The sequence below is a fragment of the Protomyctophum parallelum genome (genome assembly GCF_964188405.1).
Source record: "Protomyctophum parallelum genome assembly, chromosome: 19".
Taxonomy (NCBI): Eukaryota; Metazoa; Chordata; class Actinopteri; order Myctophiformes; family Myctophidae; genus Protomyctophum; species Protomyctophum parallelum.
Genome location: NC_139717.1, coordinates 41,009,144 through 41,133,803, shown reverse-complemented (window position 1 = coordinate 41,133,803; position 124,660 = coordinate 41,009,144). Strand labels below are relative to the sequence as shown.

At 42.0% G+C, this 124,660-nt stretch overlaps 6 protein-coding genes across 9 annotated transcripts; 3 read left to right on the top strand and 3 right to left on the bottom strand.

Moving 5' to 3' along the window:
* Nucleotides 1-6,976: 6,976 nt before the first annotated feature.
* On the top strand, nt 6,977-45,525 carry LOC310876981 (solute carrier family 23 member 1-like; the record flags this gene model as incomplete). Its single annotated transcript, XM_083790628.1, has 13 exons — nt 6,977-7,100; nt 7,491-7,495; nt 25,100-25,231; nt 26,015-26,172; nt 27,711-27,870; nt 28,774-28,955; nt 29,628-29,748; nt 31,555-31,711; nt 32,069-32,322; nt 44,260-44,424; nt 44,550-44,658; nt 45,041-45,136; nt 45,275-45,525. 13 exons carry the CDS (start codon nt 6,977-6,979, stop codon nt 45,523-45,525), a joined length of 1,914 nt encoding a protein of 637 aa, XP_083646754.1.
* Nucleotides 45,526-53,071: 7,546 nt separating this feature from the next.
* gpcpd1 (glycerophosphocholine phosphodiesterase 1) lies at nt 53,072-79,499 on the top strand. Of its 3 annotated transcripts, none has more exons than XM_083789719.1 (21): nt 53,072-53,175; nt 53,787-53,918; nt 54,920-55,005; nt 55,258-55,348; nt 56,155-56,239; nt 59,192-59,267; nt 60,308-60,349; nt 60,651-60,774; nt 63,341-63,584; nt 64,055-64,217; nt 64,880-65,009; nt 65,152-65,206; nt 66,406-66,498; nt 67,437-67,514; nt 67,818-67,857; nt 68,568-68,626; nt 68,822-68,887; nt 69,615-69,751; nt 70,961-71,096; nt 71,472-71,632; nt 76,447-79,499. In XM_083789719.1, the coding sequence occupies exons 3-21, from the start codon at nt 54,957-54,959 to the stop codon at nt 76,643-76,645; spliced, it is 2,028 nt and encodes a 675-aa protein (XP_083645845.1). In that variant the 5' UTR covers nt 53,072-53,175; nt 53,787-53,918; nt 54,920-54,956; the 3' UTR covers nt 76,646-79,499. The 3 variants fall into 3 exon arrangements, with proteins under 3 accessions (XP_083645845.1, XP_083645846.1, XP_083645844.1); XM_083789720.1 differs by lacking the exon at nt 53,072-53,175 and adding an exon at nt 74,534-74,586 and having other exon boundaries at nt 53,581-53,918; nt 76,447-76,587; XM_083789718.1 differs by lacking the exon at nt 53,072-53,175 and having other exon boundaries at nt 53,582-53,918.
* Nucleotides 79,500-82,596: 3,097 nt separating this feature from the next.
* Nucleotides 82,597-86,176, bottom strand: LOC310876452 (uncharacterized protein). Its single transcript, XM_083789993.1, has 3 exons — nt 85,925-86,176; nt 84,690-84,773; nt 82,597-83,226 (listed from the first exon to the last, which is right to left on the bottom strand). The coding sequence occupies exons 1-3, from the start codon at nt 86,166-86,168 to the stop codon at nt 83,042-83,044; spliced, it is 513 nt and encodes a 170-aa protein (XP_083646119.1). The 5' UTR covers nt 86,169-86,176; the 3' UTR covers nt 82,597-83,041.
* A 179-nt stretch (nt 86,177-86,355) lies between these two features.
* LOC310876980 (uncharacterized protein) lies at nt 86,356-97,545 on the bottom strand (the record flags this gene model as incomplete). The annotated part of the gene is made up of 10 exons (XM_083790627.1): nt 97,396-97,545; nt 95,683-96,060; nt 95,246-95,341; nt 94,126-94,359; nt 93,244-93,400; nt 91,379-91,521; nt 90,869-90,946; nt 88,208-88,262; nt 86,637-87,770; nt 86,356-86,360 (listed from the first exon to the last, which is right to left on the bottom strand). Exons 1-10 carry the CDS (start codon nt 97,405-97,407, stop codon nt 86,356-86,358), a joined length of 2,292 nt encoding a protein of 763 aa, XP_083646753.1. The 5' UTR covers nt 97,408-97,545.
* Nucleotides 97,546-98,305: 760 nt separating this feature from the next.
* Nucleotides 98,306-109,702, top strand: napbb (N-ethylmaleimide-sensitive factor attachment protein, beta b). 2 transcript variants are annotated; one of them, XM_083790717.1, is made up of 11 exons: nt 98,306-98,501; nt 99,727-99,806; nt 100,933-101,049; nt 102,773-102,819; nt 103,178-103,255; nt 103,943-103,998; nt 105,152-105,236; nt 105,355-105,459; nt 106,445-106,513; nt 107,115-107,165; nt 108,076-109,702. In XM_083790717.1, the coding sequence occupies exons 1-11, from the start codon at nt 98,401-98,403 to the stop codon at nt 108,175-108,177; spliced, it is 891 nt and encodes a 296-aa protein (XP_083646843.1). In that variant the 5' UTR covers nt 98,306-98,400; the 3' UTR covers nt 108,178-109,702. The 2 variants fall into 2 exon arrangements, with proteins under 2 accessions (XP_083646843.1, XP_083646844.1); XM_083790718.1 differs by lacking the exon at nt 102,773-102,819.
* Nucleotides 109,703-109,706: 4 nt separating this feature from the next.
* On the bottom strand, nt 109,707-116,288 carry gzf1 (GDNF-inducible zinc finger protein 1). Its single transcript, XM_083790716.1, has 8 exons — nt 116,237-116,288; nt 113,583-114,620; nt 112,961-113,144; nt 112,633-112,802; nt 112,426-112,520; nt 111,527-111,694; nt 110,898-111,055; nt 109,707-110,777 (listed from the first exon to the last, which is right to left on the bottom strand). Exons 2-8 carry the CDS (start codon nt 114,605-114,607, stop codon nt 110,034-110,036), a joined length of 2,544 nt encoding a protein of 847 aa, XP_083646842.1. The 5' UTR covers nt 114,608-114,620; nt 116,237-116,288; the 3' UTR covers nt 109,707-110,033.
* Between the last annotated feature and the right edge of the window lie 8,372 nt (nt 116,289-124,660).

The window sequence follows — 124,660 nt, the reverse complement described above, 5'->3', positions numbered from 1 at the left end:
AGTTAATAGAATCATTTTGGCAAGGCTTTTGACTTTGTTTTTAACACATGACAAGCACATAGTTGGTAGCCTTGGGGTTGAAGTGTTGCCACCAGGCCCCAGCTTATTCACTTCCTTTTTTCATGCAGCTTGGCAACAATCTTCTGCAGCTCCTTGTCCATCGCTGTCAGATTCTCCAGCTGTTTTTCCTGGAAAAACAGTCGTATCGTCACAAACTATATTTCCTCAATTTGGCCCAGGGTCTTAATTTGTCTACATTTTCAGACCAACCATGTGCTATAAGTCAGCATTGTGTGATGATGGATTGCCCCTCTATTTGATAAAACTCCTTAATTGACTACTGGGTGTTTAGTGTTACTATTGTTTTTGGAATCCCAGGAGTGGAATGCTTGTCGGGCTCTACAACCCATAAGTCATCAACCCCGGGCCCCACTCTCTGTATTTGACTTATTCAATGAACATCACTGACAATGTTCCCTAATGTTTTTTTTTATAACACAGTTGGAGAGATGGAGTCTATAATTGGGACATTCTGTTTCAATTAAGTGAAGAAATGAAAGACTGAGGAAATGAAACGAGACATTCAAGATGAGGAAAACGAGAGATGCCATCTAGAATTGCAAACAGTAACTGCCATTTATCCTTTATAGCGAAGAATTACTTGTATTTTGCTCGACTAAACTGTCCACAAGTTCAACAGTGTTAATAAATCAGTACCGGCGGTAATAGTTCTTTATCCCTTTGAAGACTGCCAGAGTGCTATCCGTTGCACAGGAATACACGACAGCCTATCTAGGACACGCTCTGTCACAGGGGTGGTTCTGAAAGCTCGAACTGAGACCTAGCCCAGACATTTCCATAATAAGCATGACTCCTTGCCCAGGAGAAACTGTCCTGTGACTTTATTGGGTCAGTTAAATATACAGGAGACCAGTTTATCAAAACCCCTGGAACAGAATGTGATGTCTGAACATTCTTGACCATAGCTGATTTAAACTATTCAACATGCATTATCTGTGCTGTAATGCTTTGTAGAGGTTTTGCCAAGTAGGTATTGGTAAACGTCAAAACTCGAAAATGCTGTGTTTTATTTCCGCGCCACAATGCTGTAAAGTTTAAATGAGCGGAATACACTGACCACAATTATATAGCTTCTCCTCTATATCCTATACAGGCTGATGTCTAGTGAGTTGTGTAGGGGGTTATTCTGTTAGACGCAGTGCAGTAGAGAGAGAGGGGGCGGGGGGGGGGGGGGGGGGAGATTAAATACAGAGTAGATGGGATGCGACAGTGTCACGGTGCAGATTCAAACCTGTGACGTCAAGATAGCCTGCGCAGTATGCAGTACTGACTAGTACTAACTGGTTGAACCAGCAGAATGCACTGGGATGTTTCCAAAGTGAACTTGCATGGCAGCACATCCATGCTCAACATCACTCCTAAGCTCTATGCCTACATACTTAGCCTTACAACGAATAGTAACCAATCTACACGCTCTCTCAACGCGACGCGTTGTCTTGTGAGCTTGTAGATCGGCTATTTAAGCTATTTCTGGACATTTTGACATTTCTTGAAAGGTTTTTAGTGAATGTTTGTGCCTATAATTATGAATGAATGACATGCTGATGGTCATTTTCAGCTTTTTGTGAATGTCATTGGTGAGATTGGTACCTCCTGGGTGGTAAGCGGTCTCCGGGGTGTGATCCTCTGCTCTTCATGGTTGGCTAGGCTGCTCATCTTTTGGCTCAACAGTTTGGCCACTTCTTCCATCTGCACACAGAGAGACAATACAGTCTTTGTTTATGACTCTGACCTGCAGAATTGAGGGCCAACATGATGGAACAAGGACAAAGATGCTGATCTCTCTACAGTGTCTGTCTTAAAGTGGAAAAACTACCTCTGAAAACTGAACAATGCTGAGTTGCAAGGTTGCAGACAGTGCAAGGTAGGTGGAACAAAACATATGTGGTAAATCATACATTATAAGATTTTGGAAAAGCTTCCAAAATGGTATTTTTTTAGATCAGATCAACTTTATTATCCTCCAGCACAGGGAAATTAATTTAGTTGATAAATGAAGCCCACTTCCCCCTGACCAGTAGAATTGTCATAATAGGCAGAGGAGATTATGTGAGGCAGTTATTTTTTAACTCGTATATCTGAAGCGCATCTGATATAATAATAATAATAATAAAACTTTATTTGTATAGCACCTTTCATGACATGAAATGCAGCTCAAAGTGCTTTACAGAACAATGGAGAATAAAAGAAAAGCAAGGCAACGACATTACAAAACAAGCAGTAATGCAGTACAGTGAGGACATGAAAAATAAAAGATCAATTAAAGGCAATGTTGTAGAAGTGGGTCTTGAGCTGAGCTTTAAAAATGTCTACAGAGGCTGCCTGACGAAGGTACAGTGGGAGCTTGTTCCATGCCGACGGCCCGTAGAAGCAAAAAGCTGCTTCTCCGTATTTTTTTGTTGCCATTTTTTTGGGCAAAGCGAGCAGGCCGGCGGTGGAAGACCTTATTTTGCCTTTTTAGTATGTGCTATTGTGAGTGACATTAAATACAGTACACTTTAAGTGGCTTCCCAGTTACCAGTACCACCCTTCCTTCTTTATCTATTTTGCCCCTTTTGATGACCTTTTTCTCCTCACTATATAATACTGCTTACTATTAATACTAGTGGATATAGGCTACTTCACACTAAACAAAGCCAGAACTTCATTAATCTACACAGCATGTACCTGGTGCGATGTCCCCTCATGTCCCTCAGCAGTCCGTTTCAAGGCAGGGTGGTAGAAGCCACGGTAGATCCAGGGATTTCGTTTCTCAAGTCGTTCCTCCCCCTCTCCCAACATCTTGCTTCTCTTGTCCGCCAGATACCTGATGAACAGCTTCCGTTAGATAGTCTAATCTATTCACACCGTATCTCCCTTACGTGTGCATGTTATTTAGATGACAACAAATGCTAAAACGTGTTTTTTTTAGACAGATGCTAGGTTTGATGTATAACTGGCATTCTACCAGATACTAGCATGTCAGGCAGAAACCGCCACATCTTCTACTTTTGAGTGGTGCAACCACTCCAAGGAACAGCAATGTCCGTGTTCACCTATGTGACTACCTATGTGACTATGTCCGTGTTAACCTATGTGACTATGAGCACCAGTATGACTATGAGTACTAGTAGGGGCGCTGTTGTGCCAGAAACAGAGAGAGAGAGAGATATAGTGCTGAGAGAGAGAGAGAGAGGGGGGGGGGGGGAGAGGGGAGTTGCACCACTCAGTTCACACGGGTGTGATATTTTTTAATGCCCCACTTCATTTGTCGCATAAATGTAGTGAAAATAGCAGATCTACAAGCTCACAACATGTCGTGAGCTTGTAGATCTGCTATTTTCAATATTTTAAAATGTGTTTAATACAATACTAATCGTTTCCACCCGACAGCTACAATACGTTTTATTTGCATTCTATTTACATTTCCCCTATCGTTTGTTGGCACGTATTCTGATTTTGCACTTTTTGTAGGTCCCCATGAATGAGAGTGTCTGCTAAATTGTCAACTGTAAATTGTACGTGTAAGCCTCTTAAAACTGTCATGGGTAATTAACATGAACCCTGATTCGCATAGATTTTTCATGGATCAATAGATGTTTGTCGTAGCGTCATAATAGATGGACGGCGTCAGCAGAATATAATGGAATAAATACCTCAGAGCTTCCACCCTGGCTTCCTCCGCAGCACCTCCCGCATTTCTCTTGTCGAAATCCCAAGACTCCTGACTGCGCTCCTCGTCCTCCTCGCCGCGCCTGTGTCGTGATTGATGTTTCCTGCCGGGCCTCCAGCCCCTCTTGTCCCGCTCGTCGTCGAGACCCCAAGACTCCTGACTCCGGTCCTCGTCTGGATCTTCTCGCACATCCTCTGACAGCTCCTCGTCGCGCCTGTGTCGTGATTGATGTTTCCTGCCGGGCCTCCAGCCCCTCTTGTCTCGCTCGTCGTCAAGATCCCACGACTCTTGACTGCGTTCATCCTCTGACAGCTCCTCATAGCGCTTGTGTCGTGATTGATGTTTTGGACCAGCCCTCCAACCCCTCTTGTCCCGTTCGTCGTCAAGACCCCACGACTCTTGACTGCGATCCTCATCTGGATCTTCTGAGAGCTCCTCATCGCGCTTGTGTCGTGATTGATGTTTCCTCCCTGCCCTCCAACCCCTCTTCTCCCGTTCGTCGCCAAGACCCCAAGACTCCTGACTGCGTTCCTCATCGGGCTCCTCCCTCACATCCTCTGACAGCTCCTCATCGCGCTTGTGTCGTGATTGATGTTTTCTGCCAGCTCTCCAACCCCTCTTGTCCCGTTCGTCGTCAAGACCCCACGACTCCTGACTGCGATCCTCATCTGGATCTTCCGAAATCTCCTCGTCGCGTTTGTGTCGTGATTGATGTTTTGGACCAGCTCTCCAACCCCTCTTGTCCCGTTCGTCGTCAAGACCCCACGACTCCTGACTGCGATCCTCATCTGGATCTTCCGAAATCTCCTCGTCGCGTTTGTGCCGTGATTGATGTTTTCTGCCAGCTCTCCAACCCCTCTTCTCCCGTTCGTCGCCAAAATCCCAAGACTCCTGACTGCGTTCCTCGTCCTCCTCATCGCGCTTGTGTCGTGATTGATGTTTTGGACCAGCTCTCCAACCCCTCTTGTCCCGTTCGTCGTCAAGACCCCACGACTCCTGACTGCGATCCTCATCTGGATCTTCCGAAATCTCCTCGTCGCGCTTGTGCCGTGATTGATGTTTTGGGCCAGCTCTCCAACCCCTCTTGTCCCGTTCGTCGCCAAAATCCCAAGACTCCTGACTGCGATCCTCGTCCTCCTCATTGCGCTTGTGTCGTGATTGATGTTTTGGACCAGCCCTCCAACCCCTCTTGTCCCTCTCGTCGTCAAGACCCCACGACTCTTGACTGCGATCCTCATCTGGATCTTCTCGTACATCCTCTGAGAGCTCCTCGTCGCGCTTGTGTCGTGATTGATGTTTTCGACCAGCCCTCCAACCCCTCTTGTCCCTCTCGTCATCAAGACCCCACGACTCCTGACTGCGTTCCTCATCGGGCTCTTCCCTCACGTCCTCCGCGAGCTCTTCGTCGCGCCTGTGTCGTGTTTGATGGCGCCTTCCGGGTCTGAAACTCCTCTTCTCCAGACCCCCCCATGATTCTTGGCTGCGTTCGTAGTCTCCGTCCTCCGCTGAGGCCTCTTCGTCGCGCTTGTGTTTCCGCTGCTGGTGGAATCGTCCAGGCTTCCAATTGGACCGCTTGTCTCGATCGTCGCCGTCCAGGTCCCATGACTCCTGGCTGCGCTCATCCTCATCGGGGGTCTCTCTCTTTGCGTCCACAGACTTGAGGAGCGTCTCGATGTCTTTCACGTCCGCTCCCTTGGTCTCCGTCTCCGGCCCAGGCGCTTTGACCTCCTCCTCGTTTGTGAGAGCCTCGACCGCATTCTTCTTGTCGAGAGGAGCATTTCTGACCCCTGGAACAGAGGGTGAAAGCTGAGGGTTACAGTGGAATATAGAACCCTGAATAAAAAAATAACGTTGATTCAAGATTTATTCTCCACAAACCGATTAATTTGTTTTTTAATAGCAGTGAAAAAGGGGCACATTGTGTGAGTTGTGGGTCCCGGCTGCCTTAATAGTGTGTGAGATTTATAGATTTTGGGGCATAAATGATATATTCGACGCTTTTAATCCAGAATTGATCGATGTCACCATGGGCCACATACTTTAAAAACTGTATACAAAAAAAGAATAACTGTACAAAAATAAAATAAAAAAACAATAAATGAGCTCCCCAGTGACCCCACAGGAGTAAATGTTGCATCAAACAAAAACACAATGCAACTCACCTCTGTATTAGCCTACAATGTGTGTCTTTTGCTCCTGTTCCGCACATCATTACAGTCATTCGGTTTATGTGAGTATAGTCTATATAGACTATTCCTGATCCTGAGGCATGCCGTTTAGAAGATCAATTCCTATGTTCAGTTGGTACAGTGTTTTTTGTAAATAACCTAAAGGCTTAATATTTGGCTCGATCGTTAATAACCGGAATTCTATGCTTTAACCCATTCTGACCTGAGATCAGATTCTAAAAATTCTTCGATTTTTCAAAAATAGCAGACCTACAAGCTCGTATCGCGCCACTCGGTGGCGCGATATGAGCTTGTAGATCTGCTATTTTTAAATAGCTAAAGCATAACATGATGCTGACACCAAAATGGGTGCCCGGTCAGAATGGGTTAAAGTAGCTGGTCGCCCTGTGCTACAAACCTGCTTGAAGAATATCTTTGCATTCCTGATCCAGTGGATGAGAGTCGGGCTTGGAGAGAGCTTTGGACAAGACTTCAACCAAACACCGTTTTACCTGCAATAATAACAACAGCAACTCTGACTTTGTAGGTGAAAATGAGCGTCTGCGCTGCTGCACACCTTATAGTCGTCTGCGTGCTTAATTGAGAATGATCTACGTCCAATCAACAATTTAAAACAAAACGTACCACATCTTCTCTCTGCCCCTCTTTTCCAACTGGAAACGCTAGATTTTCTGCGCACGGTAAGGAAAGTATGTGTCAAGTGTGGCATTTAGAAGGAAAACAAATATCCTTGGATACGTCAAACTAATTTCTATTATACCGGGTAGGCATACAAGTGTTGACAAAATCATGGGAAAATACACACATGAACATGAACCGAAAGAAACAATGCACTGTCCACAGTCCGTTCCATTCACTCTCTCTGCCTCTGTCCGTGGTGCTGAACTGAAGTTTACGCAGCCTGCGAGAGAGCAGCCACACTGCACTCTGCATTCATATATGCATGCACTTAACACCTACCTGTGAAGAGAGATAAGACCACCGCCACCACCACCACCACACGATTCATCTTGGTCGAGGCAGAATACATCCCCAGAAGATTTAAGCGGAGGACATGCACTCCCACCATGGAGCTCCTCTGCAGTTGGAGCCTGACACACTTGCAGAGCGCATCTGCTGTGTGGAGTGCGGAGGAGGAGGGGAGCTCCCCTTTATTAGAGAGCGGGGGAAGGAGCGAGGTGCGTGGGAGGAACGGGGTTGCACGAGTGCGCCCCGGGCTCTGTTATGTCACGACTTATTATACTCCCAATGAAGGAAATAAAATAGGACCGCGTCGAACAGACAGCGAAAGGGCTTGGGAAGATAGGCTCCTTCATGTGAAAGCATGATGCTAATTAGATTCGTGCCACAAGTAATCAATGGCAATGACAACCCAAGACGTAGGCTAGTGGTTAGAGGTTAATACACAACAGTTTAAGACTGATAAAAACTTGTTTTTGCTTGTGAAGTTGTGTAATCTTTCTGCTACATTAACTCCAGCTGGAGAATAGGTTTTATTCCCCCCCACATATTTATTTTATAATTCACCATGTCCCCACCCCTCTGTGTTTGTGTTTCCTGTTCATTAGACCACGTAATTAGTTGCAGATGTACGGTGCTGCTGGTCTCTTAATCTTGCCTCAAAAGGAATGTGAAGTCTAAGATGTGTTCTATGACTCATCGGAGATAACAGATTCTCAAGTGGGAATAAGCGACTTAACCGTAGGCTACAGAATTATGACCTTGGAATTAAGAGTTAATGTTTAAATCTTTATACTGATGACTTTCTGGTTATTGGCTTTTCGTGATTGATAGGCCTTGATAGGATTGACAGTATCTCCCCATAGAGATTTCTGTATATGTCTGTCTGTCTGTCTGCCCATTTTGACAGACTGGAATGGCTTAATAGGGTTGACGGCAGAGTACAGCATGTTGCAATGGATCTGGTCCACAAGATTCGATACTGCACAGCACCAAGATAACCATGTATACCTGTCTAAATACGTCCTTAATGTCAACGAAGTCCACACCCATAACACCAGAGGGAGCTCAACAAACCATGTGCAACCCAGATTCGGCACAAACAAGGGACTAAATTATTTTCGCTCCTATCATAGGAGTCCTATGTCACCAACATGTGGAACGCCCTACCAACAGTCATTAAGACATGCGAATCCCTTGACTCCTTCAAAACTGCTCTCAAAGGGCACCTACAGAGCTGCAATTCGAAACTGGCCCACATAAAACCTGAATCCCCCTCCCACCCCTTTTCCCCCTCACTGTATATGTTTGCTTTTTCCCTTTTCCCCTCCTCTATGATGATTTCCTGTTTTTAGCTATAAGAGTATATTTGTACATCTCTAATTGTTATGATGAATTGAACATGGTGGGCCCTATTGTAAACAAGTGTAATACTTTATGGTGTCGCCCACAGTTAACAGTTTTGTATTGAGTTGTGCTTGAAATGTACTGTAATTCCGTCCGTCTGTCCGTTTATATCATTATTAGGCATTGCATTTGCTGTATAATGTTAAGCAGAATTTGTAGTTTACTTCATCGTGCAATGCTGTGGCTTGCCAAAAAGATCAGATCTACAAGCTATAAATGTGTTGAATCGCCACATGGTAGAGCTGTTCTTTTTGGGACACTAAGTATAAATCTATTTTCAATAGATTCAGAAGCTGCAGGACTCCTTTGGTGTGTGTTTTAGCTACCTCTCTTAAAACTATCCAAACTATAAATCTCTTGCTGTTTGTGGGTGGCATCCTCAGCACAGCAGTCCAGCACCAACGACCTGAGGGGGGCGACTTGGAACATACTCCCTACAGGCAATCTCAAGGTTATTAACATTGACCATTCAAAGCTTTACAACATTGACCATTCTCTCTCTCTCTCTCCCCCTCGGCATAAGAAACGTAAAGAGTAACGTACACTTTCTGAGTAACTTGCCCAACACTGCTGTTGATATAGACTGTACGCTACAACTCATTGAGACTCTGACCCAGTGCAAATGTTTAGTTAAGTTTAACTTTTTTTTTTTTTTTAACCTATTTCTTATTCTTATCTATCTTGGATTGGCTCCTATCCTGTTGCTGATATGATGTCACCTGAATTTGCCCAAAGTGATCAATAAAGGTTTATTCTTACTTAGCAAAGGCTTTCCTTCGTTGAAGATCACATTTTAACGAAACTACTAGCTAGGCCCATGTTAATAATAATAATAATAATAAACTTTATTTATATAGCACCTTTCATACATAAATGCAGCTCAAAGTGCTTCACACAGAGGACACAACAATATAATACAATAAAACACAAGTAGTTAAAATGATAGAACAATGGCAAAGAACAAAATTGAATATAAGAACATAAAATAAATAAAAACAAATAAAAACACCACATGCAGCAAATCAGTCAGGGCAGGGTAGGAACGTGCATAGTAAAACTCAACTAAAACAAGAGTGAAGAGGTGAGTCTTGAGTTGAGATTTAAAAATGTCTACAGAGGGTGCGTGTCTGAGCTCGAATGGAAGTTTATTCCAGGCTGTTGGGCCGTAGAAGCAAAAAGCTGCCTCACCATATTTTTTTGTGCACATTCTTTTAGGCACTTCAAGTAGGCCAGCATTGGAGGACCTGAGGGGGCGGTTAGGGACATATCTAGGTAGGCAGTCACGGAGGTACGGAGGTGCGAGACCATTGAGAGCTTTATAGACAAGTAAAATAATTTTAAAATCAATCCTAAAAACAACCGGAAGCCAGTGCAGTGATGCCAAAACTGGAGTAATATGTTCTCTCATCTTAGTTCTAGTTAAAACTCTAGCTGCTGCATTTTGGACAAGTTGGACATGTTAGCATTACCTGGCACTTGATTGAGCTGACGGAGCGCCAGCTCAGACCATTTCCACAGATGCCTTTTGATCTTTTCACACACAGAAAGAAAACACCCCTCAAGCTGACATTGAAATACTATTCTGGAATGTACGGCTTATTGTAACACTTAATTGGAAGGGGTATACCACTGTGAGATCATGAGAGTTATGGGTATTATGTCAGCCATGTCCAAAACAATCTACCACATATAACCGTTAAATAGTGTATAGTATTAATGAAACACCAAGTAGAGTATTAGTCACTATATCTTGAGGTCAAGTCACGATGCCCCAGTGTTCAAGTCTGAGTCACCGACATTGAGTCAGATCAAAGTGCCAAACCGGTGTCTATTTCCAAGATGGGTTCCAGGGCTGATAGCAGGGCTGATAGCCCATATTTGTGAAAACAACACTGACAAATAGGACAACTTTAGTTTTTTTCAACCAAGGTTTATGTTTTAGATTGTTATTAGAGAGAGTAAAAGATGAGTGTTAATTTTCTTTCATTTGCTGCTTTCTTTTGTTTTTGCAATTTTAGCAGTTTTTGACAGGGGGGCGGGGGCATTCGAGCATGGGGCTAAATATGTATTTATTTACAAAATATTATGGCGATTTATTTTTTTATTATTTACTATAGTCCTAATAAACCCCAAGAAATTACATCTGACCACAAAAGATCACAGGATCTATTGAAGGTGACAAATTGACATATTGAGCCTATACACACAGTATAAGCCTTCCCCCTATAGGCTACCTTCACATTCAGTAGATCCTGTGATCTGCTGTGGCCAGATGTAATTTCCTGGGGTTTATTAGGACTATAGTAAATAATACAAAAATAAATCGCCATAAAAATTGGTAAAAAAATAGTAAAATACATATTTAGCCCCATGCTCGAATGCCCCCGCCCCCTGTCAAAAAGAGCTGAAATCCCTAAAACGAAAGAAAGCAGCAAATGAAAAATAATGTACACTCATCTTTTACTTTCCCTAATAACAACCTAAAACATGAACCTTGAAAAAAAAAAAAACTAAAGTTGTCCTTTAAGTTCGCCAAGTAGGCCTGCTATGTCACGTTGTGTCATGTCGTGATGTCACAACCAATACATCCCAAACAATGTCATGGTGATTTGAAAGTGACATGATTGACTCAATAACATTAAATGACGACGATTATAAGCGTTTGTGTTTAGGCAGGTGCCATGTCATGGAAGTGTCACGGCAGTCTTATGTATAGCCTATACATAACTTCAAATGTGGTGTTAATTTATACTTGTCCAATCCAATCAACTTTATTTATAGAGCACATTTGAAACAACAACGTTGAACACCTCGCGTAGACATGGAGAAGACAGACTATCACAGATTAAGACAGCTCACAGCACAGATCATTTCATGTCATCCATTTGGAGCAAAACCTGAACGAGAACAACGTAACTCAGACAACCATGTTAATAAGAATAAAATATATATCAGATCCAGATAAATAATTCTATATTAGCCCCTTCAGAGACTCCATACCTATTCATGAACGTTATTTATTTATTTTTGCATTTTTGTCTCCACACATCAAGGCATGACCTTTATATTGGAGTTGTGTAGGCTACTACAACCTAATTGAATCATGTCTTTGAAACCATAAAACCATGAATTTCAACTGCCTTGAGGATAATGGTCTATACATACTCTATAGGCTACTATTATGCAGTTGAGCCTGTGCTGTGTGTGCATGTCTGTCTGCCTGACTGGCTTACTGCTTTTCTTACTGTCTCCCTTAGGATTGAAGACTTGGGAATGAAGACAGTCTACACTGTGTGGCCACTGTAATTATTTCTCATCAGACCATACCACAGTTATGTCAGATGATCCAACATGGGAGAACATTACTTATTGATCCAAAGCCGTCACCTCTCCAATGAATCATAAAGTAGCCAATTTTCCAATTTGGCATGTTTTGCACCATGCATGGCATGCAGCAATAACAGGGGCCTTATATGATGTCCAGTAGCATGTCCTCCTCACCGTCCCTCTGACAGCCCCGTCCTTGGTCCTCCTAATGCATGAGGAAGGCATGACTGTGGCAGTAATGTACATGTATATTATATACACCACCCATAAACAGATTTTGAAAGCACTGAACCGATAAAGTATGAAAACTGACTGTCTCCTCATAATGTGCCTATACGTGTGTGTGTGTGTGTGTGTGTGTGTGTGTGTGTGTGTGTGTGTGTGTGTGTGTGTGTGTGTGTGTGCACACGCTTGTGTGTGTGCATCAACACCTGCACGTGTGTTTATTTGTGTGTGCAGATGAGACAATGCTTGATTAATATTTCAATAGTCATAAAGAGGGGGGAAAGGGCTTGAAGATTTGAGAGATGAACTCTGTTTACTCATCACCAGTATTTACATGTACGAACAAAAATCGAGGGACAATTCAAAAGCACGGCATGAAAGCTTCTGGAAGTGAGCTTTGCTCTCGGCAGTGACAAAATTCCTCTGAGAACAATGAGGCCAAGATCATAGGACTAAGTTTTTCTAGCATCAAAATGAGCCAGCTTTTGTTGTATTTTCCGTTTCGTGTCTTATTTCACTCCCAGAGAACAGCATTATACCATTTAATTTAATAATCTTTCACAATTCTTCAAGATTTCTCAAACCTTTCTCAAAAATAGCAGTCCAACAATGTAAGGCTCATATCGCTCATATCGCCTCACATTACGACACGTTGTGAACTTGTAGATTGGATATCTTCACGCAAGTAGCCTATAAAATGGGGTAAAAGTGGTTAAACAGATTTTTATGCTATGTTAACAAATATGCTCTGGAACCTTGCCTTGTGAATTAAACACTTAATTGAACAGTATACAAGCTCACAACGTCATAGTTTGTAGACCTTCTGTTTGTCCCAGATATCATATGTGTGTATACTGTCTGAAAGCTGCTCCACATTTAGTTTGGACTACTTTGGGACAGAAAGCAGACCTGTACCAGATGACCTGAGATGTCTGAATCATGAATGGTTCATAACAGAAGATCAGAAATGTACAGTATCTTGGCACTACACAGGGCTTTACAAAGCATGGAATGGTGCTTGATTAATTCTTTCACAGAAAGGAAGTGTAAAGATCAGAAAACTGGAAGTATAAATACACTTTCTTGGTTTTAGTTGAGTCAGCTGAACTGACGATGAATAAGACAAGTTTTTTTCCCCAAATCATGCTGAGATTTCTTTAGTCCTTTAATCCTTATGTAACATCATTCTGTACTATATTTCAAACGTACCGTCTGTGGATAAATTGGTTAACTTCGTTTTTCTTTTCACCTTTAATTACCCTGGGGAGGTTCGCTGAGAATAAATAATATTTTTTTCAGGAACGCGCTGCATCACATGTAGATTGAAACATGCATGGGAGCTGACCAGTACAACCACAGTCTGCATGGGAGCTGACCAGTACAACCACAGTCTGCATGGGAGCTGACCAGTACAACCACAGTCTGCATGGGAGCTGACCAGTACAACCACAGTCTTATACAGTACTGTTCACCACTGAGCAGCTTCACTTTTTCCTGACGCTCAGGGCAGGGGGAATCTAACAGGGGCCTTTTGATTACAAAACCCGGTCCTAGTCTAACCTTTAGGGCACACCTGCCCCAAGTTGCTTGTAAGATACAGTACATCCACACAGTGCTGTTTTTTAACTCAACATCTTTATAATTTGTGCATATCAAATTTGACAGACATTGGTTTGGTGCATCATTAACGAGCTGCCGATAAATCTACTGTGGATCGTTGGACAATGGGAGAGTACGTGTACAGAGGCACAGTGTGACGTACAGTACGTGGGGCAAGTTGCTTGCTTATGCATTCATGAAACTGATTCATCGTGTTGGAGGACCTGCGTTTTTATGATGCTGTTTCTCAGACAGGCCTCGCTTACAGTTATTGTAGTCTGAAAACCCACCTTTTTAGACTCCATCATGGCCCATAGCACTTACCCTACCCCCTTAGATAGCATTTCTGTAGACTTAGATAGCATTTGATACAGACTTATAGCATGTTATGTAGACAGCACTATAATTGCATTGTATATAGTCATAGCACGCCATAGTACATATGTATAGCATAGTAGTATATATATATAGTTTATATGTATAGTCTCATAATATAGATATTCCACTGTTACTTTCTTAGCTTACGCATGTTTTATGATAAATGCTTATGTGATGTATTCCCATGCTTTTGTTCTTGATTATTGTAAGTCGCTCTGGATTAAGAGCGTCTGCTAAATGCCTAAATTGTAAATTGTAAATTGTACTAACGGGGGGGCTTTCTCTGTGCACCAGCACCCAGAAGGCGTCCTGTGACTCAACAGGACTGTAGCAGCCCATGCAGAAAGGATTAGATGTTTATTAATTGTAGAACATTTTAAATCGTCTTTATGGACTAGCCACAGTACATAAAGGGTGATTATAATATCCTCTATTTGAAAGCCGTCCAGCAACTACGACTTATTTTAGTTGTAAATGAGTACCGGTTCAATCCCATAAAGAAATATGAGATTGTGATAATTCAGACGCATTGAATCTGAAGGCGCAATTCAGACGCATTGAACCTGGACAAAAAGGCTAATTCTATATGGATTTCTCTCAGTCTCTTTCTTTCTCGCTTTGTTGGAAATCATGTATGGATCACCACCCCCACATTCTGTCTTTGTGTGTGTGTGTGTGTGTGTGTGTGTGTGTGTGTGTGTGTGTGTGTGTGTGTGTGTGTGTGTGTGTGTGTGTGTGTGTGTGTGTGTGTGTGTTGTTTTTTGTTCTGTTTTTTTTGCTCTTTCCGATCCTCTGAGGAGTATTTGTTTTTATTGACATGTCACATGCCATATCTTAGTTGAAACGTTTAATTTGAGCACAGACTGCAAATCTGTAAAGCTGAGGAAAGATGTACTGTAAGTAATGAGGTCTGTGGAGGAAAGAGAACCAGGACTTAAATAAATAATGTCACGAGTCTCACGACTTGAATTGTGTACTTCTGACAGAATAATTAGCATAATTAAGGTTATCACATTGAGTTGTTCTTTAGGAACATATTACTCCAGTTTTGGTTGTTTTTAGGATTGATTTTAAATTTATTTTACTTGTCTATAAAGCTCTCAATGGTCTCGCACCTTCCTACCTACATGACTGCCTGCCTAAATATGTCCCAAACCGCCCCCTAAGGTCTTCCACTGCTGGCCTGCTCGCTTTGCCTAAAGAAATGGCAACTAAAGAATACGGGGAAGCAGCTTTTTGCTTCTACGGGCCGTCTGCATGGAACAAGCTCCCACTGTACCTTCGTCAGGCAGCCTCTGTAGACATTTTTAAAGCTCAGCTCAAGACCCACTTCTACAACATTGCTTTTAATTGATCATTTATTTTTTATTTTTTTGTTATTCATGTCTATTCAAGCATTACTGCTTGTTTTTTTTAATGTCGTTGCCTTGCTTTTCTTTTATTCTCCATTGTTCTGTAAAGCACTTTGAGCTGCATTTCATGTCATGAAAGGTGCTATACAAATAAAGTTTTATTATTATTATTATTATTTAGTGGTGGCCATTGTATCCCACAGTCACACAAACGCACATTGTTATCTTATCTGACTGATATACGTGTAACATTAGTAAGGAATACCCATGGCACTATTACCTTTACCACTGCAGTTAGCAGTTAATGTCACCGGCTTACTGCATAAATATCAAATCCTATCTCAGGTGTCTAATTTAGTCTGACTGTGCAGTCATGTTCTGTGTAATATTGTACATGTCCAAGTCCATGCACATGGTTGAAAGTGTTAAAGTCAGTCTGGAAGACACATGAAGAAGATATGACAGTACCAATTAATTTAATTATTTCCCGTTTACAATCTGGCTGTCCACCTAGCTATCTCTCACTTTAATAAATGGTTGAATGACACTTACGTCTTTATTGATCCCATGTGGACAGTCATTTGACTGGCCAGACATAGTATTATGTCTAACTAGAAAAAGTGCCCTTCTGGGCACAGGTCTCCACCAGGATAGGAATGTAGGACATTGCAGCTTGCCTTCATCTGGTGGTTGGATAAAAGGGCAACAAAAGTAAATTAGAGGTAAAAACACTTTTCGGCCAGTTATAGCGCCACCTTGAGGCTGAGTTGAAATTGTTCATGTGGCATTTCTTCCTCGGCCTAGTGGGAATGTGCGTGCACAATTTCACGGAAATCACGCAATGTGTTCATGATTTGCAGCATTTTGTTTGAAACTGAGCACTCCTGTGAACTTTGGAAGCCAATCTTAACCAATCAGGATGGAGTCTGAGAAATCTGAAAGACCCGTTTCGTTGAATGGCTCTAGAGAGACTGTGTACCAATTTGCGCGATGTTTGGACAAAATCTGTAGGTGTACTGTGCAAAAACTTGTTTTGCACAAAGCGGCCTCCTGGTGGCGCTATAACAGGCCGTTCTGGAAATTTTGGGGCAGAGGTTCATCGTTGGCATCCAGGGAGTGTGTGTGCAAAATTTGGCATCGACCGGGTTGTTTTGCACAAAGCGGCCTCCTGGTGGCGCTATAACAGGCCGTTCTGGAAATTTTGGGGCAGAGGTTCATCGTTGGCATCCAGGGAGTGTGTGTGCAAAATTTGGCATCGACCGGGTTAACGGTGCCGGAGATTAGCTGCTCACGGACACACACACACACACACACACACACACACACACACACACACAAGGACGGACGGACGGAGTGCAAAACATACTCTCCCCCCATGCCTTCGGCCTGGTGGAGACAATTAAGATAGCATTGTATTAATGCATTTAAATCAATACACATGATGAAAGGCGAGAGAAGGAGAGCATATTCAGCAATACTACTTAGCTAGGCGGGAAATAGCTGTTTTCAATGCATGATAGGGGCATTTACAAATACCAGCAGCAGATCTGAAATGATTATGATTTGCCAAAAGCCCACTCCATTGTCTGACACACAATAGTAGTAGGCTAATAGTGCCTTCAATACCCTGCAGAGAGTCACAGTCAAACCCCGAAAAGATATTGAAACGATGGGAATATTCTCAGTTCTTCATTCCTTTCCTCCCTTGTCTCTACATACTTCCTTCCTTCCTTCCTTCCTTCCTTCCTTCCTTCCTTCCTTCCTTCCTTCCTTATCTTCCTTCCTTCCTTCCTCTCTTCTATCATATTTACCAACACTTTTTCCCATTCATATTTTGTGTTCTCTGAATAGCAAATTACCAACGATATTGCATACCATTGATCCAGTAATTGCTGGTTACACCTGAGATTGTATAGAGTCGCAGTTTGCAGGTAATTGTTATCTAGATTTATATGGATGTACTATGGATGCCGTAGTTACACTTACACAGTCTCAGAATGAGGAGCTGCACTGTGTCGTCATGGGGAGGAAAACGGTTACTGGTTCAATGTCATTACAACAAAAACATTTTTTTCCCTGTCTACAGCTTTTGTCCCCACACGTCTCATATTTTCCATTGACAATGAAAGGAGAAACTAGAAAAAGTGCCCTTCTGGGCACAGGTCTCCACCAGGTTATCCACAGATCCGTGCAGTTAGAGGTAAAAACACTTTTCGGCCAGTTATAGCGCCACCTTGAGGCTGAGTTGAAATTGTTCATGTGGCATTTCGTCCTGGGCCTAGTGGGAATGTGGGTGCACAATTTCACGGAAATCACGCGATGTGTTCATGATTTGCAGCATTTTGTTTGAAACGGAGCACTACTGTGAACTTTGGAAGCCAATCTTAACCAATCAGGATGGAGTCTGAGAAATCTGAAAGACCGGTTTCATTGAATGGCTCTAGAGAGACTGTGTACCAATTTGCGTGATGTTTGGACAAAATGTGTAGGTGTACTGTGCAAAAACTTGTTTTGCACAAAGCGTCCTCCTGGTGGCGCTATAACAGGCCGTTCTGGAAAGTTTGGGGCAGAGGTTCATGGTTGGCATCCAGGGAGTGTGTGTGCAAAATTTGGCATCGACCGGGTTAACGGTGGCCGAGATTAGCTGCTCACGGACGGACGGACACACGGACACACGGACACACGGACGGACGGACACACGGACGGACGCAGTGCAAAACATACTCTCCCCCCATGCCTTCGGCCTGGTGGAGACAATTAGGTCATATGTGTCTGAAATATGATGTACATTTGTGGCAACACAAACGTAGATTCTGAGAACTCCAATCTCACAACACATTTAAGCCCAGTAGCAAACTGTTACCGGAACGTTACCGTTTCTGAAAGGTTTGGGACCATTCACCATTGCCTGGTTCTTTTAATAATGTAAGTAATGTAAGTATAACATGTCCAAAACACAACTTGGCACAATACCTTTATCCAAGGCACTTTACATAGACATTCAACCATTCACACACACATTCATACACTGATGGCAGTGGAAACCATGCAAGGCACCAACCAGCACATCAGGAGCAATTTGGGGTTCAGTGTCTTGCTCAAGGACACTTCGACACTAACTCTGGGGGAGCCCGGGTTTGAACTAGCAACCATCCAGCCACTCTATACCCCTGAGCCACCACCGGCGATAAAAAATAAAGCATATGTATATATTTATTTCATTAACATAGCAGAATGGCTGATAGGCTGTGTGCGTAATATAATATGATTATTCTATCTTTGTAGACACAAGATGACTGATGTGTCCTTAGAGCAGACAGACTTTCCTGGGATGACCTTTCAGCACTCTGTTTAACTGACGCTGATTGTGATGTGTTGTTCACAGAGGTGGTTGAGGTGAGAGGAGCAAAGGAGAGATTTGATTATTTTGTTTATGGATGTCACTAACTACAAAGTTCACTCTGCTTTTAGTGGGTCAGAGAGTGGCCTTATATCGGGCCTCAAGGGCATCCCAGGCACCACTGAGCACTAACATTACATCTGACCTGTTGATTTGAAAGGTGGCCTTTGACCACCAAAGCAAATGTTTCACTACAGTTACTGACTGAAATCTTAGACGGTGCTAAATTATATTGGTAGTTGAAGTACAGCTGCAGATATGATTGTTAATATTGCCAGTGTCTGCAATTTGGGGGCATTAACTAATGTCCATTTACCACAATAGTAGGCTACCTTTGAAATGTTTTTTTCTTTTTTTTTCAAAAACTGAAAACACATTGTGATTCCACATTCTTTTCCACAATTAACATGGTGTCCAACGAAGTACGTACATAGTGAATTAGGCTTGAGAAGCATCTGAGGATATAGGGTTGAATGGGACTGCAGGTGAACAGAACAAAGACTTCACTGCCTGAGCTGCCTGAGGCTGTGAGGTCGACCAAAGATAAAGATAATGAAAGCTTTATTGTCCATTAAATTTCACATAAAATGGAAATTTGCCCTTGGCACACTGGCGGGGGCAGTGTATTGAGTGTACAGAGTGTATGAGGGCCCAGGTAGGGTCGGGCCTTCATTTTCGGGCCTGTTGAGAACTCTAATTTTGGCCAGCTGCCGGGTTTTACAGTGTGTCACGGGTTCGAGTCCCGATCCCAACTAACTTTGCTGTGTGTCCTCCCCCCATCTCTCTCCCCCTTTCCTGTCTACCTACTATCATCTATCAAATAAAGGCAAAGAAATCACGTCCATGTGAAGTGAGGGGCACTCTTGAATCATCCAATAAAAAATGTATATACTTCTTCACGAATTAATTTGTCAACTCATGTTATTAGCTTTTAACCATGATACAATGTTTAAAAAATTGAGCATGTATGATGACAACTGAATTCATATATAGCCGATTTGCTCGTCCACATATGACGTAAATTCTCCATTCATTGTCAATAGCATTTAGTGTTAGGACAAAATAACCGATATGCATGACGTAGATTTTCCTTTCATTGTCAATGGCAAATGTGACATTCAGGACAATGTCACACTGAACAAGAGTTCAGGACAACAATGCTGTATATTATAGGAAAAGCCCCCAAACATATCTTAAAAAAAAAAAAAGAAAAAGGGAGACATCGAAGTGGAAGGATGGATGGGGAAGGATCAACATATGGAATGTCAGAACAGGTCAGCTCCATATATGGAGATCTAAGGGTTTGAGGTCAGATGTAGAGTTGCTGGGCTGGCCAATATTGATATGGGCATTGCCATATATGGTTTGCTCATGAAAGAAATAATGCAATTCATTATATGGGCTTAATATTGATGACATCAGGAATCTCCATACCTGATGATTGTCACGTGATGTTGATGTGGCTAATTTATGCACTATAACGGTTGAGGAATAAGTAATTACAAAGAACTGTCTCAAGTGGTCTTTATTACACGTATACATGGATGCTTGTGCGTTTGTCTGCTCCCCAGTGTTTTAGTCCCCCTAATCTGTTACCCACCTGTTGTGTCAGACCGCATGTTTGTCTGCCTGTCTGTCCGTTTGTCAGTTTATTTGACTGTCTTTGGGTTTGTCTCAGTTTGTGTCTGTCTGTTTGTCTGTGTGCTTGTCTGTGTGTCTTCCCACCTGCCTTTCTGTGTGACTCCTTGTTTTGCCCTGCCAAGAGCCAGTCCTGTGTTTTGTTACAACTTGTTTTGAGCTTGTAGATCTGTCTTTTTAACGTTTTTGTCCTGCCAGTCCTATGTTAGTTTTGTGCCCCTGTTTCCCTCCTTTCCAACCCCCTGCCACCCACCCTGCTTGTTGTTCTGAGTTCTGACAATGTTTTTCGGGGTGTTTGGAACCCATCCCTTGGGGGGAGGTACTGTCACGATATCTGTCTGTTACTTTTTTATACTTTTATTATGTTGTCATGTCCTAGTGTTTCCTGTTTTCCCTATAGTTACTGTTTCCTGTGTTGTCTCACCTCCCTGTGATTACTAGTTTTCTCCACCTGTGTCCTGTTAGTCTCCCAGCCTATCCCAGTGTTGATTGTTAGTTCTGTTCACCTGTGTATTGTTATTCCTGTGTCTACTTAAACCCTCAGTTCCTTGTGTTCTCTGCTAGTGTATAGTTTATGTTATGGTGTGTCCAGCCCATGTATGTCCTGTGTTGGTAAATAAATCTTCATTTAAACTTCATCTGCCTGCTTTCCTGGTTCTGCACTTCGGTCCAACACCTGTCTAATACCGTGACAGAGAGAGAGAGTGCATGAGGGAGGGAGGGAGAGAGAGGAGACGGGCAAAGAGTTAAGGGGAGAAGAGGAAGAAGAATGCAGGGAGGACCCAACGCTATCTGTGCGCGAATTAAGACCTTGATAAATTTCCCAGATTGAGTCAGAGAGGAAACATGAATATAATTGCACAGAATAATTATCAACCTCTTATATGAAAGAATTTCCAAAGCGTAGTGATTATAATTGGTTGAAGACAGGCACAGAACCAACACAAAGTAGACAGGCATTCTGCAGGGGTCAACATGACTTAATCTCAAGTGGCTGTGGGTGCTATAAACAACAGTATGTGGAAAGGCCCCGTCAAATCCTTCCTCTTGTTAATTAAAACAACTTAATTAAACAACAAATGTGAATTTCCATCGGTATCATTCCGTCCACATGGGTTGCAAAAGAATACATCGTATACATCACATTCAAGAAAATACATAGCATGCTGTTTTTTCCAAATTAAAGCACTTGTAGGCTGGGTTCTCAGGTTCAACTGTTTGAATTAAGCGGTATTTAACCAGCTGACCATGGACATGGTCACCCATACACTTGCTCATTAAGGGGACAATGCAACACACCAAAATCATCAGAACAAACAAAACAGTGCCTAATGGGATTAGCAGACTCGTCAGCCAGGCAAACCATGGACCGCTGGTCAGCCATGACCACAATTGATACGTTTCCCAGATCGAGTCAGAGAGAAAACATTAATATAATTTCACAGAATTATGATCAACCTTTATATGAAATAAATTCTAAATCTTAGTGATTATAATTGGTTGAAGACTGCATGCACAGAACCAACACAAAGTAGACAGGCCCTCGAATAGCCATTCTGCGGTCAACATGACTTAAAGTGGCCCTGTGGGTGCCATTATGAAACAACAGTATATATGGAAATTCCCCGTCAATGTCACAAGGCATGACCATATAGGCCTATGATCATGCCTGCAGGGGTGACTAATTACTAACTAACTAACCAGTGTTGGAACTAACGCCCTTACATTAAGTACTTTACATAAAGAAAGTACTTTTTGCTGTAACTTGTAACGAAACTCTTTACATTTTCCCATTCAGTACCGCCATTACAGTTACTGTGTTTTCAATGGGTGAGTTAGTAGTTACCCATGTTACGTAATGTAATAAATAAAAACGTCTCATGTAAACTGACATTGTGCGCCGAGTCTGCTCCCAGAGTGAAACACATTCCATGTGAGAAAGACAAAGTGGCTTCCACAGGGCATAACGTCGTCGTCATAATTATGATTATGATTATGATTATGATTATGACTGGTCAACATAGGGTAATTACTTTAGGCATGTCTGTGCATGGGCAGGGCACCAGTATTATATCCATATCATTAGACTGGATATTGTCTGTGATTTTGGATTGTACTATTGGTATAAGTGTTCTATTCCTGTTTTTGAGTGGTGCAACCACTCCAAGGAACAGCAATGTCCGTGTTAACCTACATGTGACTATGTTACTATGAGTACCAGTAGGGGCAAAAGTGGCGCTGTTGTGCCAGAAACGGAGAGAGAGATAGTGCTGCACTGTGCTAATGAGAGAGAGAGAGAGAGAGAGGGGGGTAGGGGAGAGGGGAGTTGCACTACTCAGTTCACACAAGTGTGAGTAGAGCCCACAATTGGATCAGTGACATTAGGGAATAATCTTTCATTGAAAACAATGTGTCTGAATTGGAAAATCTTATATATATTTTTAAAACCTTTATTTTTTTTTATAAAGTAAAGTAAAATAACTAGTAACTAGTTACTTTCATAATCTAGTAACTAGTAAAGTAATTAGTTACTTTTTCAGACTAACTATAACTATAACTAATTACTCTTTAACTAACTAACTAACTAAGTAACTAACTAACTGACTAACTCATAGTAAATGCGACCTGAAGTCGCAATAAAAACATAGGCTTAAATAGAATCGGGCATTCAAATACTAAAATGCATTACCAGCAACAGTGATTATGGGTTGTAGGGATTAGGTGGTAGAGCTATTTAACTATTTTCTTATCTAAAATGTCCATTGCAGTTCGCACAAAATAATGAAGTCTTTTGTAACCCTTCTTTTTTGCTAATGGCACTCTAAGCCTGATGATAAGAGGCTTACCAATTACATTCTTGTGAAATTAGACATTTGTTTCTATGGAAACTCAGAGCTTTTAGTACCATGGAAAGGTTCTCTGTGTTTATTGTCAGAGCATTTTCTGCAGTGGTTCACTGGGGTGCCAGCTTTGCAGCAGAAGATGGGAACAGGCTGAATAATAAGGTAATTAAAAAAGGAAACTGTCACAACGTAGGCTACAAAGAAAATAGACTGCACCATACTGTGCAGTATGATAGTCATCCTCTACACATTTTAATAACCAGAGAAGCACTTTTAGTGATGTAAAATTAAGCATTTTACACATTTATTTTCCCCACTGCTGCTATAAGGTGTTTCAATGAAGAAGCTAGCTGTCTAACTGACAAACTGTCCTTTACACTGTACAGATGTGTGATGGTGGATGTCCACTCTGTTCATTTTAATTTATTTTGTTATTTGTTTCCTCTATTTTATCATCATCATCATCATCATCATCATCATCATCATCTTCATCTTCATCATCATCTTCATCTTCATCTTCACCACCACCACTGGAGGAAAACACACCAATAGCATAAACAAAACATAGTAAGAAATAATACAGACAACATAATCCGTCCAGAGACAGGCCTGAAATGCAACTGCTGCACTGCAGTCATGTTTAAAACCCTGTGGTTACAAATGTCTCACTGATTATTATTTTTTCAATTGTAATCAATATAGGATAGCAGTGAATGCTGAGTGCAAACACAGCCAATGGTGTTCATTGGAGTTCCCGGCCCATGCAGCGAGGAATCAAACCCCAGTCTCCAGTCCACTTCAGTGTCCAGAAACGTTATACGCCTGCCTGCAGCACCCGGACACTGACCGACATACTCAAGTTCTATAGTGGAGACATCTCTGCATCATCTTTCCTTATGACAGTGAGTCAGAAACACAATGTTCCACTGTGCAATATCATGTGCAAATATTTCCCACATGGACTTTGGGCCATGATGATGGTGGTGTACATTCAAGCGCAAATGTGCTGTCTGTCTGCATCAGTGCCTCGACTTGAAATGATGAAATCACACACACAGCAAGGAAAGAAGACCAACGAGAGATTGTTATGGTGCAGTCAGTGGGGCTGTTAATCTGTGATATATCTCTGGACACATCATTGTCATATATAAACCAGGGTTAGGGTTAGCACCCAGAAGGCAGGCTTCAAAGCCACTTATACAGTATTTTATGCAAGGCCAAATTTGCCACTTTTTTGTGTGTGTCTTTATTGTTGCTTTAAACATACCTGCCCAACCTCAGACCTATCAGACCAGACGGGGGGGGGGAGGGAATACATACTCTCCCCATGCCTTCGGCCTGGTGAAGACAATAAATTGTCAAATAAAAGGAGGAGAGTTGGCAAGGTGTGCTTATCTAAATGGGAGGGACTTCTCTCTCACTATATCATTCTTAGTATTTCATTCTCTCTCCAGTCTCCATGTGCTTCCTTTCATAGGTCAACTCTGCCTGAAAGACCAAAAAACGAGCTTTCACTTCAGGTGACAATGGGCAAGAAGAGCAGAGGCCTCAACAATTATGCTTTTCATGTGAGTACAAAATCCTCATTCGTCCAGAGACTGTAACTATTAAAAAGACATATGTCGTATATTCACCAAGTTGAAATCTGAAACCTAATGACCTTCAACTCATATAATTGTGTTTCTCTTCACATAATGGGTACTGGATACAGGGTTCAAAGGTTGAACTAGGAGGACATGAAAGTAGCCTCGTCCGTCAATAAAGTTTGGCACTGAACATGCTCTTAATCTGTTTATTGCAGATTGTTTCTTTGTGCCTTATATTTTGTTTATGTCGATGCTTTCTTTCTTTAGGATTTAGCTACCCCTTAGCACTTTGGTCAAGGAAAGGAGTGTTGTTTTTAAAGGTGCTTTTTATGAATCAATTTGACTTCACTAGAAATTTCACTTGACTGCCTGCATTACGACATCTATACTGGATGCGACCTCTCGTTGTCTCTGTCTGTTTGTAACACTCCGTCTGCGTGGCGCTGACATATGGCACCACAGACAGATGAAGAGCATGTCAGTGACAGAGAGGATTGTGGGAGCAGCTGTTCAGCAAAGGATGAGAGAAACAAACTGGCGTACTGTGTGACTGACACACCTCCCTGGTATCTGTGTCTCCTCCTGGCCGTTCAAGTAGGTATCTCTCTTCCTGTGTGGCTGTTCATGGGTCCCTGTTGCTCCCTGTTGGTTTTTCCCAACCTTTAAGTTTTAACCTGAATCCTGTCGTTATATTGTGAGATTTTTCGAAGCCAGTACAGTACAGTACAGTACAGTACAGTACAGTACAGTACAGTACAGTACAGTACAGTACAGTACAGTACAGTACAGTACAGTACAGTACAGTACAGTACAGTACAGTAGAACGTGAATCAGATTGAAATGTGGAAGGTTACTATTTGACAACTGGATTTGACTCTTTATACGGGATCTCCTTGAACGTCTCGTGTGAATGAATGTCACATTGCTTCAAGTGGCCACAGTGGATGTTTCAGACAAAACTTACACAAAATGTCCCCTTGATGTCCATGTGTGCGTGTTGAATTTACAGTGCTCATTGTCCATTATTCAGTCATATACTCTTGAATAATTGTCAAGTCAAGTCCCTGTGTATTTGTTGTTTATTATTACTTTAACCCATTCTGACCGGGCACCCATTTTGGTGTCAGCATCATGTTATGCTTTATCTATTGAAAAACAGCAGATCTACAAGCTCATATCGCGCCACCGAGTGGCGCGATACGAGCTTGTAGGTCTGCTATTTTTGAAAAATCGAAGACACTTTTAGAATCTGATCTCAGGTCAGAATGGGTTAATAATGAAACTGTCAGGATGTAATAGACATTTTTAGAATCTGATCTCAGGTCAGAATGGGTTAATATAAACAAACATAATCACTCTCCTCTCCTCCTCATCTAGCATTACCTGACAGCGTTTGGTGGCATCCTCTCCATCCCTCTGATCCTCTCTGAGGGCCTCTGTCTGCAGCATGATGGTCTGACGCAGAGTCAGCTCATCAGCACCATCTTCTTTGTTTCTGGCCTCTGCACCTTGCTGCAGGTCACCTTTGGTGTCAGGTGGTGATCTTTTTTATTTATTGCCAGGGCAGAACAACCTGATGAATAAGATCAGAAACATAGTATTGTATCAGTTATGCAGAGTTTGTCTTGGTTCAAATAAATCAAAGGAACAAAGCCAAAAAGCCAAATGACCAAATTCCTCACTCATAAATCATAACTAAGGTGGAATTGTCATAATCTTGATACCGGTATAGTTGGCATGTCGGGTATTGCCCTGTATTTAGTACAATGTTTCTAATTTAGCAATGCCGAAGGAAGTAATTGCGGTCAGTACGTAAACCATGCAGTTATAGCCAGTAAGTACAGCCTATCTAACAAAAAAACTTCTAACAAGATTCCGGTTCACATTTCAACTGCAGTGCCATTTTAGATGAGGAGATTACATTATGTGCAAAGTTGACATTTTGGGCTAAAGGAAACACTAGAGGAGAGGACATGGAGCTAAATCAGAGTCCATCTGCAGAGAGCAGGTATCGTTAACATAATGTAATGTGTTGCTAATAAGAGAGTGCCACAGTTTTGTGTTCTAACTGTGTTCAAGTGCAATGCATAGTGTTATTACATAACACACTGTTTCATTGCACCACAGACATACAGTAGGCCTATCTTTATAAAATAATTGCAGTGTATTTGAGTATGGCTATGGGAACAGTGCAGTATTTTATTACTCATGGAAGGAAAGATAAAACTGTAACAAGATGAAGATTAATTTGCTAGCAGTGCTCTCAAAAGTAATATTTACTGTGCAGATTTTTCAACTTAATGCACATGTGAGATCATAAGGTTTTATTCAACCTTTCTTGGTTCACGTTTAGGTTGGAGGCCAGAAATGGAGTTAACTAATGGTAGGATAGACGACGGTGCAGATGTTGTCTTATTAAACATGACTTCCGTCTGTACAACTATGTGTGGCAAGTCAATATTCAGTCAGTATTTTTTTATTATACTGATAGAGGCTGTAATAGCCTGCAGTATAAGCTACGGTGTGAAGGTCTGAACAGGTCTGACAGATACCATTCTTCATATAAGTTTATACTTAACCACCTTATCTTCTTTACTAGCAGAAGTAGGCGTGTGCGCTTTGGGATGAGGCATTACAACCATGTGAAGAGATGTCTGCAGGAATGTATCTGTTTGTGTCATCCATTCATCCATGTGCCTGTTCTGCTGAAACAAACAGAATTCTCTATGGGGTCGTGGTGGGTAATTAGAATTCCCTTTATGAGAGTATGACTCTCATAAAACATGTTTTCAACATGTTTTACTATGGGTCCGTTAAGTTAAGATCATGCAATCATTTGCAAAATAAAAGTGCTTCAGAGGTGTTTTCCAAGACGAAGATGGTGGTCTTGCTAAAATGGGTTAGATCATAAATAGACATAGACAATCATAAACATTGAGAGTTGAAGCAATACGATTTCAAAGGAAAACTGCAACGCTTTTGGAGCTTGTAGATCTGCTATTTTTGGTGTGGGACACCGGCAGCGTCCAACTAAGTATAAATCCGTCTCGAGAGTTTTGTCTTTCTCTTCCAGATTGCCCATCCTCCAGGGTGGGACATTCGCTCTGCTGGCCCCCTCTATGTCCATGTTGTCCATGCCAGAGTTCCAGTGTCCAGCCTGGACACAGAACGCTAGCTTGGTGAACACTTCCTCCCCTGTTTTCATCGACGTGTGGCAGACACGTCTGAGATCTGTGAGTCAGCCAAGCCAGCACAAACACCACTCAAAACAACAGGATGCTCGCAAAAACAGCACTTCAATTGAACTTGTTATTAATTCAATGACTGAACCCATGTTATTTGAGCTCCGGGAAGTCATCATCCAACCCATTTAGTAGCAATGAATTGCTTAAATGTGATGCCAAGGACCCCCACATTTATACATTAAGCCAAGGACCCCTGAAAAAGAAAAAAAACATAAGAGAAAAAGTTAGTTGTTAAATTAAACAGAATTACAATTTAAAAATATCTACATGCCCATGACCTTGTGAGCATGTAGATCGACTATTTTTTTAAATAGTGCTTATGTGGTTATACTGGTCCTCCTCTTGCCGGGTGGGGGACCCCCTATAATCCCCTCAAGGACTCCTGGGGGTCACCGAGCCCCACTTCGAGAACCACTGCTCTAACACTGATGTTAATAGATCATGTACACCCTGAAGGGGTTTATTTTCCAGAGATGAATGCCCACCTCACTGAACATTATGCCTCTTCTTATACACTGCTATGAGTATGTAAGGGAAAAACCAAAACCGATTACGTTTTTTTTTATTATCTTACACTTTTCAGTCTGCTTAGCAACATACTCAGAGAAAGAATGTCCTGTTATTGAGATTAGAGGTCTACAAGAAATAACAGAAAGACATAATGCTGTGACCGAATTGAGAATTCAACAAGGTGCTGCACGTAATATATGTAAGTGATCAGAGCAATTAGAACTTCGAATTCGACACGGCACTGTAATATAAACCAAGGGATAATTCATGTCGAGCTGTGCAGTTGTCTAACACTAATGACGTTGGCTCATTAATTTCTTCTATTCTGTGGCCATGCTGATGCTGCTGTAATGAAGCGTGTATATATGTCCCGTTCCACAGCTTCAGGGCTGCATCATGGTGGGTTCCGCCTTCCAGATACTGGTGGGTTGCACGGGTCTCATTGGCTTCCTCATGCGCTTCATTGGCCCCCTCACCATTGCCCCCACCATCTCTCTGATTGCCCTGGCCCAGTACGACATGGTTGGAACCAAAGCCGGCAGCCACTGGGCCATCTCTGCTTTGTGAGTAGTAGTAGTTTAGTTTGTGAATTTACATGAACACTAATTCCCAGATTACTGGGAATAATCAGGTTACGGCGATAATTCAATTTTGCATGCATAATTTAGCACCATGCAGTGGGATTATGCCATGCCATGTTTAGTTGCAATCAATACGTTCCACTCAGAAGTGGCTCAGGAGGTCGTCCAATGATCCATGGCGGCTCCTCCTCCTGTCTACATGTCGAAGTGTCCTTGGGCAAGACACTGAAATTATTGCATCTTACAGTACAGCCACATATTGTGTACAATTTAAGCAACCCATAAGAAATTTGACAAAGTGGTTATGCCTTAATAAAGCAAAGGATTGTACGTAAATACAGCTGTCTACTCTTAATTAGGTTTTGATTACCCTGTTATATTAGTGCTGCTGGGGTTGTGCAATAACAAGAAGGCATGTGTGTTTTGTTTTAGCTTGTACAGTATGTTGTTTTTGTGATATAATGCACTGATTGGTTGGCACTTTTTAATTTCGTTGTACACGTTGCAATGACAAATAAAGATCTATCTATCTATCTATATACAGTAACAATCTTGGGATTTAAAAAAATCTTGATGGGAGTAAGATTGATTTATATGTATAAATGTGCTCAATTAGGTACAATCCTGCTGAAATGGTTCTTCTTATGCGTGCAGGACCATAGCGCTGATCGTCCTGTTCTCCCAGTTCCTCTGCAGCATACCAGTCCCTATCCCTGCATACAGCAAGACCAAGAAACTGCACACCTCAAAGATGTACATCTTCCAGATAATACCAGTATGTACATGAGACAGTATTTCTACTTCTTGGGGAGATTGGATGGATGGATGGATGGAATACTTGATTGGCAATTAAAACGAATAAGAAGGAAAAATACCTTCAAGCTTGTTTCCATTGTGGTACATACACATATAAGACAACACAACACCCGACATGATATCAATACCATAAAATACTATAAAAGATCTGAATCTTTACAGTTTTGAGAGGTACACTAGTGAGCTATGTGAGCAGCCATAGGAGCAGTCCATCCTGGGTGAAGGTTTAACTATGACCAGAGTTTAAATGAATCCACGATTTGACGATTTAAGACCAGTTTACGGGAAGTGCAAGGGAATTCATGCATTTTAGATCTGCGGAGTGCATTCCACTGAGTAGTGGCTGCGTAATAAAACAAATGCTTACCCTTAAACACCCTGAACCTGAGGGGAACCAGATTAAATTAACTCGCCCTGGTTGAGTGCTTGTGAGCATCCCTCACACTGGACAAATAGGACAACACTCTTATAGCATCTGTGAGGGGACATTACTCTTAAGGCTGTGTAACCAGCACTAATACATTTAATGAATATCAATACAAAGCTGTATTGATATTACATAGATGTTTATTTATGTCTATAGAAGATGCTGATTTGGAGATTCAATGAGATTCAAAAGGCAGACGTCACCAAATGGTGCATTTTGCCATTGCAAATTATATTTAACATGCTTTATGTTCGGGCTGCTTCATGTTCAAATCCAGAATGGCTATTTGTTAGACCCTGCTGTAACACTGCTGTGACACTGCTGTAGTGCCCCGTCTGTGCAATTTAGTGTTGTCACTGATCACTGAACAGCATTTGTGCCATGTTTGGTGAGGATTGAATCAACGGTGTGCCTGTGGCCCCCGGGGGACCCTGATGTTGCCCCTGGTAAATGGTGCATTTATATATAAATGGTGCATTTATATAGCGCCTTTATCCAAGGCGCTTTACATAGATTGTGCATTACATTCACCCATTCATACACCGATTGCGGCGGAAGCCATGCAAGGCACCAACCAGCACATCGGGAGCAATTTGGGGTTCAGTGTCTTGCCCAAGGACACTTGGGCAAGACTGAGACACAGTCGCGGATTGGAAAAATAGTATGCCTTTGGCCCCCGGGGGTCCCTAACGTGACCCCTGGTGTGATTATTGTCATGCATGGCAGGCCCAGGAACAGTGTTTGTGTCAAGTTTGGTGCAGATTGGAGTAGCTGGTACTGGTACCAAGTCTTGAGCAAGACACTGAACCCCCTGCTCCCCCCACCGTCAGTGTGTGAATGTCTGTGAGAAAGTAATGCACATTGTAGAGCACTTTTATAAAGGCGGTAAGGCGCTATATAAATGCAATTTTATATAGCTAAGACTCCACACACCCCCATAACAGACTCTTCGTATTGCTGCCCTCAGGGAAGCGTTACCGAAGCATCAAAGCCAGCACCACCAGCCTCAAGAGCAGTTTTCTTCCCCAGGCTGTAAGACTGCTAAACAAAATGAACAATGCACTTTTTCACGTATTAAGGCCTTGTGCTGTCTGTGTTCCTTTTAAAACCTTTTCAAACCTTTTACATGCGTTTTGTCTGAGTTGTTTTAAACCTTTTAAATAACCCTTACATGGGATTTGCACTGTTATTTATGTTTTTATTGTGTATTGTGGAGTACCCCCAACCTAGGTTTTTCACAATGTACTTGTACATCTGTGTGACAATAAACATCTTGAATCTTGAATCTTGCTTCTTACCAAGTTAAACATGGGTGTATTCTTCAACCACTGTGCTCAGGTTCTGCTAGCCATGGCTGTGTCGTGGCTGGCCTGCTACCTCCTGACCATCTATGACGTCCTGCCCTCAGACCCAGACCAGTACGGCTACCTGGCGCGTACCGACGTGAAGGGAGACGTGGTGGGCTCCGCCTCCTGGTTCACCTTTCCATATCCCGGTAATAAAGTCATGGCATCCTATATCACTTTCATGTCCATACATTGGTGGTTTCCAACCTCCTGAAAATCTCAAACATGTCTGTTTATTATACATTATCAATAAAGTCTGTTTGCCAAATGTCAATTATTTGGCAAAGGAATACTGAAATATTATCACCCCACCAGTGGGAATCACTGTTCTATATAGGATTTTATTGTTTATTATTACCTTTAAACATTTTGGCAGTATTAGTAGCATGCTGTAGACTAGCAGTAGATGGAGTACTGTAATGGTAATAGCGGAAATGTGTAGATTGCTACTGTATTTCCATCGTGGAGGTTCAGTCTATGAACAAACATTTTGATCACTCCTTCAGGTCAGTGGGGCGTACCAACGGTAAATGTGGCAGGGGTGATGGGCATCATGGCTGGCATCATATCCTCCATGATAGAGTCTGTGGGAGACTACTATTCCTGTGCCAGGCTTTCGGGGGCCCCGCCTCCCCCAAAGCATGCCATCAACAGAGGGATTGCAATGGAGGGCATTGGCGGTCTGTTGGCAGGAGCATGGGGCACAGGGAATGGCACCACCTCCTTCAGTGAGAATGTGGGAGTCCTGGGCATCACCAAGGTGAGATACATGTGGCAGGACCCATGGTACAGTAGAAGTCCCACGCACGCACGCGCGCGCGCACGCACGCATGCACGCACGCACGCATGCACACACACACAGGATACTATATCTTTGTTTAGGCCCACCTGTCACGCTCCACTCCGAGTCCTCTGACTGTTCTTATTAGGTTTTGGACTTCTGTTTCTGTTGTTTTCCTTTGTGTGTCTGCCCCTGTAGTTGTACCTGGCTTCCTTGTCTAACCTTGTGATTTGACCTGTTTGTTAAGCTCCTTGTCAGTGTTTAAGGCTGAACTCATATGTGTGAGTCTGGTCAGTTTAGGCCAAGCCATCTGCATTGCCCTCAGGTTTTGTTCTAGCTTTGCCTATCCTATTATTTGGGTCTCTCAGTTTGTTTAAACCTCCAGAATTGAGATCCTTGCCCATTTTGTCGGCAGTTGAACTCTGAACTCACCCTGACACCTCCATAGGTTCTCACCACCACAGATTTTCAACCACTTATTTAGAAAATTCTGTAGCTGATCTACTGTATACTATGTGATGCATTGTGAACTTGTAGATCTGCTATATTTAAAACATGGCCAAAATAGTTATAGTTCAGTCAGTTCAGTAAGATCATCTCCTCTGTAGTAGTTATATATTTAATCCTGTAGATTTTATATCAGTGGAATTCATAATTATGAAATAATTATTCAAAAATCTGAAGTTTTCAAAATTAAGTCAAAATCAATCTGAATTTTAGAAGGGGCACCAGTGAAAGGAATAAGCACAATATTAATTTGTATTTAACCCTAAACTTTAATTATTATTTTATCTCAATAAATCTATGGAATCTGAAGGTAAGAGATATTTTCCATTACATAGCCTTTCTTACTTTGCATGTGTCAAAAACCAGCAAGTTCAACTCTTGAGCAAATAATAGACAAATAATAGACAACAACAAAATGAATCAATTTATTTCCACACCTAAGCTATAGGCATAGTTAGTAGAATGGATCACAATAATCAAATTAATTCTTAAACAAGAGTTAATGCAGGTTCAAATAGAATTTAAGAATCAAATAAAATGATAATGAATTTATATGATAGATAATGTCCTTTGCCATGAACTTAGAAACTGGATGTAATGCATCACTTTCCTGAGTGTTTGTTGAGAGCTTTGAGAGAGAGGCAGACTGGGGTCGTCTGTCTTCTGTCTTCTTCAGGCGGGCGGCAGGGGGTTGGATCGTCTGGGTAACCCCTGAGCCTCTCGTCGTAGTGCCTTGGATTGCCTGGGATCTCCTGGGACGCTCAGGTCAGAGCAGCGGGGTTGGTCTGTGTAGCGATGTGGCCAAGACCCTCTCATCAGACATCCTTCTCTCTGGTTCATTCTGGTTCCGCTCCTCTCCCTCCATCCGTCATCCGTCTTTTCCTCTGAATCCCTCCGGATCCTCCTAGTTCCTATCCTATCCGGGCTTCATCTTCCTCCTCACTATATAGCTCTCTTCGTTGTGCAATGCATGGCTCAGTTACCATATGGTGGTCACTCACTCAGACATTGAGATGTCTTGTGACGCAAGCTGAATTCCCAGAAGTTGTTGTTGTGTTCATTTTGGGAAAGGTTGTTGAGTTCATTTTGGGAGCATGCACTTATCATGGTTTCAGATTTCACATAACACACAATGGCCCCTTTTCCACCGGTTGGTTCCCAATGGGAACCGGTTCAGTTCTTTTTGGTTCTTAGTCCATGAGCCAGAGCTCCAAAATTGAAACGTTAATTATGAATTGAGTGGGCAAAACCATACCTATATTAGATTGTTATCACCATTACACTTCCCCAATTGAGTACTTACACGAAGACAATGATTTATTTTATTACAAATTTTACATTTTTAAATATGCAAATGAGGCATTATGTAGGAAAATATGCAAAATAATCAAAAATATGAAAAAGCTACTACTGTGGAAGGGTTATCATGTATTAATTTACTTGTATTGATCCTATAAACAATTTAATACAGGGTATAGTTTGCCCACCAATTTTGGAGCTCTGACTCATGGACTAAAAACCAAAAAGAACTGAACCGGTTCCCACTGGGAACCAACCGGTGGAAAAGGGGTCAATCTGCAATAATTACATTTATTGTAAAACGAATGTCATATTTCCAATCACTGATCAAGGAATTGTGAATGAATGCTTTTATGACTGAGTGGAACATTCAAACATTATGACATATCCAAAGTCAGGGTGTGATCTGTGGCGATGACACTGATGCGCCATCCTGTTGAGAGGGTTATCTAATAGTCCAATAAACAGGCTGTACACTTAAAATTATGGATTCACAAGATCTGGCATTTATTGATTGCCCACAATTATCCCAAATTGAATGGTCATGTGATATATACATGTGAACAGCAAAGACATATATGAAAGCAAATACGACCTGTTACGTCACGAATTCGGATTCGATCATTATCAGTCCACAGATTTGGGGGCCCCGCGAAGCACAGGACAGAGAGCTTGGTCTATCCTGGAGAATTCTGACGTGTCCCTCTCTGCCCTGTCAATATATACAGTACAGTAGCAATCTCACTGAAGTGACCTTGCATACACACAGCTCAGGCGGCACACTCTGAAAGTAATGGTAACTGCTTGAAGGGTCTACTTTACCCCACCAGCCCTCCTTGGTAATGAGTAATCAATTACCAGATATCATACAGACGTTCGAGGGGCACACCAATTCAGGGACGGTAGAACACTGCATTCAGGGGTTAGTGGTACACAGACATTGAATTCCAAGAGATGAAAAATAAAAAAGAATGACAATTAATAGTCAGGTCAATCATATGAATAGAAGTACATTGCGTCACTGATGCGGAAATCAAATCAACCATAAATCACATTGTACATATCAAACTTCTTGTAGTATTTTACTTATTGTCAGACATCATTTTGAGGCATCGTGCAGGTGGACACTGGTGGTGTGGAAAACCAAGTTAGTATGCGTGTGGAAACCTGTAAAATAGTAAAACCACTCCTTTTTTTGGGGAAACCAACCACTAGGAACGTTCATTTTGTTCCTACCATTCGGCATTGTTCCATGTCCTGCACACTGAAAACATGTTGACAAAAATTGTACTCCGGGATGCCCTTGGGGGGCAGAGTTCTCGCGCGGGGGAGGGATGGGCAATTGTTTATTTGCCCATCCATCCTGTTGTCCAGTGGGTAATTGTTATCGCGAGTCGCAACCCGACGTATAGGCCTTGAACTGCTTAGGCTCCGGTATGCAAGGCACAAGGTGACAGGGCAGTTCGCACTTCCCATCAGGTGATTTTTAGGACCAAACTCGTATCCCACATTCGGACCAGAGACAGGGCCGTCCCTGCTCCAGGAGCTCTGGCAAGCTCTGATGGTGCACTGCTCCTCGACCCGCCGCGCCCCGCAGCGTCTGCGAGCCTGCAAGCCTATCCAGGTGGAAGTTGTGATGGACTCCCTGGTGCTTGGGTATATGAACCCCGCCTGGGTACTCCCTGACTGACCTGTTTATGGAAGCAAAAGCTCGCAAAACAGTTCCCCTCCCCCCTTCATCGACAATACATATATATATATTTTTTTTAAACATAAGGTTCTAGAACTCCTGGTGTGTCTCATATTTACATATTTGAAGTTCAACACTGGGTGTAGCTGTGTTTTTGTTTTCATACTTACAGTTTTGTTGACAACTGTAGAGGAACCACAACAAGGACAACAGCAAGATAACAGAAGCACACAACATTCTTTTTGCCGGCACGTATAATCATTCAAGGAGGTTATGTGATTGGGTTTTTTGCATATGTTAGTAAGTTAGTTATTTAGGTCGCCTTCGGTTTGATTGACATACACAGAATCACAGATACATTTATTCAGTGACAATAAAACGGAATAGGTCACGGCTCGGTCACGGTTCGGTCATCCTACCCAATGATTTGTTGAATCCAACCAGGTGTCCCTCCTGGATATGAACTTGACACCTTGTTGTCCATGAGGGTCTTAATTTTGGTCTGTAGTCCACTTAAGTAAAATTTGGAAAGTCTGGAAAGTCTGGGTCTGTGTTGCATCCTGACCTTGTATGTGAGTGTCCCCCCTGCTGTTATGCTTACACTTCACACACACCTTCGGACATTGACGTCCCCCTGATCCTGTAGAGAATTTATTCAGGAATTTATAGGATTAGGGTTACTCTCAGGGTTATTCTCTCCCCTCCTTCATGTGACATATTATTGACACATTAAAACATATTATTGACATTTAAGTCTTTCAGAACTCCCTCCTGGACACCTCCTGTGGGACAAATTGTTAGTTACTTTTGATTATACATTTTGGCAATTAATCCATCTGTTGGGGGGGCTTGGTTATTTAACCCAGACATTGCAAACCAATTATTCAAAGACATGAGCCTCTCGCATGCTCTCAGTCCCTCCTTGACACATACCAGGCCAGAATGACCCTCCTAGAACTCACTCATGTTTAACCACCTCTCTTGGGGAGATAATATTGAAAAAACGCTTATTTTCAGTATTTGATTTTTTTTTCACTATTTTTTATTGTGTTACATACTCTATATTAATTTTTGTAGTTGGTCTTCCCCTTACATTTTATTCCTCATTTTTGTAATTGTACCAATTTATATTGACCCCGTGTTTTTTTCTCTGTGTTTTCATTATAATTTCAACTTGATTTGATATTGAACCTTTGGGAAAGGTCACTTAAAATGAATCATATTTGTAATTTGGACTCCCAGAGGGAACTTTTTCCCCCGAAAATAGCCGCTCTACATGCTGCCGCGTTGACATGGCATTATAGTGGCCCGACGTGCATTCATACCATACACAAACACTCCAACAGTTGCTACTAGTATGGAAGTCTATGGTGCTGCTCTCTCCCTTGTAACTCCTGCGGCTTTGTGCACAAATTTATGGTTCACAGGTGTCGTATATTAGAAGTAGCCTACACCTAATCTAATTAAACCATAGAGAAATGAGTTCTCTAAAACAAACTTCCGACTGTACTGTAGTGAAGTGAACCATTGTCAAAGCATCAGATCAGTACTGACCGTTGGACACGGCCAGTCAAGACTCCCTATTCCATTGACAACATGATTGACATTCAAGACACCAGGAACAGCATTACAGTACAGAATTTCCCCAAAATGGTTCAGCTCCATTGTTACAAGAGCATTTCTATTGACTCCTACTTTAGGCTACTTATGATCTAATTACACGACAACCATACCAACATGAGGCCTATTAATTAATGTTGAAAACACACGCGACGCGATTCCCCCCTTTATCATCACTAATCTTCCGGTCAGGGCACCCTGTACATACAGAACCATGTTTCACTATCGTAACACCATACTAAAAAGGTCTCAATTTTGCATTTTTCCATTCATGTCACTGGGGAAAATTTTATTCACTCATACATTAATATCATGGGGACCTAGAATGGAAAAATTTTACTTTACATCCTGCTTACATTAGGGTAAACTTACTTAAATTTGAAGTACTGTACTTACTTGGCCAATTTGAGCTATTTTCACTGAATGAGGCCCTAACGGCCATTGCCTGACGTTTTGTAGATCTGCTCTTTTTCTTTACTTTTACTCCAGTACAGTTTGAACCACAGCCAGTGTCTGTGACCTTGGGCCTAGTGAGAAAAGAGATAAACTGTCCATTGAGTCGCCAGGGCAGGCTACATATCGCTTTGACATTTTTTGATTCCAATAAAACATTAGATTACTATATTACTGCCGTACCAGGTCGTTTTGCCACATAATTCTCCATTTGTAGTTGACTTATATACACCATATCTAATCACACCCATGTGAAATGAGGGGCGCACTCTCTGTACATGTTCATACCTGGCCATTTACTGCTTTTTCAAAAAACCCTAACATTTATATTTACGTTCAACCTTTTGGCCCCTTAAGAAAAATACTTGCCCACCCCTGGTCAATCAAAATGGTCGGCCCCTTGAAGGCACAAACCCGACAAAGCTTTAGTTTTTCCAAATGATTTACTCATTTCAAATTTACCCTATATACTGTGTAGGCCTTCAAAGGGGCGAGGGATAGGGGGATGATTCTCTGTTCAATCAATTACTTTACACTATGGTTTTGCCCAATTGGCAATTGCCTTCCCTTACTTTTGAAAAAATATATAGTTTGATAGTGGTACTTCAATTGCGTGTAACTACATTTAATCACCCTAATTTAGTTGTCTTTAGTATTGTGTTTTTGTACCAACGGCGCCCAACCCTACGCAATCGCGCATTTATAATTTGTCATGAGAGTGTGTAAATCCACACTCATGCTCGGCCCATGTGTACAACTGTGGCAGGTCCAATATTTGATTTTAAATGGCTTTGGGCCTCTACTTGGGCAGAGTGGTGCAGGCAACGCACCCCTGGCCCATGACCTTGAGCAGTGTGGTCAGTGTCTCTGTGAGTGACTCCCCAGCACTCGGAACAGTTATTTTTCTCCATAGCAGGTGGCATAGCAGTCTGGTGGCTGTGTGTGTCTGGCCCATGTGCTTAACCCAGTGCAGCACGGTCAATTCAATGTCTCTCAGCAAGTGCCCCACCCCAACTCTGGAGCAGCGGTGGTGGTCTTGTGCTGGCTGGTTGCTGCAGTCGACAATGTCTCTTTGGTGGAACAGAGTGTACAACTGTCTCTGGAGATACGACAGTAGGCTGATGCATATGAAATCAAATATCCTCCCACCTGTGTTGTTGATTTTTAGACTATGCCCCCTCCTTCCTGGTCCCCTTCTAAGTTCTGGTGTTGCTAGATTGCAACTTTACTATGCAGCGTTTGTACAAAATCACAATTTGTCTTTCCCCTAATTTGACCCTAAACTATATTTCACTTGTGGAAAGTAAACACGTACTTCCTTAGCTCAATTAAGTACAATCTTGGGATGTTTTTATATAGTTTGAGTACTTTTTTCACACTTTTTTTCACAATTACTTCACCACTACATAATTTGAACTATTTTACTTATTTTGCAAATATACCTAGACTTATATATATACTATACTGGGCGTTCAAGCTTGTGGATTGGCTATTTGTCCCCACACTCATTTTTAAATGTACACTCTCCCTTTGCACTTCGGCATTCTACACAATGAGTCTTACTTTTACTTTGAGTATGTTTGATTACTGAACAGGGCAAGGCCCTTCTACATTTTGTCGTCCCAAATTGAACATGGCTAGATTTCAACTACTTTTATCGCAATTAAGAACACAATTTATAACCTGTGGTCAGACAGCATAACTATAGTATATAATGATAATTCAAAATGTTGTTTTTAATTTTAATTGTTTATTTGGCTGTGTGGTGCATTTATGACTATAAACATGATGGTTCTCTAATGAAAAGGATTATTTTTCAGATATACTCTGATAGTATATCTGCAGCGAAGGCTAAGATCAATTTGCCCTCGTGACCTACACTTCAAAGACAACATCACGACCCTGCCCACTTTTACTGACCCACAACATCCCCCCCCAGTGACCACCCGACAGGCCTTTAATCAAGGCCTCCCATCTTCTCACTTGAGTCTATAACATGAGTACCTTTAAGCTATATAACATACAAACACCACAGTTCCCACAACTCAGTGCGCGTCCACACTTCACTGCAACAACTCTTATACAACAAACAAACTATGAGTCCGACTGATCCCAGCCAAACCTCACCCACACAGACCACTTGCGCACACAGTTACCGCGCTTGAGTCTTTCGGACCTCCCTCCAGCTCTCCTTTGAGGGCGCAGTCCCGGGCTAGACCCCTTTCCTCTTGAGGTCTACCACCCAGGCTACCCTGGAGAGAAGACTTCAAGTCTTTGCTTCCCGGCGGCTCCTTTTCAGAGCCCACCGATCACAAAGAGCACTGCTCGCCTACTAACTCATTCGTTTTTGGCTTACAGCGGCCTGACTGAACATTGAGCGGAGCAAGACGGCCAACAGTTCCATCTGAATGGACTTACTGTCATTTTGACTCCACCGACCGGTGACGCAGTCGATAGCGAGCTCCTGACCCCGTAGTGATGGTTGGCCACCCAGGAGGAACCCGACGGTCTGATCCGGGCCCCACTTCGCTATGGGATACCCAAACTTTGACCGTTTTCACCAGCCTTGCCTGTTCACAGAGTCCGTCACTTCTTAACGGCATCTCTGCTAGGTGTGGACTGTCATCCACGTACCACGCGTTTACCCCCAACATCATATACATGTGACAAAGGCATTTTCCTTTGACCTCTTGTCAATGACCTCTTGTCATACACACGTTTGTCCGATGTATACAATGCGGCAAAGGCGCCGACTAGGGGAAACCACAGTAGGGTGTGCTCACCCTTCACTAGACACGGAGGCCTTCAGTTCCTTCTCCCCTGCACTATAGTATAGATTTAACGTGCCCTCGGAACCTCACGGTCCCACTGTCCCCTGTTAGTCACAAGGTTTGGGGCGCCCAACCCCCTTCCCTTATGACTATTATACTTTATCTAGTTCCCCACTGGCCAGGTGAGAAACTGAAAATATTGCGGATATTATTATTATTTCACAGCACCTCTTGATTGATTGGTTGTATATTTATATATTTTATTAAATCACCTATAACCCCTTTTTTAGAAGCGCACAACAGTGCACCAAGGCGTCTTTTTTTTAAAGAAAATTCCAAGCAGCAAAAAGTATATAATATGCATGTGGGCGTGGCTTATCTGGGGAAGCGCCCAGATAACACTTGAGAAAAGGAAATTATGATTTTATGCCTCTCGGTTCAATAATTATTAAACAAACACATGAAATAAGCTGTTACCAGGCCACCGTGTGGCCACCTTGTGCAATTTTTCAATTAACTTTTCGGAATTATTATTATTCTCCTCTCCAATGTTATGATGAAATGGAATGGTTATAACCTTTTTATTAAAAGTAAAAATAAAAGTCAATTAAGTCAAATGTCACCTGTCTATACGTCAAGATAAGCGAGCAATCAGTCCATGTCAGGTAACTATCAGTTTCCTACTGTCCAATGCAGAGGGAATAGCCGGTCATCATATCTGTCTACTGGTCGTCAGAAGAGGAACATGGTCTATGTTTGTCAGTCAAAATAAAACCAATAAATATTAAATCAAATCCAACCAAAATTATGGGCTTTTATAGTGCCACCATGTGGCCAACTTGTGTACTTATTTTCCAATTAATTTTCATAATTATTATGACACTCCTATTATATTTTTGTAACCATGGCGCTTACAGTTTCCCAAGGAAAAATGTTTGCTCCCCTTTGAAAACGGTCTCGTCTGGAGCTGTCAATGTGTTAAATGGTGAAATCTACAATTTTTTCCCAGCCGGGTTTTTAGGGAGGGTATTCACACAACCTTCGTTTACACAACATTACCCACCTCACTGACTTCTTATCTGACTCCATTTGCTCTCTCTCTGGGTAATTTGTGTCCCAATTGTTCCACAAAGGGCCAAATGTATGTCCCAGGTTGGCATTCTTGACCCATTCATTGTCGCAGATCTCTCCTCCGAGTGGCAGGACTTGGTGTACTTTTCAATTTATCAATATTTTTGAAACCGGCGCCAGGCGAAGACACAACAAACACAGTTCCCATCTCATTCCGGCACCAACGCACACACACACACACACACTGATAAGAAAAGCGCCTCGCTATGGCAGGGTGTGTGGGACACGACACTGCACTAGCACACACACACATCCAAATACGCATGCACACACACACTGCCCGCACGCACACACATCCAACTACGCATGCACACACACACAAAGGCGCATGCACAGACACTGCACTGTCATCCCCACTGCTAGGCGCACATACACACACATTGCACGCACCTTCCGCTTCCCCTTACACACCGAGTCACACGCACGCACACGCGCGCACACGCCCGCACACACACATACTTTTACAGCGAGCGCCTCCATTTTCCATTCTTTTTTTCAGCAAAACATCAAAATCAACAGAGCTATACCAGCGGGTATAGGATATTTCACTTATGCAAACACAACACAGTTGGCAACAAACAGAGCATAGCGTGTTCACAATGGTATCACATCCAAACATTATCACTTAAAATTGATTCCCCATTTAGATAAAACTAATAAGCCGACCTACACACAGCCCCAAGCTGGTAGAAATCTGCATCCAAATGCATTTTTTAAAGGCCCTTTCTAGCCAGCTATGGGGCCATGTCTAGACTACAATACTGGTCAAAATGACCCAACCTGCTGGACAAGATAACCGCTTTCAATCACGTCGCGGGTCGCCACGCTGATGCGCCATCCTGTTGAGAGGGTTATCTAATAGTCCAATAAACAGGCTGTACACTTAAAATTATGGATTCACAAGATCTGGCATTTATTGATTGCCCACAATTATCCCAAATTGAATGGTCATGTGATATATACATGTGAACAGCAAAGACATATATGAAAGCAAATACGACCTGTTACGTCACGAATTCGGATTCGATCATTATCAGTCCACAGATTTGGGGGCCCCGCGAAGCACAGGACAGAGAGCTTGGTCTATCCTGGAGAATTCTGACGTGTCCCTCTCTGCCCTGTCAATATATACAGTACAGTAGCAATCTCACTGAAGTGACCTTGCATACACACAGCTCAGGCGGCACACTCTGAAAGTAATGGTAACTGCTTGAAGGGTCTACTTTACCCCACCAACACTTAATCCAGCTGAATGGAGTCAAGTATATGGTACAAGGGTATCCCATGGGACTGAGTCTCTGAGTCTGTAGGGAAACAAGTCATTTGAATGGGTACTTCCTTGTATATGAGTGTTTACATCAGTGTGTGTATCACATGATGCTGTCCCAGTCAGAAGGTACCATACTGAACATTCATGAGGGTCAATAGGTCAGCAGCAGACCCCTCTGCAGGGCTATAACTGTCCGGCTCTCATGCACTCATTCACCCTCACCCTGTGGGTTCAGTTGGAGAGGAAAACCCATTCTGACCTGAGATCAGATTCACACAAGGTTTCCGCCGGACACACACTGGTCTGATCAACCCATTCTGACCTGAGATCAGATTCTAAAAATGTCAGTCGTTCTTCGATTTTTCAAAAATAGCAGACCTACAAGCTCGTATCGCGCCACTCGGTGGCGCGATACGAGCTTGTAGATCTGCTATTTTTCAATAGATAAAGCATAACATGATGCTAACACCAAAATGGGTGCCCGGTCAGAATGGGTTCCAAACAGCCAAACAAGTAGACAAGCAAACTAAAGAAGTAGTTTATCCACTGGCGGTGGATAAACTAAACACCTTTGCAAAGGTTGTACTGCCCTATAGGCATGTGCATGTGAATAAAGTAAAGCCCATCCTTATATGCAAATTGAAACGGCTCAGCATGGTACTGGGTTTTGTCCAGATGCTCCTATTTTATCCATTTTTCAAAGGACTTTATGATCAAGGTTTTCAGGGCAACTGGCCTGTTGTCTGTTGGGAAAAGGAATCGAGGACTACATAGAGGCTATAAATTATGTTGTAGAACAAAACACGAAACTCTCCTAGACTTATGTTAACGATGGACCTTAATAAAGTTTTCTGTCTAAACTAGACACGCTAGACTCTCTCTGTGAACTGAAAAAGACAAAAAACGTATTTTGGGAACAGGAATCACAGACTACATTTCTATACCAGCTGCAGCCTACATTGTATTTTTGAGCTGAACTTAGCAAAACATTAGCAAAAAAGCTATTTCCTGCTGCCCATTTTATTTCTCTTTGTAATTGTATTAGTGTTTATGCCTCTTTATGTCAGTCTTCTTTATTTTAAACAGCACTTTAGTCAACCTTTGGTCATTGTAATATATGCTTTATAAATAAATAAAGTTTGAGTTGATTGAGCATTCTGGCTGTGTGGTTACAGGTAGGCAGTCGAGCAGTTATCATTGTCAGCGGAGTCTTGATGATTTTCATGGGGGTGCTGGGTAAAATAGGAGCCATCTTCACCACTATCCCTACCCCTGTGGTCGGCGGGATGCTCTTTATCATGTTTGGGGTCATCACTGCTGCTGGTATCTCTAATCTGCAGGTAAACCGTTCTGTATACATTTTAAATGTTTGTTATGTACGAATTAATTCGATCAGCGAATTCTCCTCACATTTTTAATGCTTTGTTTTGGTTTGTTCTTGTTGCTAAAAAGCCTCACTTTACAGTTTGCAGACATGAACACCTCCAGGAACCTCTTCATCTTTGGTTTCTCCCTGTTCTCTGCACTTGTCATTCCAAACTGGATCAACAAACATCCTGAATTCGTCACTACTGGTATAATGGCAGATCTGCTCCCTCACCAGTCACCACATGTTCCACTGCAACAACTCAAGCTTTAGAAGTCAATGCAACAAGTTGTTTGATAACACACTACAATATTTTTAAATGTTTTCCAAAAGGAAACAAATTTATTTAAGCAGCAATTTTTCAGTAGGTTTATATCTGACCGAAACGTTGCTGCTTAAATAACATTGTGAAGAGTGTGCATGCAGGATTCCACATTTTTCCTACTCTTCCAGTTAATTTATCCGACACACCTGTCCCTCGTAAGTGTGCATATGGACTTTTTCCTTTTGTTTGTTTTTTCTTTCCTGGTCAATCATCGTACAAGAACGTTGCTGCGATGCATAATAAATGCTGCTGTGCCTTGTGCCAGGTGTGGTGGAGCTGGACCAGGTGTTGAAGGTGTTACTGACCACTGGCATGTTTGTGGGAGGATTCCTTGGCTTCATTCTCGACAACACAGTTCCAGGTAAACCTCATCAAAGGAATAACTTTTTGGCAAATGTGCTACTATTGAATCAAATAGCATATATTTACGTATTGAAGTGGATTGGTTATTTTTGGTGCAACAACACCGGCACGCCACTAAATATAAATCTGGCTGTAGGAAGCAAGCGTGAACGAGGCCTGCTGTCCTGGAACACAGCCCACCTGGGAGACTCAAGCAGCAACTTGGAAACGGACGAGGTTTATGACCTTCCCTTTGGCTTAAGTACTCGCCTGGCCTCCTACTCTTGCGTCCGCTATGTTCCATTCTGCCGCTGGGAAGGACCCAGCTCTCTGCACACACCTAAAGATGATGGGACATATCCAGACAACAGAAACACCTCAGAGGTCATCCATCAACAGTCTCTGTGAGATTTGGACTACTATGTTGTGCTGTTATATTTCATATTGCAAACATGTGTAAACATTTAGTCAGAAACGACATTTTGGATACTACTGTATGAGAGAAAATATATTTTTGGAAGTGCCCGAATGTATTTCCAGGGTCTAAAATATATTTTCATGTAGATATGCTTTAAGAATGGAGTGTCGCTGAAAAAGTCAGTTAAAATGTAATATTATTTGTTTAACCTCTATGTTAGCCAAACCCTCACTGAGATTAAACATCTCTTTTACATAGGCTACATAAAATATAATGAAGAAGTTAAGATCACAGAAATACAACAATCATGTTTTGCAGGCTTGATTTTGATGCATGTAAAGTTAATTGAATGTCCCATCTTCATGCAGTGTAATCAAACCTCTTAATGATGTGTTGATTTTCAGTTGCATTCACCTGTGTCCTTGTGTATTTATACCCCCCCCCCCCCCCCCCTGATCCCAGTGTTTCCTTGCTAGTTCATTGTGGTATGTTGCGTGTGTCTTGTGTTGACACCTTTGTGCTTCCAGTCTAGTTTTCTAGTTATTAAACTTTTTTAAATGACCTGCTCTGACTCTGCCTCCTCCTGCATTTGGGTCCTATACAAGCTCTCCTGACTTGAACCGTGACACATGCAAGTTTATTTGAAACGTATCGAATTATGTCCACGGTGTGCCACGGCTCAGCTGTTGCTCAGAAAGATAACATTTCAAAATTGTTATTTCGAGTCACAGCAGGTCGCAGACAGAGATGGAGAAACAGAATTGGTTAAAGCATCTCTATTCTTCTCCCCACTTTCAGAGGAATTAAACACAGCCCGCAGCTGTCAATTTATCATCACGCAGCACAACAACTGTCTCCCAAATGAGTGAGACTGACATCTGCTCACAGTCCCAAAGCATTGAGTGTGTGCGTGTGTGCGCGCAGAGTGTAGAAGAGCTTCAGGCATCCTTTGCACTGCGATCAACCAAATTTCCCCAAAGCATTCAAGGTTAAGAAGATTACAGTTGAATTGGAATGTTTTGGTGTACTCAGAGATGACAACAATAAAACATATAAACCAGAATACATGCAAGAATTATATATTACAATGTAATCAATACTGTGTGTCCCTTAAGTGGCTTAAGTGCTTAAAGGACCACTTCACCACTTTTCAACCTATCTTCATATAATATAGGTCCTCACTATTAATCATGAAAGAATGGCGCAATTTCTTTCTACTCTGTCTGTGTCTCATAGGAGGGCTGTGTTCCAGTGACATCATCGATGGGGAATACAAGCTAATAGAAACTGCAGGCTTTCTAGTCCTGAAAATGGAAGCCATCGTTCTCACGATAATGAAAATCTAAACATTTTTGAAATTTGTAATTCTTGTTTAAAACTAAATCTGCCTAAAGATGATGTCACTGGAAGACGGTTTCTAAACTTCCCACAGCCCTACTATGAGACACAGATTGAGTAGGAAAAAATCGTGCCATTTTATCATGATTATTAGTGAGGACCTATTATATGAAGATAGGTTGAAAAGGGGTGAAGTGGTCCTTTAAGGAGTTCATATAAGTTTATGACCAGTGAAGTGTTCAGGATGCAGATTGCTTCAGATTGCTGTTGTGGAAGTAAGATGTTCTGGTCTTCATACTGCAGTCTTTTACCTGAAGGGAAATACAAATAATTTAATAGGGGGTTGGCTGGATATGGTATACTTCAGAAATAGTAGAGGCAGTAGCCAACAATTTTTGAAGCTCTGCACATAATTCTGCCGAGCAGTTTAACTTTTTTTCTTGGGGGCTGTATAGATTTGCAATAACATACAGAGAAGATATAGGCCTACGTTTTCTGTTACAGTAGGACTTTAACATTTCAACCCTTGATATACTCCAAGGTTCCTAAACTGCCTTAGAAAGATTAATAATCTTTTAGCGTTACATTTTTTTATTAGCATACAGTGAGAAAGCCACTGAAGTGTTGGTATATGGGATTTAACTCAGTGACCCAACAGGGTTTTATGTAAATCCACAAGATCTGCATTGCAGTGCGAAATGATGATCACAATATAGCGTCCTTGGGGATGGCTTAGATACTACGAACAGGCGATACGATACAAGTGAATTAGTTTGTTCTCTTCTGAAATGTAAGTGCTGACGTCCTTCCTCCTGATTTTGATTTGAGATTGTTAAAATCTATTGTGAACTTCTGAAAGCTCACAACTGCCAAGATTTATCTGACAGTATTACTGTAAACAACCACCTCATGTTCACGTTGTGAGCTTGTAGATCTTATAGATGTTTTTTTTTCATTGTCTTTTTTGATTTGTCAAACAAGAACAAATATAATGTCATTCATTGTGACTGGGATACAAGGTTATAATTAAATCATGAACCCTTTCCGACACTCTTTGCACATAGCTATGCTGTGAACACACGCACACGCGCGCGCTCACACACACACACACACACACACACACACACACACACACACACACACACACACACACACACACACACACACACACACACACACACACACACACACACACAAAAAAAAGTGTGACATAGGCTAAAAGTGGTTAATGTAGGCTGAAGAGAAGAGAAGAGAAGAGAAGAGAAGAGAAGAGAAGAGAAGAGATCTAGACTTCCACTAGATGGAAGTGTGTCTGCAGTGCAGACTATAAACTGCAACAGGTCACTTGACAGGATTGATTCACTTGTTTCACTGTCTGGACTGTACAACAAGAAGTGTAGCTAAGGAAAAATAAACACTTCTCAGCTTGAATATTCATAACACTGCAGTCCTTCCACTTCACTTCATCTCCTCCCTCTCTCACCACCACCATCCCGTCCCAGTAACAGGTCACTTGACAGGATTGATTCACTTGTTTCACTCAGTGTAGCTAAGGCTAATTAGATAGATAGATAGATAGATAGATAGATAGATAGATAGATAGATAGATAGATAGATAGATAGATAGATAGATAGATAGATAGATAGATAGATAGATAGATAGATAGATAGATAGATAGATAGATAGATAGATAGATAGATAGATAGATAGATAGATAGATAGATAGATAGATAAATACACATCATCATCCACAGTGAACCTTCTACTTTAATTCAGAAGAACAATGTTTTCACTGAATCACATCGCAATTCATCTCCATGTGAAATGCCGATAAATTGTATAGTCGTTTATAATGACTTCCTTGCCTTGCAGGCAGGATTTCCACTGGTAGGAGCTGATTTGTACTCTCAGCACATTTATTTCAAGGGCCACAGAGGAATTAGGTCTGGGGAACCTAACTGAAATTTAACAATAGCCCTGAAGGCAATCACTGTGAATCAAGAACAGATTCATCATTCATTACAGGGCACATGCAGTGACCAAGAAGGTAATCAACATATTGATTGAAAGACTGTATGGTAAAAGTATTGTCAAGTAGATTCTGACTAGTGCAGGATAATGGAGAAATTGAATGCAGAATTGCTGTACAGTCATAATGGAGTCATAATGCCCTCACATAAGTCTGTGACAGTGATAGACTCTCACTTCTAGAAAGTGATCCTAACTTTTCCCTTTTTTTAAACCTGACTTATATATAGTTACGTGGCGGTGTCGCACACCAAGAATACAAGCTACCTAGGCTGGTAATCCAGCCTGACAGCATGTCGCAGGTTCGAGTCCCGATCCTGGACGACTCAATTTCTGCGTGTCTTCCCCTCATCTCTCTCCCCGTTTCCTGTAAAGCTATTCTATCAATTAAGGCAAAAAGCCCCCCAAATATATTAAAAAAAGATATCTTCTTTTTTCTGTGTTTGTTGTGTAGGCCTATAGTGGCTAATGTTGGAGGCTCTCATTCATACCATGGCGCAGACCCCGACTGAAACCAGATTTTGTAGTCCTATGGAGTCATAGCTTACTGATTACTAATGCAAAATCAATTCTAATGTATTTAAAAAATAGGCAATTAAAAAATAATCAATCCTCAATGCAGAGTTTGTCTGAAAGAACTGACTATATTGTGCAATGACTGTAGGTCACTGGCTGTACATTCAGTAGCAAAATGTAGATTTTATGTTATGGCTGTGTGTGATGCACATGCACAACGACAAGCAATCAAACATGCACAAATCCACATTTGCATGTGCACATTATATTTTCTAAAAAGCCTTTATTATGCAACGAGCCATGCTGCAAGTTATCCTGCTGCGATATAGGAGACAAATGTCAATGCTGAAGAAAATAAACACTTAGACGGCCTTAAATATTCATAACACTGCAGTCCTTCCACTTCACTTCATCTCCTCCCTCTCTCACCACCACCCATCCATCCCACCCCATCTCGTCCCGGCATCCTGCAGCAAGACCCTGCCAACCACATTGATACACATGCAGGCATGCAGTGAGGTAGGGCTGGGCAATTATTACGTTTTTAAAATGTTTAAATATATATATTTTTAAATGTCCTATATCAGAGAATCAACACAAAAAAAACAGATAGATTTCATTCAATTCAATCAATAGTCTGATTGAGCACTGCCTGTATTTGTTGTACACTGGTGGCATACAAAAATAGTGGAAATAGCAGATATTATTCGCGACCGTAGGTCGCAGATTACTATGAAAACTTGCAAAACCTGTCCGTCCGTCAGTCAGGTCACGCCTCCATATATGGTAGTCAGTCCATTACGCCTCGTGACATCACACACCTCCATATATGGTAGTCAGTCCATTACGCCTCGTGACATCACACACCTCCATATATGGTAGTCAGTCCATTACGCCTCGTGACATCACACACCTCCATATATGGTAGTCAGTCCATTACGCCTCGTGACATCACACACCTCCATATATGGTAGTCAGTCCATTACGCCTTGTGACATCACACACCTCCATATACTATACTGTATGGTTGTCAGTCCATTACGCCTCGTGACATCACGCCTCGTGACACATCACACCACCATATATTGCCGCCAGTCCATCACGCCTCGTGATACGCTCCATATATGGCCCTCTCCATATATGAAGATCATGACACTGACCTCATCAAACCCTTGGATAGCCATACATCATCACCTGGAGACTGGATCATCACCTAGATAGATCTGCATATAAATGAATGGGAGGGGTGGAACAGTTTGTTGTTGGGGTGGGAAGCACTGGCAGCCTTGAGGATGCTAAGGGCCTTAGACTGGCAGTTCTGTTTGTGGATATGTGGACCCCCCAGAAACTTGAAGTTGGTGACACTGTCAGGCTCCACCTCCACACCATCGGATAGGAGCACGCTGCCCCCCTCTGCGCCGTCTGAAGTGCACAATCAGCTCCTTTGTCTTGGTGGCGTTAACTTAAGGGCGAGGTTGTTCTCAGCGCACCACCTCACCTGGTGTTGTACTTCCTCCGATATAGACACGTTCATCTTTGTCTTTGACGAGGCCAATCACTGTGGTGTCGTCTGCGAACTTGATGACATGGTTTGAGCCATGTGCAGGTGTGCAGTCGGAGGATTTGGAGGGGATGCTTGTGTTGAATGCTGAACTGAAGACTGAGGTGTAAGTCCAGGTGAGAGACAGTAAAATGTAGGGCTGTAGCAATGGCATCGTCTGTGCTCCTGTTTTCCCGAAAGGCAAACTGGAACTGGTGGATGGTAATAATAATAATAATAATAAACTTTATTTGTATAGCACCTTTCATACATAAATGCAGCTCAAAGTGCTTCACAGGGCAGGACACAAAATGTGCCATTTGTCCCCCAGTAGAGTTACGAAGTGTATTGTCAGCAGAGAGTAGGTATAGATCAACATACCTCTTCCTCCCCAGGTCTGCAGTCACATGGGTGTTCATTAGGGAAGGTTCATAAGGCAAAGATGAACGGTGCCCAGAGGAGTACTTAATGTTCTGTAGCTTCAGTCTCAACAAACAGCCCACAGAGCAGAGGCGTTCTCTGACCCAAGGTCTATATAGGCTACTATTGACTTCTTGTGTTATTATGCAATTTATTTGGTCATAAATGCGTTCCAGAGAGTGTGATTGTGTGACGTTGTGAATAATATGGAAAAGAAAATGTTGTGACAGTATATTATTTTCTTGTGTATATTATCTTGATATTGATTTGATTTGTTTATTAAGTTTCTATTAAGGCCAATTGTAAGAAAATAATTCTGAATACCTGTAAACAAAGAAATGCATATTAAAAAAGGAGTGAGCACTCCTCCGGCATCAATAATAGCCTAAATATCAACAACAAGCTAGTCAATTTCTATCAATAATAATTACTTGTATATTTGTGATATTTGTATATATTACATTCCTACACATACACTACTGCACATATGATACAAGTAATAACTTGTAGTAGTAGTAGTAGTAACCCAGGTAGTCTCTTTTCCATGCACCACTTTCTTCCACAATTACAAATGTGCACTTTTTAATATGAACACTGGAGGGAGCTATAGGCTAGAATGTGGTTGTAACCCAGCAACCTATACACCAGCCACACCAGCCTCACGCACGTGCGTAACACACACGCTAGTCACACACACTGACACACACACACACACACACACACACACACACACACACACACACACACACACACACACACACACACACACACACACGCACAGTGTTTACGTCGTCTTTCTTTGACCCCTATATCTCCATCTCCTACGGCTACTACACACATTCTGGGTGTTTACCAATACACAAAGGCCATTACCTTGCCTACTATCATTACAAAACCCAGAGGGCCTCTGATGAAAAATGAAATACGACAAAGTAGCCTATAAGACCCAGCCCAGATGAAGGCAGCAGCTAAATTGCCTCACAACATTAATGTGGTCAAACGAACAAGCCCACGTGAGAGGAATTATTGTTAGTTGTTAGTCAATAGTCAGTGACAGTCTGCTGAAGAAAATTAATCTCACTTTGTAGTTTGTTTGACTGATCATGCCATCATTAAATCAAGCTTTAGTCAAGCTAGTTTAGTGTCTGGGCTAGGGGACACTGGAGAGGTCACTTGAGCCTGGCCCAGAGGCACATGACGTGGCGGCTCTTTCTGCTTTCACTGATGAGACAGAACATAATCTGCTGACACGTGGCAGAACCATGGGACCAACACATGTTACACTGAAATGGACTTATGTAACATATCATAACTCAACTGTAAAACACACATTTGTAGGTCACTGGGACATTCTTAAAAAGTGGTCTTTTTTTATGAATTCTCTATTTTGAATTCAAATCTATAAAGATTGTAGGTTTTCCTGTTTAACCACTTGATGTTTATTTCCCTTAAATAAACAAACAAACAAACATATATTATATTGAAGAACTTCAACATCCCCTATCATTCTATCATCCATTTCTCAAACATTCTCGCTACTTTTTCAACAGCAATGAATTAAAAGTGCACAAGATCCAATGGTCAGGAGATGATGAATTCCTAGTATTGTAATAAACGGCTATTTTCGTTCTAAATTCTGGGAGAACCAACCACCATCATGACGTCCGATGTCAACAACACACACTCCCTCCCACGCTCCTCCCACTGTGGGGGTTCACTTCAAGCAAGCCTGCGAATGTCAAAACAAAATATGAATATTTCTTCAGCCCAATCAGCCGAAACCGATGGACCATTGAGGTAACGTTTATCTGTCCACTTTCTGTTTATCACCATGTTGTATTATCATTCCGCAGACATGTACATAATTTCTCTCTGACGACTGCAGCAGTTCGCTAGCGAAACACAAGGTGTTAGACTGAGATGGGTGGCCTATTGAATTATGTTACTCCAGTGTTGTTTTTCATACTTATTTCTCAAAACACCAAATAAATGTTATTAGTGCATTGGCAATTTAGCACCAATCTGATAAGCTGGTGTTCCCGGGGCGTTTATTGTTACTGCTGTCGTGCCGCCCACACTGGAACCAAGTCCAACTATAATGTCAACAGTCATCGCATGTAACAGCGATACCCTCCCCCCTGAAGTAACAGTAATATAGAGGTCAGCGCTTTCGGTGTAACGTTAGCACGCCTTTATCCGATCCGGCACAGGGCGGTATGAACCACACGTCGAACTACAGCATAATAACGGCCATCGCATCGTCGAGGGCCGTCGTCGCTGCTCTGTTGTCGGGGAGAATTATTTCGGAGGGTCCGCATCGGCTAGACGTTGATGTTAAAACGTGACGTTATTATATATCGTCGTGATAACAACTTCAGTAATGAAAATGACTCTTTAACTAACCGCAGGACAACAATGGCTGGTGGTGTTGTTGGGGGAGCGACCAGTGAGCGTTGTTTCCACTCCGACTGTTGTTGCCTGCCAACAGGATCATAAAGCCTGAGCCAGCAGAGCCTCAGCCACCTCCGAAAGATACAGAGGTAAATAGATGTTCATCTCAACTCGAGAAATATAAAGCTATAAATGTGTAATATCTGACTATCACGTTTTATATGTAATCTCAACGTGCAAAAAAAAATGTCTACACCATCTGCCAATGCTTTAGCAAGCCTATTCCAAATACATGTAGGCCTAAAAAGGATATTAGTTAATTGTGACAGACAAAAACGTTGTCTTGGACTTGATTACATATTGCCTATAATCATGTAAATGTCATGCCTGATTATGCTGTAAATGGCAAACACTTTTGTGAGTTTATAGTATTGTACTGTATTATTATTACCACACAGACAGATATAAAGTTTGGTGTTTTTGCGCATCATCACCATTTGGTCCTAGTAAAAGCAGTTATAACGTAAATGAACATTTAAACAAAGTTGTTGACAATAACCTTTTGCCACACACAACTATACAGCTGCTGCATGTTGATGCAATTCCAAGTCATTATTGCAATAGGGATTTAAAGGAGAATTCCATGCTAGAATGCTTTCTTATCTTTCTTACCTTTCTTTGTAGTCGTTAAGTCCCCACCAAAGAGGTCCAGGTGTTTTTTTGTGCAAAAACTCCTTATTGGCTATTTTCCCTACCATAAGCCCTCAATGAATTGCATTGCATTGAATGGGGCTATGGGGTGTTATGCTAATTCGCTTATTTCCATCGAAAGAAGTAGTAAAGTGTGCCGCTTGGGATATTATTTACATTATGAAGAGAGGATATATACAAAGAAATTATAATTTTGAGCGATGGAAATAAGCAAATTAGCACAACACCCCATAGCCCCATTCAATTTCCATTCAATTCAATGCAATTCATTTAGGGCTTATGGTAGGGGAAATAGCCAATAAGGAGCTTTTGCACAAAATAACACCTGGACCTCTTTGGTGGGGACGTAACAACTACAAAGAAAGGTAAGAAAGCCTTTTAGTATGGAATTCTCCTTTAAGTTCATGAGAGTTGACATTGGAATGCTTTCCTCCCACAGCTGGTTTGAACCATACATTTGCCTGAAAAACATCATTATGGAAACCTGTCAAGTGACTCTAGTTGTGAGAGGAGACACTTCACCAGGTATGAACATTTTAAAAATAACAGACAGTTTATCCTTTGCCGCAAGCAACTTTACTTTTATCTAGACGGGACAATGCATATTAATGGCCATTACATAAATGCAATGTAAATACACCAGATTTAGAAGAAAAAAAAATGCTAATTTTCATCCGCAGTCCCCACATAAAAAACATAAAACAAAACAAGGAAACAGTATACCTTTCATTAGGAAACAAAGCATTTAAAAACATACATACTTGTGGACTTTTGTAGGTGAGGTGATAGCTGTGGTGGGTAGCTCTGAAGCCCTTGGTAGCTGGTGCCATGCGAGAGCTGTGCCTTTGCAGCCTGTTGGTGATACAGGGTAAGTGAAACATACAACACCCCGAGCGGCAAGGACGAAGTTCTCCGTTCAATTAATTAGTAACACCCAGCGCTCAGGACGGAGATTGATAAAAAGCACAGAGATTATTGATATCAAAACCGATCGCATCGTTCCACAGGCTGTTGCGCAACATTCAATGTTGTTTTCCGGTGGGACGTCATCGAAAATGTTCCCCCCCCATTTTAGCCGACGAGACCGGAAATCTTAAAACGTGAATAACTCTTGATATAAATCATTCCGTCCAATTCTAAGCAAAGATTATGTGTTAGACGGCCCATCGCGGTCCCGTCGCTAGTCGTGTTAGAATTATTATTATTACCATTTTTGTCAGGAGTGTTTTGGCTACATCAAGCTACATCCGGGATAGCACCTGGTCCGTCGCTAAATGTGCTCCTCTGCTATAAAACGCTGGCCGCTCTGATTTAATGGATTAAATAACCCCGGGCGATTAGAGTGTTTAAGTGAACCTCTCGGGTACAATTACCAATTTTGAGATACTACCATGTTTACCATTTGAGTTGTGCTTGAAATGTACTGTAATTCCGCAAAAGTGTTTGTCAAAGAAAGAAAGAAATCTGCTGTGACACACAAAACAGTTATCTTGAATATAAATGTCATGCCTCCGATATGAGTTTTAAATTCTTTCCCCAAACTAAAAACTTTTTTTTAGTAATCTGTGTGTGTTCTGTACTGTTGGTATTTGTTCAGAATGAAATCCATACAGGACAAGATCAGTGACCCATTCTGGCTCTCATTTACAAAATGTTGGTTGTTTCCTCTAACAGCGCCACGTGGAGTAAAACTATCACTGTTCCCAGGGGAGCCGGGTCAAATTACCGTTATTTCAAAGGTTTCTTCCTGGCATCAAAGGTGAGCAAAATGTGTAGTGTCACACAACCTAGCTCACACAACCCCTCCCCCCAAGTTAATATCATTATCTAATGGTATTTTGTGGAGCTGTTGAAGACACTCCCTCATTTGTACTGTACTTTGTGTGTCGATTGTGAATGTTCCTTTTCAGCTCATTAGCAAGACGAGGATGAGCAGGTGTTACTCTACTGTTGGTTTTGTACACTGTTGTTATGGTTGTTTTATTGCCATGGAAGATTTGCATATTATACTGTATTAAAGAAAAGTTTTAGGTCGCTTTGCTCTCCTATTAGGGCTGGGCGATATGTACAAAATCAAATATCACAAAAGTTTGACCAAATATCTTCTATTGATATTGGGGGGAAAGCTATTGGTGCTTTCACAAAATACTTACACAATGAGCTTTTTTGATAAATCATCATCAATAATGCCAATATAATAACTAAGTGGGCAATAAAGGCAAATAATTGAACAGCTAGAACATACAGTATGTTCAGAAAATTACCGTACATTACTACTGTAATAAATCCTTTAAAAACAGGAAACAACTTTGCCATATGATATTACCGTGATATTACAATATCCAAAATCCCAGACGACATCTATTCTCGTATCGGGAGGATATTGATATTATAATAAGTTGCCCAGCCCTAGTTCACATGGTCTTTGCGTCGCGTTCCCCACATTTGTGTTTGTCCTTCCTGGGAGTGAACCTATGTCATTCTATAGAATGCATTACCCTGGGCTGGCTGCCAGCTGGCCTGCTCAATCATAGCATGTGAGCTTCTCCCATGTGTACCAGAGGCTACAGCAAGAATACTCACTTGCATAACCAACATGCCAGGAGTAGAATGTCTTCTTGGGGAAATAAAGGGGTAGAGAGATATGACGCGACTTAAGAGCGAGAGTGATAAGAGGAAACTTGGCAGGCAGACCGGTAACAGCTACCGTTTTCCTCGAATGTTGTTGTTGCCTCGAGGACATGGTGACATTGCTTACGTCTGGTTCTTGGTTCGTTTTCTCTCATCCATGGGTGGAGCTGACAGATAAGGAAGCAGTACTTTTTGCTTCCATGCACATGTTTGAACCAGTTTCTTTTTTTCTCCCTTTTCTGAGAATAACCACTTTAAGCCTAAAGTCTAAAGCCTGTACTGTTCCCATGTCATCGCACGGCACGGGCCTACTTTTAAAAGCTGAACGGACGCTAGCTAAAGCTTAATCCATACTCTGTCTCTGTCGGTGCTGAAAATGTGCTGAAAATATCCGATCTACAAGATGTGAAGTTGTAGATTGGCTAATTTCCTCATGCGACACGTCATATAACAAAATATAAATCAGGCATTAGGTTCCATTTGTGCTTTTGGGGATTTTTATTCTTCTTTTTTTTTTTTTGGGGTGTAAGGGCTTAGTAGCAATGATAAAGGCCAAAGTGCCAAACCCATTATTCATTCACTCAAAAGATACTCAGTGGTTCACAGTCATATAGTCCAGGCCCTGAGGTTGTTGAACCACAGACCTACGGTATATGTTGGATGAAAAATTAATAAAGTTTGTTAATCAATGTGTTTCACCTTGTATAAAGGGCAACATAGAATGTAATTGAAGCTATGATTCCAATTTTATCTGTGATTGTAACTAACAAATTCGCTTTCCAGGTTTCAACCTGTGGTTATAAGCCTAGCTGAGGTGGGGGATTGTTGCCAATACCACTTGTTCATTCTTAATTCATTTCTCACCCTGACTCCAGATACAATGAATACATCTATCGCAATATAGTAAATCAATCACCAATGAATATGATATGTACAGTTTACCAACAATGAGTATAATGGTGGATATTTTCACTGTCTATTAACAGTCTATGAACCCTGAGTATATGAATGAATATACTTGTACAGTCTCATCAACAATTAATACAGATGGGTGACAAATTAAAGGAAAAACCAACAAAGTGTGGGCGACCACAAACCCGCCAGATCAGCTTCATTGTACCGTGGCACAGTTTCTTAACTGGAAGGATAGACACCAGTCAGACACCATCATCAAAACACCAAATTTGGGAATTGTATTGTAACACCTCGATCAATTGGGTTGAGATCTGGTGACTGCGAAGGCCATAGCTATAGCATATGATTCAGATCATTTTCATAATCATTTGTAAAAATCATTCAGTCAGTCGTCATGTCCCTGATGGGAATCGTCAGGATATTAAATGTTTAATCATAAGATAAGGGTGATCACTCAGAATGACTTTGTCATTCCATGCAAATTGCCCCCCCCCCCCCCCTGTCATGACCCCAGCATATAGAGCCCTCACCATTCAAGTGTTCATGCCTGTGTAGCGTGTACACAACACAGGCACTCACCCACCTGTGGAGATTGGAGAATAAGGTGACGGATGACCGATCTGTCCATATGACTTTCCTTTACACATCTCTGTAGACCAGTGCCTATGGGGTTTGCACCACTGATGAACATACACATTTATGTTTGTCTCTTTGTAACAGGCTTTGTGTACTGCAACCCAACTGTAACATCCCTCTCCGTCGACAAACTGTTCCTGCTGACACAATCTGACTGATCACATCCTGCATTGACCGATGTCTTTCTCCCGTAGATTCGAAATGCAGATGTAACTTTAGTCGCTGTTACTATGGAAATACTAGCCAGTTGCGCAGTCTTTGTGACTGAAGCTCCTGCCATCTGCTACAATAATAAACCCTCTTTCAGTCACTTAGATCCGTTCCTCTTAACATCTTGATCAGAATTTGTATACATAATATGCCACAGATGGGCTGTGTATCATGCAGTACACGTGTGGATGGAAGCATCTCCATTTGTTATGTTTCTCCACTCATTTAATCCGGTTTTTCCTTTAATTTGTCACATGTCTATAATGAATGAATACGTGTATAATGAATATATATGAATATATAAATATTGGAATTGCAGAGTACTGGTGGTCCCTGTCAAGTGATAGTCAATAAGTGGGAGACCCATCAGCAACCGCGCACTCTGCGCCCCACAGGTACAGCACACGAAAAAGACAATGATATTGTTGGGTTTGATAACGTTGCAGATACCGCCTTCCCTTGTAGAGCACTCATTCTCTCTCAGCAGCTGTGCATCGATGTTGCGCATAAACCACTGATTCAGGGTCAGATTTTGCTCACCGCGCCCCGCTGATGGCAAAGTTTATTTTTGGGGAATAGGCACATCTGAGCTTACATCAGTTCTTTTACTTCTTTAAAGTGCTTGATATATACTTCATTGAGCATGGTGTCGCACACCGAACATAACTGATCTACAAGCTCACAACGCGTTCTGAGCTTGTAGATCGGCTATGCAGCTCAGCATAAATCCGGCTTAAGGGCAACTTCTTTGTTTAGGGCGTACTCTACATTGTACATCCTAACTGCCGCGTTTCATGGAAATGGAAGCTTTGGCGAGGTGTGCTTTTGCTCGGGGTGGTGGGGTTGGCTTTGTTGTTAAAGCTGGAACAATCTAGAGTCATAGAGGAAACACTATTGTAAATACAGGCGGATTCCTCTGGTGAACACTATTGTGTTTAGGACTCCCTCTGACAAAGGTTTTTTAGAAACACAGCTTGATAGGAAAAAAAAATCTCATGCTGTGTACTGTGTAGACATGTCCCCTACCCTGTGTGTTGTCCCCCCTCACCCTGGACCCTGTCACCCCATCCCCTTTTTTCTTTAGTTTTTACCCCCTTCTAGCAAATTCTTGTGTCTTACGACTTGTATTATAGTTGTCATCTGCCAGCAGATGCTTTTCTTTTCTTTGAGAATTCAAACCTGTTGCAATTAGTAGACTCGTTAATGAGCTCTATGGAAAGGAGCTTGCTTTTGAGTCTGAATAGTGTTATTAACCACTCCTTAAGTAACTTCACCAGAGTGTTGTAGTAGGTTGATCGTTCAGAATTCAATGAGTGAAGCTTAAAGAAATGCCATCAACCACTAAAACTGATGGCAACTAATTCAGACCCACAAGTTTTAGTGGTTGTTTAAGTGTCTACTAAAAGTATTCTAATATATTTTTTCCTCCTTGCAGATGCACTCTTGTATGTCGATGATGGCCAGTTTGGTGTTCACAGTAAGTTGAAGAATACACTCCACCGTCATTTATAGTATGAGTCACTGAACAACCACTCTCTTGACTAATGCTCCATAAGTTATCAATTCTAAGCAGCACATTACGTGCTCTAGGTCTAGGAGCTTGAATACCATACCAATGACCTTTTTAAGCTTGACCATGAGGTTTCATGGTCAATGTTCTAGCCTGTCCTTTCTTATTCTCGTCAGTGTGGCCAGATAGATGGGTAGAGCTCATGGGAGCTATTGGGTGTCTTAGTTCTCACCAAGCCTTCCCTCCCTGTACTCCGCCCTCCCTGCAGATGGTGTAGAGTGTATAGACTCTGGGTGGCTGACATGTCAGACAGAGATTCGTCTACGTCTGCACAATTCCAAGAAGTCTCCAGTATCCATCACCAAGAAGAAATTCAAGAAGTCTCGATTCAGGTAAGCTGGGGATGGAATTCAACACCACCACTCTCTGAAGGTCCCCGCTGAAAAGGGACATGAGACTGTTGTAATGGAGCATAACTGCAGTTCCTTTGGACTTAAATGCTCCCGGACATCTTCGGTAATGAACAGCCTAAATGGTGTCGCACTCCATGAGAAAAAAATAGTAAGAAAAAAACAAATCACACCCGTGTGAACTGTGAAGGGAGGGGCGCTCTTATCATCATACATAATCTCCTTCTGGTCAATCACAATTTGCGTCCTCACTTTTGTCTTCAATGTTTGTGTATACACACTTTTGTCTTCAATGTTTGTGTATACACACTTTTGTCTTCAATGTTTGTGTTTACACAATGTTTGTGTTTACACAAACACTCAAAGCTATAGACAAAAATAAAACTGTGGCTGTAGTCTGAAAATAGTATACTAATGACTGGATTCAGTAGGTCTATTGTCCAATTGAGAAAACGGCGGAGACCAAAGGTTGTGGAATATCAGTCCCACGGTTATGCCTTTCAAAGGTCAGTTTCTCTAGTGGAAGAAGTTGAAATATCTGATCTTGAAACATCTTACAATTTACAATTTAGGCCATATTGTGAGGTCCCTTTTCGTTCAGTTCAGTTCAGTTCCGTTCCCGTGTCATGGGCACTACACATTCAATGCATTTTTTCATAGATAATACCCTTCTGGACTTTGGGTTAAAAGTTCTACTCATAATATCCTGCAGTATTTTGTCACAAGCCAGAAATGTATATAACCAAAAAACGAAAATATTGAGCTGCTGTTTTTGCTTGTAAAATGTGTTATAGCAACACAAAATATTTCTCAAATGTCATAAATACATATACCTAACATCTGAAACAAGTACTGGTGCCTTAGTTTACGCATACGTTAATCTAGATCAGGGGTTTTCAACTGATTGTGAACCAGGGACCACCACCCTGACTAAGAATCAAGCTAGGGTCCACTGTTGTGTTGGGAGGGTATATGGGCTAAGCTTAGTGCTTTCATATTCATAACACTTGCTAATGCTATGCATTTCCTAACCCAGGGTATATGGGCTGAGCTTAGTGCTTTCATATTCATAACACTTGCTAATGCTATGCATTTCTTAACAGATGGTCCACGGACTACTAGTGGTCCATGGCATAATAGGCCTGCAGGTGGTCCATGGGAAAATGTTTTAAAACATAAATAAAATGTCTTAGATGTATTAAAATATGTTTAAATAATACAGTATTTCAAAAGTCCATCAAATGTAAGAAAATATTTGAATCGATAGCTAATAAAAAGATTGAAATTAAACATCAAATGTAAGAAAATATTTGAATCGATAGCTAATAAAAATATTGAAATTAAACATCAAATGTAAGAAAATATTTTAATTGATAGCTAATGAAAAAAAATGAAATCATGACTGTTAAGGGCTTGATTTTATTCATTGCACGATACTAGCAACAAATTGTATCAAGCCAATGTAATGTGTGATCTGCTTATCTATGTTGTAGTGATGAGGGGGATACATTTCTCCACTGTAGAGTGGACTTCTAGTCTGCAAGTCATGTCCAGGGCTGACTACTGGTGTAGTCACCAGTCTAATAAATAAGTCTCGTTTAGTCCCGCTAAACCAGCAATATTTGCATTGAGATCACACAAATAAGACATTCACCCAACCAGCTGCTGAGATTGAGCAGGCGTGCACAAGAGTTGCACACAGTCACAGATAGATGGGAAGCGACTGGTCATATATTATAGGTAGGCCTGCTATATATTATATTATATTTATATTGTGTTACGGACAGAGATTGATTGAATTGATTGAAAACTTTATTTCAGACACAATGGGTCCATATACAAACAAAACAACAGGGAAAAACATGACAGTAAATACAAAACAACAACACAGAGATAGCCTATTTATCAGGCTATTTTCACTCCAGGCAGTCCTTGTCAATTAAAAACATATAACCATTGCCTCCAGTGTTTCCAGAAACATGAGGAGAAGACTGTGTCACTCTGGGTGATCCCTGTTAAGGCCATAATTAGTACATTCTTTGATTCCCTCAGTCTACACATGAATCTAAACATAAAATTCCTCAGTACAGCATGAAAGGTGGGTACATTACTGGTCACAAACATTTCACTTGCACTGGTCCATCTTGGGAGTCTCAGGAATATTCGAAAAGCATCATTATATGCCACCTGAAGTTTTTTCATTTTTGCTTTGCTGTATCGGCACCACAAGTGAGCTGTATAAAGTGGAGTGCAATAGGTTTTAAAAAGTGCTATTTTGACATTGTGACAGAGAGAGAGAGGTGCTTGTTACAGGAAAACTAGCCCAAAATCGCTTATAATTAGCAGAACTGGCAACAGTGCAAACCAGTGCTGGTGGCTGCTTTCTGCATCGGGGAAAATAATGTTTCGTCGGCAGACTTTTTTGTGCTGATTAAAAAAATGCCAGTCTGTTGGAATCTGACAGTTTTAGACAGCTTTGACTAGTCTGGAAAAGTCTTCTTGGTGTGGAGTGACCTTAAAGTCGTTTTTATTTGCTTTTCCTTCCCAGGATTAGGCTACAGTGGGAGGGCTTCGAGGAGGAAGGGGAAGATGACGAAGAGGAGCTGATCCACCCTCCGTCCTGGCACAAAATGTCCACCACTCTACAGACCAGCATGATCAGTAAGGACGGCTACAAGTCGCGGCACTTCCAGCCTGAGTGCGGATATGCCCTAGAGCCTTTCCAGTGGATGGAGTACAGCATCCACACCATGAACCCAGACAACCTGGAGCTCACTTTCGAGTTCTTTGAGGTAATGACTTTATCTGATTTACAAGTGTCCGTAATTACCCCAAAACATAACAATGCCCCCGGTTCAATTCCAGCTGGAGATCTATGTTGTATCTCTCTCTTAACCCATTTTAAGTGGGAACCCCTTTTGGTGTTAGCACTATGTTATGCTTTAGCTATTTTAAAATAGCAGATCTACAAGCTCATAGCGCGCCACCGAGTGCCGCGCTACGAGCTTGTAGGTCTGCTATTTTTGAAAGATCGAAGAACGACTTGACATAGAAACATAGCTTTTTCAGAAAACTGTCAGGATGTAGAAGACATTTTTAGAATCTGATCTCAGGTCAGAATGGGTTAAATTGTCTACAGTTTCCACTAGTCTAATGCTGAAGAGCCCCAAATTCATGCATCCTAGACCAAATATAAGACTTCATCTAATTTATCTGGGCAGATGTATGTTCAACATTGCGCTAATCTGATGTCTGTCTTCAGGAGGACATGGGTGAACATGTCGTCCAGGGGGACACCCACCCAGGTCATGTGGGTATAGCCATTCTCCTCTCCTCCACCTTCCTAGAGAGTGGCAAGGACATTGGAGTAGCAACGCTTCCCATCATGGGCCGAAATTCCAGACAGACCATCGGGAAAGTCAGAGGTGACGTTTTGCAGGACAGTTCAGATGCATTGATCACCTAACGATCAATGTACAGTAGGACAGTTCAGGTGTATTGATCACTAACTAGTAACTATCAATGTTGGACAGTTTAGAGACATGATTTAATACTGACCAGTGACCACCACTAACAATTGGTGAGGTAGAGTTCAGACACATTGACTGCTATTATCTGGCTGCAGGTGAAAAAAAAGTGACCCACCCAGCCTGTATTAAAAGGATGCCTATGTATGAAGCAATCAATCGAATAACATTAGCGGATTCGAGTGTTATCAACCCATATCAACCATTAAGGTTACTTATCGAGCTCATTCAATGGAGCCAGTAGGCTCTACTGGAGCAGAGACGTTGTTGTTGTTGTTGTTGTTGTTGTTGTCAGCCATTGTCCGACTATTACTAACCCTAAATCTAACCCTAAAGCTAACCTCTGTCTTAACCGTCTACATAAGTACCCTAACCTCTAACTTTAATGTTTTCGCTTCGGCGGCAGCAATTTCACTTCCATGAGTCTTAATCGCAGCCATAAACTCCAGTAGAGCCTACTTGCTCCATTGCATGTTCTTGATGAGTAAACCTACTGGTGATTATGGGTTGATAGCATTCAAAGCGGGGGATAACGTGCTCACTTCTTGTTTTCCTTCCAGTGGACTATCTGGTGATAAGGCCCATCCAGCGCCTTCAGTGTGACATGAGTGCCTCCTTCACTAAATACTGGAAAAAGAGGAGTGCCTTGGATGTTGGCCACAGAGGAGCTGGCAGCACACACGCAGCCAAGTAAAGCATGAACACACAAAGGCACACACACACACACACACACACACACACACACACACACACACACACTGTGCTTATTACCTGATATACAGTATGTTGTTATATTCATGTACGTGTATTGTTCGATTTCTGTTTTTTACAGGCACCACAAAGTCAGGGAGAACACCATATCCTCATTCCAGAGCGCTGCCAACCATGTAAGTTAACCACTTAACCCATTCTGACCTGAGATCAGATTCATACGAGGTTTCCGCCGGACACACACTGGTCTGATGAACCCATTCTGACCTGAGATCAGATTCTAAAAATGTCAGTCGCTCTTCGATTTTTCAAAAATAGCAGACCTACAAGCTCGTATCGCGCCACTCGGTGGCGCGATATGAGCTTGTAGATCTGCTATTTTTCAATAGCTAAAGCATAACCCGTTCAGAATGGGCACCAACGCGCTGCCAACCATGTAAGTTAACTACTTGTGGATGATTTTGTCACGCAGTGAAAATAGCCGATCTATGCACATAGCAAGCTTTGTAAATGGGCTTGTGTGAAGTGAGGGGCACTCACTGTGGCTGCCACATGACGTCACAGGGGGCATGAATAAGACAAATATTAAAAGTCCATAGACTTGGCTGCCACATGTTGGCAATGTGAAAGCCAGACGTTGGAGGGGCTAGCGGCCCTTAACAAATTAACTGCTCGTGACGGAACGTTCCGCCAATTAGAATCCAACTGGCAACCGCTATTGGTGGAACGTTACGTCACATAAGCTTTATTATTGATATCAAACCGGATCGCTGATTATTATTATTATTTTCAAAACGTGCAATGTCCGGAGGTCTTTTCTGATTATCCGGTGATCTCGATTGGAACATTGGCATTTTCTAGAGCAAGTATGGACTCATTTTAGCTTGCTAGCATTGACGCTAATTATTTAGCATCTAAGATGGGCGCCCAGCGTGCAACACACTAGTACGAAGTAGATCCGGGTCGGCAGTTGGCTCTTGCGTCCACCAGTTAAAAGAGGAAAAAGTAATAATTTAAGGATATTTGCCTAAAATAGGGACACCAGGTTGAATGTGGTCTTGGATGCTTTGCCTTATCAATCGTACCAAATCGCCCAAGTGGGTACGGTCACACAGCCAGGTCTCGAACAAAGACAATATGTCTGTCTGAAACATAGCATGCTCGGAACACAATATGTGGCTTGTGAAGAATGGGTCCAAGTTTTACTTTAATCTGTGCCCACATGGTCACTTGTGTGGAATTCAGAGGATCACGTCCTACTTCTGGTCTCCTAAACCCATGTGACACGCATATAGGAAATCAATCAATCAATCAACCCACCCCCATGCCATTCCTTTGTTTCTGTGGTTGTGATGTTGTATTTGTGTTCCTGCAGGGTGCTGCCTATGTGGAGTTTGACGTTCACCTCTCCAAGGATTCCGTCCCCATCGTTTACCATGATCTGACCTGCTGTATCTCCACCAGAAAGGTAGCATTCATGGACTTCAGGCTTTGTTCAGACTGCAAATCTGAAATCTGATCTTTTTTTTGTACGCACTATAACCCATTCTGACCTGAGATCAGATTCATACGAGGTTTCCACACGGACACACACTGGTCTGATGAACCCATTCTGACCTGAGATCAGATTCTAGAAATGTCAGTCGCTCTTCGGTTTTTCAAAAAATAGCAGACCTACAAGCTCGTATCGCGCCACTCGGTGGCGCGATATGAGCTTGTAGATCTGCTATTTTTCAATAGCTAAAGCATGACGTGATGCCGACACCAAAATGGGTGCCCGGTCAGAATGGGATAAAGAAGGGAGAATGACGTAATGGTTAGTTCGACGTTACGTCATCCTTAGCAGATTGACTGTGCACACTGTTATTTTCAAGCGATCAGATTACATTTGTGCGATCGGATGTCGTAGACCTGTCTACATTGGTTTGCCGTGTTAACAGCATAAACATTGGCAACATTGGGTAATGTCACACCAGAAATCAGATTTGGGCTGCCTCTAGGAACATAGCCTCAGAAATGGGCCTGGGAACAGTCTCCCCTAAGAAGATTAATTGAATGTCAAGGCATTGAGAGGTTTATCGATGACACCACCCTTGACTCTGCACCAGTACACACAATTTAATTTATCCAGAACCATGTACATCCCAGCTCTCCATCTGCCAGGCTCTAAGATAAACATTAAAATGGAGTTTGGCTGGTTGAAGACCAAGCGAGCTGAGGCATTTTGGATCAATTGGAGAGGCTTACGTGGCGTAAGGAGGGAGTTACAATAGTCAAGTTTTGACATGACTGATGTCTAGAAATATTTCCCATGAAACCACAAGATAGTATTACTTGTTTTACTTGTTTTTGTGTAACTTGTGTCTGTGGCAAACCCCAGCCTTATCGTTTCCATTTATGTGACAGAAAAACTCCAAGACTTCTCTGGAGCTGATTGAGGTGCCAGTGAGAGACCTGACCTTTGACCAGCTGCAACTTTTGAAGGTGATTGAATGAATAATTGTATTGTGATAACACCTTTTCTACTTAACATACAGTAAGTAGAAAAACCCAATCTAGTCTAGATCCTCTATCTAGTACTTCACTGGTAGAAATGTTGTTTCATGCATTAGAGACCTGGGTTCGAATCCCAGGCAGGGCACACCTTTCGGCTTAAGAAAATAAATGTATACAAAACATTAGCTCCAAGGTATTGATTGATGATTTACCTTTCGGCTTAAGAAAAGAAATGTGTACAAAACATTAGCTCTAAGGTATTGATTGATGATTTGTTGATTTGCTTTCCAGCTGGTCCATGCCACTGCCATCAAAGTGAACGATCCCAAAGGTACACAACTGTTAATTAGATTAGATTCTCATTTCTGATTCATACATAATTGTATGGCGGTGGCACTTTTCTGATCGCCACCGTCATACAACGGAGTATAAATTAAGCATTATAATAAGCCATTGCACCGCTGTTGCAGCAGGGTCTTCGAGCCGTGGGCTTTGTAGGATCAAAAGAATGGCTCGAATCCAGGCCTTTTGTTCTGATGAAAGATGGCAATCTTCAGCCATTGCTTACATCACAATAAAGCAGCATGGACTTTATCACGTGTGTTGACAAAAGGTAGATTGCGATCTACCAGTACATCACAAAGGCTGTGCAGGTAGATCACATGACATGCCCCTAAAGAATATTACATTTATTTAAATATAAAAACAATTTTTGGCATCTGCCTGCAATACTTTGTTTTCAAGAGTGTTGTTGCGCACAAATGTCGGGGGGCCTATATTACAAATGAAATGCAAAAAAAACTCTACCTATTCCATTTCTCCCTTTTCCCATTCCAAGTGCCTTTGTCTTAAATATAATGCCAGCGCCGCGCTATTCCAAAGCCATATTTCAGCAATTGTATTGTATTGTAATAATTGTATTATAATGTTTTCAGTGAGTAGATCTTGTTGAGCTGTTCATTTTGAAAGTAGCTCTCATGTATAAAAAAGAGCGGGCACCCCTGACTTAAAGTCTCTGTGAACCAACTGTTTGTCCTTCAGATTTGCTGGATGACGAAGAAGAAGTTGATGAACATCAGCCCTTCCCCTCGCTCTCTCAGGTAAATAACTGCTTCATGGCGACAGGTGGCTGCACGCTACTTAAGTAAATTAGTTATGCATCACGCGTTGCTTTTGCTCTCACAACGACCATTAAATGATCTGAGAGACGTGTACATTCGTAATGTAATAATTCCTCAGACTGGTTCTATTCCCGGTAATAAACACCGTATTATTATTACATTTCTGTTCTCTAGATCTTCGAAGCTGTTCCTGAGCATGTTGGCTTCAACATTGAACTCAAGTGGATCTGCCAAATGAAGGTCAGTTCTTGAGAGTCAATTCAATGACGATTAGTGTGTTTTTACCACTATTTCACTATTGTAGAATGTAATTTTAATGTGTTGCGATCAAGTATTTGACAGTCCCAGTACTGCATTATCTAGAAACTGTTGTAGATTAAATAATCTTCCAAAGATAAAGGAATGACAAAGTTCTTCAGGGTGGAGTATTGAGAATTTATTTAGAAGATTGAGCAGAGTAACAACATACAGAGTGAGGAACAGGCCTCCTTGCCTGTTCCACCAGCCCCTCCGGGCGCAAGCCCCCCCAACCCCATTCTCAGACAGTCCTTATAGTCTTGTCTTAACAGAGATGCAAATACTAACTGTCCATATACGGATCTGCGCTAAACATAAGGGCGACACATAAATAAGTATACCTTTGCTGACAGCGTGGAGGAGTCAAGTCAGCTGTTAGATTGACAGCTGCGTGAATTAGACTGAGCACGTTGGTGAGCAAAGAGACTTAATGGAAGGAAGATAAATACACAATAATGCATATATCTGGCACTGTAGTTGGCATTCTAAAATTCACCATTACAAAACCCAATATATACTGCTACTACATGTGTTAATTGTGAATTTATTTTTACTTGTGTCCTTTCATTTTTATTTCAAAATGTAATTAGAGGATGAACTCCTCCAGATGCATCATCTCGTTTTTAAGCTATGCTTACTCACTAGGTGTTACCTTTTTGTTTATTGACAGGATGAGTCGTGGGACGGCAATCTGTCGTCCTACTTCAACATGAACAGTTTCCTGGATGTCATCTTGTCATGCGTCCTGCAGAAAGCGGGCAAGAGACGCATTGTTTTCTCTTGCTTCGACCCGGACATCTGCACCATGTAAGACGATATGATCCAGTCCAATCCACTTTATTTATATAGCACGTTTTAAAACTCAGAGTTGACAAAGTGCTGTACAGGAGAAAAATAAAAACAAGTGCACTAAAGCTACCACACAGAAAAACAACAGCGAGAAAACAAAGTACAAACAGTGACAACAACTGAGACACATTACAGAAAAACAACAGAAAACAACAGCATCACAGTGAGACAAAACATATACAAGGACCGAAGGAACTCAAGTGGGGTTATAAGCCAAGGTAAAGAGGTGGGTCTTTAGGCGAGATTTAAAGGTCTCAATGGAGGGGGCCAATTTGACGTGGGAGGGGAGTGCGTTCCATGATGATATGATGATGATGATATCTGTACCATGTAAGATGATATGATAATATGAATGTGATATCTGCACCATGTAAGATGATATGATGATGATATCTGCCACAAAGGGTCTGCAGAGTCAGCAAAACCTTACAAAACCATGTAAGATGATATGATGATGATATCTGCACCATGTAAGCGCTTTGGGCTACCATCACATTATGGTGTAGGCATGTAACGATACACTCAACTCACGCTACGATGCATAGGTACGATGCGTATCACGATATGAGGATTTGTATACGATATATCGTTACATGCCTAGAGAACAGAGCATGTTCATGCCCTGGTCAGTTTACACGGATGTTCTTTTTCACGGTGCTGCTGCTCACTGTGATCATCACTTCCCAGAAGGAAGGTTTTGCTGACTCTGCAGACCCTTTGTGGGAGACTGGGAGTCGCCAAATACTAAACCCTAAAGTGCATTCAGCACTTTAGGGTTTAGTATTTGGTGACCACCTTAGGTGTTAACAACTCTCCAGTCCCCAGCACACAGCTGAGATACACCTTCCTGTTGGTTACCGGTTGGCATGGCTTCTCCAAATCTAAGAACCAATGAACATCTAAGATGTTTTGTTGTTTCATACGTTCATTCAGTCATTTGACTGTGTGCCCAGCCTTGGGTCAACTCTGTTATGATAATTCATTTAGTCATTTGACTGTGTGCCCATTCTTGGGTCAACTCTGTTATGATAATTCATTCAGTCATTTGACTGTGTGCCCATTCTTGGGTCAACTCTGTTATGATAATTCATTTAGTCATTTGACTGTGTGCCCATTCTTGGGTCAACTCTGTTATGATAATTGAGGTCCTGTCCTCTTCTCCCTTAGGGTGCGTCAGAAGCAGAACAAATACCCCATCCTCTTCCTGACCCAGGGTATCACAGACCTCTATCCCGAGATGATGGACATCCGCTGCCAAACTACCCAGATCGCCATGAGCTTTGCACAGAGCGAGGACATCTTGGTAAGCGGTACTGGTGCTAACGGAGCAATTCGTCTCTCTTTTTGACAGTCCGTGTGCAATTTTACACCCATTGGCAGCATACTGAAATCTGCTGCCTGACAAGCGAATACCACCAGTTTAGAATTCCAACCCGTTTGTATTGATTCTATGGGGGTGACAGAGAGTTCACAGATAAAGCAAACAGACTCCTGACCTGCAGTTTATCCATGACGTATCGAAGCACAATCAATAAGGATATAGATTGGATGGGTGCTGCCCATCTGTCCTTATTGATCATTCCGCTGCTCTGCTCCTCCCATCCGCCCAAATCGCTGCTACTCATCCATCATGCTGTATTATTTATGATTCATTCTTCTTCTTTTCCTGTCCCTCCAGGGCATCAGCGCGCACTCCGATGAGCTTTTGCAGAACCTGAGCTACATCCGCGAGGCCCAGTCCAAAGGACTGGTGGTGTTCAGCTGGGGGGAGCACAACAACGACCACGACACCAGGACGATGCTGAGAGAGCAGGGGATTGACGGGCTGATCTATGACAGGTAGCTCAAAGCAGGTCAAGCAGAAACGTGTACATTTTGTACAAGGCCTGTAAGACCTTAAGTCGTCGGATTAGTCGGATTTCTAACGGAGACATGAGCACAGTGTTATTAGGTGCCTTATTATGGATTTTATTATGTAAGTAGCCTTGCCGATCCATGAGGCCCATAGGGGCAGGAGCCTATCTCCTGTTTCTGTAGCCATGAGGCCCATAGGGCAGGAGCCTATATCCTGTTTCTGTAGCCATGAGGCCCATAGGGCAGGAGCCTATCTCCTGTTTCTGTAGCCATGAGGCCCATAGGGCAGGAGCCTATCTCCTGTTTCTGTAGCGTGAGGCACAAGTATGTATGTATGTATGTATGTACAAGTACATCAAGGACAGGGACTTACCCCCAATCCAACCCTTGATGCTAAGCAAGGAGGCACTGGGTCCCATTTTTCAGAGTCTTTGGTATGACCCGGCCGGGGATTGAACCCCGACCTCCCAGTCTCTGGGCAGACACTCTAACCACAAGGCCACTGAGCTGGTCGCCTTATTATGTAACCTTATATTATTAGGTGCCCTTTACAGCTGAGGTTTGGAGGTCAGATGAATGCTATTTGTTAGATTGTGTTAGAGTTATAGACAGTCAAAGGTGAAGCATTGTGCTTAACTGCTGTTTTAACCGTAACCGAATATCGTTTGTTGAAACAAAGCCATTTTGTGCATTCTCCCTTTTGGTTGTATGTAAAGCCGCACCTGTTAGGACAACAAAAAGCAGTAACCTAAGTAACACAGTGTGTTGTTAGGACTGTCTGCCTGCCAAAAAACACATTCTATATCTTGCCAATGTATAGATAGATAGCAAGGTGTGTTGTACTAAACAAGCTACAAATTGTCAGGACTTGCAACATAGAGATAATGCACTAGTTTGAAGGCGGTATGTTAATGTTTATTTGCAGTACACATTACGTGGTTAGACGTTTGACACAGGGCTGTGGCATACAGAAATGTTCGTTCCAATGTTCAATGTGCCAAGAACAATTAAATTGTTCATCTTAATTATTCAAATTACAATTAATCGTCAATGGTGCTCTATGGTGAAGTGTGTAAACAGGCTGTGAGGATACCAGTTCAGTTGTTTTCTGTAGAGGTTAGTGATGTGATCAAAATGGCTACTTTATTTATCCAATAAATATTATATGAGGGAAACATACAACCTATAGAAGTTGATGTCCCCCCCCCCCCCTACTCTACTTACAATTTAAGCATTTTGACATATTTCTTACTTGGAAACTTGTCGGCCATTGTTTGTATAATATGCTACTTCGGCGGTTACAGAAGACCCTGTTTATTTTGGTATTTTGCCTAGCAGCATACCCAGAATGTCCTTGACCTACCGCTGTGCCAAGCCACAAGCAAGTTCAAAGTTCAAACTTAGCCTAGTTATGCCATAAATGCCATAAATGTCTTAAATGTCTCAAGCTACCACTGTGTCAAGCCGCAAGCACTGCGCACATCATGTGTGCAATCTGTAGAGGTGTATAGGAATCTTCCTTGACTGGATATTTTGTTAGTTCATCTCAGGTTTGTTCCACTCCCTCACACTGAGTTCAAACTTAGCCTAGTTATGCCTTAAAGGTTTTATGACATTCATTTTTATTTATTTTTCTTTTTCTTTTTTCTTTTAGGTTTTATGAACTCAATTACACCCCAAAATCCTGAACTTTGAACATTCAGTGGATTTTCTGTGGTCTGGAGTTTTCTTTGGCATTTTGAGCTACAATGAAAACAGGCAAGACAGTGAAAACAGTGACATCGGCTGGCAAATCCCATTGACATATATGGGATTTGCAGGCTCTTACATCACAAACTGCCGGCAAATCAGAGCACCTGTTTGAGCCAGAAAACCCCAGACCACAGAAAGTCTACTGAATGTTAAAAGTTCAGGTTTTTTGGGTGCAATTGAGCTTAGAAAACCTAAGAACAATTCCAAAACCTTTTTTTTAATGTCACAATCCCTTTAAATGCCTTAAATGTTTTTTATGCATTACTAAAAGCCATTTTAAGCTATAACTAGGCTAAGTTTGAACTGGTGGTGCAACTGGCTCCAGTTCACCACCCTCAAACTAGAGCCCTTGTAGTCTATTATGCTGCGTTCACATGGGCAGATGCAAAGATACAGTCTACCATTCATTTTCTTACAAATACGCTGTGTAGCTTTGTATCTTTGTATCTTTTCCATCTGCCAGTGTGAACGCAACATAATGATGTGGCCTCCCTGTACAATGATGTGGCCTCCATATCCGACCTTGAAACAACAATAGCCAGAGTTACTGTGTGTGCAGTTTGTGAATGAAGCCACACAAGCCACCGTGAAGCCGCGCTACACAGGCTGGCATGTGGACTGGTGTCGTGGCAGTTTACAGTTAACATCTCATTTGGCTAAAATAGAGGTCTCCATAAATACTTCTCTCTATAGTACCAACAATGGTGTTTCACAGCGACAACACTGTTCTTGTCAGGGAGGGTAGATAATGAAACTGTAATGTTACATAACTCTGAACTGACAGCCACCGCAGTTGGGCCATAGCTGGGTTATTCATTACCTAATGTCCGAGCATGTCACTGGATGGGTAGCTCAGCAAAACGGATGCTTCCTCAAAGGAGCCGTTTGTCTGCTCTCTGACCGTGTGACCGTAGCTGTTCATTCAGCCACCTCAGCTCTCTCTCTTCCCCATACCATGAGACGGTGTTTATGTGTGAGCTGCGACCTACATTTTTCTGCCCCTCTCACAGAGAATTGGCCATGGGGATTAGGGAGTCAGGCCACCGATTGTCCGTTTGACCTACATTCTACGTCTCAGATGAGGTTGTTGCACCGTCCTCACGCTGTTGTCATAACTGTGCCTCTTTCTTTCAGAATTTGTGAGTGCGTGGTGCCACTGCCATATTTTGACTCAACTCCAGATGCCTGTAATGTCTCTCTGGTTCCTGGTTGTGTCTTTATTGATTTGCTTACTCACCACCGCCTTACGGTTGATTTTGTTGTTTTTCTGTGTTTTGTTTGGTTGTTTGTTTTTGCTTTTGATGCCTTCTGCAAAACCACTGCCTGAAAGCACCACAGCTCAGCGCTTAACATTCAGCTGGAACAGAGAAGTGTTCCTTGACAATGATGCACAATGGTTGACTTCTCGCTGGTCTCAAACTTTGACTCTGCTGTCAAGACGGCTTGCTTCCCTGTTGGTTCTTTGATGAGATTCTCACAGTGGTTGGATGTCAAACAGCGATTTGATTGGTCAACTGCCCTGTCTATCATTTTGGACACTCTTAAGACGATACATGTCCCCTCCCCTCCTGCTGGTTGATGCCATCATGCCTATGACTGATGTGTTAAGCTCTTTATCCCTGCTTGTTATGCATGCGATGATGACTGCTTGCAGAAGTACAGAGTGAATGGCTTGAGTAGAACAGGAAACAGGTCAGACTAGACCTGCTTTTTAAAAGGTCGCCTGTTGACCTCAGGGTTGAAGCACTTTCCCTGAAGGCTAGCAGTAGCGCCTCTTTTGTTTTAGTGATGAAACTGGATAGTGTGACACCGTGGTTTAACCAACGAGGTGACACTTAACCACGACGTGTAATCTTTTAACTGCTTAATTTAAGTGGGTGGATGGTCTCGAATAACCCCCCGTATCTTATAGAAAGCTGCATTTTGGCCTCATATTTCTAGCTATTTCTAGCTATTTGTCTGCATATCGGAACAGGATGCCAACATGCCACGTACCTGTTCTACTTGTTCTTTGTCTTTCTTCTCTTTTTTGTTTGTTTGGGGAGGATCTGATTGGTCTCATCTCCCATTTGAATTTATTTTAGTGTAATGTGAAAGCTAGTTGCAGCTATTGGACATACTGCAGTTGTTAAAGGGACACTATCATAATCTTCTGCATTATCTCTATTTGTTGTTCGTTCTTTTATTCTATTATTAGTGATAATGTTCCATTAGCAATCATAACACGGAGCAGTCTTCTGGTTGTTTCTGAAATGCCATTGAGCTGGAAGGTTTACTCCATTATTGTAGCAAGAGTAAAAAGCCTTTAGCCTTGGTGGCTGACCTGTGACATTGACTTTGTTCATTGTGTTTATGGTAAAATGACGATTTTCATGTAAGAAAATATAAATCACTTTAGTGTAATGCGGTCATAGACTGTAGTGTATGGGCATGCAAATGCATCAGGAGAACTACTGAAATAGACAGACAACAAAGGCATTTTCAGAATGCGTTGTATATACACAGTACATAAATACTGTGGTTTCTATCAAATAATAAGCTTCAATCATTACATGAAATGCACATCAGACGTGTGATAGTGTCCCTTTTATTTACCTTGGGTGCATGAAGGAATGTGGTTTGTGCCCTTTTCAACTGTAGCCTCTGTGATCGTTTGGAGTAGTGTTCATGTTTGAGCAGCCTAATGATAATGTAGATTATCTATTTGTATTGGGGATCTTATCCGAGTGATAAGATTCTTAATCGGTTGGAACAAAACCAATTTAACCAAGTTGGATGACATAACATTTTTCTGCCTACTCATTCATTATCGGATGTTGTACTGCTGCATCTTGCGTCGATACTGAATTATGGTTATTGTCATTTTTCTAGCCTAAACGTCATTTTGTCAGCTTAGTTGTGTTTGCTTATTTTTGTACTGTACCAACGGCGATATCCCTGCAATAGGAGGGATCAGTTAACGTTCTATGCTTTGACACAGTCGGAAAGGGAGAACGATTGAAAAGCCATGACAAAAAGTTTGACTCTGTCTCTCCTGTTATTCAAAGGATTTGTGAAGACCTGGGAGAGCAGCCCAACATCTTCAAAGTAGAGGAGCAGCACTCTCTACGGGAGGTGATAACGGAGGAGACCATGAAGCTTTGCACCTGTTCCTGCTACACCATCCCCTGCTCTTCCACCCCCTGCCCTACCTCCAAGGCACGCGCGGGCAGCGCAGAGTCCGACTCCGGCCTCAGCTCCTCTTAAATCTTCTGCTCACTGCCATCACCTTTTCACGCTCACTTTTTTTTTTCTCCAGTTGACAATGCATTATTTTGTGTATTTTGTGCGCATAGCAGTAGATGGTAGACTGGATATTGGCGTTGAATAGAGTTGCTCCGATGCCCGATGCCAGAAATGATGCGGCATAAAATGCCGGATCAGGAGTACACGCAAGTCTATGCACCGGTCAGACATCACGTCATTTAACGGGATGATAGCTTATTATACTACACAGGCAAACAACACACATGTGGTGCTAGCAGAGAGTGTAATGTCACAGGCATTCCTTCTCTGTATGTATTATTTCATGTTGTACAAAGGGTTCATGTTGTACAAATGTACCTGAGCCAAGCCATACAGTACAACCATGATTTGTAATTCAAATCACGACAATGCAGGGTTACACACACGCACACACACGCACGCACGCACGCACGCACACACACACACACACACACACACACACACACACACACACACGCACGCACGCACACACACACACACTGACATCAGAACGGCTAGCGGTATTGGAACATCTCTAGCAACGGCCACATGATTGCAGGGTCCCTGGGATATGATTCCAGCAGCGTAGCTGTGTTGCATGTTGTTCCCTATGTACCATCAGCATTCTGTTTCTCTACACAGTTTAAACACAGGCAACCTACTGGTGCCCGTTCATTCAGCCAAACTTCTGATTTACATGATTTTTCTCGTGGCATCTGCGAAATGTATTATGCAGGGAAGTGAAATGGCTTGAGACAAAGCTTTCGAATGCAATCAGTCTCATCCGTCTACGATGAATAGTTTAGCTCAGAAGTTCCGTATAGCAATGTGTTATTCACCACCAAATTGAAACATCATGAAAAATATTTGAGTGAGAGATCTAATGTCATAGAAAAGTTCCATGGCCTCCTGTTGTGATTTGAGGATGCGAGTAGTGTAGTGACATTCGCATGTTACGTACTGTACACTGTCGTTACAATTTTTGCAATCACTGCACAGCTCAACTAACCAAGCGCAAGAACTGCCTGGAAAGATAATCTGTAGAGCTACACTTTTTCAGTTAATTACTCAACTACTGCCTCACATCCATGCTGGAGGCCAGGGCACTGAGGTTCAGGTGAAAAGATAAGCAATTCAGGACGAATATGTGTGTGTGTACAGGTGGACAGAGTGGCATTCCGACGCACGCCATTCCGACTACGTGGCTTTAGGCGGTTAGGGATTGGGTTAGTAATGCAGCGAGTCAGAATGGCGACGCATCAGAACAGCGGGCTTCGGAATGCCAGTGTGTAACTGTGTGTACAGTGCATGGTTTAAGGCTGGAGCTAGTAAATATTTCGACTTTTTTTCCTATTCTACCGTGCATGGCCAAAGAGCAAGGACTCTTGACTTGAGCCGGCGTTCACTCCACTCCCCCCAAATTGGGGAAAGTTTGTAATTTTTATAGATGTATTTTGACCATTCATAATGTATCGTCTCTCAAATATCAATTTTATTTTTGTATATTTTGAACCGTGACTCACTTGTGTTTTCTGTATAAGCCGGTATTGTCCACTGCAGCAAAACGTTATCTACAGCTTCAGTTCTCACAAGTAGTCTGTTACAAGTAATTTAATTACAGAGTCAACATCGTGGCAGCCACATGAATATTTTGTGCCATTTGTTTTATTTATTTTTCATGTGTTCGTTTGACCAACAGAGGGCCTGTTTCAGGATCATATTATCATACATACATACAAAAAAATCTACTCAAGGAATTCATAATCAAGATAATCATTTAGCCATTTTATTTTATGTTAATGTTAATTGGCACTCGATGTCATGATGTCTAATGCTGCAATATTATTTTTGCTTTCCGTTTCCATCAGGATTGTAATTTCCTTCCTGCATATAACCAATACTTTTAAGATTAATATTTATTGTATTCGAAATAGCATCGGCTAATGGCAAAACAAATTGACTAAAGTCACTAAACCGTTCACGACAATATCCTGCTTATTAGCATGGACTTAAGGGACTTGATCATATGATTCCCAGTACAATGACACATCGCATTTTGCCATTAATGAAAGCTCACCTTTCAGTGGCTTGATAAACAGCACTTCTACTGACCTACAATCTGAGGCAGGGATTCTGTCTCACCGCTTGACTTGACTCAAATGGACTGTTCAAAACAGCCTATAAATGCATGCTCATGCACCACACTGGGAATGTATAATTAGGTCATTCAGATGATTGAATGTGTCCTAGATTGAGGAACTCACTCAATCCTTTATAATAATGGTTATCGTGTACATTTATCTGACGGGTGGGTGCGAGTGGGTGAAGAATGTTTTCTCTGCAACAGGGTTGGTAAATGGGGTACCTCACAGCCTTAAATGAGGAACTATATGTACTCTTTCCATTTATTTCTCTTGCTGCTGCTGCTGCTTTATTCTTCAACAATACCTCGATCAATTTATTTCACCAGACCAAAAGTTTTCTTTTCTCTGAAACAAACCCTTTGCTCGCTTTGCACTTTCAGAATCACCACACCCATCATTTGACTTCCATTTGCTGTACGTCAAAATCATATTTTGGTCAAATATACATCTGGGAATATGCACATATACATGATATATATATTACAATGGTGCATCTGTAGATCATACAAAGACATCTGTAGATGTATGTATACTGCCTGTGTTCCACTTGAGAGCTGTAAAAACATTTGTATGCATGCTTCTCAGATATGGATGAATAGCGAGAATGTATAAAACCAGTGTATCAGTAATATTACTGTTCTGAACACAAGAAATTAAATAAACGAAAATAAACACCTTTACAAAAAAGAAAATGGGTTCCTTTTTTGTAGATTTGTAGATTATTTTGATGAATGTTTCACCTAAAATAGGGATGCTAGATTTTGTGTGGTTATTAACTACAGTACTATCTATTGTGATCCCCAACCTTGTAAGCTGTGAGGTTATTGCAAGTGGGCTCTGAAATAATTGGCAAAACACTTAATTGATAACATTAATATAAAAAGTTTGTGGTATTTTATCTAAAACCTTGAAAATAAGTTTTCGTTGCCGATGAATAGGGAGTATGGACTTATAACCTACCGTAATAACCACTGATGGAGCTTGTGGTTTTCTATATTAGAAGTTTTTTTGCGCTCCTGCAGTCTGTATTGTATTGGCGTGTTGATGATATTTTCTGTACAGCACTTTGGTACAATGAAATTTGTACCATCATTGTGCACTGTGCATCTGATAAAGTAGTTGATGGTCATGGACTCATGGTATCTATAGGGTAGCTATATGCTTACATAGATCATCCACGTAGATGAGTGATTCACCACATCATGCAGATAAAGATAATAGCCCAATTCGTAACAATGGGTCTCTCACTGTTATCTCTAAGTGCTCATCTAAACCATATCAGAGTGAACCCTGAACTGTTTATTCACTATCACTGTAAAGTGTAAAGGTACAAAATTGCTCTAGATAGGCCTACAGTTATTAAAAAGCCAGATTATATATTACATTTTTGGCTTACTAATAAGACGCCCTGAGGGCGAGAAGCCACACGCATCTGCCTGGGTGACGGCAGACTGCTGGGCAAGTGCTGGCGCTTTGGCATGGGGGGTCAGATCAACATATGGAATGAATTCTGTACTGGCAATATATGAATAATGGAGCGTGTATTGAGTGTACAGGGTTTGATGAGGTCAGATCATTCAGATCAACATAATGGAATGTCAGAACAGGTCAGCATGGAGATCTAAGGGTGCCAGCGGGGGCAGTGTCTCGAATGTATAGGGTTTAATAAGGGCCCAGGTAGGGCCGGACCTTCATTTTCTGGCCTGTTGAGAACTCTGGGCACGGCTGCACTAATAACCTTGGGGCGGGCCCGTCTAGAGTTTGAATGGACAGGTATCAGTCAAAAGGGAGACATCGAAGAGGAAGGATGGGTGGGGAGGGATCAACATATGGAATGTCAGAACAGGTCAGCTCCATATAAGGAGATCTAAGGGTTTGAGGTCAGATGTATATGGAGCATGTCACGAGGCGTGACAGACTGACGACCATATATTGCCACATACATATTAGCTAATCGTTGCATGTCTCTACATTATACTGTTGTGACCTATAGCTCATTGTAGGAAATTATGTCAGACTGTTTGACTAGGCGGTGATTGGTGAAAGATAGACGTCAAAGCAAGGGACTGAAAGGCACAGGTCATCAGCAGCGACAACGGCTAACTTATCTGCTAGCACACACACAAAAAGGAAAAAATTGTGAAATAAAAAAGAGACGATTTTGTGTGTGTCGTGTTGTGCAGTCCACACATTCATTATGTTGCATTGCAGCACCTGCCTATCAGACATTCTGACCCCTGACCCCACCGGTTGGTTCCCAGTGGGAACCGGTTCAGTTCTTTTTGGTTTTTAGTCCATGAGCCAGAGCTCTATAATTGGTAGGCAAACTATACCCTATATTAAATTGTTTATAGGATCAATACAAGTAAATTAATACACGATAACCCTTCCACAGTAGTAGCTTTTTCATATTTTTGAGTATTGCATATTTTTCCTACATAATGCCTCATTTGCCTATATAAAAATGTAAAATTTGTAATACAATAAATCATTGTCTTCATGTAAGTACTCAATTGGGGAAGTTTCACGGTGATAACAATCTAATATAGGTATGGTTTTGCCCACTCAATTCATAATTAATGTTTCAATTTTGGAGCTCTGGCTCATGGACTAAGGACCAAAAAGAACTGAACCGGTTCTACCCTGCTGCTCTCAGCAGCTTGCTTGATGGCAGCTTTCTTGACCTTTCTTGACCTTAGGGAGCAGGTGACACAGGGCCTGTCATCATGAGGGGTCAGGAAGTAGAGCGACTTTAAATATCTTGCAGCCTTACAATGAGGTCTGGCCACCCGTTGAATCTGGCCTCCAGCTTTGTCTTTATTCATTCAGACACCCCTCCTTTGCTGCCACCATGTAGCTACTCCTCCTGGGGTCCACAATAAATATCACATATAACACTATATACTATGTATTGTGCATTTGAGCCACGGAGCACCATTTGATGACATTTAGCATCTTAGACCCAAAACTAAAGAATATTTTGTTGTCGTTGGATACGATTTTGTCCACAAATCCATGCTGTATTGTTGCAATGTACCATGTGTCATGGTCTGTCACTCCACAGACCATGTCTCGTCCCTGGACACTCCCTCATTCCATTCCATCACACTGCACACCTGTCTCCAACTCTCTCATCAGCCCTGCAGCGCTTCCCCTGTGACGCTACACACCTGTGAACCCTTTGCCATTAACCTGCTTCCTATAAATACTGGACTCATTGCACACACAAACTGTCAGTACATAAATCATTGTCCGGTGCTCAGCTTGGTGTTCCTCTGTACCTGGAAATCCTCGTTCTCGTTTCTGTCAGGTTTTGCATTTTCTGGACTTCCTGTGTTTTGCCTGGTGTTTTGTTTAGTTTTGCCTTTTGGATTTTTGATTTGTACTTTTGAAAAGTTTAATTGGCCTTTTGGGCTTCCCTGAGTTAATGCTTGCTTTTGATTGTAAACTAAGCTGCCTTCTGCCTGAATAAAACAGTTTTTGACACTACTTTGCTTGTAGCTCTGCATTTTGGGTTTAGTCATTCTGCTACCGTGACACCATGTGGAGATGTAGGATACTGTACAAGGTTTTGTAGGAGAGAACAGATGGCAGGAGTCTTTATCTTTATTGAACAATACTTTTGCTTTATTTGCATCTTGATCTTTTTTATGAACAGATTCCATTTACTGAAACTGAAATATAATTTAGAACCTGCCTAAAGTCTCTGTAGCACAACAGGATCAACTGGATCAACAGGATCAACAGCCACTGTTCAAAGAGTTCAATGTATGAAAACAAATGTGTACATTCAATTACTAGATATGGTATACCTGGCACAGGTAAGTACAGTATGACTTATCGGCGTGACGGCATTAAAGGCTGCTTTGCCGTTAAGAGTCGGAAAAGGTTGTGGTAAGGGGAACTTAGGCAGCAGTAATCATTTCCCCTGCAAACCAGCGGCCATGAAGTGCATTTACAGCGGCCATCGCTGTTGGTATTGAAGGACATTTCACATATACATTCCCTTGGGCAGAGTTCCTGTCCACATAAATCTTCTTTGATGTCAGTATCCCAGCCAGGTATAGATTCTCCGACTGTGGGCTGAACAGCTGCAGACAGTGCGTGGCCAGAGGCTGTGCTGGCAGGTTCATGGCTTGGACATGGGTTTGGGGAGCAGCTGCTTGAGCTGGCATGGCTCCAAATGGCATGGAGCCAGTCATCTGATGGGCCTGTTGGGCCGCTGCGGGGACCTTCAATCCTGCTCCCCACTTCCCTCTGCTCTGTCAGCCGGGCCCGTGGTGCCCAGGCCGATGCCAGTCCTCTCCAGCTCGTCGTTGTCCAGGAAGGAGCTGGCGGTCACGATGCCCACCCTCATGGGCTGCCCGGCCAGCTCGAAGCCGCTCAGCTGTTCCAGGGCCTTCTTCGCGCACTCTGTGTCTGCAAACGATATGAAGCCATAATATCCTTTAGATTGTCCAGTTTCACTGTCCATCATCAGCTGGATTGTTTATTGTTTTAATTAACATTAAACACTAAATATATACTACACCAAATCTAAATACAGAGAACTTTGTGCTAAGCACCATGCAGTGCAGTAGTTATCTTTATAATTTCTTACATATGATTTAAGCATCTATGTTAAAGTCATACGATTTGTCACACACGTTACAGCAGTGAAATTTGTTCTCCGCATTTGACCCATCTCTTGGAGCGGTGAGCCGCAGCCAAGGAGTGGTGAGCTGCAGCGTGCGCCGCGCTCGGGAATCATTTGATTAGTAGATTTGACCCCCAATCCAACCCTTTGATGCGGAGTGTCAAGCAGGGAGGCACTGGGTCCCATTTTTGGTATATGACCCGGCCGGGGATCGAACCCCGACCTCCCAGTTTCAGGGTGGACACTCTAACCACAAGGCCACTGAGCTGGCTCATGTTCATGTGTTTGTTGTTGAAAAATACATCAAGCTTAGCCATGGGCTATTTTTAGCACCATAGTAGCCGTCTGTTGGCGTCCGCTCTCTGGTGCACAGAAAGCTACTTCTATTCTACACCTTCCAACCGACTGATCTGATCAGATCTGATCTGAGTCGTTTCCGACTTATTGTTATATCAGAAGACAAAAATAATAAAGAAATAATTCTGTTTTTTTCCCCCGGCGTCGCTTTGTTTTGGTCCCCCCTGTTTGTTTTTAGTCTCGTCAGTCACTACGAGTTGGAATAAAAGATGGATATACCCAAGAAGTACTTGGATTCATACACCCTAAAATGATCGCTGGTAATTTGGGAAATTTGGGGTAATTCAGATTCTGGTTTGATGTTTCCGGCCCGATGACTACAAACCAGGCACTCAAATAAATAACTAGACCAGTCATCCCCCAATAGTGTGGGGACATTCAGACCCAAATGACCCCCCACCTCTGGTGCCTATGCTACAAACTTGACTACAACATGACTTAGGTATCATAAACCTGAAAATGTTCATTCTTCCAACGTCCAACCAGGGAAACTCCCCCCTGTCAGGTGTAAAGGAGCAACTTGGACACTCAGGCATGAAGGAAGCATGAGTTCAAGTCCGTTGCTCTCCCCATGTCCCCCATATATGGGGACTATGTTGGCGGAGGCTCTGGAATAAAAATTCCTTGTCATAGAGACACTTGTATCTGAGAAATACAGCAGATATACAATTGTGAAATATAGAACTAGAAAACAGCTACATTAAATACATTCAATACAATCAATATAGAAAAACAATATTCAAATTTCTTTTTTACAAGAGCACCTCAGAATCAGCACCCCCCAAATGTAGCTGTACGCCCCCTGGGGTGGCTGTACCCCCCCCCCCCCCCCCTGTTGAGTAACACTAATAATATACATGATGATAAAGTAGGATATAATGTACAGTACCATTCTGAGAGGCTGCAGGCCTTTTCTCTGTTGGATCAGCATAGAGTTTTCCATCCAAGGCTGTCACTGCTGACTCATAGTCATCTGAAAATACACAACAAGTTCTGCTTCCCTTCTGTGTGCAGAAAACAATGTTTTCCTTGGTTAATTTCCCCTCGAGGATCAACAATGTATCAATCAATCAACTCCTCTCTCTAGAGACATTTGGTACTAGGCCGCTTAAAGGCACATAAAAAATTCTATTGTTGCTAGGACTCGGAGAGAACCCTTTCGAATATCCTGTTGGTATATCATAAACTTTTATGAGTTATGTGACAGTCTGCTACTGCTACTGCTACGCTACTGCTTCTGTATTTGATCACGTGAGATTAGATGATGTGAGGGGCTGCGTTGCCCCCCCCCCACTGATGATCTTAATGAAAGCCTGGAGTGCACAGCTGGTTCACAAACACTGTCAGGACCCATTTGTGGGTCACAGACACATTCATATGGGTCCCTTTATCTTTTTGTTTCCTACATTTTGTTTTTAATTATTAATTGAAAACATTTTCCAAAAACATTCCCAAAAGGTTTGCATTAATTAATACCAAATGAAATGATTTTCCCAAGAAATTTCTTGAATAAATAAAAGAAAAATCTAATTGACAGAAATTAGAGGTAGTAGTGAAAATAGCCAATCTACAAGTTCAAAACACGGCGTGAAGCGATGTTGCATGTTTAAGATATTCCAATAATAATTGATATCTTATAAGATTATCCTGTAGTGTGTGATGCAACCAGATTTCATAAATCATTTAATATTTAAAAACTCTGTAGTGTGAGCCCAGCTTAAATTTGGGACTGAGGCCGATTTTTGATATAATATATAAGAAATCGGCCTCAGTCCTAAATTTAGTATACTAGCCCTTACCCGTTGTGAGATATTTGCCCCCCCTTGTGGCCGTGGGGGGTACTGCGCCCGGGTGCGTTTGTAATTGACTCATAAATTCATTAATAATCAATATGTCAAATCGAAAAAAGGGCTTCGTTACGCGTGTGAAAGTGGGAGTGATCGGTGCAGGCAGTAAGGAGTTACGGCAGTCACAGTGACACACAGACACACACACACAGACACTCAGACATTGTTAGAATTATAGTATGATGATGATGATGATGATGATTATACTGTAGATGGCAACCAGAACCCCAAAAGGAAAAAGAGAGGTGGCAGGTTTCACTTGTAGCTGCAGTCTCACCGTCATCTGTACAGGAGTCACTGGTGTAGCCTGGTTGGTTCTTGTAGCAGAAGAAGGTGTGGGGCAACAGCAGCTTCCTGGCCAAGGAAGCCTGCTCATCAGTGGGGCTCTTTACATACACCACCTCCACATCTCTGTCTGACTCACAGCCAGCATTACCTCCTTCGGTCTGTAGGGGCACTACACAACAACAAAAACATGAAGGGCAAAACAAACTTTGGGATGAGTCTGTAGGAGGGGCCATTAGGCCATAACATAGGATAAATGAAGGTGCTAGTACCATGTTGTGTAACAACACTATATAAGGCGCTATAGATCAAATTTGCAGCTCTGAATTTTTTATTTGTTCCTAACTATAGGGTTCTCTCTGTATATCCAGGACCAGGTGTTACAGTAGTTAGTTATAGAAACTCTCTAATTTTGTCCTACTGTCAAACTATTGAGCAAAGCATACAAAAATCTTGTATTATTATTTCAATCATGAGGGGAGAGTGATGTCTTATGTCTTCTGCACTACAAGCTCTCCATAAGTAGAGTAAGCCTCGCAGAGCCATGTGGCCCATAGGGCAGGAGTCTATCTCCTCTTCTCCTGTTTCTGTAGTGAGGTGACTTGATGTACAAATACATACCCCCACAAATCAAAGTAAACAACCTTCAGAAGCAAAACAGAAAGAACATGGCAAACATGAATAGATAGTGATACTAAACAGACCTCCACTACTGCTGGTGGTGTTTCCAAACAGACCTCCACTACTGTTGGTGGTGTTTCCAAACAGACCTCCACTACTGGTGATGGTGTTGGTGTTTCCAAACAGACCTCCACTACTACTACTACTGGTGGTGGTGGTGTTTCCAAACAGACTTCCACTACTGGGGGTGGTGGTGGTGTTTCCAAACAGACTTCCACTACTGGTGGTGGTGGTGTTTCCAAACAGACTTCCACTACTGGGGGTGGTGGTGTTTCCAAACAGAAATCCACTATTACTGGTGGTGGTGGTGGTGGTGGTGGTGTTTCCAAACAGACCTCCACTACTGGGGGTGGTGGTGGTGTTTCCAAACAGACCTCCACTACTGCTACTACTGGTGGTGGTGGTGTTTCTAAACAGACTTCCACTACTGGGGGTGGTGGTGTTTCTAAACAGACTTCCACTACTGGTGGTGGTGGTGGTGTTTCCAAACAGACTTCCACTACTGGTGGTGGTGGTGGTGTTTCCAAACAGACTTCCACTACTGGTGGTGGTGGTGGTGTTTCCAAACAGACTTCCACTACTGGGGGTGGTGGTGGTGTTTCCAAACAGACTTCCACTACTGGTGGTGGTGGTGGTGTTTCCAAACAGACTTCCACTACTGGGGGTGGTGGTGGTGTTTCCAAACAGACTTCCACTACTGGGGGTGGTGGTGGTGTTTCCAAACAGACTTCCACTACTGGGGGTGGTGGTGGTGTTTCCAAACAGACCTCCACTACTGGTGGTGGTGGTGGTGTTTCTAAACAGACCTTCACTACTGGGGGTGGTGGTGGTGTTTCCAAACAGACCTTCACTACTGGGGGTGGTGGTGGTGTTTCCAAACAGACTTCCACTACTACTACTACTGGGGGTGGTGGTGTTTCCAAACAGAAATCCACTATTACTGGTGGTGGTGGTGGTGTTTCCAAACAGAAATCCACTATTACTGGTGGTGGTGGTGGTGTTTCCAAACAGAAATCCACTATTACTGGTGGTGGGGGTGGTGGTGTTTCCAAACAGACTTCCACTACTGGGGGTGGTGGTGTTTCCAAACAGACTTCCACTACTGGGGGTGGTGGTGGTTCCAAACAGACCTCCACTTCTGGCGTTGGTACCAAAGACTGAAAATATACAATAATACATAATATTACACTACTGGTACACAATACTACACAACTGGTGCACAGTAACAAACAGTAATACACCACTGGCAATGTATTGTCACCTTACAGGCTTACAGGTGTAAAACAGTGAGTGAAATTAAGCCCCATCGTTTTTATTATTTCCATAAGAGAAAGGTATGAAGAAGAAGGGGGGTTCAGTTTGTAATTTATCTACATATCACATGTATATAAATATAAACCTAAAGTAGTTGATGTGAACCACAACCTGACACAATAGAAGTGTTTTCATGTTGTTTTGAACAACACAATAATATATTTGGGACTCTGACTCTGACGTCACTGTCCAGTACATTTCTGCAAAGTGTGTAGTCATGTACATGTTGATTTGGGGGAAAACATGTCTGGACATACAGTACACACAAAAACAGACTTACCAGGAGGTTTTTTCTGGCCTTTTCTGCCAGCCTGGTAGTCATCAAGACGCAACTCCTAGATGGATAAATTAGATTAGATGGATAGAGATAGACAAGGGTATTTTCTGTGGCATTGGCATGGCAATTCCATAATATACCGTAGGCAGAATAAGTGCAGCATCGTGCAGATTGCATCATTATCAGCAAATTAATCAAATAAATCTTGCATCTTATCTTATATTTTGACCAGATTCAATATGTTTTGGCAGTGTTTAAACAAACGTAAATGCGTGTTTGTGATGTGTTTGTTAAAAATAGCATAATCAAGACGTCCTGACTCCTCACACTGCCTAGGCATGTATGGTTAGAGCAGCCAAGAGATGCTTTAATTATTGATAATACAAATGACATTTTGTTTGGAATTGGAGAGTAATTACTTGCGCAAGCAGAGCGCGCAAGTAATATTTTCGCCCGGTCTCCTTCGTCGTGACAGCTGTTCCGCCATTCGAGGCTTACGCAGAAAAACATCAAATCTGTGCCTGTGTTGCTGGACCAATGATGACGAAATGACCATATTTCTTATGTCATCATTTAGAGCTAGTCATACGTATACTATATACATAATCAGTAAAAAATAAAATAGCAAATTGTGCCTGATCTGCTGGGACCAGAGTACGTGGTGTGTATGTGTATGACTAGCTCTAAATGATGACGTAAGAAATATGGTCATTTCGTCATCATTGGTCCAGCAACACAGGCACAGATTTGATGTTTTTCTGCGTAAGCCTCAAATGGCGGAACAGCTGTCACGGTTTTTGGCGCAAAGTAACCACAGTATACCGCTAATCAACTTACAACTACACACTTTATACAGTATAGACTCTAGAGTATAGAGTATATATGTATACATATATAGTATATGCCTATATACTATATATATATACTATATATATTTCTTACGTCATCATTTAGAGCTAGTCATACGTATACTATATACATAATCAGTAAAAAATAAAATAGCAAATTGTGCCTGATCTGCTGGGACCAGAGTACGTGGTGTGTATGTGTATGACTAGCTCTAAATGATGACGTAAGAAATATGGTCATTTCGTCATCATTGGTCCAGCAACACAGGCACAGATTTGATGTTTTTCTGCGTAAGCCTCAAATGGCGGAACAGCTGTCACGGTTTTTGGCGCAAAGTAACCACAGTATACCGCTAATCAACTTACAACTACACACTTTATACAGTATAGAGTATAGAGTATATATGTATACATATATAGTATATGCCTATATACTATATATATACTATATATATTTCTTACGTCATCATTTAGAGCTAGTCATACGTATACTATATACATAATCAGTAAAAAATAAAATAGCAAATTGTGCCTGATCTGCTGGGACCAGAGTACGTGGTGTGTATGTGTATGACTAGCTCTTAATAATGACGTAAGAAATATGGTCATTTGTGGTCATTTGGTCCAGCAACACAGGCACAGATTTGATGTTTTTCTGCGTAAGCATCAAATGGCGGAACAGCTGTCACGGTTTTTGGCGCAAAGTAACCACAGTATACCGCTAATCAACTTACAACTACACACTTTATACAGTATAGAGTATAGAGTATATATGTATAGTATATGCCTATATACTATATATACTATATATATTACTTACGTCATCATTTAGAGCTAGTCATACATATACACACCACGTACTCTGGTCCCAGCAGATCAGGCACAATTTGCTATTTTATTTTTACTGATTATGTATATAGTATACGTATGACGTAAGAAATATGGTCATTTGTGGTCATTTGGTCCAGCAACACAGGCACAGATTTGATGTTTTTCTGCGTAAGCATCAAATGGCGGAACAGCTGTCACGGTTTTTGGCGCAAAGTAACCACAGTATACCGCTAATCAACTTACAACTACACACTTTATACACTATAGAGTATAGAGTATATATGTATACGTATATAGTATATGCCTATATACTATATATATACTATATATATTTCTTACGTCATCATTTAGAGCTAGTCATACGTATACTATATACATAGTTACACCTAATAATTAGACATTTCAAATGTTCCTTCACAGAGATATTGAGATTCCACCGTTTACAGAAAAATTATACTGTATAACATATTTTAATTCAGTTCATATACCTTTTTTTTCAACACATATAAATGATTTATTTGTCTCTGAAAAACTAAAAAGGGATCCAGAATAAAACGATAAAACAGTATTTCTTATATAGATAGAAACTTGAATCATACTTAATAATACTAGATGTTTCTATGTATAAAGTAGGTAGCAAATAGTTACATCTAAACATTAATCATTTCAAACGTTCCTTCACAGAGATACTGAGATTTGACAGTTTACAGCGGTCGAAAGGACTTGCGCGCTCTGCTTGCGCACTAGTTGGCCATTTATGGCCTACTAGTGTGCAACAAGCAAGTATGCACTCGACAGAGTGCAGTTCTAGTTAAATCTAATTTACTCATCATGTAATTTTGTACCTCAAAATTGCTTATTTTATTGAAATAGATCATTTGTTAACATAACAGATAAATTTGGTTCGTTTGACTAGCTGACTAACTAAAACCCTATTACAATGGCATGCGTGCGTGTGTGTGTATGTGCGTGCGAGAGTTAATACCTCCATTGCAGTGATACACTGGCGTCTGGTGTTGATACTTCGGCCCCTTTTTACATCCATGTCAGTTCCTGTAGGAGGCTAGAGGGGTGCATGTCCATAACTGTGACTTTTACAAATAGCTTGTCTCATCACAAATACTTTTTGTTAAGATGGGAGTCCTTCAATAATATCTATATAATGCTATAGTCAGTCAGTCAGTCACTGAACAGGTACACCACCTAAAACCATACCTAGGCTAAATCTCTGAAATGTGCTCTCCTCAAATAGGAGCAAAAACATAATCTCTCTCACAATCTGCCATTTACAAATAAAATACAAACAATATGCTTTAGGAAGCACAGACTTCCTCTGCTTTGTCAATTACAGCATTCCCATACAAGATTAAATACTTTCGAATGAAAAAAATAGCAACCCCATCTAATATCACGGCCACAGCTAGGTCAAAAACTACACACATGTATTGTATCACATATACAATACATGAAGGGTGAGAGTGGAGGGGCTACTTACGTTGAATTTGAGGGTGGTGCCAGGTTGTTGGGTGGAGGATAAACCAGACACGCTAAAAAGAGAAACGCAGGTTCCACCAAACAGGCTGGAGGTGGTGTTGGTGTTTCCAAACAGACCTCCACTACTGGCATTGGTACCAAAGACTGAAAATATACAATAACACATAATATTACACTACTGGTACACAATAAAATGGTAAAATGTTAAATGGTGCATAGATTGTGCATTACATTCACCAATTCACACACCGATGGCGGTGGAAAACATGCGAGGCACCAACCTGCAGTCTTGCTCAAGGACGCTTCGACAATAACTTTGGGGGAGCCTGGGAACCTCACGGTTTTCCCATCCTGCTGTTCTACCGGCTACTCTGCCCCTGAGCCAATGCTGCCCGTAATAGTACACAATACTACACAACTGGTGCACGGTAACCACTGGCACTTTGTCACATTACGTAAAACAGTGAGTGAAATTAAGTTTCTGTGTAAGCTCCATCATTTTTGTTATTTACATTACATTCACAACGTATGAAGAAGAAGGGGGGATAGAGGGTGAGAGCAGATATCTACTGTCGCTGTAGCCTACATGTTATGCTATGGACGTTAGTTAAGGTGCGAGAAAAGAATCAGCACGTTTACATGGGATTGGGATGCAAAGTCAGGTACATTTAGGGAGAACAAAAAAAGTCACTGTCCCTGGTATAATCTACAGGTGGGTCTAAGAGAAAGAGAAAAAGTCCAAGACCAGCCTGTGATGACAGGCCGTGATCATGCCTTGTTCAGCAGCCTGACGGTAGCCGGGTGGAAGATGTTCATGAACCTGGTGGTGTTGGCCTTGATACTGCAGCGGTAGGCTTCCTTGCCCTGCAGCCGCGGTCGTTGTAGGGGTTTGAACAGTTTGTGGCTGGGGTGGTGCCTGTCCTTGATGATGCACTGGGCTTTGACTACACACCACTTCTTGTACTGTATAGTTCTTGGACCATGGGGAGCTCGCCTCCCATTATGTGCCCTGCCACCAACCTGCACCACTCAATGTAGGTTTTTCTTTTCTCTGGCAGCACAGTTTCCGTATCAGGCCATAACACAACCTAATAGATCGCTTTCTCTTGTCCCACCACCTGATGACGGTTTGACAGTATTGCATCCAGTCGCACATGCGTGGGGTGTAGCTACATCTCAGAGCTTTGTGTCAAGCGTTGCTGGGACAACGGTGTTGAATGCTGAGCTGTAGTTCACGAAACAGCATAAATAATACATATTTCTCCTACAGCTTATTGTCCACTCATCCATATGTGAAATGACATTTAGAGTTTACGCTAATGTAGTTTGGTTAACACCCCAAACGCCCGGGGTTATTTAATCCATTAAATCATAGCGCCCAGCGCTTTATAGCAGCGGAACACTTTTAGCGACGGACTGTTTGTTATCCCGGATGTGGCTGAATTGGATGGAATGATGTAGAATGTAGATCAAGAGTTATTCACGTTTTAAGCTAAAATCACCTAATTGATAGGGCGGAGAACTTTGACGTCATCAAAACGTGTCTCATATCCCATTCTGCCCGGTGGATTGCCCGTATGACTTAAAACTGATTAAAACGTGGATTAAACAATGAAAACATAACTCGGGCAACTCGCTAATCGCAGGGAAAGTGTTCTATAATTAATTAACTCGAGCAACTCCTGAATAGAAGTCAAAGTGTTGAAAACATTTGCTTTAACCACCAACGTGCCCATGTGTGTTGCATCAATCTACTCTATTTCAAATATCGCTTTGGCAGCAAAGAAATTGTCTTCTGACTTTCCCAATCTACTGTTTACTACGATGGCTCGTTGACCAAACATACATGGAAAATATTAATCTCACCTCTCTCTATCTCTTGGCAAGTTGTCTTCAGGATGTTGTCTAGTTTGTATCTCAGACGAGACACAGCACCCCGCACATACGAGAAGGTACGTGGCGGATGTACAACAACACTGGGTAAGACTGGAGACCCACTGGAATTGTTGAGAGACTGGTAACTCTGGACAACGAAAAGCAGAGACACAGACCAGTAGACCGGGATGGAAGAACAAAATCCAAGATCAATAGATTAGTACTTTGATTAAAACTGGTATTCTTGTTTTCTCAGTTAACCCATTTCGAGCCGAGGCCGATTATAAAAACGCCTTCTGTGTGTGTGTGTGTGTGTGTGTGTGTGTGTGTGTGTGTGTGTGTGTGTGTGTGTGTGTGTGCGTGTGCGTCAACCTATCTTCATATTGGTCCTCACTAATGTTCATGACATTGTGACATCATCATATAGGCAAAAAAAAATTGGAAAGATATTTAGATTTGTATTATTGTGGGAACGATGGCTTCCATTTTCACATTGCAACTTTTCAGGAATAGAAAGCCTGCAGTTTCTATTAGCTTGGATCCCCATTCGATGAGGTCACTGGTGGACAGGTTTCTGAACTGCCCACAGCCCTCCTATGAGACACAGACCGAGTAGAAAGAAATCGTGGTATTCTATCATGAACATTAGTGAGGACCAGTTTTATGAAGGTAGGTTGAAAAGTGGTCCTTTAATAAATTAAAAACTAATTTCACGACGGATGGCATCGTTACTAAACCCAGCACTAATACCAATAATAATTCTAACAATAATAATCTATCTCATACATTTTTCAAAACAAACCTTCATAATTAGTTTCAATTTATCATAAAAGTTGATGATGATGTTGGAAAAGTGAAAGTTGTCTGTGGAACCTGAATGAAATAGATCATGTCATCTGTGTTGGACAGCTCCTCCAGCTCAGCATGTCTCCTCTCCAGCTTAGCTATCTCCTCCTCCAGCTGCTTCAGTAGTCCCTCAGCCTGAGCCACAGTACTCTTCTCCTGGTTCCAAATCAGTTTTTTAACCTCACTGCGCCTCCTCATAATGGATTCAATCATCTGAGAGAAGATCTTGTCACTGGCCTCCACGGCTTCTCTTGCAGAAGTCTAGTTAACACAACGAGACACAATGACACACACACACACACACACACACACACACACACACACACACACACACACACACACACACACACACACACACACATCTGTTAATTATATTTTACAAATATTTTAAAATGAATCACACCCGTGTGAAGTGAGGGGCTTATCATCGTACATCATCATGACGTAACATGTCGATTTGCTCAGACACATATGACATACATTTTCCATTCATTGTCAATGGGAAATTGGAATTTAACAAAAATACAAATTTGCTAGGAACACATATGACGTAAAATAATTATCCATTCATTGTCAATGGGAATTTAACAAAAATACAAATTTGCTAGGAACACATACGTAAATTACGTAAATTATCGTAATTATTACACATACGTAATTATGTGTAATTATTACACATACGTAAATTATCCATTCATTGTCAATGGGAATTTAACCTTTGTGTAGGAATAAAATAGCCGATCTGGATAACCATACATGGAGACGACTGGATCATCACCTAGATCTGCATATATGGATTCGGCCAGCAACTCTACATCTGACCTCAAACCTCAAACCCTTAGATCTCCATATATGGAGCTGACATTCCATATGTTGATCCCTCCCTCCCCACCCATCCTTCCTGTTCTGACATTCCATATGTTGATCTGACCTCATCAAACCCTGTACACTCAAGACACTCTCCATATATGGCCAGTATGGTGTCTTACTGGTAATAATAATAATAATAATAATAGTATTATGAATGTCTCTTTATTATTAGTTTACGTGCCGAAATTTGCAGGGACAGAATTCTGTCAATAAATACCCAATAATTCTCTCTCTCTATCCACAGTGAATAACACAATATCAGGAACTATAAGCTCACCTTCAGGATCTCTATGGCCTGTCTCAGGTCTATAAGTTCCTTATTTCTCTCCTGTATCTTCAGGTGGACATTTTGCTGACTCAACACCAGCTGTTTCTGTGAGAAGTTTGAATTGGAAGAGTTTCCACACATAATATGAAGTCAACAGTGACAACTAGAACTCCAAAATATGACAAGAAATATAATTAGTGAAATGTCACATCTTTCTTCTTTGTTTTTCATTGGGTCCAAAATGCCTGTACTTCTGTGGTACTTTTTTATTACTTGTCGTAGATCAATGCCTAAGTCAGGTTCAGATTTATTTATTTGGGTTTATACAGAAGGCAATCAAATAATGAATTAACCTCAATAAAAGACAACCTGATTTCTGCTTTGAATGATAATAATCTTTGAAACATTAACTAATATCTTGTCGAACAAGTGATTTGCGGTCCTACCTGTTTCTCAGTCATCTCTGCTGCAGCTGACACGGTGTCGTGACCCTTATGTTCGTCCATGATGCACAGATAGCAGATGGACTGCTGGTCTGTGCGACAGTACACCTCCAGCAGCCTGTCATGACTGGAGCACATTTTCTCCTGCAGTCGGGCCGTGGCTGGGATCAGCTTGTGCTTCTTCAGCGCAGGAACATTGTAGTGAGGCTGGATGTGAGTCTCACAGTAAGAAACCAGACACACCAGACAAGACATAAGGGCTTTGTGGCATGTGGTTCCAGAGCAGAAATCACAGGCCACATCTGCTGGGTCGGCGTGGACCAGAGCAGCAGAGGGAGAACACTTCTGACCTTCTGGAGGATTCCTCACTTTCTCCACAATCTGGAAGTCAAAAGTATTGGAGGGTATGTGACTCACTGACGATGACAAAGACATAACAGGCAGCTTGAGATTAATGATTCACACTGAAAACTGACTTGCTATGTTTCACCAGTTTCAATTGAAACGGGCCCCCCAGCCCCCCTCTCTCTCTCCACCCTGGGCAAGACCTACGCTGAAAAGACTATCATTTGTTTGGACGGATGTTGCGGGAAGTGTTGTGACCAGGCTTTTCTTTTCGCAGATAAGTAAGACTGGAACCGAGGCTACTCTCTCTCTCTCTCTCTCCCACGATGTTAAGTTACACAAAACTATTTGTATAATCAATAGGCCTGTATCTATCAACAGAATAATTATGTCATAGGTGGGGGGGCCTCATATTTGGTCTTGAAACGGGCCTCCAGATTCCTAAGGCCGGGCCCTGAACGACTAGGACTACCTCAACCTTTTTTTTCCTCCCTGGAAATAAAAAACGTCTGGGTTTCCGAGGCTAACCTCAATATCACAGACTAGTACATTTTCAAATCCAGAATTAGGTCATTATAGACAGTGGTGCACTTTACTTTGATTTGAGCTGATTTTGAGATGATGGGATTGCTTGTCAAGCTTGTGTTTACTGGTGTAGAGGGAAGCGGTCGCTTTGTTGTTTATCACGGACAGTTGAGAATTAAAAGCCTGGCTGATCACGTTAGTTTCTTTGAATATTTTTTGTTTATTAAATCACAGAGTTCACCACCAGCATGGAGCCACACACACACACACACACACACACACACACACACACACACACACACACACACACACACACACACACACACACACACACACACACACACACACACACATTTGAAAAAGTACAATTGATTTTAAGGAATATCTTGGAATATCTTGGAATGCCTGGTCCATGTACAAATCAAAGACACAGCCCACCTCCAGAATCAGGACCTCCTTGTGACGGTACGTGTGTCAACAAAGACAACATCAGTTCAGGTGTATTTGGGATGTGGGCAAAGACATGCACAGCTAAACCAATCTGGTAACACTCTTTAGTGTTTATACATTGCTGCACTAGATGGCACATATTTTCGAACTGCATCAGACACTATAGGTCAACAATCTGGTCGTGGCGAGCAAAATACAAAAACACACACGCACGCACGTACGCACGCACGCACGCACGCACACACGCACGCACGCACGCACACACACACACACACACACACACACACACACACACACACACACACACACACACACACACACACACACACAATACCACCACCTACTGCAATTACCCTTCACCACCACCAAAATATTTGCTCATTTTAATTCCCTCACCTCAGCCATCATATTGTTCTTCTTCAGATTAGGCCTGGGGCTGAAACTCTCCCTGCACTCAGGACAGATGCAGTCTCTGTTCTGGTCCCAGTAACCCTCAACACAACTTCTACAGTAGCTGTGACCACAAGGTAGAGTCACTGGTTCCTTTAAAAGGTCTAGGCAAATAGAACAGCAGAAATTATCTCGGTCCAGAGTAACTCCTTGCTGTTGTTGCGCCATTTTGATTTACTAATCACTCTGTGTACTCACACTATAACATAAGTTTCGTTTTCTCGGAACAGACGTGCGTCATCAATGCCACCCATAGCCGAGCCCGTTCTGGGGTAGGGCAGTTGCTATGTATTTTATTGAGTCTGACTATTTCATTTCATTTTATTTTAGAGAGAACTAGCTGGTGAATGCCTCTTAGTTTTTGTTTGTTTGTTTGAGTGACAGGCAGCCATCTGTGTACACTACGGGTGCGTTCACTGCGTTCGGAAATGCGCACCGGGAGCGCACTCGCCTATATAGTTTGCATTGCTCAGTGCGCTATTTCCGAACGCGCCCGCACACTGAATGGGAAACTGGAGTTTTACTGCCATCTGCTGTCCAATAAATGGATGTGGGTCTACTTTCCTTTCCTTATGCGGCTTGGTTGGTACTTTGCTGTAATGTGGAGGTGTGAAAACAAACCAAACGTAATAAACATATAGTCAGTTAAACATTATCCGTCTTGCAGAAAACACACTTTCAGTTCATGTGAAATACTAAGGATAATTTGTTATTTAAATTAAAACCTGGCTTATTTATTTGCAATGCTAAACGTCAAATCCCATAATGCTTCGCGATCTCCAAAGCCAGGTGGGTGCACGCCCTCTATGGGTGCCGTGCACGCCTACGCATCATAAACCCATCCATCGAGTGACTGACTGACTGTAATCCGCACTAGTAGCTAAAGCTGAATCCTGTGCCGTTTAAACCTTACTGTTTGTTAGCTGGTGTTTTGCATTGAATACAGCAAAAATGGACAACTCCGGGAAGGAAAAGGAAGCGATTCAACTAATGGCTGATGCCGATAAGAAAATCAAGTCATCTGGCTCTCTCATGGGAGGGATGTTTGGAGGGTAAGGCATCATTGCACCAAACAAGCAGCTACTGTAGCTCTCTGGTCAAATGTTAGCATAATACGCTCGATCATGACAAGCTACACAGACACATTTTCAGTGTTGTTTTCTGTGCACTTGTGAGATCTGACAAATAGGTGTATGTACAAATAGGTGGCTGAGCTGTATATTGCATTATATGATTACAGGGAGACGTTTTATGAGATCAATGAATGAGCCTGGGTAGGCAGCAGCTGCATGGTCATGTAAACAAAATGGTTTATGCATGTCAGACTCGGCCATATTTGAGATGACTATGAAGCTGTAACTGATGCGAACCTACATTAGTAGCCTGCACCGCCACAATTATAAAATGGCAGTGGAAAAACGGGCTTGACACATCTCTTGAAGGACTAATACAAATGGGGGTGCAATGGCTTTGTTTATGTGTGTAAGGTTTGTAAACACATGAGTAAAACAGACCTACTACGTTGATTTATGACCGGGTTAAGAAATCCCATATGTTCTATCTACAAATCAAAACCTTTAAGAATGTTTAAAGCAATCTTTAGATTGAGCCTTTAATCACTATTTGCATGGTTTTATGTGTTGAAGTCAGTAAGTCATTTTGGGTGAAGTAGCAAATACATGATCTGATGTTAACCTACATGGTTGCCTTTCAAAATTGTAGGTAAATACCCCAATATGTCCAGGTTTTATTTGATTTGCAAACATTTCATGATAACATGCAATTTATAATTATAATAATATAGATACAGTATTAATAATAATGACTGTATTCATGAAGAGTAAAAGTAAAATAATTAATGCGTGCAAGAATTGAACCGCAGTGAGTAAGATGCATCCAAGGACAAAACCTAAAACAGCCAGTGGCTCTGTGACTCAGTGTTTAGTTTTCCAACCCTCAGTGGTAGGTGACCCAGATGATGATGCTGTTGTCATTGGGCTGTATTGTGCTTATTCACTCTGGAGGACCTTTAGACAGACTGTGCACAGTGGCCAGGCAGCTGCAGCAGTGATGTCTACTATCCTGATTGGATGACAGCTTCAGAGGGCTCCCAGGGGGTTCCCTGTTTGATGATAAAGCCACAGTGAGATTTACAGTGACGAATATTGACAGGCAAACAAGCTTGACGTCAGTGTGAATTGTTGTGGGCCGAGAAATAAGCTATTGTTAAAATATGTGTTTGAGTGTGTTTCCTTTCTCTGTTTTCTATTTGAGTAGCGGACCGCACAAAGTCGAAGAGGCCTGTGAGATGTACTGCAGAGCAGCCAACATGTTCAAGATGGCCAAGAACTGGACCGGTATGATGACACCTGTATTGTTGTCACAAACACATCACGTTGTAATTATCAGTACATTTAATCAAAGTAGTAAGTTCCAAAATACAGTACCAGAGAGATCGTTGCAGTTAGTGATGCACCGAATATTCGACCGCAGAAAATATTCGGCAGAAAATGGCTAAAAACGCATTTTCGGCCTATTCGGTTTCGGTAGAAAATATATCACCGAATAGTGTATGCAATTAATGCATTCAAAAGAGCTGAATAAATGTTTTATGGACCCATAATAGTGATTATTATTTAAGTTAGGTTTTGCCATAACCATTTATTTTTTATGTATAGTATTAATCATATTCGGATATTCGGTTTTCGGCCAACTGTTTCCTATATTCGGTATTCGGCCAAGAATTTCCCTTTCGGTGCATCCCTAGATGCAGTAGTTCATTTCATGGGGAGAGTTACAGTACGGCGACAGCCAGACGATTTTCCGGAAGTGCATTATTTGTCAATGGGACCCGGCAACTACTGGGATAGAGGCGATAGCAGGCGAACAGGCGATGGTTGAAAAGTGGGTGGAGGGATGTCGGCCGAAAAGATAAAAATAATTCATCTCTTGGGCCACGTCGCCCGGCGATAGTGGGCGATTGGGCGATAGCCAATGAATTAATGGAAAGTTAGCCGTTTGTGTACAATGCTGCATAAATCACAGTTTGGTGTTCAGTGGTGAATACCGACTATACAGGTAAAATACCCTGCATCAGAAAACTGGCTTCTGTCATGTCGACTAGCATTTTTTGGCCAAATGGAAATACTGGAAATGAAAAAGAAATTCTTAAACTTTAAGTGCAAAACAAACTACTTTGCAGCATTATTATTATCACTATTATTATTACGCTTATAGATTGTAATCTACTATGTGTAGCTACTATACAACTTTCACATTATGGTTTTACTTTTACACTTTGGTCCCTTGTAAACTTGAAAATGCTGTTTGACAAACCGTCAAAAAGTAAACGGTCGATGTGTACAGCAGTAAACTGTTCTGTGGGATCATTATCATCTTATTACATTTACATGATTTACAAGGGATCATTTGTTTTGTTTTTATCACCAGCTTCATAACCTCTTCTGTGTGTTCTGTGTCCAGGTGCTGGAAATGCTTTTTGCAAGGCGGCTCGCCTGCACTTGCAACTCCAGAACAAACATGACTGTGCCGTCAGTTACATCGATGCAGGAAACGCTTTCAAAAAGGCAGACCCCAATGGTGAGATGAGAAGTTTCCTCATTACATTTATGTCTAAACCTCACATCACATAGGTTTTTATTTTAAAGATTTGTGTACGATACTGACATTCTAAAATGTATTTGTTGTACAGTATATATATGTCGTATAAATCCTAGAATACAAAAATATATACAGTAGGACATTTTTCAGTTGTGCTGCAGCTACTTTTGTTTAGCATTGTAATGTTCAAATAAAGTGCTAGACGTGTCATAATGATCATTTTATAAAGGGGATAGTTATTATTGGCTGTTACTCGGTCTATGTAAACACATGATGTGGCCAAAACAAGTTTAAGAAAATGCCAGGTCACAAGGACAGCCTTTCTCAGCTACATTGGCAGAATCTCTGTCCACCCAGAGTGCCTGGACCTATATACAGGTTTATTTTTCCTTAGACAAACATTGAAAATCACACCCGTGTGAAGTGAGGGGCGCTAATATTAAATATTAATATTAAAGTCTAACTCATGTTGATTAGGTGATGTAATGGTGATGTAAAACAAACGGTGCAAACAACACGGGTTTGATTTTTTTTTTATATCTTTTTGACATTACTCTTTCTCTCTCCTGAAACAATTTTGGATGGTTTTCATTGGTTCTTGTCACTGCTAACCTCCACCGTTGGCTTGGGCCCTCTCTGTCACTTGACAGGGAGGACAATGACTGTGGGACTGTTGAAGGGAGGCAAATTTACAAAAACCCAACAATTCCCCCATGAGCAAGGAAAAACTCCCCTTCAATGGGAGGAAATCTCAAACAGAACCTGTCTCTGTGGGCGGTCATCTTCCCTCTTCCCTGACAGATTGCTTACTAGCATCTTTGTGTCCCGTCCTCCCTCTCGCAAACCAAACAATGACTAATAATAAGCCATTGTCTATGGAAACACTCAAACTGCAGGCAAGAAAACACAAAAGAATTGTGATTGTGGACAAATGGAGAGGGAGAGAGTAGGTGAGAGGAGCTCAGAGATTCAGAGGAGGTCCCCTGGTGGTCTGAGCATATTGCAGCAACGTAACATAATTTGTTCAATTAGGACATTCAGCCACAGACTGCAGATACCAGCCTGTGACCTCGTTATCAGGCAAAAACGTTGTCTTACGTTTCTCAGTCCATCTCACCTTACTGGTGGAGAGCAAGTGATGAATGTGTTGAAGATGTTGCTCTTCATTTGGATCTTGTTTTCAATTGATCCCTGTGCTGTTTGTCCCCTGTGCTGCTTTGTTTATTGCTCTGTCTCTGAAGTGTGCGTCTGCTGTGCAGAATGCATATGTGGCCTTTAATACCCACCCCCCACCTCCATCGGCAGCAGATCAAGTTTTGTCATAGGAGATTGAAGGAAGAGCTTTTATTCTATTACCTCTGTTTGTCCCAACTAGATCACAGGGCTCTTTCATAGCACTGTATTACAAGTTTATCCAGTATATTCTGCCTTTATGTCCAGTGAAGAGATGGAACAGTCCTTTGGTTTAAAATTATAGTTCCATTTCTGTGTTTTAATTCACACTTTCAGCGTGGCATTAAAGTGCTGTGCTGCACCCGACGTCCATATTTTGGGCATGTCATTATAGGTAAACCCCATGCAAAACTCTTGACAGTCCGTACATACTCCTCACTGGGTTAACCAATCGGTCTGATTTGAACAAAGCTAACCAATGCAGCGTGTCTTTAACTGTGCCCTCCTCTTCTCTTAATGCGGCCAATAGAGGCAATCAAGTGTTTAAATGCGGCCATCGATATATACACAGACATGGTAAGATGCATGCACAGACACAAACTAGCCATTCTGCCTATGTTGCATATCTTCATTCTTGTTCATTTAGCCTTCGCTTTTCTTGAATGGTGTGCACATCTGTTTATTGTTGTGCTGACAAGATACTTTTCCCTATGACCAGAATCCTCTCGCAAAATCTAAATATTCTAATAAAAGAAATGTCAATATTAGGCCACCTGCATTATTGTGAACATGTTTTACAGATTTGAGTCATCTCTAGAGATGTGTGTAGTGTAGCATGCCATTGTGTCACCTGTCAGTCACACCGCAGCAGCAGTACTACTTGAGGGTTGCGTGGCGCCTCTGGGTTAGTAAAGACCTTTCCCTCCATCTCCAGGGAAGGTTCACCATCGCAGCCAAGCACCACATCAGCATCGCAGAGATCTACGAGTCCGAACTGGTGGACATCGAAAAGGTGGGTGTTTGTGGGTGGATGTGTTACGTAGGAGTGTACCTCCTTTATGTGACTGCGCGTGTACAACAGTGGTTTTCAACCATTTTCATATCAAAGCCCATTATTTATTCTGCATTTGAGCCACGGACCACCGTTTGATGAGATTTAGCTTCACAGACCCAAGAATTTTGTCATCTTTGGATATGATTTTCTCCACAATTCCATGCTGTATTGTATATATGTGGTACCATAGGAGAGATAACAGGCAGACGTTGATCAAAATAACAATTATTTTACATTCTCTAATTGTGTAGACTTCTTGTAATTTAAGTAATGCCGATGTTTAACAAAAATGTAACCAATTTGGTTTCATTTTACACTCTCAAGAGTTAAAGATCTATAAGGGCCCATTTGTTTACCAACTTTCCATCATTTCTGGACCACCTGGAACCCCCTCAAGGACCACTGGTGGTCCCCAGACCACTGGTTGAGAACCACTGGTGTACATTGACAATCAAATGCATGAGTTGTTTGTATGCATGATGCCACCCTGTGCATGCTTACTGCACATGCACAGTATGGTGTTTGTACTCTACTGTAATCATGAAATGAGTCTTAATCAGTCATGGTGAGTGACTAACATTAGAGTGGTTAAACCTGTTAATCTGAAGGATCTCTTTAAAGTTCATCTTCCTTTTTTTTTCACAGGCCATTGCACATTATGAGCAGGCAGCAGATTATTACAAAGGAGAGGAGTCAAACAGGTACCATTTCTGCTCCACACCACATCATAGCGTTAAAGCAATAGGAAATGTACTACAATAATAATAATAATGTACAATAAGGGATGGATATACAGAATACACAAATGTTATATTTATCTCTTTACACGTTTTAAATATTGTATTAAATGCATACAATTCTAAAGTCTAAATATAGAATTGCACTGAAACATAAGCGATGGTTCTCATTCTCTGACTGCTCGCTGTGCGCTCCTCTGTCCTGTCCAGATGAATGTTGAATAGTTTTCGTACTAAGTGGCGAGGCATCTTAAGGATCTTTTCTAGTTGTCACTACAGTATCATTGAGCTTCCTCTTCATGTCATTAGTGTCAGCACTCATTATTCCTCTGCCAGCCACTCTAAAGCCTGATTCATACTGATTCATATGCCTATAAATTAGGCATAATGTGCTTGTACTGTAGCATTATGACACAGATGAACATACAGCAACAGCGATTTATGCGCAAATTGGGCTGTTGTCTTCACGTCAAAAACGGAGCGAGGTACCAAGGAGTCCTGGGACGAGGCATGCTGTAGTAGAAGTTGTTGTACAGTCTTTATACTAAACCTGAAAACACGATGGAGGACAGAGGAGTCACGCCTAATGTTTACTTAATCCTAGGATCATGTGGTTGTCTGCCAGGAATAATGTGACTTTCAGCTGAACAATGTGATGCATTGATGATACCAAGACATGACTTTCTTTTGTTTGCAACACAGCAGGTCACATAACCTTGTTTGTCCAAAATGTTTCAGGAAATGGAAAAAAGAACCTGTGTTCCAATGGATCCAATGTAGTTATTATTTAGTCACAAGCTCTTGTTAATACTTTTCATTGGTTAAATATTTATAAAAGCCCACAGTCAGACATTCAACTTTCAACCTGATCTCCCTATTTTGGTCTTGCAATTATCTTGCAAACATTTTCAACATCTTTTAAAGAGTAAAACAGCCAATCCACAAATTCACAACACATCATGATGCAGTGCCTCGTGAGCTTGTAGATTTTTTTTTCTGTGACACAATCGAGAAATATACATAAATAGATTAAATATGGGCATACAAGGTTTCTGCCTGACGGCAACTGGTATATGCTTTGAGTCCAGTTTCTCAATATGCCCTGTCTTTGTGTTAGCTCTGCCAACAAGTGTCTGCTGAAGGTGGGTTCCTACAGCGCTCAGTTGGAACAGTACCAGAAGGCCATTGAGATTTATGAGCAGGTAGGTCTGACCACTCTAGTATTATTTTTGTACTTTGTGAGCCGATCGGCACAGCTTGCGAGAGCTAATAAGCGTATTCTTTCTGCTTGCGTAACGTCTTTGTTTTGCGTTTGTGCAGGTCGGAGCCAACACTATGGACAACCCACTACTGAAATACAGCGCAAAAGAGTACTTCTTCAAAGCCTCCCTGTGTCATTTTATTGTGGACGAACTGAACGCTAAGGCAAGTTCTTGCCACCAGTATGACTTATTAAATGATTCTGTGATTTATTCAATTGTGGACATAGTTAAGCAACCATAGAGTGATTGAGTGATAGAGGGCAGAACCCATGTGAAACGGAACGGAATTAGAGTACGTAACTCACTCCCAGTATGATGAGAAGTGACCAAGAAATAGGTAGAGGAATATCATGCATTATCATGCATACATTGTGTTTACCTTTTTTTTTACCCCAGCCTTGACGGTGCACTTTCATTACTGCTCTGCAGTATGGTCGAGTGCAGACAAAAAACATCTGTGTAAGCTTCAATTAGCTCAGAATAAAGCTGCAAGGCTTGCGCTTGACTGCACTGTCCATTGGGTGTGAGCGAGGCAGAATGCTGAGGAATTGCATATCAGTCTCTCATGGCTCAGTAGAGGAGAGGTTGGCATACAATTAGTGTTTCTTTAGGTATTCTTTTTTATAGTAAACAATCAAGCTTCGAAGTAACATCGAAGAAATGTTATTTTTTTGATGGGTTGTGCTGCTTAGTTTTCTTTTTACTGTACTTACTGTTTCTATTAAGACTGTTTCATGTTTTAATATGTTTTGTTATATGTAAGTGAAGAATTTTGTATTCATTTGTTGTGGACCCCAGGAAGAGTAGCTGCTTGCTTTGATGGCAGCTAATGGAGCTCTGAGTAAAGAATAAAAGAAGAATTTTGGTTTGTGTAGTTGTCTTGCCATGATGTAACTCAATGGTTACTACTAAAAAGATCTATAATCCAAATTCTCTGACACTGCTTTAAGCATTCTTCGAAAATACCAGATTCACAACATTTCACATTGAGACATGTTATGAGGTTGTAGATATTTCCGTTATTCGACCACGTTGCGGCAAGGATATGATTCCTGTGTTTGCTGTCGTGTCCATCTTTCCCGTCACTCTTCGATGTCCTGTTCCAGTAACACAGGAAACACTCCATAAAGAAATCTCTGTCTCCACAGATCGCCGTTGAGAAGTATGAGGAGATGTTTCCAGCCTTCTCAGACTCGAGGGAATGCAAGCTCTTGAAGGTACCTAGCTGTTCATACTTAACAGAAGGGTGTGTTTGTTTTGTACTTTAACTCTATGACGATGTCTGTTCGTCCGTTTGTAGTGGTGTCCGAATTAATAGTTATAATTATTATACCATATAGTGGAATCATCTGAGGTAGGTAGGTCGGGAGTGGCTTATTGTAGGTATCAGCCGGTAACACACAGGAGTCTGTCCCCGTAACAATGCGCTAGACCCCTGGGAGGTGGATTGCTGAGGTGGTGGAGGGCCGCACCTACCATCAGCTGCCAGTACTTCCCGCACGACAAGCTGTGCTACTACTCATACACTGAGTTGGCGGTGACCAGTATCGAACCCATGAACTTGCGGTCCAAAGACGAGAACTCTACTGACTGAGCTATCCAGACATGAATGATCTGAACCCACAATGTATTGTCCTGTAATAAAACTGCCAGCGTTGTTCTGGCACATTTCATGAACACTCATGCTTTTAAACTATGGTATTACATTTCAAGTGTACACAATGTACACAAACATACACACAACAACATAACACATTTCTTTTTAGCCCTACTAGTGAGAGCAGGTTGGTCGGCTAATCTACATTTCCTGTTTTGCAGAAACTCCTGGATGCCCATGAGGAACAGAATGCGGAGGCATTCACGGACGCGGTAAGTCTGTGAGAGTTGTGCAGTTTTCCAACCTAAAACTAGGTCTTGTTTACATCACTCATAATAACACTCCTGACCATGAGTCATTGTGTATTTGTCTTCTAGTGAGTGATCAAATCTTATCACTCTTACTGCTGTCTTACCGTATTAAAACATGACAGGGCCCCCAAATCATCAACATATTGATTCCACCCTAGTACCAAACTGGATATATGGATGGATCTGGTAAAGCTCACTAACCTGACTCCGACAGATTGCGGCAGTACTGAGTTCACAAGTTCCCTCCTCCTGCCTGCATCTGGGATCTCTCAGGCAGAAACGATGAACCCGGAAGCAGCGGGACAAAAATCTGATATCTCCCTAATAATTTCGAGTTGTAGTCTTGTTAGGTTGTGTTTACATTGCGCTGTGGCAGCGCTTCAATATGTCATAAGTCTCGCGTTGATCCCGCCTCCAGCGGCCCCATACAGCTGCATATCGCTCAGAATTCAACCGGAGTACATCGTCTCTGCCTGAGAGATCCCAGAGAGAAGGGGAGTGGTTCTACCAGGCTAAAAGCTCACCGCATCGTTGTCAATAGTTGGATTCTGCTGTGTCATGGATTAACAAGAATATGAACGGTTTATAAAATGGAGATACATTCAAGAATTGAAATTAACACGCCTAGCCAGAATTATATATAATTAATTGTATTAATTTCATGTCATCTAAAAGCAAAAATCCATCAAACATGTCAGACAGTTTACATGAATATGTTAATATGTGCATCGGTGTGCGACACAGCACTACATGTACTGTGTATGGAAGTTTCACTTTTTAAATTATATTACGGAAGAAAATGAACTTTTACAAAATATTCTAATTCATTGAGATGGCCCTGTATATCGAGCCCTTCTCCATCTGTGTGTAGGTGAAGGAGTATGACTCCATCTCTCGTCTGGACCAGTGGCACACCACCCTGCTGTTGCGCATCAAAAAGACCATCCAGGGTGACGAAGGGGACCTCAAGTGACGAGGGAGAGAGACACCACAGGGTGCAAACGCAGCATGGAGGGTGGACTCCATAACGGCATGCTACCCCATCACCTATACACTAAAGTCTGAGTTATATTTCTTTGCATACTGGTGTCACGCACCTACAAAAGCAGATCTACAAGCATGTAAATTGGCTATTTGCAGTGTGCGACACAATGTGCATCAAAGTATGAATCAGGCATAACCCTCACTCATCCCTTCACTCATTACATTTTCTTTTTTTTGTGAACTAGCCAACCCAGGTCCCCCTCTTACAGAGTACATCAGAATTATTAACTGCTGCAATCCATATATCATTTCAGGAGAAGTATTTTCTGTTAATTTACACATTTGATTTTTGATTCTGTGAGGGCTCCCTATCGCAACGCCTTGAAAGCCAGTCTGGACGCAAACCCTCAGTTGTTCAACTTGTGATGCGTTTTGAGCTTGTAGATCTATTTCTGTTGTGATTTGTAGAGCGAGGACAAAAAGGGGACCAAGTACAGCATAGACCCCTGGGGAATCCCAAACAAAGCATAATATCAGGGTTTAAGTGGTTAAAGGTTAGCTGCATTTCCCCTTCGTTAATAAGGAGTGACCCCAGGGGCTTACCTCATGTGGCATTGGAGAGGCGCATCTGATGTTAGTATTGACATGATTTGTACAATCAGTTCTTTGTTAGTCAAATATAAATTTCTATGTAGTTTTTGTTAAATATTTATTTTCTTTACAAGATATTGTTTAATTGTCAATCCAATGCCTATTGTGCATGGCTTCCATTTGACAAATGTATTATCAGTAAGTGTATTTTTGAGGTCCAAGGTAGACAGAATGACATCCTTAATATCATAATTGTTCTTTAACTAAATTACATCCTTAATCAGAATTGTTATTTCAGTCATAAAAATAGAATACTCTTTCCAACAGGAAGAGACTTGACTTCACAAAAGATTAATGCAAAGTAATGTAGACTGTTAGAACACCAAGTCTACAAGTATCTCACACCAATGCTTTTTCTGAACATACTATTCCTTATTTGTGAGTGGATCGACCAGTGTAATATTAATTTTGAATGTGTGAATCTATAAGCCATGATTTATAGTTTCTGTGGAAAAACTGTATTTTTTGAATGAAGAATTCTCCCCCTACTCTTTTACGTAAGAAAAAGAAAATACACCATCACCCACCACTCATATTGTGCTGTATTGTATTGTGAACTTAGCTGTATCATTGAAGGTTTGCTAATGTAGTGCACCTTCCAAATGGCCAGTTACTAAGCATGCCATTGTGTATAGTTTAGTGTTGTACTTTGTGTACTAGTGAGCCGCACCAAAGTTTTTACTGAAGAGTCAGTCATCCTACTTATCAAGCTTCTTCCAGAAAGAATAACAGTGTACTTGTTATGACTTGAGCTGTATGCTTGTTCGAATGGACAAAATTAAAGACATTTATCTCCCAAACAACCCCTTGTCTTTTTGCTGTTCATTACGGCTCATTACAAAGGCAATTATGACATTACTGGATATCTGCTTTAAATAACTTTTATTGTACATCAAACGGCAATTCCATGCCATGTGCAAGCTCATTAGATATATTTCAAAGTAAGTACAGTACACAGAGACTACTCCTGGCAGTCTAGACTCTAGATTGTGTGGCCACAGTCTGAGACATAAAATTAAATATGAGTTTCACTCAAGGCTGATTAAAACAAAGTAGGTGCATTTCTGCCCGTTGTCAGAACATTGCACTGAAATGATACCTTCAAGCATTGCTTCAGTCACAATCAACCAGGTACAAAATACATTAAAATTACTGATAAGATGAAGTGAAGTGGATTTAGTTTGACACCGCGATTTAAGATTTTACACAAATCTCAGTATTGTCAGTGGGGACTTCCTCTGGTGTTTCCTCAGAATTAATTTGCTCTGCTGTCCTTTGTTGCTCGTCTGTGGTGGCTGGCTGTTCCACATCACACTCCTCCTCGCCGATGATCAAAGTCTGAATGTCGTTCAAAACGTCCGCCTCGGGAGCCGGGGCCAAAATGGTCTGCGAGACAACGGCTTCCAGGACCGAAGCGCTCGACACAGCTGGGAGCACTGAAACCGAGGCCAGCATGTCTTCCGAGACGGGTACGCAGGGAGAGGAAGAAGACATGACGGCAGCAGAGGACACGGGGAGAGGGTGGGCCATGCAGACGGGTATAGAGAAAGGGACGGAGATGGTCGAACCGTCTATGGAAATGACACTAGCCCCTGTGCCGTCGGTGGTCATGATGGGCTGGAACTGTGTCCCTGGTGGGACCTCGCCGTGGATGACAATGATGCCACCCAGGCCACCGTGACTGGCCCAGTTGGCTGACAAAGTGACCGGCTCTAGCGGCTCAGCTGGCACCACAGTGTTCTGGGCCGAAGACGCACCACTAACGCCACCACCACTGACGCTGCTGCCTCCGGCGCCATCGCTTCCGGCACTGCTCACATTCTCCCCTGCTGCTGTGCTTTCTGCTTTCACCTTGGCGGAATCTTGGGGTTTCCTGTCCTCGATATTTCCATCCAGCACCACCAGGTAATTCTTCCAGGGGGCGTCTGTGTCATGCGTCTGGATTTGAATGCACTGATGTTATATTTTACCTTGTCAAAACATTATCAATGGAGAACCGCTCGTTTCTTAAAGGGCAATAATGGCCCCAAAATAGAGAAAGAATATACAGTATCTCACCATGGTGTGCCTGCGAACTGTGGACTTGTCTGTGAAGGTGCGGTTACAAAGGCCACACATGTAGGGTTTCTCCCCTGTATGGATGCGCTGGTGCCTCTGGAGGGCATTGAGTTGGGTGAACTGCTTGTCACATTCCTTACAGCTGTATGGACGCTCGCCTACCAATGCCAGATGAGATATAGAGACAACAGTGAAGAAACTAATGACAAAATAAATCCTGATTTCCCAGTCAGGAAACAAGACATGCCTCAGTGCAAATTACAACATGTGCAGATGGAATTTAGGACATGGTTTGTCTGTATTTACAGTATGTCTTGAGATCCACACAAAAATGTGGATCTTGGACTTCGTGTGTTCATCAGTAACAAGACTTTATCTATGACATGATTCAATTATTTTGAATGCTGCACGATCCCAGACCCTTTTTCTATCATACATTTAAAGTGAAATATTTCACAGTATAAAACATTTGTGAAAAAGATTAGTGGAGGTGCTTCTGTAGCCTACTGGCAGTATCTACACGAATGTGGTCTAATCAATCCAGCGATTCACGAGATTATCTCCGGACAGAGACACACACACACAGACCATCATAGACAGCTAGCCTCTTGCAGAGCCACGGTTATTACCTGTGTGTATCTTTAGATGCTGATGGAGAGAGTTTCTCTGAGCAAAGCCTCGACCACACTGTTCACACTTGTATGGCCTGGAGCCAGTGTGGATGTTGGAGTGGTGCCTCAGGTACTCCTTGGACGCAAAGCTTTTCCCACAGGCCTCACACATGAAGGGCTTCTCTCCTAGGACACCAGACAAAAACACAAACGAGAACAATGCGATGACGTCTAGTATGGTGCTGTGTGCGTAAGATAGCTTTGTCTTCATGAGCACCCATGGAGCCAGTTGTCTGTTGATGAGGACCAGTTCAAAAGAGGACTCCTCCTCATCAGAGGTGTGGTGGGGATATTTGACATCTGTATACTTTGACTAATCCAGTGTACCGGTAATCGGTTATGCTGTGTGGTGGACTGGAGGAAAACAGCGTGCAGTGGTATTTACTCACACTCCACTCATATGGTCTGCTCTAGACAATGCTTGTGATTCCACCAGATGTGTTTAAAACACATCCCAGAAGCAGCTCTCCGCTCCAAGATAAATATCAAACATATTTTATAATTATCAGTGGCCCTGATGGGTTTGTGAGCAAATTGGAAGGCTTAAGATGCAGATAATCGGTTCCGACCAGCCTTAAACAGGGAACGCCCCTGTGATGCCCTGTGGACGTTTCCCCCATTATCCTGTAGTGTGAGCCCAGATTATGATGTCGCCAATATGGCGACATCATAAATTTGAAGCTGATGAAAGATGAAACCAATGTAAACACTCAATAGCTGTGCTTGTGTTACCGGTTAAGTCAGGTTTGTAAATCAACATAAAAAACCCTTATGATTAAAAATGTCAGCAGCCCACATCTACTTCACAACTGGCCAGAGGTACTACACAAACAGAAAGTGATTGCGACATCTCTCACCAGTGTGGGATCTCTTATGATAAGACAGCATGTGCTTCTGGGTAAACCTGGCGTTACATTGGTCACAGGCAAATGGCTTCTCTCCTGTGTGAGTCCTGAATATAAAAAAAAAGACAAAACAAAAAGAAAGGTGGGGAAGAGAGTGAATTTCAGTCCTGAGTGGCTCATCATTCATCACCAAGTGCAGAACTGGTCAGTAGCTCTTACCTGTGGTGCATTTTGAGGGCAGAGCTCTGTGTGAATTTGGCATTGCACAGGGTGCACTCAAAGGGTTTGGCGCCGGTGTGCGTTCTCTCGTGCAACAGCAGGGCAGTTTTTGAGCTGAGCGCCTTCCCACAGAGAGGACACATGTGACGCTGACCGCCCCCTTCGTGCACCTGTTCGTTCCAAATGACACAAAGAAGAACCAGGAAAACGTGAAAAGCGTGCAGGTAGAAACTGGTCTCACAGAACACTGATTGTCAATCACATAAGTGTATAAGGAAAAACTTGTTACTGGACTGATTTTGGCCAATCGCAGCATAATCCTCCTCACCTGCCGCTGATGGCGGATGACGTCCTTCTTGCGTTTGAAGGTCTTGGTGCAGACTTGGCAGTTGAACAGCCGCTCGTCACTGTGCACGTGTTTCTCGTGGATCTTCAGGTTGCCGCGGTTGCGAAAGGTCTGCTGGCAGGTCTCGCAGCGGTATACAACTTCTGCTTTCACTCCATGGTACGTGCTGGTGGGAACCACAGTGACAGGAAAACAGCTGTCAGTCATCTGAATGTGTCACATAGCGATAGAAATTATGTATTGTATAATTGTGCTCCATTATTACATAGAATGTGACTCAAAGTGAAATGTGCTTTAAGTATGTGCAAATGTGCTTTATAGACACGGTTTATTTGACATGATTGTATGCTTAAGATAAATAATTATTTAACCAGCTATAGATTAATTGGGATGAAATTGGACTTGGAACATGATTCCATGCTTTATATAATTATAAATGAAAATATATATTTGATGTTGAGCATTATAAAAGGGTAAACATGCCATATAAAGCAGAATGTACAGTATATGCTGCTACTGTATGTGATGTCAGTCTCATTAGCAGTCTCAAACTGTTAGGACAATGACTTAGAATAAAACTCTTCAGCAACCGAGTATGTCGCACCTGATGTGTTTCATGTAGCTTCTCTCGTAGTGGAATGTCCGCTGGCATTTCTCACACTCAAACTGGGCCTTGGAAACTCTTTTGAGCATCCTCTGTGCGTCCCCGTCCCCTTCCTCTTCCTTCAAGGTCAGGTACAGAGGGTCTTGAGGATCTCCAGGGTCTTCCTCTGGCATCTCCTCTGGCTCATCGTCTTCATCGTCAGAGGCAGGCACAACATCCTGTGGAACCTCGTCATTCTCCTGGAGTGGAGCTTTGTCCTCGACCTCAGCTGTATTTTCAACAGCAGTGTCCATGTCGGCGTTCTTCTCCGAACCCTCTTTGGCTGCCTTGTCTCTTTCCCGCTTTAAGACCTTCACGAGGACCTTACGGCCAGCCAGTCTGCTGCTGAGCCGCGGTCCTCCTCCCTCCTCGCCACGTGTGGATTCATCTTTACCCCTGGCCGTGTTTTTCACCTTCGACCTTTTAGAAGTGCCCTCCCCTCTCTTCGAGCCCTTCGGTGAGAGGTACCGCTTCCGGGTGGCCCGTCTAGGCGGTCTCTTTGTCCTAGTCTTCTGTGTCGCCTCAGAGTCTGTACCCTCCGGCTCAGATTTGTCCTCATCCATAGATAAGGTTTCTGCTGCGGGGCGCTCCTCCAATTGTCCGGCGTCCAGGGCCTCGCTGCAAACCTCCGAAAGACCAGTGCAGTCCAACATCGCCGCCACTTCTCGGACGTCGCCGATCTTGTCTCTGGCCACCTCCACTTTGCCAGTGTACACAAACTCCAGAAACGTGGAAAAGTCTGCAGTGTGCATGTTTGAGAGGAACAGCTTGCTAGGGGCAGCATCTTGGGAGAGGAGAATCCTCTTGAAGTAGCCACTGGATGCAGCGAGCATCACTTGGTGGGCTGGAAACTCCTCCGTCTCTCCCTGGTAATCTACCAGCACCGTTACATCACTCAGCTGCCCTTGCAGCCTCAGCTGATGAAGGGAGCCCAGGATGTTCTCATGATGACTCTTAGAAGACAGCCTTACTACTCCGTCATCCATGCTTTTATCAGAGCTACAGAGCAAAAAAAAACAAAGGGCATGCAACTTAATTAGTGTCTAGCTGAATTGTGAACGAAGGCCTATTGATCCTTGATCTAGCCCTAGAATATTATGTCTGATATTCCCTACAGTGAGTGCATGTATTGCATACCGGTATATTATACGGTATATTATACACAGAACACACAAGGATCAATCTCAATGGCATTCATTTCTACTGTAATTTGAAGTGCCGTGTGTAGTCCAATAATTAACTGCAGAGACTTGAGGTCATCCCCTCATTTCATAATACATCTGGCAGAAAAGGTGTAATTGGTTAAATATCACCACTTTTCCGCCAGATCCATGCAGACCACATTCTCTAATCTCTATAATCTATATGGCAGGATGACATGAACAGCATATATTGTATATTGTATCTTTTCCCTTTTTTGCTTCCCATATGATGAATTTAGCTACATAGAAATGTCTATTTGTATGTCTCTAAATGTTTGTATGTCTTTAAATGTTTTGATGAATTGAACAATGTGGACCCTGTTGTAAACAAGTGTAATGCTTAATTGGGTCGTCCACTCACAGTTGACAGTCTTTGTATTGAGTTTGTGCTTAAAATGTACTGTAAATTCTACAAACTGTTAATAAATATTTCAATCAATCAATCAATCAGCAGCACTCAAACAGCATCAATATGTATGTATTTGGTTAAAATGGGTAAGGTTTTAAAAAAGGCAAAAGCATGCTCTGTTGCATGTATGTGGGGGGACACTAATTGACAAATTACAATTTCCCTGCACCAAAAGCAACACACGTCAATTACGGTACACACGTGCTCTTGAAAGGAAATGTACGTGTTCAGAATTCAGATTGGTGTGAATGTGAATGTCATCCTCCTGTCATGTTGTACAGAGAAATGTGGAAATGATCTCGTAGAAAAGTAGAGATATTTCATTTGACTGACACAATTTCTTCCAAAACTTTCAAATGGATATGGAACTATAGATGACAAGTCGCAGCAGTGTATTGGTGGTGAGCACACGTATACTTGCTGTAAAATAAGAATTCCGCCGAGATGTAGGCTATTATCATTATGTATCCATCCACGGAAATGTCCCAATTGTTGGCTGTGTTTATGAATACATGTATGGAACATTCTCAATTATATCTAATTATTTTATCCTGTTGTCACAATTGGTGCACACAATGGGAATGTTGCACTGGTAAAACGCCTCAATGTTCACTGCCCTGCTCAAAGGCACAGTAGGCTACATTTATTATATAGGCTAATGCTCTACTAAATCATTTTAAATTACCCACCCTCTCCTAGTAATGAGTTGTTGTTGTTGTAATAATAATAATGATGATCTGTACATCGACTTTAATCATAGATACCCATCCCTGCCATTACAAACACAGACGTTCACTTGGATTTTATATAAACAATGCTATCTGCTAGCCCTAAGATTAGCTAACGTTAGCCCCTGCAGACACAACAATAGTGACCTGTTAACATGATTTATTCTGTGAAAAGAATTGGTCACTTTTAAGTAAATCCAGCTTTAACGGACAACAACACACGGTGAACGTCCACGGTTTGATAACGTTACAAAGTCATGAAACAACCTTTCTTACCGTAAGCTCGCTAAAATGGAGGCCCCCCACAAAGGTAGAGTCTACATCCCATAGCCCGGGGGAACGAGCGCCCTGCGATTGGTTGGGTGATTGTCTGGAAATTGGAAAAGTGGTCAGCTGTTGGCTGTTGAGAAACGTTTGTGATTTTTTGGTCCATAATTTGTCTATAATAACATTAACTCCAGCTACTTTTGTACAAACAAACTCATGGAAGAGGAAGATCTCTGCTCTGCTTCTGCGGCCTCGGCCTGACAGGTATGCAGTCCAGGGGTTCCCCAGCTAAATGATATGGGTGGGTACAAAATGGTAACATTTTGTATTTTTGTACACTCTGAGTTAAATGACCATTTAAATGGGGTCTCAGAGATATAAATGTCATTAAATGGGGGTCTGAAATTAAATAGTTGAAATTGAGAAGCACTGCTAGAGCCTTCTCATATTATTTTCAAATGGGGGTCTGCGCTCTGAGCCTCTGCCTCCTGCCGCGGGGTCCTTGACGTCGTTGAAGTCTTTGTATTGAGTTTGTGCTTGAAATGTAGGCCTACTGTAATTCTGCAAACTGTTAATACATATTTCAATCAATCAATCAAAAACCCACATGGTCTAGGGAGAATTTTAACATATCCGAAGTTATCCCCCACAAGAGACAACCTCTACAATGTGTATAAATTAAGCATATAAAATGGAACAACAACAATACTGTCATCATTATTAATTTGTTGAAATTTATGTCAACTTTAAATTCGACAACGTTGTCTGCTTGCTTGACAACCAATCACGGCGCTACCGACTGTCCATCCGGGCTATGGGATGATGTGGCCTCATCACAACTGCGCCTAGTGCGTTCTTTACAGCGGAAGGTATTTAATATGATTTGCTTCGTCTTACGCCTTTTAATCTTAGAGTATATATACTCTATGCTTTTAATACATGTTTAATACCGGTAGTACCCTAGGTAGTAGGCTACCTCTTATAAGTTCCTTTCCTGATTAGCTATAAAGTGTGTATTATTATCTCATGTCCACTGGGTGGCACCACTATAAAGAGGCTACACTGATAAAAGCCACAGGAAGATGCTGACTGAAAGTGAAACATTTGGCTCACATTTAAAACATCTATAACATATGCTTAAACTTGCACTGCTAACACCTACATGGCGAATTAACCCATAGTACTGTAAGAAGAATATATATTTTCTTCTTCTCCTTTGAGTTCTTTTGACCTGTTTATTGTCAGATTGGGAAAAACAAGGCAACGCGACCTGTAGACTTAGATAGCATTTGATACAGACTTATAGCATATTATGTAGACAGCACTATAATTGCATTGTATGTAGTCATAGCACGTACATATGTATAGCATAGTAGTATAGATGTATAGTTTATATGTATAGCTTCATTATATAGATATTCCACTGTTACTTTCTTAGCTTACGCATGTTTCTTGATAAATGTTTTTATGTGATGTATTCCCATGCTTTTTGTTCTTGCTTAATGTAAATCGCTCTGGATTAAGAGCGTCTGCTAAATGCCTAAATTGTAAATTGTAAATTGACCTTCAGCCTCTATATGAATAGGAGATCAAAGCCTGTGTGTGTGTGTGTGTGTGTGTGTGTGTGTGTGTGTGTGTGTGTGTGTGTGTGTGTGTGTGCGTGCGCGCGCGTGCGTGCGTGCGTGCGTGCATGCATGCCAGTTTTGGGACCTATATATTTTTTATAAACGCCGGTGCTGTAGTAGGACTGCTTTTGAAAAGACGTCGGGCCAAGGTGCCTTAGGTTAACTTCCTCCTGTATATCCATTCCAGGCCCACATAAATCAGCCACACTAGAATGTGCTCTGTCATTCTAAGGATGTATGGAAAGCTACTTGACGATTCACCTGGGAGCTGTGTGGTACGAACAACGGCCAAGGTTTCTTTTTCATTCAGTTTTCTTTTTTTTTTTTTTTTTTGACAGAGGAAATCCATATACCTTACACGTGTCTTAATGAATTCTGCAAGCTAGCAATCTGCTCTGTTCCGGTGACTCATACCTCTCTCTCTCTCTCTGGTCTGGAGGCTGTGCCTTTTTTACAGCATTGACCTGGAACACTGTGTTCACATGACCACCCCCCCCCCCCCCCCCCCCACACACACACACACATACACATACACACACGGCGCACGCATGCATGTGCGCACACACACACACACACACACACACACACACACACACACACACACTAAATTGTAGTACAGACAGTACACACCTGCATATACACACACACACATCACACACTGGTGCCAGACATTAATTTGATTCAGCAACTGCAATGAATTAATTTCCATTAAATGTCTACCGTATATTAAATGTGTCTTAAGGTATACAGTACCATATCTGCTCGTGGGAATCAAGAGTATTTGCATAGATATTATATGGACAGGAAAGGACAGGCCAGCACATCCGCAGCTGCTTGTTAAAAAGTCTTGTGACTAATAGCTAATGTCAACGTGACACCCTTAGGCCAAACATCCACTGGTATCTTGTCATTCTCTTGGAGCAGAGCGGACATTCGTCTCTTTTACGTTTGCAATGTTTGAGCTTGTAGATCGGCAATTTTTTTTTGGCAAAGGGAAGATCAAATATAATGAACCGATCAAGCATAGAGCCCTGTAGAATCTGGTCATTTAAGTGGTTAAAGGGACACAAGGGGAAAATACATGTTAATGACGTTTAGAACATTTAGAACACTTTCCTGGGGTCTTTATGTGTGTAACTGTAATAGGTGGTTTTAGATATTTTAGATTTCCTCAGTGTCCATGATGCCATGGACAATGGGCTCACTTCCTTCCTGACCTGTACTACAATTCCCATAATGCTTTTGGTGCACTGCTCCTCCTTGCGGATAGGGGGAGGTCCAGGAGGTACGTGAGCCCAGTGTCCACTGCTAAAATTATAATTATTTTCTGTTTAAACTGATGTCTCAAACAAAAAACACAGAAATACGTTTCCCCTTGCAGTGTGGATACGTGAAAGTGGCATGATGAAGGTTTCATGAAGAATGGGAGAGGACCACCTATTATAGACCCCTAAGAAAAGTATAGGGGTTAAAAGGTTCAATGCAGAAATGAGTGACAACAAGTCAGTGTTTCCTGCAGGAAAAGGCCTTGGCATGGTGCTGGGCGCGGGGGGACCTTCTGGCGCGCGGCGAAAAATTTGATTGATTAATTAATTAATTTGATTAATAAATTAAGATTAATTTGTATTATTGCTCTTGTATTGCTATTGGAGACACTCGGGGGGACACTGGGGAGTCACTGCAGGGGCACTGGGGAGACACTGGGGAGGCACTGGGGAGGCACTGGGGAGGCAGTGGGCAGGCACTCAGGGGGACACTGGGCAGACACTGGGGAGGCACTTGGCGGAAACTGGGCAGACACTGGGGTGGCACTGGGGGAGGCACTGGGGGAGGCACTGTCTATCCCCCTCAAAAAAAAAAAAAAAAAAAAATTAAGCTTGGCATGGCGCGATTTATTTCAAGCATGGCGCCAACAACATTGTGCAGGAAACCCTGCAAGTAGAGTAGAGGAAGAACGATTACTGGCTCCACACAGAGAGAGTGACTGACTGAACAGCTGCTATGGAAACAAAGCAATTTGGGATACCGGGGAATGCTTGCTGTTGATGGTTTCCATTTGTTTGCGATGGGCACACTGTTATCTTTGTGTTGTTTCTTTGTGACAAACCAATCAGTATTCGAATCCAAAGTATAATACCAACACTTGTAAATCTAAGTGCCTTTGTCTTGCATCATAGGACTTCAAACCATGCGTATCTGCATATTGGATTCCCTAACAATTCATCGCATCACCAGGGTGGAGAAGATGTAGGATGCAGGGGACGTCCCTCATTTCTTCACATAGAAGGTGGCCTTCATTCCAGGTAGGGAATGTGTGAGCAAGAGCAAAATGTCATTCTTCAAAGAGTTCAAGGATCTTAGGGTGTAGTTCTCAAGTGAGGTGAGGTGAGGAGAGCCAGAGAATCTGAACAGCATGAGTGCTATTCTGTTGGCTGTATCATATCATTGGGATGAAAAGAGAGCTGAGCCAGAAGGCAAAGCTTACAATGTATTGTACCGGTAAATCTTCATCACCCACCTATGAAATGTGGGCCATGGCCGAAAGGACAAGATCGTTGATACAAGTGGTATCAACCTTTTTTATGATATATTTTCTCTATTATTAAGGTTATTCTTGCAGTCAGTTATTTTTAAGTGGTGCAACCACTTCTACATCCAGCTTGCAATGTCCGTGTAGCTGTGTACGTGTTTGTGATGTCCGTAGGTACGTAGGTACCTGTGACCTGTGTGTGTTAGCACGAGTGGTGTGCGCATGCGTGAAATTGGAACGAGAGAAGTATGTGACATGGCTGCCACCTGCTGGACGACGGGAGTTGCACCACTTGGTTCACACTGGTGTGCTTTTTTGTATTGGGGACAGGGTGGGGGTCGCGAGACATGGCCAAAGCATTTCCGGGGGTCCCCAGCCAAAAACGTTGAGAACCCCTGGCGTAGAGACCGAGGACCAGGTGAGAGATGATATCTCGGATATCGGAATCCTCCAGCCAGAGCTAATGTGACCATGCCTAATGTGACCATGCACTATGCAGGCTGGGATAGGGAAGTCCGGCATTCTCTTCTGGAACTGCCCCATCCGTGGAAGAAGGCTACTCCTCCAATCACGACCTTAAAAGTGCATTATTTCTTGTATAACATGGTTGCAAGATTAGCAGAAGGATTCACTTAAAAAGTTATCCAAAAGTGTAATAAAAGAAAATATAGCTAGTGTAACCTAGCATTATCGTTATACAATGTGTTCCGGTACATAGACACCACAGGAGAGATCAGGACTTTGCACGCACTCTTTTTATTATTTATTATTACTTTTATTAGGGCTCTTTAAACAACGTAGAGCTAGAAGCAGTCGTACACATAGGGAGCGCCACAAAGCCTACAAATGTCACAGTTGAAGATACAGGATTTCCCCCCAGACCATATTAGGCCTTGTGGTCTTGTGAGTCATGTGACAATTAGTGTCACTGGGCTTTGATATCTCATACATTCGCCTTTAATTGCCTTTAGAAATGTAGTGTGCGAGGCCTCTCTTACAAAAATGTGATTTGATTCCCAAATTGGAATGAAATGTTGAGGGGCCCTGTAAGTGGATGGCTATATAATCATCCACCTGTGACAAGTTATGTCAATCATAAACCCCAAGTGCTGGTTATTTTCTATTCTACAGGGAACTTAATTGATCTAAAGTCTCAGCTGACAGAGCTCAACAGTGACCTCCCACTTTTTGAATGGCTTTGGATTGGCACGGGAAGAGTATTTCTCGTGAATTAGAGAGCATAGACATTTCAGAAAATCCTGGCATTGAGTTTTAAGCCTAGAATCACGCCAACATGATGAATCATGATGATCATGATGAATCACCATAAAATATTTGATTATGTTCATAAAAATAATTTGAAAAGCAAATAAAAGTAAAAGGTACATGACTATGTATGTACTGTACATATGTTAAGGTGGATAAACCAGACCTTTGTGAGGTTTATTTTTGACTTTTGACTAGGGTAACATAAACTCATGTGACACATGCAACATTTCCATGGCAGCATAAGGTCCAGTAATCGGACACGTTTGTGCTACACTTAGGATTGTTTGTAGTGAAGTATTTCTCCATGACATCGTGAACTAGAAAGAGTGCCCTTCTGGGCACAGGTCTTCACCAGAAGGATAGTAGTGTGTGTGATGTTTGGCAAAATGTAATATAAACATTTGTTTTGCAACAATTTTCTTCATTTTGTTGAGGAAATGCAGAGTCAGATCACTCATAGCATCTCTGAGGATAGAATTCTGGATGAGCAGGACATGTGCAGCATTGTGTACGAACCAGGCCACTCCTGAAAACCTTGGAAGGCAATCTTAGCCAATCAGTGTAGAATCTGAGAAATCCAACAGACACGTCTTGATCACATGACTACAGAGATCATGGGCTCCATCTTGCGGCAGGGGCCCTTTTTCCTTAATTTGGGGATTTAGTATTGTGTAAGAGGCGTTCCCCCGTAAAAAATGCTATCTTGTGCCACCACCTAAATCCTTAAAACACCTCCGCTACCCATTACATTATGCATAGGTGTGGTTTGGGCGTTACGCAACTTAAACCAATCAGTGTGCCAGGTACCATTCCCTTTTAGAGATTTATTATCCATAATTCATCATGCACTGGATCTTGCCTTATGGAAGAGCAACGCGGGCTGCCTTGGAACACATTTATTTTAGATACAGAGCGTTGTTTTGTGTCCAGTATCTGACTATTCTGCCATCCACTCCACGACCAACACAACTAAGTTGTGCTGCTATTGCACACTGTGTTTGTGATTTGTGGCATTGTGTTCGAAACGGACCAATCATGTGAGCTTTGGAAGCCAATCTTAGCCAATCAGGATGGAAGATGGGAAATGGTGCAGATCCGTGTTGATCACATGACTATGGAGATAGTGTATACCAAATTGTGTGATGTATGGATAAAATGTGTACGCGTAATCTGCAGAAATGGCGCTATAACAGGCCGTTGTGGAATATTTGGGGCAGAGGTTCGTCGTTGGCATCCAGGGAGTGTGTGTGCACAGTTTGGCATGGATCGGGCCAACACGTTGCCGGAGATTAGCTGGTAACAGACGGACACACACACACACACACATAGTGCAAAACATACTCTCTCCCCATGCCTTCGGCCTGGTGGAGACAATGATTAGCTGCCAGTAACGTACAGACAGAAGGACGGACGGATGGACGGACACACACACGGACGGCGTGCAAAACATATTCTCTCCCCGTGCCTTCGGCCTGGTGGAGACAATGGAAAACCTATTTCTTAATGGTGCACAAAGAGGTGTGGCTTAAGTTCTACAGGACCATACTGTAGCATTGTTTTACCACACTGCTTATGGTAAGTCTACGTTAGATTACGTTACATTATAGCTGATAATAAAATTCTATGCCAAAAAATGAATTGATTTGACTTCCGGCAGCACTGTTGGGCTCTATTTCAATCCAGTTTAAGGCATGTTCAGCCTATTCTGCCCCTGGGACGCCCACATGCAAATGCCATTTCAGAGATTCATGACAAATCTGTTGTTTCTTTGGAGGATGTGGTGAAGGCACTTGATGAAAGGTGATGGGGCTCAGCAAACACAACATTCTGCCGACACCGGGTCGTGTTTGCTCAAAACGACGGGTAGACTCCTCCACAGCGCTTAAAATATCATCGCTGACGTACCACGGTACACAAACAACACAATGTTTGCTGTGTGCACGGCCCAAAAAAACAAAAACGCCAACTACCCTGAATTCTTTTTTTATTCCTTTTTTGTTTTTTCCTTATTTGAGGTTTGTGAAGACATGCACACAAACAGTGGAGGATTCAGAAGCTTGGTCATGGGGGCTGGTGGGTGTTCTGACTGCACGGGGACTGAACTGCAGCCACACAAACCCAGTAGATTTGGACGCAGTGAGGGCTGTGTCTGTGTCCTCGCACAACCTCTCTCCACACAGTTCTTTAGCACGGTCGACTCGTAATCCGCGCAGATTGAACTGAACCAGTGATGGTCAGCAGAAGAACATTACATGGAAGCGAGGCGGATTGCGGTGCAGCTATAAAACCCACAGCATTTTCTTTATGCTTGGCCCATATACAACCACACGACTGCTGCCAGGCCCCTCCGAAACGAGTCCAGCTCAGTATCCTGCGGTTCTCTCTAGCCAATGGTGGCTTCCGTCTCTCTCATTGAGCGAACTCCGTTAAAAGAAAACATATTTGGAGATAATGATACAGGAGTCATGTGGGGTTTCAGCTTTGAGCATTTTTGTGCATGTCCTCCAATGGTTACGTTACTCACTGTTTGCTACCCTGCCTTTCCATGATACTAGAATATTCTTTATTGATTTTGTGCAAATGTTGAGTAACTGGGTCTGTTTTTGGTAATAGACAAGACTATATCCACCCATATTTATACAATGAAAACATGACATGACGTGTGTGTGTGTGTGTGTGTGTGTGTGTGTGTGTAGTACCGTCAAGGCCAAGGCTCAAACGTGCTGATAAGCCAGCGCCAGGGTACACACACATCAGTTCAGACCTGTCCATGGTGCGACTTAAAGGGGATGTAAGTGTCTGGAGAGAGGGGGCCTGACCAAGATTGTCTAGGCCTTAGGGCCACGATTCTTCCAGATTCGGCCTTAGTTCCCTGAAGTGCATTGAAACACCGTTACCTATTAGAGATAGCAAGAGAGTACAAAAATAATCAGCCAATGATCTGTCTTTTTTTTTCTCCTCTCCCTCCTGCAAACTCAATTTCATCAAACAGAGATGTTTTTCTCCTTT

What these genes read in the sequence shown, in the direction of transcription:
- gpcpd1 (XM_083789719.1), top strand. Translation starts at nt 54,957, where the DNA reads ATGGAAACCTGTCAAGTGACTCTAGTTGTGAGAGGAGACACTTCACCA. An exon ending in CAGCCTGTTGGTGATACAGG is followed by an intron (nt 55,349 to 56,154) that starts GTAAGTGAAACA and finishes TTCCTCTAACAG; the next exon opens with CGCCACGTGGAGTAAAACTA. An exon ending in ACCAGCTGCAACTTTTGAAG is followed by an intron (nt 67,515 to 67,817) that starts GTGATTGAATGA and finishes TTTGCTTTCCAG; the next exon opens with CTGGTCCATGCCACTGCCAT.
- LOC310876452 (XM_083789993.1), bottom strand. Translation starts at nt 86,168, where the DNA reads ATGGCCCCTCCTACAGACTCATCCCAAAGTTTGTTTTGCCCTTCATGT. An exon ending in TGACTCCTGTACAGATGACG is followed by an intron (nt 84,774 to 85,924) that starts GTGAGACTGCAG and finishes GTGTATTTTCAG; the next exon opens with ATGACTATGAGTCAGCAGTG. An exon ending in GCCTGCAGCCTCTCAGAATG is followed by an intron (nt 83,227 to 84,689) that starts GTACTGTACATT and finishes TATCGTTTGCAG; the next exon opens with ACACAGAGTGCGCGAAGAAG.
- napbb (XM_083790717.1), top strand. Translation starts at nt 98,401, where the DNA reads ATGGACAACTCCGGGAAGGAAAAGGAAGCGATTCAACTAATGGCTGAT. An exon ending in AACTGGTGGACATCGAAAAG is followed by an intron (nt 103,256 to 103,942) that starts GTGGGTGTTTGT and finishes TTTTTTTCACAG; the next exon opens with GCCATTGCACATTATGAGCA. An exon ending in TGGACGAACTGAACGCTAAG is followed by an intron (nt 105,460 to 106,444) that starts GCAAGTTCTTGC and finishes CTGTCTCCACAG; the next exon opens with ATCGCCGTTGAGAAGTATGA.
- gzf1 (XM_083790716.1), bottom strand. Translation starts at nt 114,607, where the DNA reads ATGGATGACGGAGTAGTAAGGCTGTCTTCTAAGAGTCATCATGAGAAC. An exon ending in GCCCTCAAAATGCACCACAG is followed by an intron (nt 112,521 to 112,632) that starts GTAAGAGCTACT and finishes TTTTATATTCAG; the next exon opens with GACTCACACAGGAGAGAAGC. An exon ending in CAGTTCGCAGGCACACCATG is followed by an intron (nt 110,778 to 110,897) that starts GTGAGATACTGT and finishes ATTCAAATCCAG; the next exon opens with ACGCATGACACAGACGCCCC.